The 144,179-nt window shown below is 40.9% G+C and overlaps 1 protein-coding gene across 3 annotated transcripts; it reads right to left on the bottom strand.

The window, feature by feature from the left end:
* Positions 1-37,648: 37,648 nt before the first annotated feature.
* CDCP1 (CUB domain containing protein 1) lies at positions 37,649-102,643 on the bottom strand. 3 transcript variants are annotated; one of them, XM_087916749.1, is made up of 9 exons: positions 102,346-102,643; positions 55,264-55,470; positions 54,239-54,592; positions 52,143-52,511; positions 51,415-51,618; positions 48,633-49,025; positions 47,288-47,650; positions 46,469-46,562; positions 37,649-40,446 (listed from the first exon to the last, which is right to left on the bottom strand). In XM_087916749.1, exons 1-9 carry the CDS (start codon positions 102,425-102,427, stop codon positions 40,011-40,013), a joined length of 2,502 nt encoding a protein of 833 aa, XP_087772875.1. In that variant the 5' UTR covers positions 102,428-102,643; the 3' UTR covers positions 37,649-40,010. The 3 variants fall into 3 exon arrangements, with proteins under 3 accessions (XP_087772875.1, XP_087772876.1, XP_087772877.1); XM_087916750.1 differs by lacking the exon at positions 51,415-51,618 and having other exon boundaries at positions 39,467-40,446; XM_087916751.1 differs by lacking the exon at positions 54,239-54,592 and having other exon boundaries at positions 39,467-40,446; positions 102,346-102,640.
* Positions 102,644-144,179: the final 41,536 nt, after the last annotated feature.

Genomic DNA, 144,179 nt, shown 5'->3' with positions numbered 1-144,179 from the left:
AGCCGGCTGGGGAAAGGGGGTGCGATATCCCCAGACCCCTGCCCGGATCTCCTCTGTCTTCCGCTGCCCCTTCAGGGCAGCAACAACCCCCAAATCCAGTTGGATCAGGGGTACCTCGGCGGCGAGCGCAGCAGGGACCCGCAGAGAAGTGGATTCCTGCCGCCGCCGAAGCCTTGCAACTGGAAGTTCCTCCTTTTTGTATAATCTTTGAAAGTAGTTTAATATGATGTCTTTTTTCTTCTCAATCTCATCCATTAGTTGGTGTATCAGTCTCTTTTCTTTTTCTTTTTTAAGTTTATGAGATAACCATCTTCCTGGTTTATTACCGTGCTCAAAATAGGTTTGTTTGGACCTTCTCAAACTAACTTCTATTTTATCTTGTTCAATTAAATTCAGGTTATGTTTGGCTAATATTAACTGGTTTTGTATTTCTTGATTCTTAGGGGGGTTTTGTAATTGTATTTCTAAGTCTTTGATTTGTTGTTGTAATTCGTTTTGTCGGGCATAAATTCTCTTATTTCTCATAGCATTATAGGAAATTGTTGTACCTCTTATAATTGCTTTCATTGTATCCCAAATATTCTGTTTTGAAGTTGTTTCATTATTATTTTCTTTTAGAAAATAGTTTAGCTCCTCTTTCAACTTATTAGTATACTCTTCTTCATTTACTAATTGGGTATTTAGTGTCCATCTTTTTTTTATTCCTCTCCTGTCTCTCCAAATTAGCTGTATTGGGTTGTGGTCGGCCCATTCATTTGGTAGAATTTTAATTTCTTTTATTTCATTAGCCAATTCCAAATCCATCCAAGCCATATCTATTCTAGTCCAAATTTTATGTGGATTAGAATAGTATGTAAATTGTTTCTCTTCCAGGTTCCGTTCCCTCCATAAATCTTCTAAATTTAACTCTTTCATCATTTCCTTACATGACATAGAAAATTCTCTTTTCCCCTTCTTATTTTTTCCCATATTACTATGGTCTTTTTGGTAGTCTGCAATGGAGTTAAAATCACCAATCAAGCAGATGTTCCTTTTTTCGAAGCCTATTATTTTTTGGTGGAGGTGTTTGAAAAATTTCCCTTGGTCTTCATTTGGGGCATAGATTGCTACAAGTAAAAATGTGATATGGTTTATCCAAATTTGTATAAGCAGAGTTCTTCCTTCGGGATCTGACCAAGTTAATTCTGCCTTTACATCTTGTTTTACATAAATTGCAATTCCTTTTTTCTTGTGTTTATCAGCTGGTGCCGTAAAGAATTTAGGATAATTAGATGTCTTTCATCCTTTTTCGAAATATGTGTTTCTTGAAGACATATTATGTCAGCGTTTTGTCGAATAAGTTTTGAGAATATCCTTTTTCTTTTTGATATTGAGTTTAAACCATTTATATTGATGGAGAGCAACTTCTTCCCCTCCACCATTTATCTACGTCTGTTTAGATTTTTGCCTAGTAATGATTCGATTCTCTTCTTGTTGTTGTGGGATTTGCTCTTCTCTCCCAGGTTGTGGTTTATCACTTCCTGAGTTTGGGGAAAGTCGTTCCTTTTGGGTTCTGTGACGGTAGCGGTCCTCCTGTGGTCTCCTTTTAAGTTCTTCTTTAGTGTATTGACCATCCGTATCCATGAGCTGTTGGTAAAAATCTTGGGCCTGTTCTATCGATTCTATTTTGATTTTCCTCTCTTTCCACATAATTAACATCCCTTCCGGGATTAGCCATTTAAATTGGATTCCTTTTTTATTTAAATCATTGGCTAGAAACTTATAGTCTTGTCTTATAGTCCTCACTTTCTTTGGAATTTGTTTTAAAATCTCTACCTTTGTACGATATTGTTTCCTCCCTAGACATTTTCAAAATTAAATCTCTCACACATCTCCTAGAGAAGCGTATGTGGATTTCTCTTGGACAGTTATTGCGTCTGGCATAGCTTGTGCTAACCCTGTACACCTCATCAAACTCTTTAATGAAGTCATCTTTTTCTTTCCCTAACCATTCAGCCAATATTTCTGCCATCAATGTTCTAATGTTTCATTTTTTGCTTCGGCCACATTTTGGAACCTTAAATATGCCAGAGCTTTGTCCATTTTGAGATGAACCATTTCCATTTCTCTAAGAACATTTTTAAATTCCTCATCCATCCTTTCAAAGTTAGTCTCCATGCGTGTTGTTCTACTCTATATATCTTTTATTTTCACTTCATTTTTCTCCATGGCCTGCTGTAGGGACCGTATCTTTCCCTCCACCTTCGATATATCCGCTTTCATTTCAGCCTTCAGTTTCCCCATCTCATCTTTCAGTTCGCTTATGTCTGCTCTAGTTTCATTATGATTTTTAATCATCATTTCTTGCATTTTAGATATAGCTTCCTGTAAGGATAATAACGAAGTTTGTATATTAATGTTGGGGACATTAGGCTGCTTTTCCCCTATTAGGGACTCCTCGATAGTTTTTTGAGTTGTTGGTGGGGTGGGTGTCAATGTAGTCGATAGGGTCGGAGTAGCCCTCCTTCCTGTTTTTAGGGCCATAGTTGTCATGGATGTCATCTCTCTAAGTATTTGTTTTTGTTGATGCACAATTTTAGATATATTATCCCAAATCACCATTCAGTGTTTGGGTCCTGTATTTAATAGTCTATTCTCGTATTTCAATTAAATATCTCGCTCAACAATCTTTTCCCCTATATTATGAATAGGTATCTACTACAATATTCTAGTGTATATAATAAGAAAATTGGTCAACAATAGTACATCAATTAACACTTTAAGGAATTAATCTTAAATATCTTAAGTAGTCTAAATAGATTATAAATAGTTTATATCAACAGAGTTTTTCCCTTTACTATTAATACTTAAATCAGTAATCACTTAACTCTATAAGGATAATATACCCCCCTCTTTCTTTCTTTTTTTTCCCCAAATAAGTAAGATTATGTAAGCTATTTAGAAAATACAATAAGGAGGCAAGGGACAAAATAATGAGAGGAAAGGTAAGAGAGAGATTACTTCAACTTCAAAAAATCAACAGACAAAAAGCAAGGAATTCATCTTAAAAAGCAAATAGTGCCAAAATAGTGATATTAATTAGTACCACGTAGTAAAAGAAGCAAGTTGGGTAAGTTAATAATCCATCTTCCAGCTAAAGGGTTCTTTTCAGCATTCCAATCAGCAAATGGTATAATGTGCTGACTAATCTTCAGCCCCAAAACTGTCTTTCCCAGTCTTCTGTTTGTCTCTGCCTACTTCCTCTTGCTTCTTCTTCTTTCTTTCCCTTCCCACTTTTAATTCAACGTACAAATCTTCCACAGTCCAATATAATACTCAGTCTGTCCTCTCCACAGTATTAAGTAGATGTAATAGTCGTATTGTACTCAAATGTGAGGATTCATAAGACTCGATTGATATCAAAATTCTTACGCCTCCGTCGCCTCCCTTTTCTCAAATAATGTCAAAAAGAAAGGACCCAAAAGTCAGATGAAGCCCCTCACAAAATCCGGACCTCCGATCTCCTGGTTTTAACAATCTTCCTCTTTCCCCGGAGCTTCTCTTTCACACGCTGAAATCTGCACTTTCACTCTTGTGCTTAAGCTTTTCCGCTCTCCCTTATAGCCCTTTCATTTTTTCCCAGCCGCTTTTCTGGCCGCTTTCTGTCCGACTTCTAAAAGTGCTGATCACAACCAGGAAAGAAGATTTTACGTCGCTGTCATTCTTCTATCATTCTACTCTCTTCAGTCTTCAAAGAATCCAAATTATATAACAATTTTTCAATTCCTATTACTCTCGATCTCGCAGGCTGTCACTGCTTTGCTTATTCACCTCAGTGGCAGACCGGACTTGAAGCCGCCATAGAATGACAGCTTACTCTTCTGCGCCGGGCTCAGGAGCTTTCCTCTTCACTGTCAGGGGGGTTGCCTTCCCCACTCTACCGCTCGAGGTTCTCCACGTTGACACGAACCTCTCTGGGGTTCGTGTATCCCTGGGGGATCGCTCCTGGCACCAGAAAAGGTGTTCGAAGACCGTGACAGTCTTCTTCACCTCCGTTCGTCCCTGTCCTGCCACCGGAAGCTCCAGAAGAAATTGTTTCTTACTGGTTACAAACTGTGGGAGTTCTTGTCAACATACTTGGAAGCTATCAGATTAGCAGAGGCTGCACTACTGCATCTAAATCTAGTTTACAAACATCTGACAATCAAAGTCGTAAATAGTTCTCATCCCAATAATCATGTCTTCAATTAAATGTAAAGCCATTGATCTTCAAAATTGTTCACCTTTTTATCATTGTAACAAATATCAAGTTAGAAGGAATGAGTTAGAAGTGAAAATAAATTTGTGACTCACTGAATGTATCTAAACAAAACTACATAAAGTATTGAGACCATGTAATTTGGCATTAGGACATGCCCCAGGGTATTATAGGTACTGACAAAAAATGGCATTCCTAATATCTTATTCTCTGCTGCCACAAAATATTATCTTTTAGAGGAGAGGATAATGATTTCAAGCAGGTAATACCAAATCACTTTCCTCACACAAGTTCTGTTGTATCCCAGAAAGCATGTTAAATATTTGTACAATTAATAGAATATGTAACTACCGTGTTTCTCCGACAATACGCCCCCCCCATATGAAGACCCAGCATGTTTTCTAGGCATAAGGTGAAATTAAGCCCCTCCCACAAAATTTAGGCCTATTTAAACCATGCATTCCCCATCAATTCTCACATTGCTTGAACTATACGACATGAAAAGAAATGCAGCGGGGGGGAAACTTGCCTTTAGGAGCCCCCTGCAGGTAGCCTTGGCTAGGGCACCCCAAGGGCAGACTCACCTCTATCGGCCAATAGAAGTGCCCTACGGGCAGAATCACTCACCACGAGGCCGCTTCTATTGGCCAATAGAAGCTCTCTGAGGCTAGAGTTACCAGCCGCTTCTATTGGCTGATAGAAGTAGCCTCATGGACCACATGCCTTGCCATGGCAGCCATGCCTCGCCATGAGGCCATTTCTATCAGCCAATAGAACTGCACCGAGGGCAGAATCACCAGCCGCTTCTATCTGCTGATAGAAGTGGCCTCATGGTGAGGCATGGCTACGCATCGGGTTCCCAACTGCAAACTCAGTCATGTATGTATACCGTTGTCAGAGTAAATATCAGACAATCTCAAGATTCCGGCTGCATTTCTGCTTCCCGAGCCAGCTGCTCTTCTTTGCCCCCTCAGATAGCCCTATTTCCCCCCCTCCCCCAATTTCCCACTGCAACTACTTGGATGGAATGGGTTGCAGGAGAGTCGCTAAAGAAGCTGATCCACCTATCACCTGCAATGGGCAGTTCTGGGCCCCTCCACTTAGGCTGCCAACTAAGGGAACTCACAGTTTACTCAATTGCTCAACTGGTTTCAAAGGCTGGTTGGGGGGGGATCTTTGTGCCCCTTGCCATCCACTAGCATCTTCAAGGAGGAAGGTATGCTTCAAGGTGGAACACGGAGATTGCTGTCTGTAAAACTGGGAGCTAAACAGCCCACCTTTCTCCTACCTTCTTCTCAAGGTTTTGCTTGCAGTCCAATCACTGACAGGTGGTTGAGTCCAGCTTCAGCTCTCCCTTGTGTGGTTGGTGGGTTTTTTTTGGCATCTCTTTTTTAACAGTACAAGGGTGAGGGTAATCCACAAATATAGTTTTGACTTATACACAGACATTGTTGTCTGTGGTGTGGTTTGCACAAATAAGGCACCTATCTTGCCCCGTTCCTGTAGTTTGCCCGTAGAATAAGTCAATACACATCTCTTAAATCCCCCATTCAAATAACTTAAATATTACAATATTCATAGACAAAGGAAGGGGACGGTAGCATGTGTGTTACTTTTCCTCAAAGTCCAAATAATCGCAAGTCCAATATTTATTTGCATTTTATTCTACCCTTCCTTCAAAGTAGGGTGGTATTGCATTCTTCTTTAATTAATAATTTTCAAACAAAAGTAAGTTAGAATAGTGCATGGATCAAAGTCATTCAAGAGACTTTGTGGCCAAGCACAAAGTTGAACTACTAAGCTGTTCCTGATCTAGTGACAGGATTGCTCACCCCATATTTAGGTGTGTATATATTTCATTTCTATTGCATGCCTAGTTGGATCCTTTAAAAAAGAGTGGCTAATGCTGCCAGTCAGAAGCACACTGCAGTTATTGGGAATATCTAGATATCATCATACTTTACTCGTCAGTCTATATTTTCTGCTTCTGTTTTTTTATACAATAAAAAAAATCCATTGAAAAATAATAGGTGAAATAACTGCAGTCCATTTCTGACTGGCAGCATTAGCCACTCTTTTTTAAAGTTATTTGAATGTCCTGGCATATCTAGGAATGGGGAATTTAAGAGATGTGTATCGTCTTATTCTACGGGCAAACTATAGGAATGGGCAAGGTAAGTATTGTAGTTGTGCAAACCATGCCACAGACTACAATGTCTGTGCAGAAGCCAAAACTATACTTGTGGATTTCCCTTGCCCTTGTACTGTCTGAAAAAGAGATGCCAAAATACCCCACCAATCACACAAGGGAGAGCTGAAGCTGGACTCAATCACCTGTCAGTGATTGGGCTGCAAGCAAACCTTGAGAAGTAAGTAGGAGAAAGGCGGGCTGTTTAGCTCACAGTTTTATGGACAGCAATCTCTGCGTTCCTCCTTGAAGCATACCTTCCTCCTTGAAGATGCTAGTGGATGGCAAGGGGCACAAAGATCCCCCCCGACCTCCCTTTGAAACCAGTTGAGCAATTGACTAAAGTGTGAGTTCCCTTACTTGGCAGCCTAAGCGGAGGGGCCTGGAACTGCCCATTGCAGGTGATAGGTGGAATCAGCTTCTTTAGTGACCCTCCTGTGACCCATTCCATCCAAGTGGTTGCAGTGGGAAATCGGGGGTGGGGGGAAATAGGGCTATCTGAGGGGACGAAGAAGAGTGGCTGGCTCGGGAAGCAGAAATGCAGCCGGAATCTTGAGATTGTCTGATATTTACTCTGACAACGGTATATGTACACAATTGAGTTTGCACTTGGGAACCTGATGCATAGCCATGCCTCACTATGAGACCACTTCTATTAGCAGAAATGGCCTCATGGCGAGGCGTGGCTGCCATGGCGAGGCATGTGCTCCACGAGGCTACTTCTATCAGCTGATAGGAGCAGCTGGTGACTCTGGCCTCAGGGCGATATGAGTGTGTGTGCGGTCCTCTAGGTGGGGGTGCGCATGGGGGGAGCAAATTAAATCACCCCTGAAAAGATGGCCCAGCTGTTTTTTCACGGCTCCAAAAAAAAAAGGGTCCAGCCTTATTTTGTGAAAAACATGGTAGATCCAAGAATCTTTATTGGACTTCATATACAAGATACTTATTCACATTCAGAAACCAGCCAACATCGCCAGGTATGATTCACATAGCTTTATCCTCTAATGGAGAGAAATATTCATCATTTTTGTGAAGGTAACTATGTTCAATAGTAGATTATGCATATATGGGCAAGAAACAAACATCTCTTCATAGGCATAAGAGTTACATGATTAATTCTATGACTCACACTCTCATAAGGAAAATAAGTTATTTAAAGCAACTACAATCAGTCTAGAATATTTAACTGAGCAGCAATCAAACAGCTTCAACAATTGAATCATGAGCTGAAAAATAACAAGAATGACAAAAAATAGAGGCAAAATAATGTATCAGAAAATAAAAGGTATTTCAATTACAATACTCTTCCTTTTCAGGTTGAAATCAAAGAGTATGCAGCCTTCCCTAACATGCATAATCAAACATCTGGCAAGAACAATTCTGACCAAACTCTGCTATTAAATGGAGTCTGATTCAACAGAACTATTTTAGATCATAAGTATTCAAACAGGTACAGACACAGCAGAATGAGGAAGTGGATGTTATAGTCAGAAATCACAGATATGAGTTTGCATTTTTAAAGGAAAAAACATGCTGGATATTTTTAAGTTTGTGAATTGCCACATCTGCCACATTAGTTTGCCAACTACAATTATTTCCTGGGAGGTACACTTTCTAAAGGAGAGAAAAGCATGGTTTAGTCTTCAGCGCTGATTAATATTGCACTTTGATCTTGCAGGACATATCTAGTTTCAATCAAAAGCATTTGGTGCAGCCATCATATACTTCTATTAAGAAACATCAAGTTTTTATCAAGTTGGCATGTTCTTGGGTAAATCTTAATGTATCAACAGATTAGTATTAATACATAATGGAAATAAATCAGGCACACAAACAGCAATAGAGATTCTCAGTTTAAAACAGCAGTTGTCTTCAAGATATACAAGTTCTCTTGATATCAATGAAGCTCCTATATAGGCAACTACATTGCACAGACAGAATGTCTAGACAGACAAAAACAATATTCAAGTAGAATTCTTTATTAGCCAAGTGTGATTAGACACACAAGGAATTTGTTTCCAGTGCATAAGCTCTCAATGTACATACAACAATTGTGATATCATTAAAATCTCCATTGTAAAATACATTCATCATAAAACATTAGATATAACATTTAGTGATAGTCATGGATACTAAATAAGCAATCAACATAAATCATACTAGGATACTAAGTGAACAATATAAATTGTAAGATACAAGCAACAAATTTATCGTCATAAGATAGGGAGTTAGGTAATAGGGAAGGTGAGAACAATGACGGTAATACTGACTTTTAAGATACTTTGAAAATGTTGTGGGAATTAGTTGTTTAGCAGAATGATGGCATTGGGGAAAAACTGTCCTTGTGTCTAGTTGTTCTGGTGTGCAATGCCCTATAATACGGATGTCAAACTCAATTTGGCCAGCTCCTACTGCTGCTGTGCTTGCTCTCCTTGGCCAGGTTGCTCATGGTGTGTGGAAGGGCAATGTGTGTGGGGCAGAGGGAGGCTCACTTCCTCTCCTTGCCAGGAGATATGACTGTTTAACCAAAGCATTCTCAACAATAGGATGGGAGACCACTTGCAGAGATCAGGAGGAGGGGAGAAAAGGTTGACAAAAGGCAGCAGGGCTGCTGATGGCCAAGTGCTAAGGCAGGATTTTCTTTAGACATTCCCTCCTTCTCATTATAATCTTCCTTCCTTCCCTTCCTTACTTTTTCCCTTTTCTTCTTTTACCTTCCCTCTCCCCTCTCCTTTCTTTCTTCTTCCTTCCCCCATTTCCTTCTTTTTCCTTCCTTGCTCTCTTCCCCTCATTTAAGAATAGAGGTAAGATAGTTGCTTTTATATAAATATATAATCTTTAAAGGGCTCTCCTGTAGGGACTCTGCCATGGTCTAATTCGGACTGGAAATATAGCAAAGGAAAATATTTTCCCCCACTCTGCTTTGTCCTGTTTTACCCACTGGAAATGGCTGTTTGCAATACACAAGGAGGGGATAGCTTGCCAAGAGCTCACAATTCAAGAGTTAAGTGCACAGGAGACATCTCAGGGTGGGGAAACCATGGGGGACCTAGTGCTAAAACAGGCCCTCAAGGCCTCCCCGACCTACTAAGATACCTCATGCTTCTCCTTCCCTTCCTGCCACACTGGACTTACTTTGCAAACATCTGTTTCCTCTCTGCCACTGTTTTTTGCCTTTCAGGGAGGGAGGGGAGAGTTGGCTTGGAAATGCTTTTCGTGCTGAGAATAGATGTTCCTGGGTGCCATAATATAGCACAGGTTCTGTTGTGGCTCCGGGCTTGGATTCAGCTCCTGTGATTGATATGAGTTCAAGTGAGGAGGTCATGGCAGAAAAATATGAGCCGGCCTGGCTTACTGATTGGACTGATAACCAGGATGAGGAGATGGACGTGACAAAGGACGACAGACCTGATGTATTAGAATTGTCAGGACCTTTGACCTCCTCTGGTTTCTTATCTGATCAACAGCCGGGAATGGCTGACAGGGAAGTTTTGAGAGAGTCTTCTAGTGGAGATGAGAACTTGGAAAATTTGTGGTTAAATGTAAAAAATAGAAGACGGTTGAGAAGGCAAAATCAGCTGGAGCGAATGAGAAGAGCGAGTCAGTAAATTAGCACGTTGCCTCAATGAGTATAAAAGGACACAGCTGGGCTGGTACATTTTGCCAGGAACAAAGTGACTATTTGAGTGAGGACGTTACAGCAAGGAGCTCTGAGACTGGAGATTTATTGCCAGGACTGGTTTGCCGGACAGAGTAAAGATTTATGCTGTGGTTTCTGCCAGCCATTATCTTGTAAGACTTCTTTCCATTTGATTTAATTGTGAAACAGCTGCTTTCTGTTTTGTTCATTTGAATTTTGAAGGGGAGTCATAACATTATTGTTCCTGGCCACAAACAAACCATCTTTAAAGCAAGATGGATTCAAATCAACTGCAGCGTTTGGTAGAGCAGCAACAACAACAAATTAATCAGCTACTGCAAAGCAATGTGATGCTTCAGAATCAGGTAACACAATTGCTGAATTATGTTTCCAGCTTATCAAGCCCTGCTGCTGTTCCCCCTGCCCCTCCTGTGAGGAAAAGCCCAGTATCCATGCCGGAGAAATTTTCTGGGAAAATGGACAGGTTCCCGGCATTTATGGGTCAATGCCAATTGTTTATCTCTCTGAAGCCTGAAGAATTCCCAACCGACCAGTCTAAAATAGGATTTATGATCAGTTTATTAACTGGGCAGGCTGCTAATTGGGCTACTCCCTTGTTAGTTCAAGATAGCCCATTGTTGAACAATTTCCAGGGTTTTCTCCAACAAATGAGAGTGATGTTTGAGAACCCAATTAAGATACAAACTGTGGACAGACGGTTACGGGACATTAATCAGGGGAAACGTTCCCTGCAGGAATACGTTGCAGAATTTCGTTTGCTGTGTATGGACTCTAACTGGAATGAACCGGCTCATATGGCTGCATTCCAGGAAGGCTTTTCTGATGCCATCAAAGATGAGCTGGTCCATGCAGAGCGGGCTTTAACTTTGGATGCATTGATAGTTCAGTGCTTATGAATTGAAGCTCGTTTACAGCAACGTGGACGCAAACAGCTCGTTATGGAACCATCTTCGTTTTCTCATGCACAACCCACGCCACCGAGAGTTTTCCAACCCACGGTTAATGCTGAGGAGCCGATGGAGTTAGGCGCACTCCGCCCTCGCTTAACAGTGCGAGAACGTTTGAGAAGGTTCCAGGAAGGCTTGTGCCTTTATTGCGGGGGTCCGGGACATTTTGCAAATTCCTGCACTCGAAGAAGGACTCGCAGACCTGTGCCTGAAACCACTCCTGGCCCGTCGGGAAACGGGGTAGGCCCGACCTCAGGGAAACCCTAGGTCGGGCACATCCTCCACCCCCATCCCAAATTGCCGAAGTAAATCCTGGTCCTCCTCAGCATTTACTTTTGGACACTTGTATCTTCTTACAGTCCCAGAAGGAAGGAATTCCTGCCGTTGCGCTGGTGGATTCAGGGGCTACAACCAGCTTTATGGACTGTGCTTTTGTTAAACATTTTGGAATTCCTTTGATTCCTGTGAATCCACCCATTAAGGTGGAAACCGTAGATGGGCGTGAACTCAAGTCGGGACCCATTCGCTGCGCTACTCAGCCAGTGCGTATGCTTATTGGAGATCATGAGGAGGCGATAAGTTTTTATGTCACCTCAAACCTCCATCTCCCTTTGGTGCTCGGAATGTCCTGGTTGCGTTTGCATGATCCGTTGGTGGCTTGGTCGCAGAACGCCATTTCTTTTCCAAGCCTACAATGTGTGGACCAGCTGAGGCATGTTTGTGCTGGCCAAGATATCGCCGCTCCTGCTGTCTCAATTCCTTCAGAGCTGTCGGATTTCTCCGATGTTTTCAGTGAACAGGAGGCAGACCGATTACCCCCACATCGTGCTTATGATTGTCCCGTGGACCTGATACCAGACGCTCCATTGCCAAAGGGGAGATTATACTCCATGTCAGAGCCCGAGTTGGTTGCACTCCAAGAGTTTTTGGATAAAAACTTAGCTCGGGATTTATTCGACCCGTCATCCCCTCTTCGGCTCCCGTTCTTTTTGTTAAGAAGAAGTCGGGAGAACTGTGTCTCTGTTGTGATTATAGACGACTAAATTCTATCACCGTGAGTAATAGCTATCCCTTACCACTCATTCCGAATTGATGGACCGGTTGGGGGAGGCTACTATCTTCACTAAACTCGATCTGCGTGGGGCTTACAACCTGGTTCGATGCGCAAGGGGGATGAGTGGAAGATGGCGTTGGCACTTGTTATGGTCATTTCGAGTACACCGTCATGCCATTTGGTCTAACCAACGCTCCCGCTGTATTCCAGCATTTGATGAACGACATTTTTTGGGACATGCTGGATCGGTTTGTCGTGGTGTATCTGGATGATATTTTAATCTACTCTCGGTCCAGGGATCACCACCTTCATCAGGTCCGTCCAAGTGCTGCAGCGTCTTCGGGAGCATAAGCTCTATGCAAAACTGGAGAAGTGTTTCTTTTTCAGTCGTCGATAGAGTTTTTAGGGCACATCATTTCTCCCGAGGGTATTGCTATGGACCCTAAAAAGGTTGAGGCATTGTGTAGTTGGGAAGCCCTCGTCAGTCAAGGACGTCCAACGTCTTTTGGGATTCACCAACTACTATCGGACTTTTATCCCAGACTTTGCTAAAGTAATGGACCCCATAACTCAGCTCCTCCGTAAGAAGGTCCCGTTTGTGTGGGGGCCCCCACAACAACAGGCTTTTGACATTTTAAAGAAAGCATTTGTAGCCGAGCCGATATTGAGGCATCCTGATCCGAATCGTCCATTTGTGGTCGAGACAGATGCCTCTAATGTCGCTATCGGAGTGGTACTGTTACAAGCTTCTAAGGATGGCGCGCCTCTTTTCCCATGCGCATACTATTCTAGGAAGCTCACAGCTTCAGAGCGCAACTACACCATCTGGGAAAAGGAGTTGTTGGCCATTAAGGCTGCTTTGAGACCTGGAGACATCATTTAGAGGGGGCTCAGCACAAGGTAGAGGTTCGGACAGATCACCGAAACTTGGAACATTTGACCACAGCTAAAAAATTGAACCAACGCCAGATTCGGTGGTCGTTGTTTTTTGCCAGGTTCAATTTCTCCGTTACTTATGTTCCGAGTGGACAGAATCGGAGGGCAGACGCATTGTCTCAGAAGCCCGAGTATATTGGGCCCGAGGATCCTCTTCCTCTACGAACGGTGTTACCACCAGAATCCTTGGCTGTACTGCAAGATCCAGTAGACTTGCGGGCTTGCATACGAGAGGCGCAACGATTGGATGCGTGGACGCAGCAGAGACGGGGGGACGTCGGACCTGATTCTCCATGGTCCATTGAAGAGGACTTGCTCCAACATCGGGGTTTATTATACGTACCTACCAGGTCGTTGAGAGCTCTCATCATGACACAATGTCCTGATAACCCCACTGCTGGCCATTTTGGATTTTATAAAACCTTGCATTTGGTCACCCGGACTTTTTGGTGGCCTCGGGTTCATCACAATGTGTTCTCTTACGTCGCTTCTTGGGTCCAGTGTAGGCAAGCAAAAGCGGCGTCGGGTGCGCCCCCTGGACTCCTCCAACCATTGCTGACTCCGGGCAGACCATGGGGAGCGATCTCCATGGACTTTCTCACGCATTTACCATCCTCATCGGGCTTCACGACAGTGCTCATGGTAGTTGATATGCTGACTAAAATGGCTCATTTCATTCCCTGTCGGAGATTACCTTCATCCCGCACTACGGCTCTGCTATTTTTACAGCATATCTTTCGTCTGCATGGACTGCCAGATAGAGTGGTTTCTGATCGTGGGGTTTAGTTTACTGCACAGTTTTGGAAACAGTTAATGGCAGCGCTATAAGTTCAGGTGTGCTTAGCGTCAGTGCACCATCCGGAAACTGATGGCGGGACTGAGAAGGTGATTGGCATTCTTACCCAATATTTGAGGTGTTTTGTTAATCAGCGACAAAGCGATTGGGCGAAATACCTCCCATTGGCAGAATTCGCTTTTAATAACTCGCAGCACACCTCCACTCGGGTAACGCCATTTTTTGCGAATGTAGGTTATCATCCGCGCTTCTTCCCATTAACTTGGATGGATTCACCGGTTCCTGAGACACAAGATTTTCTGGAGGAACTACAAGCGGTCCACCGTTTAGTAAGGCAACAACTTGAACAAGCGAAAGAGGACTATAAACGGTTTGCGGACCGGTCACGTCGAGCACCGCCTCCGTTAGCTGTGGGTGACAAGGTGTGGTTGTCCATGAAACACCTTCGGATCGATCGCCCAATTAGGAAATTGGACCATCGTTTCATCGGTCCATTCCCGATTGAGGCGGTTATCAACCCTGTGGCATACCGGCTCACCTTACCGCGCTCCATGCGTATTCATCCTGTATTCCATTGCTCTCTTTTGGTTCCTGACTTCCCGGACTGTCCTCTGCGTGCTCCAGCTGGTACGACTTCCCCATCAACGCCCCGTGAGGAGGCGGAGGTTGATGACACGGTGGTCAGCGTTACTGATTTGCGTTGGCTCAAGGGTCGTTTCCAGTATTTAGTCGGGAGGAGAGTGGATGACTCGGAAATTTGCTCATGGACGGATGCATCTGCAGTTCATGCTCCAGGAATCATTCGGGACTTTCATGAACATTTCCCTTTGAAACCACATCCAGATCGTCAGACCCGGGGGAAGGGCCCTGCGGTGAGGGATAGTGTTGTGGCTCCGGGCTTGGATTCAGCTCCTGTGATTGATATGAGTTCAAGTGAGGAGGTCATGGCAGAAAAATATGAGCCGGCCTGGCTTACTGATTGGACTGATAACCAGGATGAGGAGATGGACGTGACAAAGGACGACAGACCTGATGTATTAGAATTGTCAGGACCTTTGACCTCCTCTGGTTCCTTATCTGATCAACAGCCGGGAATGGCTGACAGGGAAGTTTTGAGAGAGTCTTCTAGTGGAGATGAGAACTTGGAAAATTTGTGGTTAAATGTAAAAAATAGAAGACGGTTGAGAAGGCAAAATCAGCTGGAGCGAATGAGAAGAGCGAGTCAGTAAATTAGCACGTTGCCTCAATGAGTATAAAAGGACACAGCTGGGCTGGTACATTTTGCCAGGAACAAAGTGACTATTTGAGTGAGGACATTACAGCAAGGAGCTCTGAGACTGGAGATTTATTGCCAGGACTGGTTTGCCGGACAGAGTAAAGATTTATGCTGTGGTTTCTGCCAGCCGTTATCTTGTAAGACTTCTTTCCGTTTGATTTAATTGTGAAACGGCTGCTTTCTGTTTTGTTCGTTTGAATTTTGAAGGGGAGTCATAACAGGTTCAGGCATCCATCCTCTTTTGCAGAAAGTCAGGGACCCAGAAACTTTCATTGTTGGCATGAAAAGTGCGGTGCCAGTCTCCTGCTCCTCCCCACAACTACTTTCCATCACAGCTGTGACAGGGATACTCCTACCTACTAAAATCCATGGCGGACGGAGCTCCTTGAACAATCCATCACATGGCTTGGGAAGGTTGCCATGGAATTGGCCAGGTGCAGGACCCAATGCTGTCCAGGGCCTGGGTGTGCTGCTCACTCGCGTGCACAGGCCTTACTGTTTGAGTGTGCTCCTCACACCTGGGTCACACCAGAGTTTGCTGCACCCAGGGAGGAATGAGATCCCATTGTCCTATGGAGCACATTTACATGCAAATGGGGCACCTGGAGCAATCTTTGAAGGCAAGCCTGCAGCTGCGCCTCTGCTTTCTTCAGGTTGGATGCAGTTGGGGCATCCAAGCTGCTGGCAGTGGCAGCCACCTGAGCAACCATGATTCCCCCTTCCCAGCCAGCCAGCACCACCTGACTAATTTCTTGCCTGGCCAGTGCAAAGCCTCCATCTGGTGCAAAGTCTCCATCTGCTTCTCCTTCTCCCTGCTCAAGCTGCAATGGGCTCCATGGGACAGGGTCCCATTCCTCCCCTGATGTATCGACCTCTAGCATTGGGCTCCATAGGACAACAAGGTCTCATTTCTCCCCTAACATGGCAAACTCCAGTGGGCTGGACTTGGGTGTGAGGGGCCCGGCCCCATGATGCTGACTCATTCAGTTGAAGGCTTCATTCCTGCACTCAAACAGTAAGGCTGGCTGTGGAATCGTAATCAGCTGGGTGCAGGAATCAATGCCATCCTTGGCCAATGTGCGCTGCTCACTTGTGTGCATTAGCCTTACTGTTTGAAGGCAGGAACAAAGCCTTTAAGACAGGGGGCAACACAGGACCAGGCCCCTAACACCTGTGTCCAGCCTGCTGGAACTCACCACACCAGGGGAGAAATGAGAGACCCCCATTGTCTTTCCGCTTAAGATGAGAGGATGAGGAGGAAGAGAAGAACAGTGAGGCTTTGCACTGGCCAGCTGGCCAGGCTGGCAGTAGGTCAGGCAGGCTGGCTGGTTGGGGAGGGGAGATCATGGCTGGTCAGATGGCTCCTGCCACCACTGCCACTGCCAGCAACTTGAGTGGCCCAGCTGTGTCCAAGCTAAGGGAAGTGGAGGTGCAGCAGCGGGCTTGCTCTCAAAGATCACTCGAAGCACCCATTTACATGCAGATGCTCTATTTGTGTGCAAGCATACTCCGTGAGACAACAAGGTCTAATTCCTCCTCTGATGCAGTGAACTCCGATGTCCTGAACTTGGATGTGTGGGGCCTGGCACCACGATGCTGCTTCATTCTGTTGAAGCCTTCATTCCTGCACTCAAACAGTAAGGCTGGCTGTGGAATTGTAATTGTCCAGGTGCAGGACCAATGCCATCCTTGGTCCACATGCACTGCTCACTTTTGTGTGCCAGCCTTACTGAAGGCACCACAGGGCCAGGCCCCTAGCACCCATATCCAGCTTGGTGGAGCTCGGCACACCAGGGAAGGAATTCCCAAACATTCCTTGCAGCAGCGGGTAGCCAGAACAAGCAAGACCAGCCACACAGTAGCAACACACCACTTCCACCAACTTGAAGTCCTTGCCCTGTACTGCCAAAACCCCTCATCTCTCTTTGGAGAGGAGCTGTAACACACAGCCTTTGCTGGCAGTTGCCACTTCAACCTCCCACCCACACTCTGCCATCAATTTACTACACACATACACACAAACACACACACACACCATGGAATTTCTCAACTTCCCACACTTCAGATCTAGAAAAACATGCTAATTGCCAACTTCCCACACTTTTCTCAGATCTAGAAAAACATGCTAATTGTCAGGACTCCAACAAATTCACCCCATTCAAATCATAAGTCTCTAGTCGCATCTCAGAGAAAAGAAAATTGATTTATTAGAAGTAGCCATGTTGGTATTGGCAACTGATACTAAAATACATGATTCATTTCCCCCTTGACCCTGGTCTTCCTGTCACCCCCTGGATGTGTATTCTCCAATGGACATATCCATACCCAAGAGTCATCAATCATGCTCTCCAGTAATGTCCTTGCGCTCCAACAACTTTGGGCTGCCAGGGTGATTATCTAGGCACTTAAGAAATGCACTGTTTTCCCCCACTCCCTTTTTCTGGCAGCTAAAAAGACCAAAGGAGTATCTTTTTAGTTGACATTAATTTTTAATGGTCTCATCAAGCTACAAATGCCTCTGAACAGGGCCCAGATCTCTAACAAATGTGGGAGGGGGGGAGGATAGAGGCTGTTCAGTCCTATGCCAAGCTCACAAAGCATTGCAAATTTCTCTCCCTTCAGGACTTAGATCTGCAGTGGTGCTTTGGCCCTGCCCCTTGGGCATGCTCATAAGAGGCAGCGAGTGCATGAGTGCTGGCATCCTGGGCAAAAGGGAAGAACCCAGAATGCAGTCCCCAGGGATGCCAGGCCCCAGTGCTCACCACCTCCTGTGCACCTGCTAAGAGGGTGAAGGTGAGGCAGTGCTGCATATCTAAGGCTGGCTGTGGTCTGGTCCATATGGCTGCCACCAGGTTGCAGATCAGTGCCCAGTCGGCCTGGGCTGGAACCAAGATGCCACAGGTCAGTCCTTCCGTGTTTCCAGAGTGTGCAGCAAGCTGGATCTTTCCACCTTGTGGGCCAATTCCAGCCCAAGGGCCTTGAGTTGGACACCCCTGCCCTATAGTGTCATTTTGAGGGTAGAAGTTGAAACAATTTATGTCCAGGATAGCAGGGATCTTAGATATTTTCGCTGCCTTCTTTCTGGCTCATGCAGTATATAAGTCTTCAATGGTAAGCAGAGTTGTAGCAATTGTTTTTTCTGCAGTTCTAATTATCTGCTGAAGTCTGTGTTTGTCTTATTGGTTGCAGAGCCAAACCTGATAGTTATAGAGGTGCAGATGACAGACTCAATAATTCCTCTGCAGCTGTATCAGCAGCTTCTTAGGCAGCCTGAGCTCTCTGAGTTGGTGCAGAAAGAATATTCTTTGCTTTGCTTTTTTGATGACATATTTGATGTTAGGGTCCATTGTAAGTCCTGAGATATTAAAAAATCTAGAAACTTGAAGGTCTCTATAGTTGCTACTGTGTTGCCTAGTATTGTGAGTGGTGGTAGTGTAGGAGGACTTCTCTTAAAATCTACTATCATTTCTACAGTTTTAAGTATGTTTAGTTCAAGACTGTTCTGGCTGCACCACAACTCTTGTTCAACCTCCTGTCAATATGCAGATTCGTCATTGTCTCAAATCAGACCAATCACTGTTGTATCATCTGCAAACTTCAGTACTTTAAGAGGGAGATGCAGTCTTTGAGATGCAGTCATTGGTATAGAGAGAGCAGACAGCCCTGAGGGGCTGGCTATGCTAATTGTACAGGTATCTGATGTGATTCTCCCTGGCATCACTTGCTGATTTCTATCTGTTAGAAAGCTTATGATCCACTTACAAGTGTAGTCAGGCATGGCCAACTGATCTAGTTTAGCTAGAGGAATATCTGGAATTACTGTATTGAATGCTGAGCTGAAGTCTACAAAAAGGACCCTTGCATAGGTCTTTAGAGATTCAAGATATTGTAGGTAGGATATAGTGCAGAGCCCTATTGACAGCATCATCTGCCGATCTATTTGTTCAGTATGTCAGTGCAGTCAAAGTTTTAACTTTGTCTCCTCAGTCCAAGACTTCACTGATTTAATTGTTGGTTTTAAGCCTTTGTCTATAAATAGGTAAAGGTGAATTGATCAGTGTCCCATAGCTGCTCATGGTAAAGACTGATAAGCAACTTTTAATGTTGTACAGCAGTGTTCAATCGTATTCTTGCCCCTAGTGAGACAGTTGACATGCTGAAAGTATTTTGGTAGCTCTTGGCTTAGGTTAGCACTGTTGAAGTCTCCTAACACAATGGGGAGTGAATCTGAATTTTACTTCAGCCCACATAATCTGATCAGTTTGTAATACATTGTTTATGCAAGTTTGTGGAGGAGCATACACTGCAAATAGTAATGAGGAAAACTCTCATAGAGAATAAAATGATTTGCTATTGATAATTAATGCACCTAAGTCCACACCACAGAATTTCTTTAGTGTAGTTATATTTTTGCACCATATAAAAGCAAAGACCTCCCTCCCTTCTTTTTACCAGATATGTTTCTGCAATTCTGCCTGCCTCCTGTATCTGAAACCATGGGATATACAGGCTGCTATCATCAATTGACTCACTTAGCCTGGTTTTAGTGAAGCAGAGAGCTGCTAAGTTGTAAAAATCAGAGTTGCATCTGTTTAAAAGAAGTATTTCATCCATCTTATTAGTGAGTGAACGTAAATTAGTCAGAAAGAGTGGAGGAATTGAAGTCTTTATTCCACTTTTTCTTAGTCTATTTAAAATCCCCTCTCTTACCTCTTTTCCACCTCTGTTGTCTCCTTTTGTTTTTGTTTGTTCTTTGTTTAGTTTATACTAAAAGTTCATGATATAATGGAAATAAGATAAGGGCAGATGTGACCTTCTCCAGAAGGAAAGACTGGAATATTTTCTCAATTGTTCAAGTAATCCTTAAGCTATTATTGCTAATTGAATAGAAAGCCATACAATTATACTCAAGAATTGGATGCATGCTACTGAGATCAGAGGAGAGGCTTTGTTTGAATTTTGTTCTACTAGAACATTATGCAAAAATTAAAGCTGCCATACACAGCCTGCAAAAATCCACCAACCAATCTTTAAAGTTATGCTGATATTTAAGAGTCATAAGCATGATTCCAACCAAGATATGGTAATTCTGACTAAACTAGGCAATATATTTGAGGAAGTGTTGGATACAGCTTCAGTCTCTGACAGTAGATTGAGACTCATAGGAATTATAGTACAAACATGGGGCAAGTGGGGGGAACCAGTTTGCCTACACTAATTTAATATGATACACTCCAAGCTTCCTAAAGATTAAACCCAATTTGAGAAAGAATCTTCTTAATCTCCTTGAAATTTAAATACAGAAATATGTGAATTTGCATTGGATAGACCAATAAGTAGATTGTTTGTGGCAAAATATAAGAACATATATTTTGTAAAAAAAAAAAGTTTCTTCTTAAAATGAAAACTCAACTTGAAAAACATATAGATTGTGCAAGTAATCTAACTGGAAAAATTCCAGTGTGATAAAGGAGATAAATCTAAGGCCCTTTTCTTTTTTCAGTCAGATTTATGCCAAACTGTTATAACTCACCCATATGACCCTAACACAACCTTCATTCAACTGATGCCTTTTCTGTTTATTAGAAATGCAAATCTCTGGATTTTGAAGTAGCACAATGTGTAGCTAGACAATTTAGAAGGATTTCTGTGCTGATTTATTGAGTTAAGGAACCATTTCTGGTCTGACAAATCACTAATGCAGCTATCTTTTATGCTGCTGCAGTATGCTCAAATTCTAATCTATCTAGATTGGAAGAGGATATTATTAAATAAATGTCAAAATTAAAGTCAAGATTCAGAGAAGAGTCCATGACTCTATTTTAATCAGTGATGTGATTCAATTTTTTTAACAACCGATTCTTTGCCCTAATGACTGGCCGGGTGGACATGGCCAGGTGGTCATGTGACTGGGTGGGAATGGCCAACATCAAGGGGTGCCTCACCAGGCCCCTCCCCTCCCAGCCATTCCTTGTCACACCCAGCCTCAACGTATCTATAGTTCTGTAAAATGTTGTTCACCTTTTTTATTGACTTTATTATCTGCATCTACATACTATAAATGTTCTTTCATGGAGAAAGGAGGAAATGGCTCACATGCAGGTTTACAAGGAGCTGCAATCCCCAAGCTCAATCCAAAGGCAAGGAAGTTCCTGACGGACCCTCAAGGCAACTTGAGCTTGGATGTACACAAAAATGAATGCAGTCAGCCCACACAGCAGCAAGAAGCACAACCATTGTTTGTGGCATGGGAAGACAACCTCCTCAGGAAGTACATCAAAGAAAACTATGAGCTGCCTCTGACACATGACCCTGACCGTGTCTACAAGAATACAAGGGGAGATCCCAATCATGCCCATAACAATGCCAAACACCTCAGTGTACCAACACACCCTGCCAACAATCCTTATGCAGCCTCAGTAGGTGATCCAACATTCAGGAGAGAGTGGGCACTAGGAAGGGGAAGGCTAGATTTGGCAGTTAATGGCATGTATAAGTTTTCTGACAAGCCAGGAAGAGAATATCTACTATGGAAGCGTGTCTTCACACATAACTTTCAGATCGCAAGGCTGCAGCCAGCCAAAGTCCTTGTACATTTGACAGCATGGCTGGGACCACAGTCTGCAGAAATAGTAAAAGACATCTACTCAGCCCAATTAGGGGACCCCGACTCCACCCTTGAGTTAGTGTGGGAGACACTCAGCAATGAGTATGGTGTGCCCACAGTGATGGAATCCTTGCTCTTGGATCGCATCAACAATTTCCTGGACATCAGTCTCAGCAAACCTCACCAGCTAAGGAAATTCTCTACTATCCTTAAACAGATGCAGGCAACACAAAAGGATCCCGACTTGCCAGGATTTACTTGTTTTAACCAGTTCAGAACACAAAGCATAATCATTCAAAAACTACCGCCACAGCTAATCGAATGATGGCTTGAATTATGCCAAGTCTTCAGGGCCAAAAGCCAAAGCAAAGAGCCCTCCTTTTCCTTTCTCGAACAATTTGTGGTCCACCAAGTGAAGTTGCAATGGGGTGCAATGACCCCTGAACCTGCAGACTCAGAGCTAAGTGTTTCCCAACTGACAAAAGAGCCAGACGGAACTCTGCACTGTCCACATTTTTGACACAAACTGCAAAGGGAAAAACCCTCATGTCTGTACATAAAATGGGGGTTGCTACCTTGCTCATAAAGAATATAAGTGAACAACCATCAGGGGCAACTCAATATAAACTTCTAAAAGAAAAGAAAGATCAGATTTGTCCATTCCGCAAGTCCTCGCACGCTGTGAACAGGTGCAGAGGATTTGGAAAGAAGTCCCTGGAGGAAAGTCTGCTACAAGTATTGCAAGTCTATGGATCACATGCACAACTAAAGTGCGATGCTACCTATGCAAAAGCAACAAGCACCCAGGCGCCCTGCATCCAGACTCTGAGCCGTCACAGCAGACAACCCCTAACCCTCCCTCAACCAAGGAGCCACTGCATGCTACCAAGGCGCACTTGGAGGTGGTTAAAAAAAAGGTCAATTGTATGGCAGTATGTGGAGACTCACCATCCCCTTGCTCATGTCATCAGATCTGTTTAGCCAATGTCTACCCCGATGGATGCCCAGAAGAAGCCATGAAGATGAATGTAATACTGGATCCTCAGAGCAATCACTCGTTGGCCAGGTCAGCATTTTTTAACCTCTTTAATGTTTGCTCCCTCTGGACTAATGAGTTAAAGATCTGCCTCTAGACATTCATTTTAATAAGATTTTTAGAAACCTGCAGTTGAAAGTTCTTCATGTCTCCTTACCCTGAAGACCCAATTTCATTTTGAATTTAATCCCAAGATGATTGCCCTTTTAGCATTTCTCTTGATACTTCTCCAAAATGCACCACCAAGAAGCCACATCTCTCTCTCTCTCTCTCTCTCTCTCTCTCTCTCTCTCTCTCTCTCTCTCTCTCTCTCTCTCTCTCTCTCTCTCTCTCTCTCTCACACACACACACACACACACACACACTCAATTTAAGTAAATTCCCTTGTCTTGGAGACTTTAGAATCATAGGCTAAAAGAAAACACCTTGGACATCTTATAGTTCAAACTTCTTCTCAAGACAGAAGACCTCATATATACACTCCAGCTTTGACTGCAAGAACTGCAGCAGCCTTCCCAGCCACACATTTCCTCCTCCCACTGCCCCATGCGAGGCAGGAGGCCTGAGAAAAAGCACCTGGTCTGGGCACACAGCCTTTCATGATGGAGCCCTTCCCAGGGAGAAAGCGTGGCTTAGACAAACTGATCTGTCCTGAAGTCAAGCTCCAGAGCAGCAGTGGTGGTGAAGGCAAAGGGCAAGTTCCAAAATGGTGGCAGAAGGTGGTGGTGGAAGGCAAGCACCAGAGTGGCAGCAGCCATGGTGTTCTGGGAGAGCAGGATGACATCCCAGGGCTGCACATGCACACTGCAATGGAGCAGCAGTCTCAGGCCCAGCACAGCATCTCTCCTGAGGGCTGGCTGCTCTCCCACTGGCCAGGCTGGCCCAGAACTGGAATGTCCCCTATTATGGGTTGGATGCGGACCCAAGGTAGAGGGGAAGGCAAGTAGGTGGCAGTTGCCCAGAGGCCCCATGAAAGCCAAGCATACCAGACCCAAAAGTTGTGTGAGCCTTGCCATGTCTCCTAGAAGTGGCTCTTCAACTGAGTGCAGCAGGTCTCCCTCCCCCACCACCAGTGTTAGCCTTACCTTCTAGAGCTTCTATAAATCTCTGCAGGCCTGAATACCATGCCCTTCACATCCCAATGGGGCCAGCACAGAGCTGATGGTGGGCATCCCTTGGGGGAGATGCCACACTGGGGCCGAGACTGCTGCTCTACTGTGATGCACGCATGTAGCCCTGGGACATCTGCCGACCCTCCTGGAGCACCACTGCCACCAGGCGCTGGCCCCATTGGGATCTGAAGGACAGGGCACTCAGGCTGATGGAGGAGTGTGGAAAGTCTGCAGCTTGAGGCCTTTAGGACAGATCAGGTCATCCAAGGCTTTGGTCCCCAGAAGGTATCCATCATGGAGGGCTGTTCTAGAGGCTTCTCGAGCCTCAAGAAGTGGTAGGATGCTGAGGGAGAGGAATGCATTGGAGCTGAGAGAAGTGGTAGGAGGCTGAGGGAGTGGAACAGATTGAGGAGGAGAAAAAGGGATTGAGGCTGAGAGAAACAGTAGGAGGCGGAGGGTGAGAGAAACATCAGGCTTTGGAAATGAGCACCTCAACTCTGCTTCGCCGAGGGGACACCAGCCATGCTTATCTCTGCCTCTGCTTCTGCTGCTGGAGAGGGTGGGAGCAACTTTTTCCTATTCAATTAAAAGAATCAACTTTTGAAAACCAAATGTATCAAAAGGAATCCTTTATTGAGATGAGACAATTCATGTAGGAGTTCAAAGCTGTGTCTGAGGTCCCTCAGGCATACAGGGATACATAAGGGAGTTTAGAACCCCTCCCCTTATCTCGATATGTATTTAGTGAAACAAAAGCCAGTATGTTAATTCCCACCCCACCCCTTCTGTAGAAATGGTCTTTTTCACAGTTTCCCAGGGCATACCTAATTTCCCCCCACCCTCTTTTTAGAATGAACTTTTCCAGAGATTCCCAGGACACATCTCACTGTGGAATTTTTATGATCTTCTCATCTCCTGGCTGTGCCTCTCAGAGGTGATAGGTTCTGGTCACCTGGGTTTTTTCCCTCCATTGTATCATGTGTGGGCTATACAAATTCGATATAAGATTAAATATATTCAGGTTACATCAAGAAAGGATTTCTTTATCAGTCTTCCCCCCTTTTCTTCTTCCACTGAAGAAATGACAGATACACGGATCTAACATCCTGCCCTCCTTATAAAACAGATAGGTCTACCTGGAAAAAACAAAAATCATGCATTACATTTGTAATTCAGGATGGTTTATCAGGGTATTTTAGGTGGAACTTTCGTAGTAATGTGGGTGCTCTTACGTGTCGTTTGACTACCCACTCATTTTCTGAGGAAGGAAGGTGTTTCCAAGCTACTAAATATTGTGTGGATCCATGGTGAGTGCGCGAATCAAGGATACCTTTAATTTCAAAATGTTGTTCCCCATGTACCATGATGGGGGTTGGAGGTGTGGAAAGTGGGGGGTCTGAGGTTTGAAGTGGTCTCTGATTTGAGTAAGCTACAGTGAAATACTGGATGAATCTGCCTAAGTATTCTTGGAAGTTGAAGCTCTACCGTCACGGGGTTAATAATTCTGGAGATGGGGAATGGGCCAATTAATTTTGGTGCTAATTTCTTAGAGGGTTGTAATGATTTTAAGAATTTTGTGTACAAATATACACGGTCCACAATCTTGAAAGGTTTAGGTTTGCAATGTTTTTTGTCTGCTTTGAGTGTTGAAAACTGCTCTAGCTTCCTGTAAAGATAATCTTACCACTGGCCACATGGCTTGTAAGTTATTCATCCACTCCTTTAAGGGAGGGAATTTCAGGATCTTTGGTGGGTAATTCTGGCATGGGGTTAAATTCTTGGCCCATGGCTACCTGGAATGGGGTGAACCCCATGCTATTATGGACTGAGTTATTGTATGCTACCTCTGCAAAAGGAAGAAGGGCAGTCCAATTGTCCTGTTGGTAATTAATAAAGCATCTTAAATATTGTTCTAATATGCTGTTAACTCTCTCTGTCGATCCACCCATCTGGGGGTGACTTGATGATGACAACCCCTGGGTGGAGCCTAATAGGTTTTAAAATGCCCACCAAAATTTGGATGTGAACTGAACACCCCTATCTGAGATAATCCGTTGGGGAGTTCCATGAAGGTGATAAATGTGTATTAGGAACATCTTTGCCAATGCCTTGGCAGTTGGGATCTTTTGGCATGGAATAAAGTGAACCTGTTTGGAAAAAAGATCAGTTACAACTCAAATGACAGCATTTCCAGCACTTTCGGGAAGCTCCACTATAAAGTCCATAGAGATCTCTTTCCAGGGTGCAGAAGGGTTTGTAAAAGTCCAGGATATTTTCCTTGTCTTCTCTTTGCAGCAGCACAGGTGGGGCAGCTCGCAACACAGTTTTCAATGTCCTTTTTGAGGGACAGCCACCAAAATTGTCTTTTGATGAGGTGCAGGGTTTTTACAAAACCAAAGTGTCCCGCTATTTTGGAGTCATGGAAGCGTTTCATGAGGTCCATTCTCTGGCTTGCAGGGACATAAAGTTTGTTTTCTACCCAGGCCAGTCCATCTTTGAGTAAGTGTTTTTGTTAGCCTGGAGCCAGTCATCCTTAAGTAGTGCCTTCTTAAATATTGATGGCGTTGTGACTTCAGTCAATGATGATTTTCTTTTCTCTTGTGCCTGAGTGATTACTTTGGCTGCTAGTTGGGTTGGTTGGATCATTGGTTTTATAACCTCAAACTTTTTGCTGTTGTATTGGGATTTTCTGGACAGTGCATCTGCTAATAAGTTCTTTCTCCCAGGAAAATATTTGAGAGTGAAATTAAACCATTCAAAATATTGAGCCCACCTTGCTTGTTTTTCGGAGTTTCTGTGGATTTCTCAGGGCTTCCAGATTTTTGTGATCAGTCCATACTTCAAAGAGGATTTGGTTTCCTTCCAGGAAATGTTTCCCTGTGAGCATTGCCCACCGCACAGCATATGCCTCTTTCTCCCATATGGCCCATCTCTGCTCGGTTTCTGTCAGTTTCTTGGATGTATAAGCACATGGTTGTAATTGTCCATTTCCATTCTTTTGGAGAAGGACTGCTCCAACTGCAACATCACTAGCGTCTGCTTGGATGACAAAAGGTTGTTCGGGATCTGGGTGCTTAAGGACCAGTTCTGCTGAGAATAGACATTTGAGTTTCTTGAATGCCTCTTGGCATTCCATTGTCCAGATAAGGGGTTGCCTTGGTTTGGGCTTCTCCCCCCCACTTCGTTTTTAGCCAGTTCGTGATAGGGAAGATAATGTTTGCAAAAGCTGGAATAAATTGGCGATAAAAGTTCACAAACCGCAGGAAGCTTTGAAGTTGTTTGCGGGTGTGCGGTGGGTCCCAGTCCAGTACAGCTTTTACTTTCTTTGGGTCCATCTCTATTCCCTCGTGGGATATTCTATACCCCAAGTAGCCAATTTTTTCTTGGTGGACTTTGCATTTAGACAGTTTTGCATATAGTTTAGCATCTAAGAGTTTTGTGAGGACCACACGGAGTAGCTTGATGTGTTCTTCCTTCATTTCTGTGTAGATTAAAATGTCATCAAGATACACTAGAACCCCTTCATATAAAAATCCATGAAGGGTTTCATTGATCAATTGCATAAACACGGCAGGTGTTCCTTGCAGTCCAAAGGGGAACACTTTAAATTGGTAGCATCCCAATGGTGTGTTAAAAGCTGTCTTCCACTCATCCCCTTCCTTTATTCTGATGTGCTAATATGCCTCTCATAGGTCTAACTTTGAATTTTTTTTTCCTTTCAAGAGGTGGGCTAACAAGTCCTTCATGAGGGGGAGTGGATACATATTCTCTATGCAAATTGTGTTTAATTTTTTGTAATTAACAGACAAGCGTATGGAGCCATCTTTCTTTTTGTGGAATAACACTGGAGCAGCTATTTTTGGTCAGGCAGGTTCGATGAAACCTCTTTTTAATTTTTTGTCGATAAATGCTCTGAGTTCTTTTAGTTCTCTGGGAGACATGCAGTACATTTGTGGTTTGGGGAGTTTAGCCCCTTGGTAGGATTTCGATAGTGCAGTCTGTGGCGCGATGGGGTGGGAGTTCATCACAAGCTTCCTCGCTAAATACTTGGGCCAGATCCTGGTACTCATTGGGGATGTTAATGGGTTCAGCTGACTGTCTGATCATGGCTGACTCTCTGTTCTCTGTTCCTTTCTTTGTCCTTTCCTCTGAGCTATTTGCAAATACTATGTCTCTCTGGAATTGTACGGTTCCTCACCTCCAATTTATTTTTGGATTCCGTTTCCGCAGCCATGTGAGATCTAGGACTAGTGGCTCTTCCATTCCTGGGGCTACAATGAATGTGAGCATCTCACTATGGTTCCCTAATCTTATTTTCAATGGTTCTGTGGTAAACCTAGCTGTCTCCTGCACACCTCATTATAGTTCCATCTAATTGGCAGAAAGTGATGGGATTTTCTATTTCTTTCAGTTGGATTCCCAATTTCTCTGCAAGGGAGGAATTTATTAAGCATTGGGTGCATCCCGAATCCAGCAATGCTGCAACTTCCTCTTCCCTTGGCTGGGGATAAACAGTCTTGGGGGTAGAATGATTGGTTCAATTGGGTTGCTTACCAGTGGGTTGTCTTCCGGATTGCTTTTGGACTGGCTCAGGTCCCCTCAGAGCATTGGGGGTTCTTCCTCTGGGTTGGGGGGCGATCGGAATCCCACAGCTACTTGGCCTCTCAGGCCAGTCTCCTTTCCTCAAGGGCTGGGTGTTCCAGGTTTCCCCCCTGATGGGTGGTCTGGCTTTCTGGCAGGGGTCTTCAAATGGCATTCTCCCTCCTTTCCACACTTAAAGCAACCAGATGTTCTTGGAGTCATGGTGGATTGGGGTTTGAAGACTTCCCATTTCCCCTGGGGTGGGGATCTTTTCAAAAACTTGCCACTGCGGTCCCGTCATGTCATGTCTATCTCCACCTCCTCTGCCATCATGCAGGAGGTTTGGGGCTCCACGGGCCAGGCAGGCAGCATATAGCTTGCCATTTAGTCCATCTTTGAATCAACAAACTAGGATATCCTCTGGCCAGTTGACTCGGCCAGCCAGGTCACAAAATTCCTCGGTGTATTCAGCTACTGGGCAACAGTCTTGCTTTATGAGTCTGGTGTGGTCTCGGACTTTTCTATCAATGAGAGAGTCTTTGAAGCGGTGGCATAGGGCCGTCATGAAGCAGTCAAGTTTCCTTAATTCTGGGGCATTGACATTGTGGAGCATCACCATCCATCTGGCTGCTGCCCCTCAAGGGCCAGGGGGAAATTCTGCCCATATTCTTGCATGTAGGTAAGGACTTGTGCCAGGAAAAATCCCAGTTTCTGGGGGTCCCTATCGAATTTTACTCCCAGGGGACCTTCCTCTGCACTTGTATGTCTCTGGGTTGGCCAGGGTTAATCCCCTGTCTTGGGACAGTTAGGGGTCGGGTACCTGGTATAGCTGCTGGTTCTTCAGCTTGTCCCACTGCCTGATCATTCTCAGCTTTATCTGGGGTGGCGGCTCGGTTTCTCTCATTTTTTGGTTCCCTCACTCTCCTGCATTGGCGTCCTGATGCATCCCTCACCTTGAGGTTCTCCGGGGCTTCCCTCATGAGGTGATTTATGTACTGTCTCAGTCGGTCATAGGCCGGTGGCTCCTCTCCCCATCCTTCCTGATCTGATAGGGCCTCCAGCTCCAATTTCCACCTGGGTTTACAATTACCCTGGGTGAGGGTTACTCCCTTGGTTCTTCTGTCCCAGCTGTCTCTCTTTCCTACACCTAGAAACCACCGGGGCTTTGCGGAGGCTTCGCAGGTAGCTTCGCTATCCTAGATGGGGTGCACCGAGTCAGTATCTGACTGGGTAACTGTTGACTTTTCTCCCCAGCATTCGGCTTCCCCTTGGTCCTTGCTGAACTCAGACATTTTCCTTTCTTGCAGGGTCCTCTCAATAGAGTGAAGGGTTTTTTTTAAAAAAAATTTCCTCTCCGGGCTGACCTCTATTGCAGACTCTGCTTTATGTCAGGCTACCGAACTTTTTCCCATTCAATTAACAAGAATAAACTTCTGTATCAAAAAGGAATCCTTTATTGAGATGAGACAATTCATGCAGGAGTTCAAAGCAGCGTCTGAGGTTCCTCAGGCATACAGGGATAGATAAAGGAGTTTAAAACCGCTCCCCTTATTTCGATGTGTATTTAGTGAAACAGAAGCCAGTATGTTTATTCCCCCCACCCCTTCTGTAGAAACGATCTTTTTCACAGTTTTCCAGGGCATACCTAATTTCCACCCACCCCCTTTTTAGAACAAACTTTTCCAGAGATTCCCAGGACACATCTCACTGTGGAATTTTTATGATCTTCTCATCTCCTGGCTGTGCCTCTCAGAGGTGATAGGTTCTGGCCATCTGGGTTTTCTCCCTCCATTGTATCATGTGTGGGTTATACAAATTTGATATAAGATTAAATATATTCAGGTTACATCAAGAAAGGATTTATCAGTCTTCCCCCCTTTTCTTCTTTTGCTGAAGAAATGACAGATACACGAATCTGACAGCTGGGTGAGTTAGTCTAGGCAAGCAAGGAGCAGAGATCAGCGAAGGAAGGCAGAGGCAGAGGCGGAGAGCTGGGTCACAGCCTCCACGTGGTAGGCTATGGCAGAAGACAGGCAAACTGGTTGGGCCATGTGGGAGGCAGATAGGCCAGGATTTAGGGCTTGCTTGCAGGCTCACCCAGGTCAGAGCTACTCAGCTGAGCTGTGGGGAGAGTGCTGCATGGGATGTAGCCAAAAGGGTGAAGAAAGGCAAGCTACTGTCACGTAGAGATCATGCGGTCGAGGGAAGCAAGGGAGCTAGACAGAGAGCAGCAGAAGCTATGTCAGGTGAGTGGGCAAGATGAGGAGTGACTGCGTGGGGTAGGGTGGGCGGGGCCAGCCAGTGGTGGGATTTGCCGGTTTGCTGAACCATGCAGAATCTTAACAATCAGTTTGCCTGAACTGGTCCGAACCAGTTGAATCCCACCACTGATTTTAATAAAGTTTTTATGTGTGTCCAACTGGGAAAATAAATAAATAAAATAGCAGTGGATATTCTGCTATGTTCTAACTGATAAATATTTCCATGAGAATTATTTCATTTGCATTTAAAAAGTCCATGTTTTGTACAAAGGCAGAAAATTAGAGTGAACCAGTTTGTCTGTTTGATAACATTTTATAAAAGTAGATTTGACAATAGCAGTGCCTACTAGTTGTCTGGTCACACTAATATTATATTTTACATATTTATGTCACTAACATGCTGAATGTTTAAAAGCATACTCATTAGATTAACAAACAGAGAGAAGGGGAATGAAAGAAGTATTTCTAAACTGCTATGGCCTACCCTTGCTATGCATTTTTACCTCCTTTTTTTTTTTTAGTATGTGACATTTAAAGGAAAAGAAATGGAATAGGAAAAAAATGAAATGGAAAAAATCCCCAATCTTTTAGTTCAATATTTAAATATAGTTTTAAATCATGACCACACAGAGTAATATTAATTCATTAATTTTTCATTTTCTCTCTTCAAAAATACAGAGCAAATGCTATCTTTAGTCCAAGATTGTAAATCTGGGATAGCAAAACTATTTCTATCATTTTTATTACTTAAATATTTGTAATTAGTTCATAGTTCTTCATACATTAGCAAATTCCAATTGTTGGTATAATTCATTTTATCTTCCTACATTTATTTTCAAATTTTCTAATATGTGAACAGATTTTATTCTGTGAGAATGGATCTAAGTAGTTTTTTATCCCTTTATATCTAAATCAGTGGTCGCCAACTGGTGGTCCATGAGAAAATTTTGGTGGTCCGTAGAGAAATGTCCTCCTCCAAAGTAATTAATTCAAGCTGCATGGGAACACAAGGCTGTGCGCCCACATGGCCTGCCCATCCACTGGCCTGCATCCTTCAGCTGAGCGCAAATCTGCAAAAGCAGTGCAGCCCTCGCCGGCCAGGATGAGGAAATGGTGCTGTTGTGGCAAGGGGGCGGCAGCACAGGTGGGCTGAAGCGGCGATAGAGATGGCCGGAAGGTGCAGGAGCGCTGTGCTATTTGCATTTGCACGGTACTCCCGCACCTTTCAGCTTGCCTGTCCTGTCCTGGGCTCTTCCTCAATGGCCACGGGCTGTAGGGATGGCCCAGGGCAGGAAAAGTACTGGCTGGTGGTGGTGGGAGGGGGCGGAGTGGGAAAGTCTGCACTCACCATCCAGTTCAGAGATCTAGAATGGGGCATCGCCATCATCAATTTTCTCGTCCCTCTCAGCACTCTGCTCTGCTCCCCCCCGCCATAGCCCCAGCCATCACTGCACAGGAAAAGTGAGCAGAAACATGGCTCTCGCTGGGGCAAAAGAGCTGAGATTGAGGAAGGCACAAGCAACAGAAGACGCAAGCTGCTGCCTTTGAAAAGCGTCGCTTTCTGTTGCCTGTGCCTTCCCCAATCTCCACCCTTTCACCCCAGCGAGAGCTATGTTTTTGCTTGTTTTCTTTTCCTGTGCCTTCCCCGGGCAGCAATGGCTGGGGCTGTGGGGGATGTGTGTGGCAGCAGAGATGTCAGGGCTGCTTCCCCCACTCAGGAAGCCAGGCCTCAGCAAGCCAAGGAACACAGAGAGTTGTGAGCGAGTGCCGGAGGGTCAGAAGACATACTCTGATATCTCTTGAGGAGTCCTCTTGTGTGGAGGCCGAAGGGGTGTGTGTGTGTGTGTGTGTGTGTGTGTAGCCCAGAAAACTTTGAGCTCTTGCCTGCACAACAGCAATGAGGCAAACTATAGGGCTTCCAAGGCGTTCAGCTCAACCCAACCTGGAGTTCCTGTCGGTCCCACAACAAACCAGCAGCAAAGGTTGGATACCCAGACCAAAAGAGCGCAGAGGAAGATGGGCTTCTAATAACCAGCCTATTTCTGCAGGCGAGAGCTCAAACTTTTCTGGGCTCAACACCTCCCTTTTGGCCTCCACACAGGGTGGGACCCTTCTCTGCTTGGAAGCGGCGGGAGAAACCTGGAGCTTAGCCTTGGAGAGTCCTCTTGTGTGGAGGCTGTGTGTGTGTGGGGGGGTGTTGCCTGGTTATTAGGAGCCTGTCTTCTTTGGTGCTCTTTTGGTCTGGGCATTTGGTCTTTCCCCCCTGCCCCATGCCAAAGGAAGGCCAGCTGGGCTTCTCCTTCCCTCCTACCCTTCCCCCTGCTCCCTTCTCCCCACTCAATCCTACTCAATCCTACTTTGGGACAGAAGAGAGCGTGCTAATAACGTGCGTTGGCATTTCCAACACCCATTTCTGCAGTTCTTCACAATCCTCCAGGCCTGGCTTGCTGAGAGGGGAGAGCAGCCCTGACTCCTCTGTTGCCCCCCCGCCACAACCCCAGCCATTGCTGCCCAGGGAAGGCACAGGAAAAGAAAGCAAGCAGAAACATAGCTCTTGCTGGGGCAAAAGAGTGGAGATCGGGGAAGGCACAGGCAAGAGAAAGTGGCATTTTTCAAAGGTGGCAGCTTGTGTCGTGTTGTCTGTGTCTTCCTCGATCTCAGCTCTTTCGCCCCAGTGAGAGCTATGTTTCTGCTTGCTTTTCCTATGCCTTCCCCGGGCAGCAATGCCTGGGGCTGTTGGGGGGGGGCAGCAGAGCAGAGCGCCGAGAGGGATGAGAAAACTGATGCTGCTGCCGCCGCCCCATTCTGGACATCTGAACTGGATGGTAAGCACAGACTTGCCCACTCCGCCCTCTTCCATTACCACCAGCCAGTACTTTTCCTGCCCCGGGCCATCCCTACAGCCTGCAGCCATCGAGGAAGAACCCAGGGCAGGAGAGGTGAGCTGGAAGGTGTGGGAGTGCTGTACAAATGCAAGTAGTGTGGCGCTTCTGCATTTTCTGGCCATCTCCATCACTGCTTCAGCCTGCCTATGCCGCTGCTCCACTCTGCCGCAATAGCACCATTACCTCATCCTGGCCGATGAGGGCTGCACTGTTTTTTGCATGTTTGCACATTACAGGTGCCAGCCCCTATGGTGGAGATTTCCAACCACACCACAGGCCAGTCCCATATTCCAGAGCTGCAGTAGTCACAAGTCTGGCCCTTTGATCATCCTGGAGCAGCTCATACATGGCAGGCCGGTGCACAGACCAGTCATGTGACTACTGCAGTTCTGGAATATGGGACTGACTTTCCCACCAACATCAGCAAGCCACTGTCAGTCAAAATTCATATTAGTGGTCCGCAGGATTTGATATTATGAGTTTGGTGGTCCCTGAGGTCCAAAAGGTTGGTGACCCCTGATCTAAATTGCAAATCCTTCATGTTAGCTTTTAATTTTTATGTCAGCTAGCTTGCCTAAACATACATGCATTCTTGAAGAACTAAAATTTAGTTTTAAATAGGCTATTTAATTCCAAAGATTATTAATTCAGTTTTCAGGATGAAAAATATTCTTCAAACCACAAACTAAAATGAAAATAATACATTTATCCTTTTTTTATTAAACAGAAAAATATGAATAGTTGACTACGAAAAACTAACCCTATGCATTATCTTTAATTTCTAAAAGTATAAATTTTATCATACAATAAAAAGCAATCAAGCTTTATCTATTTCCCTATTTGTAAGCTAAGAAGAAGAAGCTAAGAAGAACAAAATACACTCAACCAGAGTATCTTTTCAGTAACTCCATATACTTTGTTTGCTGGATTTCAAAGCAAGCTTCTCAATAAAGAAAGAGACATTTGAGGTTTGCTTAAATTGGCTTTGTAAACATGTTTTATTTCATTTTGAAAAATGAACAAAGTATATACAATATGCATATACACAAAACTTTCAATTATATGTATTAATGCAAATTAAATAAAACAGCTGTGTCACAGAAACATATAAGAACCACCATGTTACAAGACTATGAAAACACTAACATCAAAACTTCCATTCATGAGACTTCCGGTTTGCAAGGCTTCGGCGGCGGCAGGAATCTGCGATTGTGTACGGTTCCTGCTGCGCTCGCCGCCGAAGTGCCTCCAATCCAACTGGATCTGGAGGATATGGTTGCCCCATAGAGGCACCCGAAGATAGAGGAGATCCGGGTAGGGGCTCACAAATCCCCTCCTCAGCTGGCTAAACTCCTTTTTCCCAAGGCGGTGGAGCGGCAGTCAGCAATGGCCACCACAAAGAAGCCTGCAGCCGGATAAGATTGTGCAGGAGAAAGTCAGAGAAAGTGAAAGTTTTTGGCTGATCCGGGACAACAAGGAACTTTTAAACACCCTGGAAATTTAATCACCTGAATGATACATTGTTTCCCAAGAAGACTGCAAAGTGGCGGAAGAAAGTCTGAAAGGGAAAGTTATTTTCTCTCACTCTCCCTCCCCACGGAAATAGCAGATGGAAATCTGAAAAACCTGCTTGGGCATAGAAGGTAACTAAACTTGAAATTTAAAGCCAAGGGGATAAAAGATTTCTGAAAATTGGAATTAAAAACTAATATTTTTTTTTGCTATAAGTGGGAGGGAAGAGGTAAAGAACTTATTTTAAGATTGTATTGAAGGAGACTGCTTGGAGTTTATAAGACCAGAAATACATGGCAATAAGACTTCTAAAAAATTACTTTGGAACTGTGTAATTGAATTCTACCCCAGCAAGAGAAAATATAAAAAGAAGACAGTGCTAAATGAAACAGTTTGTCCTGATTTGGATTGCTTTGTGACTTTGGGATTTTTGAGAACTATTCCTTGAAAGATTTAAAACATTTGGGTTGTTCTTTAAAAAAATGGCATTATCTGTTGAAGAATTGCAAATGGAATTTAAAAAGCTAAAAGAAGAGGAACAAGAAGGCAAGGGCTCTTCTGGATCTATTTTTCACTTTTTAGAAATGGCGATTTCTACCTACCAAGAAATACAACAAGAAAGCTGGGATGAAGAAGAAGAAGCCATCTTTAATGGACAAATAATCTTAGTTGAGGAAGAAAAAGAAAGGGGGAAGAAAATGGAGAACTCAGAACTTAAAAAGCAACCAAGAAAGGGAAAAATAAGATGAAAAATCGATACAATGTCAGAAAGCAACAGAAAAGAAATACAACAGAGAGGGGAGATTAAGAGAGTGGAGTTTGGGGGGGCAAAAAGGTAAGAAAGGGAAAAAGGAAAGAGAAGTCATAAAGGTTTAAAACAAGATGTTAAAAGACAGGTTTTTTTCAGAGATAAAGGGTAAAATATAATTTAAAAAAAAGATTCTGCAAAAGTACATAAGACTGTATTGTAGATATTAGTATTTGAAATCGAGTTAGAAAACTGAAATATTATATGAGTTAATAATACATTAAAGGGAATGTATAAAAATGTTTAAGAATTAACAATAGAGTTTAATTTCCTATGGAACATTGTTTTTACTATATTATAAACTTAATCTTCTTTTTTTGTTTTATTATTCTAAAATGTAGTACTTAGAATGTACTAAGCAGATGAAATAGATAAAATAGAATTAAGAGAGTGAATAGAAAGTATATAGAAAATATAGAATGTTAAATAAGATATGAAATAGTATATTAAGTGAGCATGAATTTGATTTATGTCTGTACAAAAAGATGTAACCTGGGGTAAGCCGCTTTCCAAAAAGAAGTTTTATGTATTTATGTTTTGTGTTTTGTTTGTCTATGTTTGAATTAATAAAACGCTAGAAGAATGTTGGAAGAGAATAACAAAATTATAAATAAGACAGATGGATACAATGAATATATACAATCCAAGGCAAAAGAAATATAATTGAATAGAAGGAAAGAGAAGTTGGAAAAAGATATGAGGTTGAACAGATAAGATAAATATACATATTAAATCGTGCTTGTATGGAAATGTGATAATTTGGAATTATCCTGTCTTTAAATAAGACGTTTTATTTGTTTTTCAGAAAAGATGTCATGTTATTATATTCTACGTTTTGTTTGTGTATTGTTTTAAAAAATTAATAAAATTTGTTTAAAAAAAAAACTTCCATTCATATTCTAAATATGACAAATATTTACAAATATTCTGTCTAAATTAAGAAAGCAACTTAGTAAGGTTTTAAATGTAAGAAAGAAATATATCAAGAACAAGTTATAATTAACTAAAGTATAGAAATTTTGACAGTAAAGTAAAAGGTGAGATAGGAGAAAAAAAGTATTTTTATAATGTTTACTTGACCCAATAATTCATACAGTTATCTGGAATTTTGGATCTAAAGTAACAGCCCATCTACTATTAGTGACAAAAGTAATAAATCTGCCTTGCTGTTGACAAGAATGTTGATTTCAGAAATAATTATGCTAGCAGGAAATATTTTTGCAAATTTAGGACTATTGACAGTGCTTTAATATACTTTCTTTTTCATTAAATAATCCCAAGCATCCCTGGCAAAATTAACAACATGCACATATAAGAATGTAAACGAACTCAATCTTATTTGCCTGAGGATATAAAGACCAATATCATACATAATTCTTTATAACAACAAATAACTTGTTCAGTTTATATCTAATCACACAGTTAAAGTGAATTAAAAATAGTACGTAAACAGGAAGCAATTCCCACACTTAGTAATACAGATAGTGTTACCTGGTTGGATAATGAAACGTCTCAAGCAAACAACCAAGCACAAAGAGCATCAAGGATCCAGTAAAATAAAATGATTAAACAGAACATTAAAAGCTAGGCTAATCTCAAATTTGACTTTTCTGTGATGCTGTAGCATCATCAGGAAGGCTTCTTGAAGCCTTTGGAAAAATCAGGAGGCCTTATTGTTGCAATCTGCAACTTTTCAATCATTAACAATCCCTGAAATAGGAAAATAGAAATAATTACAGATGTACAATATATATTATAAATGGTTTAATTTTTCATAAAGACCAATCAGAAAAAGTGGCAATTTCGTGGCAATCTTAGCATGCCCAATTCTTTTTTTTTATTTAAGTTTTTATTGGTTTTTAAAAACAAACATAAACAAACAAAACATAAAAACATCAAGCCATCTTCCATATGTATACATACAGTGTGCTGGTTGGTTTACAGATTGTTTTGTGCTTCCATTTTGTAGTCTTCAATTACAATTACATTGCATATAATCTCATATTTTCAATCAAAAATTAAATACCTTAGTATCATTATTAATCAATCATTTGACTATACTTTTATTCATTCATGTTTTACAAGATAATCATAATTTACTTAGTTTGTTTGATAACATGCCCAATTCTTTTTGTCAGCTCATTACAATGCACATGCCATTCTAGAAAATCATCCAATCCCAGGAATAATCAGCAAAGCAGGAGGGTGCACATACTTCACTGCACATACAAGGGTGTTCATACCTCTTCCTGGATTCTAGGAATTCATTTTGACTATTACTTTCCCCCTCTAAAAACAACCATTTCATAGATACATTTCACCAGGAAAATACATTATGCAAGAGCCACTGTGGTTAGAACAATGCAAAAGTCTTTTGCAGCTGTTAGCTGCTTACACAGAATTTCAAAATGCTAAGTTCAAGCTGAAGTGAAAATGCTTTCCCACATCTTCTAATCCATTGAAATGTATTGAGTAGAATTCTGTGTATGGCAAGATTATCTTTCAAGATAAATTCCATAAGGATAGTAAACTTAAAATTATAAAACTATATTTTTCTTGTTCATTTTTGGCATTCTGATTTCTCGGATCTTGGGTTAGGATAGTTGGGGGCCAGGGGTGGGATTCAAATTTTTAAACAACCGGTTCTGTAGTCATGGCTTAGTAGGTGGTCATGGCTTGGTGGTCCTGTGACTGGCTGGGCGTGGCCAACTCAACATCACTCACATCAAGGCACCATCTCCTTGCCTGGCCTCTCATGACTGTGGGAATGCTGCAACAGTCGTAAGTGTGAGAAACGGTCATAAGTCACTTTTTTCAGTGCCATGGTAACTTCAAATGGTCACTCCACACAAGCAAAGTACCAGCAAAGGAGGAAAAAAAATCTCCAGAGAAGTTCCTGAGACAGGAAGTCTAGTCCCACCAAGAATGTAATAACAGTTAATGGAGAGGCAATTTCTGTAAGGAACACCAGAATGTTTCTTTCCTGCCTTCCTTACAGGATTAGGCCAGTAATTTCTTCTAACAACTGGTTCTCCGAACTGCTTAGGGTGAATAGGTGCAAACCGGTAGAATTCCACCCCTGTTGGGGGCCCTGCCCATTGTATATGACTGTGGTTTGCCAAATCTACCATTAGTTCTTGTTGTTTACTTTTTAACTATATTGTTTTTATTCTGTGGGTTTTACTGTATGTTACCCTGAGTCGGTTGGAGTTGGGCATTATCTAAATCAAGTATTCAACCCAAACTATTAAAGATTAATTCACAATAGGCCAATCTATAGTATGTTTATGCTATGGTCTAATGTGGTGTTCAAAACTGTATATTTCTACAAAGGAACTTCCGTACCTCCCTTTCTCAAAAGTAGACATATGGATGCGTAGACAGACAATTGGTAATGTATACATATATATATCATAATTTTATGTTGGTTTCCAAGAAATCTTAATTGGCTCTTACCACAAAATGGCCAAGAAGCCATAGAGCTCAAGTCAAAATATCTCAGAAGGCTTGTAATGCCTTTACAGTCAAATAGGAGAGCAACCCATTACTTTATAACAATGGAACAATGATTAATTGCAGAATGGTCCTTTTATTTTCATTACAAACTTAGTGTTGCCCACCCTTTGAAATATGTAACTGAGAATAATTTGTTAAAATTAACTAAATTATTTCCACAGAGCTAAAATTAAAAAGTAATTTTTTTAAAAAAAATACATATGTTATAAAAGGTGTGTAAGAAGAATAAGTAAAATTCTCATTTACAAAAAGCACAATTCTTGCATTTAATGCTAATTACCTAGCACAAAATTTGGATAAAGAGTTATTTTGCCAGCTTAATTTCTTAGTTTTGTTTAACATTCAGTGGTTGGTTTGCTGACTTTTTAAAAAAAGTTTACTTAGACTAAAAATCTGCAAACTTCAAAGTTGTTGCATTCTATACAACATAGTATGGCATTACATCCTCAGAAACCTCTTCCAAAATATGAACAGATCTGCAATCTATATTTTAATAAAAAAAAAACAATACATAAATAGGTTTCAAACATAACCCATAGATCAATTACAAGAGTTAATTTTTTCTTTGAATCAGAGAAGTCACAGATCATCAAGATATCAAGTCTCGTCCACAGAATTTCCCTGTTCATTGTTCCTGCTGCCCACATGTCCATTACCACTCACATTCAGGTCACCATTATGGATATCCTCTGACACATGACGTGCAAATGTATAGTTCTCACTATCAGTTACAAGCATGTTTGTTGATTCCTGCTGGTCCAGACTCTTAGATATTTTTCTGATTGGAGGGGGGGAAGGTGGTGTAGTACTTACTGGTCCAGAAAAGGGCCTGTATACCCCTACTTCAGCCATCTCTGATCTTGCAGAATTATCAAGCAGGTGCCCATAAACCATAACATCCTCAATGACTGCATAGACATGAGAATCATTCTTCTTCCTTTCCTTTTTAAAAATGCCCTGCCTTCCAGGTAACAAGGTGTTGACATTGGTATTATAAACTCCTACCACTGGCTTATGGCTTTCCTTTCTTTTGCTGAAAAAAAGAAGAGAAAGTAAGTTTTAAAACAATACACATTTGGATTTTATTCTCTCACAAATTTTCATGATGTTGATTTACAAAGCTTATACTCTCATTTTGCTTAATTAAAAGATGACTCATTTAGCTTTCTTCCATGATTCTTCCACCCCAGGGGGGGGAAATGGATCTCACAGATATCATCAACATCTTACAAGTTTTAGCTCTTTCTGAAAGCCAGCTTCTACTTTTTCCTGCAGATTTTCACAAGTAGTAAAAACAAATTCATATATCCCAGGCAATTAACTAAAAGCTGGCAGATTAGTCTATTTTGTGAGGTTTGCAACCTTAATTCATGTAAACCAAATGGCTGATGTAGTATTATTTCAATATTATTTAATTTTTAATGGCATATTGTGAAATGATATATTCTTATAACTTTATTAGTTTATTCATCTACTTTAATAGAAAAACCCTAAGGTTAAATTTAACTGCCAATGAATTATTACCCATGGCCAGCAGGTTATATGCTCTAGCAAGTGATAACATGCAGAAATCTTATTAATAAAGAAAACAGAAAACACAAGATACTCAGTTCAGCCCAAGAACTCAGAAAATAATTATGTTTTAACACTCTAGATAGAAAGAATCTAATCTGGTCATATAGGGGAAAATTTCACAATATGTTTTTTTTTCTTCTTGCTGTATAGCCCTTAGTCTAAACGTCTTTTTGGAGAATCAATGGATTTCCTATCTCATTTTCCCACAGAAAAATGATCCCAACTACTTTGAGTAATTTATTAATTTCCTGTTAATGAGATTCCTGTTACCATTTCCTCTTAATGAAAATTTCCATTTTATGTATGGCCTAAATCACATAATAGAAAACAGAACATTGTAGAATTTTGAGTACAATGTGCTTCAGATTTCTATCAGCTTCCCTGAGCATCAGTTAAATCTTGCTGGCCATTTTAGAAGCAGGATTGTCTACAGACACAGAGAGCACAGTCATGACTGTTTCATCATAGCATGATTTCCACTAGCAGGAAAAAATGAAGAAACTTGGGTTTATCCCTTTCTGAGTAAATGCTGATTGACTTAATGACACATAAAGCTGGCTGGGGTGCTTTGGGAACTATCTGACATATTAATAAAAAGGAAGGGAAGCTTGCAGGGAGGTCACTGAGTTTGTGGCAAAGCAGTGGTAGAAACCACCATATCTAAGAGATTACCTTTGTATCTTCATTATGGAGACTCTCAAAGAAAAGTATTTTTATTCCCCCAAATTACTAATCAGTAAGCATTATTGAGAGAAAATCCTAACAGGTTTGGAATTATAACCATTCTTTGAGAAAATTTCTGAAAATTAGTACAAAAAAACCCAAGAAATCCTAGAAGAAACCATGCACAAAGATCTCTCTGACAAATTGAAAGACAAAAAGGACAAGAACAAAAAATGGAAAAAAGGACATACAACTAAGGCAGAATATTGGCAGATAGCCAGAATCTGCAAACAATAGAATAGAATAGAATACTTTATTGGCCAAGTGTGATTGGACACACAAGGAATTTGTTTTGGTGTAAATACTCTCAGTATACATCAAGGAAAAGATATATTCATCAGGAGTCAAGAATCATAAGGTACGACACTTAATGATAGTCATAGGGTACAATAAGCAATCAATCATTCTAGGAAACAGTCAATATAAATTGTAAGTATACAAGCGACAAAGTTACAGTCATACAGTCAAAAGTGGGAGGGGATGGGTGATAAGGAGTGATGACAAGATTAACAGGAATGTGCAGACTTTGTAATAGTTGAACAGGGTTGAGGGAATTATTTGTTTAGCAGAGTGATGGCTTTCAGGAAAAACTGTTCTTGTGTCTAGTTGTTCTGGTGTGCAATGCTCTATAGCATTGTTTTGACAGAAGGAGTTGAAACAATTTATGTCTGGGATGTGAGGAGTCTGTAAATATTTCCACAGCCCTCTTTTTGACTGGCGCAGTATACAGGTCCTTGATTGAAGGCAGGTTGGTAGTAATTGTTTTTTCTGCAGTCCTAATTACTCTCTGAAGTCTGTGTCTGTCCTGTTGGGTTGCAGAACCAAACCAGACAGTTATAGCAGATGACAGATTCAATCATTCCTCTGTAGAACTGGATCAGCAGCTCCTTGGGCAGTTTGAGCTTCCTGAGTTGGCGCAGAAAGAACATTTTTTGTTGTGCTTTTTTGATGACATTTTTTGATGTTTAGGTGTCCATTTTAGGTCATGTGATAATAGTAGAACCTAGAAATTTGAAGGTCTCTACTGTTGATACAGTGTTGTCTAATAAGAGGTGGTAGTATGGACAAAGTCATGAAAGCAAAGGCTCAGAATAAACAAAGACTTGCAACAAAAGTCAAGGATAATTTTAAAAAATTCTTCCAACGTATAAATAACAAGAAAAAAAACAAGGAAACAGTTGATGCACTAAAGAGAGAAGAAAGCTTAAATCATAATCCTTCACTGCTTATTTTCAACATTTCAATACTCTCTCCTAATGCCAAACACCATATCGGTTAAACAATACCTAGTAATTTCATTAGTCAATTTCCTCCCCAATTTTGTTTTTTTTTTTAAATAAAAAATTCTCAGGTTTCACATCTCAGTACAAACATGACCATAGTTATCTATTCATTTTATTTATTCAATTTCATTTCACATTATCCTTATTAGTATTAAATATTAAACTTATCTTATCCAATTCCAATTCATATTATAACTTGTTTCATTTTTCTTAAAATATTCTCATATCTTATTTTACAATGTTATCTAAAATTCTCATCTCATTTCTATGTTCATTTCCCATACTATCTTTTTCTGTCACATTTGCAATTTTATCAATCCTTATTTTATTAATTCAAAATTGTCCTCTCTGGTAAATAATTCGAGCTAGCCACCTTCATTCTATCTTAATACCAATCTCCCTATTTATAACACAAACACACACCCCACACGCACATCAGATTCTGCATTACATTTTCTCCATCACCTTATAAGTCATCTATGCATTACAAAAGTATTAATCTAATCAATTAATTATAGCAACTGATATTAATCTTTCCATAATGGTTCTCATTTCATCATTTTTTTCTTTTCTTATACATCGCTAATCATCAATTAATATACAATATTCTTATTATAAATTCCCAATTCCATATTTATTTCATTGTTCCATGTCTAATATAGTGATAGTCCTTTAATAGAAAAAGAGAAAGAGAAAAAGGAACTAAAAAACCCCATATCAGTTACATACTTATCTATTTTCAATACTTATTCTTATATATCACAACATATTATCTTGTGGAATCCCTATCCTTTATTTTCTACCTATTATCTCTCACTCTTGTAACTGTAATTTCTTTTCATCCTTGTTTGCTTCCTGTTTCTCTTTATTTTCTGGTCCTTTCTCTTAATTCGCTTTCCCCCCATTCTTATTCCCCTCCATTTCTCATTCCAATTATTAAGTTTATCCCTCCCTCTTTCAATTTTTCTTTTGTACTTCCCTTTTCTGCTTCTTCCCTCTCCTTTTTTTCTTTTTCCGAAGCATTCCCCCCTCTGTTATTATATCAGACCACAAATTTTTGATTTTAATTCCTTTCCCCTCCGTTTAAATAATTGCTGCTCCCTTTGTTCTTCAAAGCTGGCTTCTTCTTTGTTAAACTCCCCCCACCCCCAGTTTACTTTGTTCTTCTACAAGCTGAGTCATCATTTCTAATATCTGTAATACGTAATTGCACATTTCAAGTTTAATTTTCATCATTTCCCTTATCTTGCAACTCCAATCTTATTTCAACAAATAATTCCTTCATTATATCTTCTCCTTTTTTCCTTTTCTTCCTCTTCCTTAATAGATGTATTTCTCTTCCTTAATAGATGTATTCAATCACAAAGTCCAGTGTATTATTTCAGCCAGTGTCTTTTAAGTTTATTTTCAACAATCAATGACCTTAAATCTTTGTTCCAGGTCTGCTAGTTGGTCCTTTCCCAACTGTTTCCCAGGGTCACCGGGTGGTTCTATGACAATATTTTCAAATATCTTTCCCTTTGTAATATTCTAATGTCACTTTCCAGGGTTTTTATTTTATTATAATGGAGTTTCTTTTACTTTCTTTTAAGTTCCAAAGTCCAATTTCTTAGAAAGACCAAGCACTTTTTAAAGACTCACTGAAATTTTTCCTGTACTCTTTTGGCACTCTTTTGAGTCTTTTTCCACAATCCACTCCCTCCTTAACTTTAGTTTTCTTTGTTAAATATAATATTTTTATTAAGTTTGCTAATTTCAATCATTAGCTATTATTTCTTTTCTTTTCAATACACTCAACTTCAGCATTTAGTTATGCCCTTTAAGTGCTAGTAATCCAATAGTTGTCCAGTTTAATTTCTAAACCTTTGTTGTGTTCAAATATTTTCCTTTAAATTTTCTTCTTCAAGTTAATCCAATACAATAATTCAAGCCAATTTTATAAAATCCAATTTTCTTCTCACTTTCTCTGGTTGCCGCTTCCACATACTTTCCTCCAAAATAGTAATTTATTTTTTAATACCGGGGTACCTCAAAATCCATGTATTTTGCCTGGTTCACATGCTACTTGCTACTTCTCTGCTCCAGCACAGTCTTAGTTTCCCGGACTGTTCTTTGTCTTCGTGGTGGCCATTTTAGGGCCACCGCTACAACTTGCCTTTGTGAGGGGTTTTTCCTGTCGGGGAGGGGAGTTGCAGCTCCCCTCAACCCTCCAGGCTATTCCCCCCTTCTTCACCACCCCTCCAGGGTGGTTCTGGTCCCAATTGGGACCCTCCAGCAAGTGAGCTCGGGGCAAAACTGTGCACAATTGCGGATTCCGCTCTGACGATGTACAAACTGGAAATCTCCTGATTTTAAATTACTGCTATAATTTATCATCAAGGAGACGTGACGCTATTTCAGAATATTCTGCATCAGATTTTAGCCTTGAATACTGTGCATTGGGAATGGAATTTGATAATCTATTTCAGACCTTGTAATATTCTAAAAGAGCCCTGATTCAGATACACAACTCTTGTCATGACATCCCTGCATACAGGACAACATATAGCAAGATCTTTTACTCTCCCTCTTCAGACATTCTTTTCAAGTTTACCTGCAACCCCTATGGACAATCTGAAATTCCTGGCCTGACTTCTCTTTTTCCCTCAGCCTTCCCATTGATACCAAATTGCCATGCAATTAATGGCAAGAAAAAAACGTAAAGAGTTTTGTGTTTCTTCCCCATGTAGCTCATCGACTTGGAATTGGAGGGAGAGTAACGGTGACAGTGGAAAAACTAGAGCTGGAAGAGTCTTTTCTACTTGCCTCTTCCAAGGCAATTTTCCACTTAGCTCCCAAAACAGCTATTTCTGAGAATATTGTGAAGTATTCTTCCTGGAATGGGAAGTATCTGTCTTTCATTCCAACAGATAAGAGCCTCTAAAGAGAGTGTCAACCCTGAAGCTGACCTGACTGAAGCCATTTTTGACTGCTTCAATGTTGCCATATTGGAGCTGAGGAAAAGGGAGGGGGAATTAGAGATAATGGGGATTTTGTAGCCAAAACAAAAAAACTTTCTCTTGGGAACCAAGGACATTCTCCTATCTGGTCAGAGGAAAGTGGAGTGATGTCACCAGGCGATCAGACAGCACTGTAATTGGACCGTGTAACTGACTGTTTTGTACTTTTAATTAGGTGAAAACTGTGGGAAACTCCAGAGTCGGTTTTCACCAGATCTGTGCCAATATGATTTAGCCAATAAAGTTATTCTTTGAGGAATCTACCTGCCTCAGAGATTTGCTTGCTATGGGTGTATTACTTGGAACCCTGACAGAGAGATGATATAACTGCCACAGATGCAACCCCTCTTTCAAAGGAATTTCAGAGGGAACATACCACTAATGCATTGTTTGCCTAATGCTTGTTAATCTGACAATAGAAAGAAACAAGTTTGTTTTAATTTCAATGAAAAATAATTGGTGAAAACAAAATTACCCTTTTCTCTTTTTCTTAATACAGCAGATAAGGAGCCCAATAATGACTAGCACTGCCATCCCGCCAGTCACTACACCAATTATGATGGTCACATCTGTAAAAAGATGAAGGGAAAGAGACATTCAGGATGGTTCAAAGTAAGAGGCAAAGGCTTTTGTTCCTTTCAAAACTACTCAAAGGCTTCTCATGCAGAAGATCAAAGGGACTTAGAAATAGAGGAGTTACATAGATTCTTTCCTCCAGTCTCATGTCTTGAAAAAAACACTGTTGAGATTAATTAAAAATATTGACAATTTACTAAAAGCCACATTTAACACATTGTTGATTACATGCCTGTTTATAGAGAGACATAAAGAGGGAAACAGAAATCAACTTGAAATACATGAACAATTCACAGACTGGGAAGATATGTAATGTTTTTCCAGTACTTAATAGCTGGGTTGTAAGATGAAAGGGAGGGATGGTGAGGAAGTTGAAGAGAGAGAGAAGGAAAAAACAAACAAGAGAGGAGTCATAAGAAATTATGTAGCAGGAAAAAAGTCATGTATATAATACTTCTTTCAAAGATACTCTTCACAGGAGGTTAGGAAAGGCCTTCCTCATTTGTGAACTTTCATGCTCAACAGGATTTTGATTGATGCAATCTACATTTACATTGTGTTGAAGAAATATCCATGTTAAGAAGAATGATGCACAAAATAAAGAGATGTCATATTGATTCATATCACATTTTAAATCTGTTTTTCTACCCAAAATTCCTTCTTTGTATGAAATTAATAGAAAACTTGGTTGGGTAACAATGTGACTGTGATAACTTACCTGAATTTTTTTGAAATGTCACTAAGAATTGCAAACTCAGTTGTTGCTTGGCAGATGGTTTACAATTAGTAATATTAATCCAAAAATGCTGTCTCAAATTCAAAGTCTTTGGGAGTACATTATCATCACGGCACACAGTTTCTACCGCTCTTGCACTCTGTTCTTTAATGTAGATAAAAGCCCTACTCTTTTCACATGTTATGCCCATTTTTTCATTTAAGAATGTCAGCTGTGCAACTTGCTTTGGTGGGACACTGATATTCCAATACACTGACATAAAAGGAAGAAGGCCTTCCAGCCAGTTAGGAGTCTGCACATAAATTTTGCTCTTTGGATCCGGACTAAGGGTGAAAATGCAATCTTCTGTAGAGACAGGGAAGGAAAAAATAATAATTTATTCTTTATTCCTATAACATAATCTGAGACAATACAGTTGCTTAAAAATGACAGTAGCTGTTTTACGGTAATCAATAATGACCTCAGATCTACAGGTGCCCTTGATAAGTTATTCAGAGAATGATTGATTAGAACTCCATAGTTGCTGTTTATATCATTCTGTTTTCCTGAAAGTAAGACCTATCCCAAAATTAAGCCCTAGTTTGAGGGATGCACCGGCCCCTCTGGCTCTGTACTTGCTGACAAAGGTGTTGTTGTTTTTTTTTTTGCAAAGGCTTGCCAAAGCCCAGAGGAAGATTGCATGCCTCTAGGCTCCAACTGTATTTGCAAAAAGTCCTTGTTGGCAAAAATGGAGCTCTAGAAGGGCAAGCACATCCCTCCTGGGCTCTGTTTTTGGCAGCAAGAGCTTTTTGCAAAGATGATTGGAACCTAAAGGGACATAATCTCTCTTTAGGCTTTTGCAAACCTTTGCAAAAAGCCCTTGTCAATAAGAAAGGAGCCTGGGAGAGACTGTCATGTCCACTCTGGGCTGTTTGTGGCAAGGGCTTTTTGCAAAGATGACCAAGCCTAGAGGGAGATTGCAAGCTGAACAAGGTGTACTCATCCTGCTCTCCTTTTGCTCTCACTGCTCCTCTTTTGGAGCACTGGAAGCAGGCAAAGAAACTGCAGCAAAAAGGCTGGAGAGGAGACAGCTTGCTAGAATTATAAGGTGAGACTCCATAGGCCCAGTGCTTGTAGAGACCTGGCCAAGGGGAGGGGGTAGAATTGGCAGGGTGAATATTGCAATGCCTCTGTCATTGTTTGTGAAGGGTGAATGACTGCCTTGGTGCTACATTTGTAACTTCAGGACTGTGTTGTAAGTAATGGCAGGGTGTATGTCATAACCTTGAACAGTTGCTAAGTGAACTGTCATAACTCAAGGATTACCTGTAAAAAAACACTAACTTACCTTGTAGAACTGGCTTAAAAAATAGCTTCAGATCCCCTTTCTGAGCATTAGACTCATTGAACCATCTCTTGCCAAATGTCTTAAGTGTTATGGTGATATTATCTTTAATCTGGATTTTTTTAATGTCTCCAACAGGACAAAAATAACCAAGACTCCATGACCTTCCTGGATTGGAGCCATTAATAATATAACTATAACTTCCATTGCACCTTTGATCCCGGTTTGGAATGTGTTGCTTGAGTTTCAAGGTGGAGGATCTGATTTCTATATTCACTGCTTCGAGAGCTTGAATTTTCCATGTAAATGTCTCAATTAAAATTGGCAGTTGGAGAAGAACAGAAGGTACAGCCAGCTGGAAGAATAGGTTTTCACATGTTCTGGCATTCCAGCAAACTGTATTCAGAAAAAACAGAACACAGCAGATTTGAATCTGAAACTAAAGAGAAAAGTAGGAAATTTTCTAACTTTTCCATTACTGCTTTTTCTACGTGGCAAGCATCTTTTTTCACAAGGCAAGTTTTCTGGTAAGTCAATAAAACTTAGTATTTGAGAGATCTGTATTTCAGTAATTACCTGTATATTAATCTTCCAAAGCTGGTGCCCTCCACATATTTTAAGGTTCAGCTTTTACTTCACTAGTTATATTTTTCACTGAACAAACTATCATTAAACTATTTTCAACAATCCAACTACATTGGTTCAACAATCACATTAGTTGCCAATTAACTCTCAATATTCCATCTCTTAATTTATATTGATATGTGAACCATGGCATACATGATTATATGATTATATAACACCCTAATCACCCATATAACACCTTAATGTGCAAGCTGCATTGGCTGCATCTGCTGATTTGTTTCTGGGTCCAATTCAAGGTGTTATGACCTTTAAAGCCCTACATGGCATGAGACCAGGTTACCTATGGAACCATCTTTGTCCTACTATAATAGCCTATCCCATCCATTTAGGCAGAAAAGGCATGCAGCAGACTATCAGTAAAAGAATTCCAACTAATGGGACCCAGAAAAAAAGGCTTCTCTGCCATTGACCCCAACTGTGGAACATTTTCCCCTAGAGCAGTGATGTTGAAACTTTTTGGCACCAAGTGCCCAAAGCGCACACATACCTCCAAAATGCAATGCACGTGTGCCCCCTGCCCCTGCACGACAGACACCAGAAGACCAGCTGGCCTGCAGGAGATGGTGTGCATGCACGATGGAGTTGAGCTGAGGACGATGGCGCACGTGCCCATAAGTGCGCCACCACTGCCGTAGAGTGAGGGCCTCCCACTCTCCTGCCTTTCGAAAAGGAGTGGAAACATGGCTCTGTGGCCTTTGGGGCTCTTAGAAACATGAAGCTGTGTGGCTGGCTAATGCCCTGAAAACTCTTCTCCGTCTTTTAATTATTTTTTAATATTAACATTTAATCAATCTTCGCATTTTTAATTTGTAAATTTTATATTCTGTTTTCATTGTTTGATATTTTATCTGCATACTGCCCAGAGGGAGAGAGAGGGAGGGAGGGGGAGAGGAAGAGAGAGGAGAGGGGGAGAGAGGGATATGAATCTAGTGATTTTAGAAGTATATAGCTCTTAGAAAACCTGTAAATTTGAGAGTTGTATGACTGCCCTTTTATCCTCAATGTTGCCATCTTTCAGCAATTTTTGGAATAATTTATGAGCTATTAATTTGTCTCCCACAGAGGCAATGGTGAACCTCCGGTCACTATCATTATGTTTAATATACTGCATATTAATAAATATCAAACGGATATATTAAAAGATATTACAAGACATTTAGAAAAAAAATGGCACTGATATTCCTTCCATGTTATTGACTTTTCAAAGGCACTTTTAATTTGCCTTTCGGTGTTAATAAAATAATTTTTCAACAATCTTTTTGACATAATTGTTACAAACATAAAAAAACATTTGTGCAGAAACAGTGAATGTGGGCTGGGGAAAAGAGATTTTTGTTTTTTCCATGATTGAAGAGAGTAGCAACTGTATGGATAGGACCAAAAAGACTATTATAAGAAATAAGGAATCACCACAGATTCCTTATTTCTTATAGCAGTCTTGCCTTCTCTAAAACTAGGGAAAAATGAAAAATGAATTGGGTAAAATGGAGTTTGCCAATATGCCCTTCACAAAACTGCTTCCATTTTAGGTCAAGAGAAACCAGAACTTTACTTGATTCAATCTAGTAAAAATTGGAAACTTCTGCAGTTCTACAAGTATTGAAGAAATGTTCTACTCTTTATAGTTAACTACTGCATTCTGAATTTTGGATCCTATCTAAAGCATATATTGTGGCAGAGTCAATTGTTGTCTTTATAGACTATTTAAGACTGATTTTACGATCAGTGTAACATAGAGATGAATGCTGGAAAATATAGCTAAACTTGTATCCAAAAATTATTATTCATTACTACAGACTATGTGTCTAGCATGTGCTAAATCTCAATAAACATTTTCTTCCCATCTGATTTATTACAAATATATCATACATATACAGCTTTTTTAATCTATACCCTTCATGTCATGTGTAAAAGATAACAAGGATGGTAATTCAACACAAGTGCAATTTTCAGATTGAATCAGATTATAAAAATGTAATGGTAAGGCATCTTGGGGTAATCTGGTTTCTCCTATAGGATAATATGGTGCTCAGTTCTACTAGACTACTTAAGTTCAAGTAAACAAAGAACAAAATACATTCTCAGTGGATAACTAAGATACATCTTCCATGTAACAAAAATCAAACTATTTTTCTCATACCTATACTTTGCTCAGCAATTATCCTTATATTCTCCAAATTTTGGCACAGGAAGGTAACAAAATATGTGCGACCATATTCTAAAGTCACATTTGGTCTGCAGTTTCTGCTAGAGTGAACACAGATCAAGCATTCATTCATTGATGATTTTGAGTAAACTGTAAGATTAGTCTTCTCGTGTGTTAGATCAATTTTGTAGGTTACATCTAAAACAAAAATATACAAGATAAATTTTTAAAATAATTGTCATATTCTTACAAGAAAATGATACAGTTGTTATCTTGGGTTTCAGATAGATCTATTGAGGGATAGACTGTAATTATGCAGGTTTGCTATGAAAGACTTTGAAGAAATGAAAGATTTGCAAATGAAAGAGCAGGTAAAATTTCCTGATTTTTAAGAAATCTGAAATCTGATTTAACAATAGATTCATGCAAGAGTAACTGATTTTAACATTGTATCCACATACCAAAAACCCAAGATTGAAAATCTTAATTTTAATATTTAGGTGATCTGTTTGTCTTGAAAAGGAAAAAGATGATTTCCAATAGCAATTAAAATATTATTGTATAAAATCTGTATGTGAATGCATGTATATCTGGAGTTGACAAGAATTGTAAGACAACACGAATAGAAGATACTATTTTGGAGAATGCTTCTTCAAATTTAGTTAATATGCAAACATCAACCAAACAAAATGGTCATAACAGAGAGAAGAAACGTTACTTACTCTCTTCATTTTTAGGGTAATCCACTACCACTTTAAATAAGAGTCTGAGGAGCCCTGGGTTCACATCATCTTGGTCACATCCATACAGGGAAAGGTTGAAACTGCCAGGAATATTGACAGGTTGCACATCATCCAGAGGTAACACTCTAGCATCAGGAAAATAATCCGGTAATGAGTATTCCACCCGCTCATATTTCCGTTCACAGTTTGGTTTTGTATAATTGATGAAGTTGATATCTGCTCTTAAACTGGATGGAAGAACAAATTGCCATGTCATAAGTTCATCTTCTGGTAACCCGAATGGATAATTTGCAGACATCAAAGTTGCTGATAATTTGCCTTTAAATGTAGATTCTATAATGCAGAGTCCTATATTAAAAAAGGAAGATTTACTTTGAAGGAGAAAAACTCCATGTACAGTATTCAGATTCTCAAAACTTAAGGCATCGAATTAGAGATTGGAATCATTGCAGCAATTCATCTCACTTTTAATCATTCAAAACTCAGTGAAGCCATTGACCAATTTCTCTAGTCAATTTAGATAGTGAAAATGCTTTGCTATAGCCTCTTTGAAATCTACAGCAGCATTCAGTTTGCCTTCAAATTAAAACCTTTTTTCATCTGATATAATATACTCAGACAAAGTCCTCAAACCTTGCCAAAGGGCAAGAAAATATATGTACATTGAAACCCTCTATTGGTAGTATTAAGCTCCATTTACTGTGATTTGTGGACATCCTTATATATGAGTATGTTGTTAAATAGCCCAGCTTCTCCTTCCTAATCAGTCTTCTTTACTCTCAGTTACAGCTTTGGTCTAGAAATGGAAAATATTTTCTACTGTCTGATGAAGAGGGTAACATTTTCTTCTTACAGACTAAGAAACAAGATACACATGAAGACTTCCTGGTTATCATGAAAAGTTTTAATGAAAATCTCTCAGTGAAAGTGGGTTTGACTTTGTTTATTATGTAGATATAGCAGCCAAGGTTGTTCAATTTATTTTGGAAATTTTAAAATGAAATTTCATTTTAAAAAGCTCGTTAAAAATCTGATGGTACAAAATAATGTGAATTTTTTTTTAAAAAAGCACTAAATCTAGTTAAATAACGAACTGAGTACTTAAAAAGAAGCAAGATTTTCTTTTCCCCATCAAATAAAAAATAGAACATTGTTTGCTAAATGCTAGATCAACTTCTCACAGCAGATTTTTGAGGATACACGTCCTAAAATATGTGCAAAAGGGTGGCATAGATCCATTGTTGGCAGCTTCTGAGTTTGAACAAATCCATATTTCATATATATTAGTCCATAATTTTCAATAAACATTTGCTCAATCTGAACTAGGCATTATTTACAATGTTGGTTTAATCCCTCCCACATTATCCACAAATAGACAAAATGAAGTTCAAAATTATAAACTTTCTGCTTCAAGTCTGCAACATTCAAAAACTGCGGTGGCACAGTGGTTAGAATTCAGTACTGCAGGTTACTTCTGCCAATTGCTGGCTACCAGCAGTTCAAATTTCACCAGTTCAAGGCTGATTTAGCCTTCCATCCTTCTGAGGTCGGTAAAATGAGGATCCAGATTGTTGGGGGCAATATGCTGACTTGTAAATGCTTAGAGAGGGCTGTAAAGCATTGTGAAGCGGTATATAAGTCTAAGTGCTACTGCTACATTCCCATATAATGCTTAAAAATAATAATAAACTGAAATAATCTATACAAAAAATTGTCATTCATTAAACAGCAGAAATAAAGGAACCTAGTAGGTCCACGGTTCTGCCTCTTTTCTCTTAGCCCCAGTCACAGAAAAAAGTTAAAAAGACTGTGTAAGGTAGGGGTCCCCAATCCTAGTCCATGGACTGGCACCAGGCTGTGGCATGCCAGAAACCGGGCAATGTAAACAAGTGAAGCAAGGATGCAAGCAGCATGCAATATCATACTCTCTCCAGTCTGTGGAAAAATGTTTATCCACAGAACCAGTCCTTGTTGCCCAAAAGGTTGGGGGCCACTAGTGTAAGGCATTTCATTTAAATATAGCAAATGGCAATGGGGCTGTCAATGGAAGCAAAGTATTAATTCCCTATGCTTACGTTGTATGGATGATCTGCTTTCAAGCTTAACTCCAGAGGCTGCGAGTTTTGAATCCCAAGGAAGCTGTAGACTCAAAATAGCATCACCCTGTGCCTTTACCCGTGACACTGAACCATTTCTGCAGAAGGTTCCAATGTGGACTCTATCTTTTCCCAGACGACTGCCAATGTTGTAAATAATTTGATCAGGGCAGGTGTCTCCAGGCAGAATTTGCCTTAACCATGGAGAGAATTTCAGTTCAAGTCCAACTCTTCGGTTAGCTTTAGCCTCCCAAATGAAAGTCCTATTAAGATGTGGCAATCCAGGAGGCTGAAACTGAACATCTCCAAAAGGACATGGACCTGACAAACAATCTAGAAACATAGAGAAACGTGTAAGACTTATACTCAAATCTGAAATGCTATCACTAATCATATTGATTTGATCTATAATTTTTCTATCAACAATCCATAACTAATCGGTTCCTACACACACATAATCTGCTTTTTAACTGCTTTATAGGATAGTAGTCTTATTCAGAACTTAATCAGCAATAAATTCCATAGGAATTCTGGGAGCTGTAATCCAACACAGGAAGCTACCAAATTTAGTAAATATGCTTAGAATTGTACTCTATACATTTTTGCCCTCAAACTGTCATTACACTTTGAGGGCAAAGATGTATACAAAACCATCCTTTTTTTAAAGTGGCAACCTTAGCCTCTGCCTTGTTCAAGCACTATTCAAGAAAGCTCACTAAGGAATTTTGAACATGACATATTTGTACTCATTTATTGGGGGGATGGGGAATGTCCCATTAAATAAAAAGCCTCATTAAATAAAAAGCTATATTATAAAAATGTGAAAAAAAATCTGAAGTGTAAACTTCAGATTCTTTTAAAACATTAAGCAAGAATTTGTTTTTAATCCATTTCACTGATGGGGTTGTACAAGTTCATTTAGACTTATGTCAGAGTTGGTAAATAATCCAGTGCTTTGAAAAGCTCCCACTAATCATAAATACAATTTATGTAACATTGCTTACCAATGTTTTTCTCCACAAGTATGGACCAATATTTCTCTGGTGTTGAACAATCAAAGGTAAATTGAAACTTCTGTCCAGGCTTTATGATTTTCTCAGAAAAATGAGTTTTTTTTCCTTCATGCAGTGCACAGGTATTTAGAGAAGAAAATCCAGGTTTTATTTTAACTGTTATGTTTTCACCCAGCTGAAGAGAAATTTCAAAAGCACCTAAGATTAAAAGAGAGAAAAGATATAGACTTCTGGCTTATTAAGACCTAGACATTTATTACTGTATCAGCTTTTATGCAATAATACAATCATCTTCATTTGATGAAGTGATACATGATCAATTAGACCAGTGATGGCTAACCTTTTCCATGTTGCATGCCAAAATTGCGCATGTGCGCGCGCCTCCTGCACCCATAATGCAATGCATGCATGACACCCTGCGCATGCACCATGTGCCTCTGTGCATGTGTGCACACCCCCATGCACTGCATGCCAATGTGCCTAACCCCCACACACCCCACCCCCTGCACATGCGTCTCTTGCACACGCCTCTCCCCCCCCATGCATGCGTGGCAGATACCCAACAATCAGCTGGCTGGCAGGGAGCGCGAGTGCATGCACAGTGGGGCTCTTCTGGGCAACCTTTGCATGCCGGCAGAAATGGCTCTGTGTGCCACGCGTGCCATAGGTTCACCATTACGGAGGTAGACTATTAAGATGCTTTAAAACTTTGTTACTGTGTATTGAGGGAGGGAAGGACGGAGAGGAGGAGGAGAGACAGAACCAACTATTTTGTATATATGTTATTCTACCCTTATCAGAGGTGGGATGCTACTGGTTTGGCCCAGTTTTATAGAACTGGTAGCTCCGAGGAGCAGCTGACATTGAACCAGTTTTCTGCAACGATCTTCTGGTCATCTGTTTGGCCCACCCACCTGCCTGGGCTCTAACCTGTCTTTTATTCTCCGTTTTGTCCTCCTCAGCTCCTTTGTGTGGCACAGCTGAGTGCCACGTCAGCTGGAGCAGGTGAATACTTGCTGGACCCAGTAATTTGTAAGTAATGCACACATGCGTTTATTGTGCACGTGCATGAAATGGGCATTTGGTGTACATGTGCACAAAGTGAACCAGTTGTTATGCTGGTAGGATCCCACCCTGACTCCATCCAATCTGAATGAATGAATTTCTTTTCTTTTTCTACACATTTGCCTGGATATGTTTGAGAGAAACTCAATACAATGCAAATATACTTATGTAGGTGCAACACTCCTCGTATTTTGCTTTCCATTACTGAAAAACCATCCTGAAGAATGCAAAGAGGGAGGAAGTAAGAAGAAAAAGAACAACTTCCTCATCTCATGCAGAAAGCCTCCCAAATTTGATAGAGATTGGCTCCAAGGTCAATGTTAAAGAGAAAGCTACCACAGTCTCAATTAAAAAATAATAATCAAAGCACAATCTTTTAAGTGACATTTTTTTCCAAAAAAGAAAAGTAATTTTTACATTAAACACCCACAACTTTCTTATAATCACTAGCTAAGTGCTAATTAAAACTAACAACCTGTTACAATTAGTAAGTAGAAAAGAACCATTGCCTACATGCAGATCAACTGTTTTGTGGGCCAATCCTGCCTGCTGATCACGCAAACTGCTACCACACAGTTGCGGCCTGCATGCTTGGGGCTAAAGCCCCAGCAGCCTGCTGAGTTTGGCTAGGGTGTTAAAAACTCTTTTTTTGCCACGTTGTCTGGGCCATTCCCTCGGGGAAACTAAGGCCTGTGGTACTAACCTATTTCTGCTGTGAAAAAGAATCAAATGAAATAGAAAAAAACTCCACTCCCAGTGAAATTGAAAGTGGAGCTGCTGAAAAACATGTCCGTCCTGGCTGAGAGACTGAGTCAAAAGCTGGGGAAGAGCCAGCAACAGAGGCGGAGCTTAGACAGCTTTGACAGACTCAGTCCAATCAGCGAGGACAGGAGTCACCCCAATCATGGGACTCTTGTAACCACAGAAAGAAGAATTTCACAGTTTCAGTCACAAACTGACTTCCATAGACCTTACATCATACGTAAGTGGTTAGTAGAGGGGGCGCGCATAAGTTAACGTGCCTATCGTTCCCTGTCATTGTATTTTTATTACTTTATTCTTGTTTTTGTTTGACAAATTCTAATAAATAAATAAATTCTCCCCACAACATCTCATCTCTTATTGTTTACAGTACTTTAAAGGAACAGCAACATAAAAGACACAACACAGCCACTTTTAATTATCACCTGCAAGAAAATGTAAAGATCACCTCCAATCTATAGCTAGTAGCAAAAAATATTGACTATTAGAATTATTATTTTATATTCTTTGTAGCCTAATAGCAAAGCTAGATATTTCTAGTGCCAAACTGGCTGGGTGATTTTGGGCCAGTCACTCTATTACAGCCCAACTCATCTCACAGGTTGTTGCAAAAATGGGAAAAAAAGAGTACTGTATGTTCACTGCATTGAATTATTTACAAAAATAATTATTTACAAAAATAATAAAGGTAGTTTTAAATAATAATAGTACTATACCATAGGGGTGCATAATAAATTATTTAAGTACAACGCATTCTGAATTTGCTTTAAGCAATATTAAGAAATAAAATATTTGTTTTGCTTTCTTAAACACAGCTCTTTCTTTATCTACCTGAATAATTTCCTACTCTAAAAATGTGGAGGGGGAAGCTAAAAGATTTTTGGATGAAACAGTCATGAAGGGAAAGTGTTAAATAGGCTTTCCCCCCCTCAGTTTTATCACTGAGCTATCCTCCAATTATATTTGTAACTTACTGTCACCTTTTTTTAAATTAAAGGAAGTATATGAACAATTCCAATTTTTAAATACCTCTCATTCAGTAAAAATCTAGTTTGGTCCAAATCCTCAATATTGTGATTACATGAAATCCGTTCCTTCTTCTTTTTCTCCCCTTTTTCCTATGGGGAAAAATAGATCAAAGACTTCCTAGGAAATGGGACAGATCTTAAGAGTAATCTGGATATGGCACTCCTTTCTTTGCTACTACTTGTGTCAGACATGTACATGACTTCATGATCCCATTAAGTCAATTGAGCAAAAGTACACTTAAATGGATTTGAATTTTAAAGTGAACAAAATACAGTTAACATTTAACAATAAGGAAACCAAGGTCATTCAGTAAAGAAACTAAAATTATTTCACTGCAGTGAAGCTAAAGCTTTTCAGAAATCTCCCACTCTTAACAAGATGCTCAGTTTGGGGTATTCAATTCCATGCCCAAGTCTGCTTTTGGGAGTAATCAAACAAATGCTGTCATTTTTCACTTTCCCTTCCTCTGCAATTTCTTGGCATGGGCCAGATAAAACCTTCAGCACACCCTCAGATGGGGATTAAGGAAACATAGCACTATTTTATTGCTTTAGTGAAGCCATAATACCAATTAGCATTATACTGTGGTTGGTTTTAACTTTCAGGTGACTCAGACTGTTCATCTGCCATATGAAATAGCAATTTCAGGCACTTTAGGTTCCATAGCTTGAAATCTACAAACAGTGGCTTTTTAATAGCTTCTATTAGGGCAGGGCTGTCAAACTCCCAGCCTACATGCATCCCGGCCGGATGCGTCACCTGCTGGTCACATCCATGCCCGGTTTAACGAAGGGGGAAAAGGTCCCGATACGAAATGTCACAAGTTTGACATCCCTCTGTTAAGGAATAGTGTAAAGCAGAATCAGAAACTAAGAATGTGCTTCCTCTCTGACTGCTGGTGTTACGAGTTTGGCCAGGCTTCCTCTAGGTGGAAATGGGTACTAGAAGTGTCTTGTGTGGAGGAGTGATAGGATTGTCTGTTCTGTGCCAGTAGCACTATGTTTCGCTTCATAAAGAGTATCTTTTGATCATAATTAGGCACCACAAAAATAATTCTAAATTAATAGGTTTTCCATTTTCTTCCCAAACGTACTATCTTTTAAGACCAGATATATGAAGTCATGAATGCACATAGACACAGAGAAAGAGGAGGAGAGAGAGGGTTTTCTGAAAGTTCAGATGACTCAAGATCAGGGTCCCCAACTCCTGATTCATGGTCTAGTGCTGGGCTGCAGCCAGTTTGGAACTGGGTGCAAAAGTGGTGGTGAGCGCGAGTGCTCACACAAAGCTGCATCTCCTATCCCCCAATACAAAATTAAGCAACTTAAAAGCTAAGAAAGCAAATTAAAGTGGCTTAACTCATATCATGAATACATTTAAAGTTTTCTAGATAAAAGCAAGAGGAGGGGGGAAAAGGTGAACCCAAGCAATACAATAGTTCTGTACCATATCATACCCTACCCTGCAATTAAATAGAATAAGGAAGATTGTTTTTTCATATAATATGAAAGAGCAATGAATTACCCCTTGGAATCCCCTACTACAGCTGGCCCTATTCAGAAGAAATCCTCCAAATACCTAGAAGCATAGGAAGGAGGTTGGAAGATGCAACAAGGAAAGATGGATGGATCACTTCCACCAAAGACATTTTATTAAGTAGACACATTTTTTAATTTGTCTTTCATTTATATGCTTAGACATATAATCTTGATGTTGGCAAATCTGACTTCAAACCATAGTGAAGAACATTGAAAGTAGGTGTAGATGAGAATTTTTTTGATAATGCAGTTTAAATAATTTGCCTATATTCTAAAGATATGCAGTAACACTTATTTAGTTATGAAAATTTACATTGCTGCCCAATTCACTCATAGTGACTTATAGAAATAAAATCCCCAGTACAAACCCAATCGCCTCCCCTTCACATCTCAATGTCAACAATCAAACCAACTATTTGATGGACTCCATATTACCCTTGAATATCCTGATTCATTGGGAAACCATGTCTTCAGGGCCTTTCAAAAGAGTGACAAGATTGGTGGGGGGGAATCTAAATTCTAAAGTGATGATGTTCCACAGGGACCATAAAGAAAGCCCTTCTTCTTGGTCCCACCATATGGACCTCCTTAACTGAGGGGACCTGTAACATACCCTGCCTCCCTGTTCTTGTGGGTCAGATAGATGTGGCTGGAGAAAAACAATCCTTCATATCATTACATTAACATCACATTATACTAAGTGAAAATGAAATAAAATTCATAAGACAAAAAGAAAAATAAGGCAAATATATGGCTGTTTATTAGAAAGTCTAATCTTGGCAAAAGCAAAGGAAACTATTGCAGCATTCGCTTTCACAATTTATTCCAGTGTTCCTGGGAATAATATTGTGCAAACTTTGTGTATGTGTGCTTATGCACACATAAAGATGCAAAGATGAACATGTTTTCAAGACATCAGCAAGCTCCTGAAAAAATCATTTAAAAATCATTCACCAGGAAAATATCATTTATGTGTTTATAGAAGTTTTCTTTCAAGAAATGCAAATGTTTTGTAATTAGTCTTATGTTAGAAACTTAATACAAACAAACCTGGAGAACAGAAGAAGAGACGAGACCCAGAGTTAATTTTACCTGATATAAACCACATGTAGCCTTCAACGATGGAATAACTGATAAGTGATAGAAATGATTAGCTGATTAGACCTGACTCCCACTAACCAAGTTCTCATGTTTAGAATCTGCCATCCCTCCATTTCTCCTTGATAATGTGAAAGAGCTTTTATGTGTTTTTGTTCGTTGTTAAAATCAATAAAACTTTTTTTTTCAAAAAAAAAAAAAACAATGCAGAAGAGCTGAAACCCGTTATTGAAGGATCCTGGTCTTCCATAACACCTCAGCAGTGCCACAGGCTAATAGCTTCCATGCCACACCACGTTGAGGCAGTAATTGCTGCAAAAGGGGCCCAAACCAAGTCCTGAGTAAATATACATGCTTATACTTTTCAGAGGTCCGATATTGTTCTATGTAAAATCCTTGTTTTATTGATTGCATTTAATATTCTAATTTTCTGAGATTGTGGATTTGGGGTTTTCATGAGCTGTAAGCCATAATCATTGCAATTATGACAAATCACGCCTTGAACTATCTTGCTTTGCATGTAATGAGTCTATCTCATATATTAGTTTCAACTTTTAAGTTGCATTACTGAAATAAATGAACTTTTGCACAATATTCTAATTTTTTGAGTTTCACCTGTATATCATAATTTTCCAACTTCAGTTTTTAGATCTTGATACTTTGTGATCTCCAATTCTTTGTCTTGTCTTTTACTATCTCCTTGTATGGCTACATCAATTGTCCACACATTCTTATTTTCAATCACACTTATACCTGAAGTATCAGGTTGGTTGTATTAGGAAATCCCACAACACTTTATCTCTCATCTTTTCAACTACTTTTTCAAGTATATTTCCTACCTATTTTTCACTACTGGCACACGGTAAATTTATAGATATTCCAGTGAATTATTTTGGTGACTATATAATGTTACTACAGGTAGTCCTCAAGTAATGAATGAAATGGAGCCTGCTCATGTCATGCATAACCCGAGAATTTGTGGGAGTAATTCTTGTACCTTGAATGTAATCAGTCCTTTTGCCCTTGCATTTGCTAATCGAGGTTTGTTAAGTGAACATGAGGTATTTCAGGGAAAGCCATTCAGGATGAGCCCGCCCCTCTGAACTTCCAGTTTGGCTGGCAAAGTGCCAGGGGAAGCCTGCACAGGCCAAAACAGAGCGTCAGAAGGACAGGCTCGCCCCTCCAAAGCTCCGTTTTGACCAGCAAAGTGCAGAGTAGAGGGGAATAGACAGGACAAATGTTACAGAGTCTCTGCAGTTATTTGTAACAACTTCTGTGGTGCTGCAACATTCATAGTTTTGGGACTTGTTCATCAACACTAGGGGGCACTTATCATGTAACTTCACTCGTAACCCAGGGATTACCTCTATTTATAATCAATTTGTGCAATTTTCCTGCATGAGCGGAGTATATGATCTTCTGTCTTTTTGTACAATTTGTACTTTGAACCATTTGGTGGTTTTTCAATTCTGGCCTTACAATTTTTATATTTTTATTCTGCCTTTTTATATTTAATTCAAAGCAACTAAGATTTCTCCCACCTTCTATTTTCCCCACAACAGCCCTATGATGTGGGTTGGGCTGAGAGAGTAACTGGCCAAAAATCAACCAGCTGGTTTTCAGGCCTAAGTGAGACCTAGAACTCATAATCTCCTGGTATCAGGATTCCGGCAGTTACCCCCATTTAAATCATGAATCTTGAGCCAAACTTCCTTAACATGCTGGCATTGCCTGGGTGTAGCCAACTCTCAGACACATAATTCATTGGTACCCTTGACTCTAGTTTCCCCCCTATCCCCTGATTCTATCATAATTCATATTCTCCAATGGGACACATCCATAGCCAAGAGTCATCAATCATGCTCTCCAGTTAGAATTTTGCATGGCAGAAAGTTCGGTCTCTTTGAAAACATTTATGGAATGCAGTTTCGGTTTTGCAAGCTGCTGCACTGCTCTCCCCTCCCTTTCTGTGGGAAACTCTAAAAAGACCAGATAAATATTTTATGAGTTGACACCTGGTTTCTATGCCAGCACCTTCTTTAACAGATGAACAAAGTTGGATTGAGAGTTGAAGGATCTGTACAGTGGTGTCAGCCTCCAAAAATCCTTCTTCTGCTTGTTCTCTTTCCAGCTGCCATAGAAACGGGGGGGGGGGGGATAATTGGGCTTCATGGGGGGAAGTGTTCTGGAAGATGAAGTTGGCATATTGCAAAAATTGGGATGCTATCTTGATTATGCTTACTTGCTTACTATGCAAATGTAGCCTCTTATCTCTCTAGGCAAAGGTCAACAGTCTTGACATACAGATGTGTGAAATGCCACCTGAAGATGCACCCACATGACATTATACACACTTCAGACTGGATGGCCAGTTTGAACTATTGGGGGTGGGAACATGGGATAATTTTCTACATGTGATTATTGCGCCTATTGCCTCAGATCTTGTATTTCTTTTGATGCTACCACTTCAAATCAGTAAAACTGCTTTTCTCTATAACAGTGGAGCCTAAGGTTTTCTTTCTTGGATTTTGAATGGAGCTACACCTTACATTATACAAGATCTCTGTTTTTACCAGCCCACCCGGAAATTTACTTTTTTATCTTCTGAGGGGGTCTAAAAACAATGTCTAACTCAGCCAGCAATTAAGAAGATCTGGAGGCTGCTGGAAATACAGCTCACTTTTCGATACTCAAGAGGAGGCTGAGTTGCTGGTGGGGTTGCACATTGAGGAGAAACCGGTGGTCTGATCCAAATGGTCTCTGGGAGTCGGATGGAAATTGCCAGAAGAAACCTCCTCTGGGGTGTTGACTGCCAGACGTTGGCGTGGAGAAGCTGAGTAGCAGGAGGAAAACCAAAAAGATCTGCTGACCCAAGCTTTGCATCTGTTTAGTGAGGCCATGGAGGGTTGCAGAGCTGAAGAAAGGTATGAATTGCTGACCTGTAAAGAGCCTGGGGGAGAGAGGAAGGAGGCAGAAGCAATTGGAGCTTTGCTGGCCATTCCCATAACTCAGCCCAGCCCAGCTCAAGCAGCTGCCATAGCCCAAGCGCCCCCTGGGGGTGGGGGACAGCCCCACTGAGGCGCCGAATTCCAAAAGTTCCTCTACTGGAAGTAAAATACAGAGGGGATCCCAAGGAACTGGGATTCTTCCTAGCCCGTTTGGAACCCTATAGAGGAATATGGTGATGATTTCACCTCAGAGGCAGTTAAGGTGAGATGTGTTACCATAGTATTAGAGGGGACCACAGCAAAATGGATGGTCACCCTGTATAATGATGCCTCTCAATTGAGGAACTATTACCTGTTTATGGTAGCCTTGCGCACACATTTTGAAGATTCTCTAGCTGAATGCAAGGCTACAATTAGGATGAAAACCATAAATCAGGATAAATCATAAATCTGTGGCTGAATACACCCAGGAATTCAGAGAGGTGGTATGCCATATACGAGGGTGGTCCCAAGAAGCCCTGATAGACGCTTACAAGGATGGGCTGAATGAAGATGTTTATCAAAGCTGTATCTCCAGAAAAGATCCTAAAGACTTACAGTTCTGGTACATGTTGGTTGCAGATGTGGAAATCGATTTAAATAGAAACAGATGCAGGGGTGGTCCCAGCTGGAGCAAGCCCTCTCCTACCAACCCCCAAGAGGCTCCTAAAGTTCAAAAGGGTGGATCAGCTATGAAACCCAAAACCATAGTTTGCTTCCGATGTGGGAAGGAAGGTCACTGAGCTGCAGATTGCCATGCTAAGCTGGATACAAAGGGGACACCGGCAGGAAGGAAAAAAGTTGAAAAAATCCCAGCCAAGCTGCACGAAATAGCCCTGAAAGCAGTGGAAGTCGTTGAGTACAGTCCTCCAAGAAGAGGGGACTTCCGATCCCTTCTGGTGAAACTGAATCTGACTCCTGATGACGATCCTCTGGTAAGTCCTCAAAAGGGTCCCATGACCATCCCAGTATTCCCATCTGGTGCCCATCTCTGGCACCAGGAGAGAATGTTGGCCCTGCTGGTCTCTGGGTGTACTAGATGTGTAATTACCTCAGAAGTTGTGGAGAAATTGGAACTGAGGTTAAGAACTTTAAAAACTCCCATAGCCTTTTGCCAACTAGATAGATCTGTAGCTGGGGGTGACATGAAATGTCGATGGGAAGACATTGAAGACTTTGTGTTTTATTGTGGCCCCTGGGATGGAGTGCCTCTTATTACTTGGATTGCCCTGGCTTAGGAAATGGAATCCCCAAGTGAACTGGAGGAAAGGGCTGCTGCACATATGCATTGATCAACCACCAGAAGGGGAGGAGCAGTCTCTAGCAAGGCCCAGTATTCCATGAAGTGGGTGTCGATGGCCAGCGAATGCATTGGGGGAATCCCTGAAGAATATTGGGACCTAAGGGAGGTTTTTTAGCAAGAAAGCATCAAATGCACTCTCCCCTCATCACTCCACAGATTGCAGCATTGAGATTCTGCCAGGGGTGAAGCTCCCTAAGCCTAAATTATATTCGATGACACCGCAAGAATTAGAGGAATTGTGTTTGTTCATTGATAAGAACCTTGAGCAAGGTTTCATCCGGCCTGCCAGGCCTCAAGTGGCAGCTCCATTGTTGTTCTGAGAAAAGAAAGATAGCTCTCTTCACTTATGTGTTGACTACCAGAATCTGAATGCAATATGCCTAGAAAATGTTTACCCACTCCCCTTAATGAAGGACATGTTAGTTCACCTTGCCAAGGAAATTTTTTTCACCAAGCTTGATTTAAGAGAAGCGTACTACTGAGTCCAAATTAAGGAGGGAGATGAATGGAAAACTGCATTCAATTACCCTTTGGGTTGTTTCCAATTCAATGTTCTCCTGTTTGGTCTGCAAGGAGCCCCTGCCGTATTCATGCAGCTGATAAATGAGGTGATGCATGAACATTTATACAAAGAGGTGTCAGTTTATCTTGACAACATCCTTATCTATTCAGAGACCTGGGAGGAGCATATGAAATTAGTGCGGTGAGTTCTGAAAAAACTTCAGGCGGCTGAACTGTATGCTAAATTGTCCAAGTGTGAATTTCACCAAGAGAAAATTGACTATTTGGGTTACCACATATTGCATGAAGGGATGGAGATGAACCTGGAAAAAGTCTGGGCCATTTTGGAATGGGCTCCTCCTCGCACCAGAAAATAATTGCAGAGTTTTGGAATGGGATGCTATTATTCATACATTACATTAAACCATGGTTGTCTCTACTGAATAAATTGCACTTGCCATAAACTATGGCACAAAGTGCTTATACCATAAATCTTGGTTTCAAAACCGTCAACAATTTTTTTTACAAAACAAGCCATTTTGAGGATTTACACAATGTTTATATTAAACCTGTCCCACAGACAAATGGTTGGAGCTCTGAAAATTACTTCTACAGGCAAAAGAAAGAAAACAAGCCACTGCAGATACTCATTACTCTGTTCTTTCCCTTCAGTGCAATTCTCACTATTGAGCCAGTACGATGCACTTCCCACAATTTAGACTTCAAATGAACCCAGCCAATTACCACTGGTAGAAATGTGCTAAACATAATCTAAATATCTGCAAAGTATCTGGTAGTTTTTGAACAATAGGGATTCATAGGTCAGAAAAAGAAAGGAGACCATGCTGATATATGATATATGATATATGAACAGAAGAGAAAAGGAAAATTATTCAATAATTTTTGTAGGAATCTAAATAGTCAGGAAAACATAAAAGTTTTAAAGAATATTTGTATAAGAAAGAGTTAAGCAAAATTGAAGAGATAAAAAATGATGTTAAATGAAAAAATAACAATGATGGAAATGGCGGAGGTGGTAAAAAAAACAAAAGAACAATAAAACCCCAGGCCCAGAGAGAATACCTGTAGAACTTTATAAAACCCTGCTGATATTTCATTCACAGCTGGTACAGTGAAATCCGCACAAAGTGCAATACAGGTAGTCCTCGACTTATGAGCACAATTGAGCACAAAATTTGTTGCCAAATGAGACATTTGTTAAATCAATTTTGCCCCATTTTACAACCTTTCTTGCCAGTTAAGTGAATCACTGAGGTTGAATCTGGCTTTCCCCATTGATTTTGCTCTTCAGTAGATTGCAAAAGGTGACCACATGACCCTAAGATACTGCAATCTTCCTAAATATGAATCAATGGCCAAACATCCAAATTTTGATCACATGACCATGGGGATGCAGCACAGTCATAAGTGTGAAAATGATCATAAATCATTTTTTTCATTTCCACTGTAACTTTGAATAGTCACTAAATGATCTGCTGTAAGTCAAGTATTATCTGTATTATATGAAAAAAAACCTCAATGAAAGCATAAGTCTGTATAAATCTATTAAAAAATACGGATACTCCTCAACTTACAATAGCTGTTTAGTGACCTATCAAAGTTACATTGGCATGGAAAAAAACGACTTTTTCACACTTACAACAGCATCCCCATGATCATGGGATCAAAATTCAGATGCCTAGCAACTGATTCATATTTATGAAGGTTGCAGTTTCCCAGAGTCATGCAACTGCCTTTTGCAAGCTTCTGACAAGCAAAGTCAATGGGAGAACCAGGTTCACTTAACAACTATGTTATTCTTAACAACTGCAATGATTTACTTAACAGGAGTGGTAAGAAAGATTGTAAAATGGGAAAAATTCACTTAACAAATGTCTTACTTAGCAACAGAAATTTTGGACACAGTTGAATAAGTCAAGAACTACCTGCAAAAGACATTCCCCCCATGTAAATGGCTGCTAGTCTATAGCTTTAATTTCTTTTTATTCCAAATTTTCAATATAATTTTATAGCTTCTTCTAGCCTCTAATGACCAGGTAGTCTTTGACGCAAAGGTACAAAGCAACTGCACTGAAGAATTGGGCGTTGGTTCTTACCTGACACGCCCCTTCTCGGCAAGCCGAGGAGCATCCAGAGTGGGAGGTGCTTCAGACTCCTCTCTCACAGGCTGAGCTTGAATTGAAGAACGCTCCTCCTCCTCCACGTGACTCCACGCAGCGTTCCCCAGTTTTGTAAGGATGAGAAGAAAAAGCCATGTACTCATCCTAACCAACTAGTGGATCCTTGGCCGAAACAAGATTCCCCACTGGACGGAGAAATTAGGGTGGGGCTGGATGCTCCTCACGGCTCGCCGAGAAGGGGAGTGTCAGGTAAGAACCAACGCCCATTCTCCCTCGAGCCGCTTGGAGCATCCAGAGTGGGACATACCAAAGCTTGGCAGTCCTACGGGAGGGACTCCGTCTGGGTCGGAAGCCCCTCCGGGTCATCGATGACCCTCTGTAGGACTCGTCTGCCAAACGAGGCCTCCGCTGAGGCATATACGTCTATCTTGTAATGCCTAATGAAGGGAGACGGGGAAGCCCAGGTGGCAGCCCGGCATATGTCAGTGATTGGAGCCTGGGTGGCCCAAGCAGCCGAGGTAGCCGCACTCCTGGTGGAGTGTGCTGTTATTCCACCGGGTACAGGCAGGGCTTGTGACAGGTAGGATCTGGAGATAGTAGCTCTGATCCAGCGACCGATAGTTGAAGGGGATACTTTGTGACCCAATGTCTTGGGCTGAAAGGAAAGGAATAGGGATTCCGACCTCCTAAAGGGTTGAGTGCGCTTAATGTAGATGCGCAGGGCCCATCTCACATCCAGGGTGCGCCAAAGAATTTCCCTGTCCCGCGAGGGTCTGGGGCAAAAGCTTGGGAGAACTAGTTCCTGCGCCCTGTGGAAAGTTGAGTTGATCTTGGGCAGGAAGGTAGGGTCGGGTCTAAGGACCACCCGGTCGGCGTGAAAAACGCAGAGGTCCTTTCTGACTGATAAGGCTGTGATTTCCGATACTCGCCGGGCCGATGTAATGGCCACCAGGAACACCACCTTAAATGTTAAAAACTGAAGGGAGGACTCCCTCAGAGGTTCAAAGGGGTGCTTCGTGAGGGAAGTCAGGACCTTATTGAGGTTCCAGGTAGGGTACCTGTGAACAGTCGGGGGGCACAAGTTGGTGGCTCCTCTGAGGAAAGCCCTAACGCGAGGGTGGTGGGAGAGGGAGCCAAAATTGTCGCAAAGGACAACAGTTATCAGGGCTGCGACTTGTCACCTCAGGGTGTTAGGGGAAAGCCCTTTATGCAGGCCCTCTTGAAGGAATTCCAAGACCTGAGCAATGGAGGGGGAGAGAGGGTTAACTTGGGATTTATGACACCACTTGCAGAAGCTATTCCAAGTGGCATCGTAGATCCGTGTAGTTGAGGGCCGCCTGGCGGCTAGAATGGTGTCAATCACTTGACTAGAGAATTTCTCTTTCCTTAGGCGGTTCCGCTCAACCTCCAGATGGAGCCATTGGGGATCCGGATGTAGAAGGGGCCCCTGGGAGAGGGAGATCCTGTCTGGGGGGATTCTCCAGGGGGGCGCTACAGATAGATTGCGGAGGTCCGCAAACCACGGGTGCCTGGGCCAGTAATGGGCCACCAGAAGCAGTTCTGCCTTCTCGTGGATTAGTTTCTGGATCACTCTGGGAATTAGGGCTAGTGGGGGGAATGCGTATAGGAGCCCTGGGGGCCAGGGGCATCGTACTGCGTTGTGGTTCTCCGACTCATGGGATGGGTATCTGGAGAAAAATCTTGGAAGTTGTGCGTTGATTGGGGATGCAAAAAGGTCCACTACTGGTAGGCCAAAGATTCTGGATGCCTCCAGGAAGAGGGATGGGTGGAGGTGCCATTCTGACTGGTCCACCGTGGCCCTGCTCAGCCAGTCCACCTGAATGTTGGAAACTCCTGAGATATGCTCTGCTTTTAGTGAGAGGAGGTTGGACTCTGCCCAATGACAGAGGCGTTCGGCCTCTCTCATCAACTGAATAGACTGGGTGCCCCCTTGCCTGTTGATGTGTGCTTTTGCAGTGACGTTGTCCGTGAGAATGAGGACATGGCATCCGCGTACCTGAGGGAGGAAGCTGCGCAGGGCCAGGTGGACAGCATGAAGTTCCAGCCAGTTTATGCTGCATCTTTGTTCTATCCTCGACCATCTGCCCTGTGCTGTGAGCGAGTTGACGTGAGTGCCCCATCCAGATAGACTGGCATCTGTGGTGAGGATGAGCCTCTGGGGCTCCTTGAAGTAATGACCTTTGTTGATGGCGGGGTTGGTCCACCAGAGGAGGGACATGAGGACCTTTGGAGGTACCTTGACCTTGGATTTCAAATTGCTTCTGCCGGATCTTTGAAATGGGAGCAGGAACCACTGTTGGGATCTGCTGTGTAAATGGGCCCAGGGAACAATGGAAATACATGAGACCATCTTAACTAGTAACTTGGATAGGTCTAATAGAGTTACCTTTTTTGATCGCCTAATCTGTCTAACAGATTTTTGGATACTGAGGAACCTCTCTGAGGAGAGAAAGACCTTTTCTGTGACCGAATCGATTACGGACCCCAAGTGAGTAATTCGAGTGGATCGGGCCAGCTGGCTCTTTTGCCAGTTTATAAGGAACCCGTGGGCTTGGAGAGCGGAGAGAGTAGCCTTGGTGTCCCTCTCTGCCTGGCGTCTGGAGGGGGATAGGATGAGGATATCGTCCAGGTAACAGTGGAGGCGTACGGGAAGGTTCCTGAGGTGAGCTGCTAGCGCTGCGAGAACCTTGGTAAAGGTCCCCGGGGCAGATGCCAAACCAAAGGGGAGGGCTACATATTGGAAGTGGTGGTTGTTGTAACAAAACCTGAGGAATTTGTGGTGGGAGGGCCAGATTGGGATATGTAGGTATGCTTCCGAAAGGTCAATAGAGGAGAGCCAGTCCCCCTGCCTGGTACCCAGGAGGATAGACTGCAAGGTGTGCATTTTAAATTTGTGATGGATCAAGTAACGATTAAGTCGTTTTAGGTCTAAGATTGCTCTCCACTCACCAGAATGCTTGGGAACCACGAAGAGGTGGGAGTAAAATCCCTGTCCTCATTGAGTGGGTAGGACGGGCTGGATGGCCTGAATGTTGAGGAGATGCTGAACAGCGGAATCCATCAATTTGCATTTGGTGGGGTCCCTTGAGGGGGGGATGTCATGAAAAAGTCAGAGGGGACAGACTGGAACTCAAGGGCGAGACCGAACCTGATGGTGTCTCTAACCCAGGCATCGGAGGTAGAGGAATCCCATTGGTCGGCAAAATGTCTGAGATGTCCGCCAATGGGGGCGAGGAACGGGGTCTATCTGGGGTGACGGAAGGGTCTTCCCCCTGATTCCCTAAAGGGTCTCTTGTAGCTGCCGCCCCGTCTACTCCTGTCGTCTGAGTCGGCTCGATCCTGGGGTTGGGATGGTCAGAAAGAGGGGGGTCTCGGGTACCTGGGCGGGAAGGGAGGCTGATAGAAGGGACGGAAGGATACTTTCCGAAAGGGCTGAGGGACTCTTGGTTCTGACCTCCGAAAAAGGGAAGGGAGAAATTTTTTCTTGCTTCAGCCCTCGACTAGCAGGGGTTCCAGAGCTGGGCCGAATAATTTATCTCCCTTAATGGGAGCGGTGGCCAATTTGACTTTATTTTTAACATCCCCCTGCCAGTGTTTGAGCCAGAGAAGGTGGCGGGCTGTGACATGTGAAGTTATGGCTCTAGTGGAAAATTTCACCGATTGGTAGGTGGTGTCGGCTGAGAATTCTGCTGCAGCCACCAGCTTAGCTATGTCCTGGCGTGCTCTTACGTTAGAGCTGGGAACGTGTTGTTTTAATTGACGAAGCCACCGGATTGAGGACCTGGTGAAAAAGGAAGCGGCCGTGGCCGATCTAATGGCCCAAGCGTCGGATTGGTGGGCCTGGAGCAATGCCAGTTCTGCCCGCTTGTCCTCGGGTTTCAGGGCCTCCAAAGCCTCACTGGGGGTGGAGGAGGATGCTAGGCCAACAATGGGCTCATCAACCTTGGGGATATTCAGAAGACTAGTAAATTCTGAGTCGAGGTTGAAGAATCTCTTGTCCTGGCTGGATGGGGCTGGGGGTGCCCCTGTGGAAGCCAGCTGCTTTGCTGCCAGGTCGGAAAAAATAGGCGGGGCCTGAATGACCTTGGCCTCTACCATGGGCTGCATAAAGATGGAATCCTCTGGGCCTTCCGATGAAGAGGGGGGGGGCAGAGGGAGACTGGGTGAATAGGCCAGAGATGTTTTTTGCCTTAAACAGAAGGGATTTGTACAGGTGTGGCTTAAACAGGCCCACAAATGTGGGTTGGTCGGGGGTGAGACCCTCATCCTCAGACATCTCCCCCTCCATTGGCTCCGCTTCTGATAGGGGCTCACTGTAATGGGATGTTCCCAATTCGAATTCCTCCTCCTCCTCCCTGAAATGACAAAAGCCTCCTTCCTCCTCCTCCTGCTCCCTTTCTGGAAGAGGGCTGTCCCTCTGTGAGAGTACCTGACCGATAGGAGGATCTGATCTTGGAAGGGATCTGACTGAGAGAGACTCGTGTTCGGGGGCCCTCAGGGAGAAGCCGGGTCTGGACATTTGTTGGAGACCCTCTGCAATTCCCTGGCGGATAGCCAGTTCCATCCATGCTCTCATTTGTGCTGGATCCTCTACTGTAGAAGGTTCCTCTTGGCACAGACCAGCGGCCGTAGGAGTAAAGGTGGCTTCAGGTGTCCATCTGGTTGTTGATCCTGGGGCCTGAAGACCCTGGGGTGAGCTGCGCCTGGATTGGGAAGAGTGGTCTGGAGGAGGGGGGTTGATTAGAGGTGGAGGGAGTGGAAAGTTGGAGGGCTGGAGGCACCGAATGTGACTCCCTGGATCGCCTATCGAATTCCTTCTCCAACGCCTTATGGCGCCTTAAGGCTTCCCTCTGGGAGGCCTTGGAAGGTTCCTTAGCCTGCCTGCACAAATGGTGAGACTTCAATTTCGCCTTCAGAGAAGGGCGCTTAGAAGAATTGTCATCTGCCATTTTAAGAAGTAATAAGCGTATATAATTCACTAGAGGCGGTTGGCTCGCCTAGGGTTCAACCTGCAACAAAGGCCGGGTGTCCTTTGAGCTGGTCCACACCCCCTTTTGGAATTTTAATATGTACTATGATAACAATTATATAGAGATATATATTGAATGAGTAAGAAAGTATATATATATATATATATATATATATATATATATATATATATATATATGTATGTATGTATGTATGTATGTATGTACGTATGTATGTATGTATGTATTGGTTTTTTCTTTTTTTGGATATATAAATTTTTATTTGATATTTTTTATACTTATACTTATACCTATTATTATTATTATTTTTATAACAGAACTATATAAGTTGAACTGGTATAACTGTAGCAAAAGAGAAAACGAAAGCTGATCAACGATTAATGAGTGTCCAAATTAGCCAAATGAACACCTGAGGCCAGAAGTAGAGAGGCCTCTATCAGTTGTCCTCCAGGCAAAAACTGGAGGGGGGGGTACTGCTGTACTTCGCCCCGAGTGAGGCTGCGGGAGGGCCAACAATGTACTTAACCCAGTCAGGTATTAGCAGTTGTCAAATTACGGACTGTGCTCATGACCCTGAGGGTCCAGGTGAGGATTAGGTCGACCGCAGCTTTTTCGCTGAAACAAAATGGTGCCCGACCACGAGGCGGCGCCCAAAATGGTGGCCGCAAGCTGAGCGAGCGTCGGGGCCTCTCGGGACGGAAATAAGCTCCTCCGACTAGCTCAGCGTGCCGAGAGGGGTTTCGCAGGAGAGATTTAGCTCTTCCTGAGCGATCGGCGTTCAAGGTGGGGGGAAAACCAGCGGCGCTTTTAGGCACAAGATAACGAGCCACTGAGGTGGCGTGGAAGAGGCAGAGACAGTGATTGGATCAAGGATGGTGGGGGGGGGATAGCGCGAAGGTGCTGCGAGCCCGCCTGCTTTTATGTCCTTAGGGCCAGAGGAATGCTCCCCTAGGTCACTACCAATTGCGCAGGGGCTAAGAGAAGAAGATCAAACCTGTTTTTGCAGACAAAAAGGAAGAATCCCGAATCAGCCAAGGAGCCTGCACTAAGAACAGCCTGTCTCTCTGAGGCTGAGCAAAAAACTGGGGAACGCTGCATGGAGTCACGTGGAGGAGGAGAAGCGTTCCTCAATTCAAGCTCAGCCTGTGAGAGAGGAGTCTGAAGCACCTCCCGCTCTGGATGCTCCGAGCGGCTTGAGGGAGAATGAAAAAGTTTCCTGGATGACAAGCAAAATGCTTTCAAGGGAAAAAACCAAGGAAGTCCTGTTGCCTTTTGGAAAAAGCAACTTTGGAACAACTATAGGGTTAGCTGATTGAGAATCTCCAAGACAGGGAGTTATTGATTCACAAAAGTTCATTTAGTGAGCACTTGAAATTACACTAGTACTGAAAAAAGTGACTTATGACCATTTTTCATACTTACAACCACTGCAAAGGTAGAGTCACCTCAAAAAAGTGAGGTTGTATGCCACTATGCCAACTGGCAGAACCAGTTTTTCACTGGTTCTTCTGAAAGCCCAAAATATACTAAACATCACTCATGAATGTGTGTACAGGTAATCCTCAAGTTACAAATGTAACTTGCCAATTGTATTTGTAATGAATCTGAAGATTCATTGGGGTAAATCACATCAAACGAACATGATCACTTCCTTTCACCCACACGTTTGGTAATCAAATGCACAGATCATTAAGTGCACATGAGGTATCTCAGGGTGGAGAAGGCTATGGGTGTGTGTGGCTAGCTTCAGAACACCCAAGGTCTCCCTTGACCCACAGAGATACCTCATGCTCCCTCCTCTGGGGTCCCTACAATCGCTCCTCCCATCCTATTACACCGGTTCCCTTACCTTGTGAAGATCTAGTGAGCTGTCTCTTCTCCAGCCCCTCTGCCGTGGTTTCCTTTCCTGTTTCCAGTTTCAGTAAGAAAAGCATTTGCAAGCTAATGGGAGGCTTAAGTAAAGTGATTTCACTGCTCCAAAGTCTTGTTGACTTGCAAATGCTCTTGTATGGATCTGAAACAAGTCTTGGTTCGCTGAGAACAGAGGCCTGAAGTAGTGCATGTTCACACAAGATCAGTAGATTTCATAGATCAATTCTCTGTGAATGCACAAGAGCAGGCAAAGGAATTGACAGCTCCTTAGACTGTCACAAGATAAATGAGTCTCCATAGGCCCACTAATCTTGTACTACCTTAGGCCTCTGTTCTTGGCGAATGAAGGCCTGCATGAGATCTAAGACAAAAGGCTTTGCAAATGGAGAGGCCTCCCGCTTCTTTGTTTAAAGACGGAGTCAATCAAAGTTTAGCCCTGCCCCCTTTCCACTGCACATGCCCAGTTTTTGATGAAGGCTGATGATTGACTTGGAGAGTTCTTGGTGCTGTTTCTTGACTGTTCCGTGCTCGGGACTCACTATCTAAGGGTGGAATTTGGATTCTCCTCCCGTACAACTAGAAGATACATCTCAGTAAGACCAACGCTCTTTCTCAATTGTACAGGTTGGAGAATCCGAAGTGTGAAATGTACCCAAACTAATTGTCCTGAGGGTGGGCCAACTTCTTGTCCCGAGGCCCCATCTCCATGTGAACTCTTTGTAGCACCTTCTTAGTAGCATCATAAATTCTGTTAGTTGATGGTCTCCTGAATGCCTGGAGTGCCTGTATTACCTTGTCTGAACACTCAACACTTTAGCATGGCCCTCTCAAGTGCCATATTGTTAGTTGAAGCCATTGTGGCTCTGGGTGTCGTATGGCTCCCTGACTCAGCTCTACCTTGTCTGGGGGAATTCTCCATGGTCTGGATACCAACAGATCTACCAGATCCACGTACCAAGACCTCCTGGGCCAGTGAGGTGCTACCATTAAAACCTCCGCCCCCTCTTCTATCACTTTCTTGATTACCCTTGGTACCAATGGGAGTGGGGGAAATGCGTAGAGAAAACTCTTTGGCCATGCTCCTAGGAGCGCATTGGTTCCTTCTGCTCCCTGCGTTGGGAATCTCGGGAGTTGTACATTTGCTGGCATCACAAACAGGTCCAGGATTGCTCTCCCAAATCTGTGCAACAGTTCCCTGAACAGGTCCAGGTGTAGGCGCCACTCTGAGTGGTCGATCGTTGTTTTGCTGAGCCAATCTGCCTGAAAATTTTCCATTCCTGATATGTATTCTGCCCTGATCTATAGAAGGTGTTTCTCCGCCCAGTGGCACAATCACTCTGACCTTGGTGGTCATGTTGTCTGTCAGGATCAACACATGCTGCCCCACTATCACTGACCTGAAGGCCCTTAGAGCCAGGTGAGATGCCCTGAGCTCCAACCAGTTGATGTTGTTCTTGAGGTCTGAGACCACTGACCCTGTGTAATCTGGTGCTGACAGTGGCCCCCCAGCCTACTAAACTTGCATCTGTTGTGATAGTCAGTCAGGTGGGTTCCTTGAACCCACATCCCCTCATCACTGCCTGTGATCTCCACCACTGGAGTGACTGCTTCACTCTGGGGGGGACTCGTACCTTGCCGTATTGCCCGTATTGCCCTTGCTTGCTCTCTGGTAAGGTAATAGAAACCACTGCAAGGTCCTTGCATACAGTCTGGCCCAAGTACTATCAAGATGCACGATATCATCTTCCCTAATATTTGTGACAGCAAGTCCAGGGTCACCCCCGGGGCTGTGCTCACTTGATTTATTGATGACCTTATGCTGTTCTGTCTTCCCCATGACAGGAAAATCTGACAGAAGTTGGTGTCTATTACAGCTCCTAAGTGTTGTAAACGCCTTGTCGGTTCTAAGTGGCTCTTCGAAATTCACCGAAAAGCCATGTTCTTGTAATGTTTGTATTGTGATTTCTAGATTGTTCTTTGCTCTTAGAGTTGATGTTAACTGTATTAATATGTCATCCAAGTAGCACTGGATCCCTATGGGCTTTGTCCTGAGGAAGCCTGCTACTGTTGCCAGTACCTTGGTGAAAATCCTCAGTGCTGAGGACAGACCGAATGGTAGAGCTCTGTACTGGTAGTGTCTCCCTGCATAATAAAACCGGTTTGAGCCTCTTTGGCGATGGACCAAAATCCGCGATCATGCATGATTTCGATCCCTGCTCGCCGCTGGAGCGCCCTGAGCCAGCTGGTTTCAGGGCTAAGCCACCCCATAGAGCTGGTGAAGAGGGGGGAGACTGCCAGCAGGATCGAGCAGAGCCACATCGCTTCTCCCCAGCTGGCCACAACTCCCTTTCCTGAAGGCCGTTATAGCGGTGGTCAGAAATGGCCACCTCAAAGAACTCGACCAGAAAAGGAAGTGCAGGAGGAAGATAAGAAGAGAAAGCTTGGCTGACTGGGTTAAACTGAAAAAGCAACAACATAAGGTACCCTGGAATTTAAACTATTAAAAATAACATTATTCCCGAGGAAGAAGGCGGAGCCTCCTCGCTGACGGATGGATGGTAGATCGCAACTCTCTGCGGCTATTGTTCGTGCTTTCATTGGACAGCCCCAATCATTCTGATTAGGGGCTGAAACTGCCTTGGAGGGGCAGCGGACTAAGAGGAAGCAGCAAGCCTGATTGTGGGGAGCCGCATCTCCCCCTCCTGGGCTTGGTTTTTTTCCTCCTGAAGACTGCAGCGGTGGTCCAAAATGGCCATCCTGAAGAGGATGACTCAGCTCGACTAAGATTTGTGCAGAAGATTTGTGCAGGAGGTGGATAACATCTGAACCAGGACAACTGGGCAATATAACTAAACAAAAGTACCCCGGGATTAAGGTAACATAGAATTTTTAAGAAAAGAAAAGTGAGTGGCGAAATTACAAAGGGACAGAGAAAAAAAGTAAAATATTTTTGACAGCTAAATGGGGCTTTGAACCGGGAAAGGAAGAAGCTGGAATTAAAGATTTAATGAAATTGGACTAAAATAATTTGGGAATAAACAAGTATAAAACTAAAGCTGGACTTAAGATTGTCAAAGAATAATAATAACAAAGTTTACAAATTGGAGACTGGATTGTGTTGGGATATTGAGGTTAGAAAAACCTTAAATAAAAAAATAGGGGGAAAAGGTGAGGATTTTGTATAATGGAGAGTGTCACCTTTTGATAAAAATTTGGTTCAAATAAAAGGGAAAGCATCCTGATTTTGAATGAAATGGTGTGGATATAACATTACAGAAATATTGAAACAAAGTAAGAATTTTAGAAGGTGAAAGCAGAACCAGAATAAAGGAAAAAGCAAGGAAAGATTGTGGGACTGATGGATGTTTTTGGTATAAACCCTGGACTGGAATAACTGAGAACTTTAAAAAAACTGAAAGAAGAAAGAAGGAAAGTAAAAGTGGTATCTTTTTGTGGACTTTAACGATCATAAAATATAAGAATGATAATATCTCTTTGGGAATTAAAAATGGAACTTAAAAATATGAGAGAATTACTACAGGAAAGAGGCGAATCACTTTGCTCTCTGCTAGAAAAAATGGAAATGGCGATCGAAGAACAAGAAGAAAGATTCTCAGAGGAGGAGGAATTGACTCAAGGAGAAGACATTTTAAATAGACAATTAACACAAAGAACGCTACAAAGAAGTGGGAAAAGAAGGAAGGTTAAAAGTTGAGTTTTAAGAAAGCAATTAAAAGAGGGAATACCTGTGAAGTCAGGAAAGACAGGAAGATTCAGCAGAAAAGGGGAAAGGAAGATATTAAGAAAGAGAGGAATATAATTTGGAATGAGAAAAGGTATGGGGAAAAGAGGGGGAGGAGAAGCAGCAAGAAACAGACATATGAAAGAAAGAAATACAGAAATAGTAAAATGTTGAAAGGAAATTGCTTTTTCAGAGATAATGGTTGATGAATTAAAAAGGGGATTCCACAGGGTGACAAGGGGTAATAAGAATATTTCTGCAATTAAAAATATTTAGAAAATAGGGTAATATAGAAACTGATAACTCTTATTAAAGGGTGGGGGGCGGGAATATGCTGTGGAATCCAATTGAAAAGATGTAGTGATTAATGGTTTATTGGGAATTAAGATGAGAGAATAAAAGTATATTTTAATCATTAAGGTGTCACACTCAAAATAGTAAAAGAGGGGAAACTTATATTTTTTCTTTTTTCTTTTGGTGTGGATGTGTTAAAATTTGTATTAATTTAGAATTCACAAAAAATGTGTAATGGAAAGGGAATATGACAGACTTAAAGAATCAGCTAAATTAATAAATTTAATATAGATTATTAAAAGCAAGGAGAGACATTGGTAACTTCATTATTACTACTATTAGGCAAATATATATTGTTTATTTTTATTTTTAAAATAAATATTAAGTATTTGAAATAATTGAAATGAAATAAAAAGATGTTTAGATTGAGATTAATGAAAGAACTTAGAATTAAACTTTATTATTATTATTATTAGGCAAACACATATTGTTTATCTTTATGTTTAAAAACAAATACCAAAGGATTATATTTGAAATAATTGAAATGAAACAAAATCGATTGAGATTAACGAAAGAGGCCAGAATTAATGTGTTCGTTTCTCTCCTTACTGAAAATTTGGAATGGAAAAGGCAATAATAAAATTAAGTATGCATATATCAATGTATAATTGCTGTCATATTTGTATGTAAAGATGATGACCCGGAAATATGTTGTCCACTAAAAAGAGATTTTTGTTTTTAATGTGAAAAACTGAATAAAGTTTCTTTTTTTTAAAAAAAAAACATTATTCCCAAAGAAGATTTTGAAGCAGCGAAGGAGAGAGGGAAGGGAAAGGATTTGGTTTTTTTTTTTCTTCCTCCCTTCCTTATACTGATAACTAAGAGACTTAATTAAGAAACTGACAAAAAACTACCTTGATATTATTAAGCATTTAAGCTGAAAATAAAAGGTCAAAGGGATAATAAAGCTTTTTGGATATTTAAAAATTTTTAAAAGCAGGGAGAGAAAAAGAATAAAAGGGCAGGATCTGGAAAATGGAGGAGACTGCCTGGAACTAAAAGGAATTTACACTGTAAATTCTTAACAAGATTCCTAAAAGATACACTTCAACTGAAATTTTGTAACAAAATAATAGAACCCCAGGAAGTGGAAAAAAGAAGCAAAAAGAAACAGCTTTGGATTATTTGGATTATTTGGTGATTATTGGATTTTTGGCTATTTAAATGACTAAAATCAATCAGGTGGTTGTTTAATAGTGTTTAAAATGGCACCACTTCTAGAAGAACTAAAAATGGAACTTAAAAAGTATAAAGAAGATGCACAAGAATGGAAAGGTTCTTTTGGCTTCATATGTCAACTCTTAGAAATGGAAATCTGGAACTTTGAGAAACCACAAGAAGCACTTATAGAACAAGAAGATCTGGACAAAGAAGAAGCCATCTTTAATGATCAAGTAATGTTATGTGGGGGGAGAAGGAAGGGGGGAAAGAGAGTGAAAAGTCTAAGATTTGAAAAAAAAAAAGAATACTTGGAAAAATAATTACAATATTAGAAAGCAACCGAACAGGGGATCACAGAAGAGAGAATTAGAAGTAGAAAGACAAGGGGAAAAGGGGGGAGGGAGAAGAAGAGGGGAAGAAGGAAAGGAAAAGAAGTTATAAAAGACAGAAACAAGATATAAAGAAACAGGGAAAATGTATAGGATTGAAAATATAAGCCTATTTTGAGATAATGGGTGAAAATTTAATTGAAAAAGGGATTCTGCAAAGGTACATAAGATAGTATTGTTATATTCGAAATAGAAATAATTTTTAGAAAATATGACTAAAATGATGGATAAAATATTTATTGTAATATAGTTAATAAATGAAAGAAAGTGAATGAGAGAATGAAATTAGGAAAGAATGGGAACATTTTAATTATTATTAATGATTTATAAAAATATAAGTGAAGAGAAATATGAAAAAAAAAGAATTATGGAAAGTTAATAAGTGTTCACAAGGAAGTATGATATTCAATTGAAAAAAAACCGATATTAAGATTTTAATGAATGTTAATGATAGAATTGAATTGGAATGGAATGAATGTTTTATTTACATACATATATAACTTTTTAAGAATATAGTGTGTACTTTAAGAATGTACCAAGCAGAATTCGATTGGAAGTTATATATTATATTGATTGCTTAATCTTAAAGGTATAAATTGAAGTTTAAATAAGAGTTGAATGGATAAAATTAAAAGATATAAAGAGGTCATACTCCAATTAGTGACTACAGGGGAAAATTTGTTTAATGAGAAAAGATAATATGAAATTGAAACAGGACAGACAAGAAGTACAAATATAATGATTCAAATTGAGACATGAGATAATTAAAAATAAAGTTGAGAAAATCAAGGGAGTGGAAAACCTATGTAAAAAATGTTAAATAGTAATAAGATATGGAATAGAATACAAGGATGTACATGAAATTGAGTTTGTGTCTGTATGAAGAAGTGATAACCTGTGATCAGGCTATTCTCAAAGAAAGATGTTTTATTTGTATTATGTTTTTTTTGTGAAAACCCAAATAAAATTTATTTTTTAAAAAAACCTGCAGGAACTTCTGATGCCTCCTGGTAGTTACTGACTAACTCTGTTTACTTTGATATTCTGTTGATATCGAAAGTTTTCTGTTGTATTATGGTTTGATATTTGTCTGTTGTAAAAGATTGTCCCCTTTAACTGGAGCTGATGCCAGTTTCCATTTATGTTTCAGATCTGTCTGCCAGTGGCAGAGCCAAACAAGTCACCTTGCAGCCACCGTAGCTGCAATGGCCTTAGTTGTGCAGAGTTATTTTGTTCAAATTCTGTTGTAATCAAAGATCGGCAGGTGGCATCCTTTCCTTCATCTGCTCAATCCATATCAGGACTGCTCTGCTGAAAAATGATGCTGTGGATGTTGCCTTTACCAACCATGCCACAGCCTGGTGTACCTTTTGTAGGGACTGTTCTGTTTTCTTATCCTCCCCTTTTAGATCATCCTCAGCTTCATTAGCCAGCACTGTAGCCGATGTGGAGGCTGCCACAGGGCCGTCTATTGTGGGAACTGGAATTAGGTCTGCTAGTTCTGCATTATAAAATCTCCTCTCATTCCCCACTGGCGTGGGGAAAATAACTGTTCTGTCCAACTGTCCTTCCATCAACCCCCCAATAATTCAGGTGAAGGTATGGATTCACTTTCAACCTTGGTTCTAGCAAAAAATCTATCTTTGAGATCAGATGGTTCTAACTCAGACCCTCCTGTCCCTGTGATTCTCCCCAGACCTGTTGCTATCTTGGCCTTCCCAAGCAATATCTTAAACAGCTGGTGACAAAATAGACTTGTGAATGTTGGGGGTCTCTGCTTCATTTGCCTCTTCATCTGAAAAGGCTGACTCCCTGTATTCTTCCTCTTCTGATACAGAGGCCTCACTGTGAGTGTCTGATCTACTGGAACTGTCTCCCTGGAAGCCCAGTTCCTCCCTTGCTCCTCCTGCCCAAGTAGGATGTTGAGCATCCTGCCTCCTTTCATTATGTATCAGGCTGGATCTGTTACCCTGACTGTCTCTGAATTCTGCCATCATTTCTCTCATCATGGCCTTCATTTCCTCTTTAAAGGACTGTTCCCTGACTCCCGTTGCTATGGGAGAACAGCTAGCCTCTGTTGAAAACCTCCTTCTCTTGGGGGAGGGCTCTTCATTGCATGCCCGAGAGCACTGTCTTTCTGATTCACTCATTCCTTTGTCCATACAAAGAGCAGGCTGAAAAGACTGATCTTCAGTGTCCTCTAGTGTTGTGCTCTTTTCCTGATACTTCGTTGTCGTTGGCTTGCCTGTTGGAGCGCAGGAATTTCCATTCTTCTACGCCTTCTTTTCAGCCCTTGAGAAGCACTTCTCAGTGGCCTTTTGTCTCCTTAATGCCTCTCTCTCGTCTGCCTTGGACACCTTACTGAGGCCTTTCTGAAGGTCTCCCAGCCTCTCTGGGTTCCTTTGTGTTTTGCTCTGATCAGGGTGGGGGCAAGGATTTCCTGTTCCTCTGGGCTTGCCTTTGTTTCAGAAAATTCAGCCATAATATTTCCTTTGGCTCTTCCCAACAGCTTCTTCCGTTTATGAGTATGCTCAGACCGGCCTGAGTATGGACTCTAGCTTCCCTTTCTTCTGGGTAGGCTTGTGTGGCTGTTTTGGGAGCTAGCTCAGCCTAAGTTTGCTCCTATTAAAGAGTTTGCTCCTATTAAAGAGAGCGCTGGATACTTCGTGCGGTTCCTGGCTTTTTAAAAAAGCTATGAGAAGACCTAGTGTTTGTTAATTAGCCCTCTTTCTCTGCTAGCCGATCAAGAGCCTGCCTGCTCTTACTGAGGCTGCTGCGACTTGACCTTTTAAACACCAAACAGCTATGTGGGGCTTTCCCATCTTGGAATGAGGTCCCGGATCTTTTGCTTACTCACAGTTTGCTGACTTTCACTCTTTCTCTTTTCTTTTTTTCTCAAAGAATCCAAAGTGTTAATCCTATATTTTCTATCTTTGTTTCTGAGCACTCTCTCTTCGTGTCCTCTTTGCATGTCAAAAACTGGGCATGCGCAGTGGAAAGAGGGCTGGACTAAACTTTGATTGACTCCGTCTTTAAGCAAGGAAGCAGGAGACAGCCCACGCTTTGGATTCTCCGATCTGTACAAACTGAGAATATACTATTTAATGACTAAATAAATACAAAGACATTATTTTGACAGAGAGAATTCAAATCGCCAAAACCAGGAAGAGGGCAAGTCAATTAACCAATATATCGCTGTACTGTGAAAGGCTGCATTGTATTGTGAGTTCAGAGAACTTGATGAAGTCCTGGATAGAATTGTCTGTGGGGTGAGGGACATAAATCTCCAAAGGCACTTGCTCGCCAAGCCTAACCTTATGCTGCAGACAGCATTAGATGAAGCCCAAGCCACAGAAACCTCAAACAAATCTATGGTGGCAATTCAAAAAGCTATCAGCCATGTTCACACAGAGCTGTCACCATGCATCAAGACAGCACCGTGTGTGAAGAATCAACTGACGAGGATGATGAGGTTTGCCACCTCTGATCAACAAAAAAGAGGACTGCCAAAACAGAGAGTCAGACTGTGTATGCTGGGTGCGGCGGTAACCACCCAAGATCAGTGTACAGATTTAAAGATGTCATTTGCCAGAGGTGTGACAGAAAGGGGCATTTGGCAAGGGCCTGTCACATCAGTCAACCTGCTACCTACTACGCAAACCAGCCTGCCAACCAGATGGGTCCCAAGAAGCCATAACCCCAGAAACCCCAGCGGGGTGAAGAACAGTACGCGGAGCCCAAGAACACATATCAAAGAACCATCAGGCAAACGAGTTCACCACAAGCAAATAAAATCCATGTCATGGTCCTCATTGAGGGTTCACCGTGCAGCATGGAAGTAGACACTGGGTCATCTATGTCAATTGTTTCCTGGGCAATGATTTAAAAAGTAGTGCCAGGAATCACTAAAACACAGTTGAAGTACCAGCATATTCAATTGGAGTACTATCAAAGGAACTGCATCCCTGTCATAGGGAGTGAAATCTTTCAAATAGTGTTCAAAAAGTTTGTGGGGCCTCTGAAGCTGACCATAGTGGACAGCAACCTGCAAAGCCTGCTCAGCCTGGATTGATTTGCATCCCTTGGCCTGGGGGCAACTGGTGTTCATGCCGTCCATGATGACAGCGTTGAAGAGCTGATCCAGGAGTTCATGGATGCTTTTGATGGGAGTTTGGGCAAGTATACAGGGACCCCTGTCTCCTTCAACGTCGACCCCCAAGGTCCCCCCCATAAGGATGAAGCCATGCAGGGTCCCTTTTGCCTTACGACCCAAAATAGACAGTCAACTAGATAAATTAATTGCCCAAGGGGGTTTGGAGCCAGTAGACCATGCCAAGCAGGAGACACCCATAGTAACATCGGTCAAACCAGATGGCTCAGTCTGCATCTGTGCAGACTACAAATGCACGATTAACAAGGCATTACAGCAGAATACCTATTGCATACCTGTCATGCAACATTCTCTCAGCAAGGGAAAGACTTTTGCAAAATTAGATCTTGCACAGGTATATAGACAGCTACTGGTGGATGATGCCACCATGGAAGCACAAACTAATGTAACCCACCAGGGGGCTTTTAAATGCCACAGATTCGCCGTGTGGCATCAGAACTATTCCAAAGCCTCATGGAACGCCTTTTACAAGGCATTCCAGGGGTTGTGCCATATTTTGATGACATCCTAGTCTCAGCTAACTACAACAAGGAACTCCTTGACTGACTAAGAATAGACCTTAGTAGGTTCCAAAAGGTTGGACTAAAGCAAGGGTCTTCAAACTTGGCAAGTTTAAGACTTGTGGACTTCAACTCCCAGAATTCCTGAGCTAACATGACTAGAGGAGGAATTCTGGGAGTTGAAGTCCACAAGTCTTAACGCTGTCAAATTTGAAGACTCCTGGACTAAAGGTTAAAAAGCAAAAGTGCCAGATAGCAGTATCCCAGGTTGAATTTTTGGTTACTTGATAGATGGCTCAGGACTGCATCCCACTAAAGACAAGGTCAGAGCCATTCAAGAAGCTCCCACTCCCAGAAACCAAACAGAACTCCAGGCATTCCTGAGACTGTTGAATTTTTACAGTGTGTTTCTGCCACAGAAGGTGACAGTGGCCAAACCACTGCACCAACTTCTGGGTAAAAAGGAAAGATGGACCTGGGGCTGAAAGGAGGTTGCCGCATTTGCTGCTGTTAAAAAACTTTTATCATCCAAAAGTATTTTAATGCAATATAATGAGACTCTTCCAGTCATGCTCAAAAGTGATGTCTCCCCGTTTGGCGTTGGGGCCATCCTCAGCCATTGAATCCCGAATGGAGTTGAGGCCCAATTGCTTTTTATTGTCAGCAGGACATTGTCGGCAGCTAAACAGAACTACACCCGGCTGGACAAAGGGGTGCTGGCTGCAGTTGGGGGGGGGGAAGTGTTTTCATGAGTAGTTCTATGGCAGGCAATTCGAACTGATAACTGACCATAAACTGCTCCTGGACCTGCTTGCTGGGGGACCACCCAACACCAAAACATTTTGTCACTGCGCATGACGTGATGGACAATCTTTCTGGCGGCCTACAACTACCAACTAGTTCACCGATCTGGCAAATCCCTGGGCCATGCCGATGTTCTCTGCCGATGCCCACTTCCAGCGATTTTGGAAGACCCAGCACCTGTCACACCCATACTCCTCATTGAGGAGTTTGCTTCCAGCCCCATTACGGTGGCTGAAATAGCAAGACACACTGCCAAGGACAAAACCTTGGCCCAAATACTCATGGGTATGGAAAGGGTGGCCAAAGCAGCCAGTCAGTGTGGACTTAGAGCCATTTCAAACTCGGCAACACGAGCTATCTGCCCAAAAGGGTTGTCTGGTATGCGGGGATCAGGTGATAGTACCACCAAAACTAAGGAGACCAATATTAGAGATCCTATACTTGAGTCATCCTGGCATAGTAAGGATGAAGGCACTAGCCAGAAGTTACATGTGGTGGCCAAACATGGACAGGAAAATAGCTGAGCGGATTGCCATATGTAAACCATGTCAGGAATCCAGACCAGCACCCCCCTCTACCCTGGCGCATGAATGGGAGACACCAAAAGCACCCTGGTTAAGTGTGCACATAGATTTTGCAGGGTCAGTCCAAGGCCAAACATTCATGGTAATAGTGGAATTAGTCAAATTGGCTAGAAATAGTACTCATGTCCTCAACAACAGCTGCGGCAGTCATTAGGATATTAAGAAAGCTGTTTTCAATATATGGCCAACAGATGTCCTAGTATCAGATAATGGGCCCCGGTTTACAGCCACTCAATTCAAACTCTTTAGGTGAACAGGGGATCCACCATGCCCTGGTGGCACCATTTCACCCCACCAGTAATGGGAAGGTAGAAAGAATGGTGCAATCAACCAAGGAGGCACTATCAAGAATGGGCCCAGGGGATTGGCAAGCATAGATTGATAAATTATTTTTAGTCCAACATCTAGAGTCACCACAAATTGAAGCCCATGTGAGCTTTTAATGGGTCACTGGCTAAGGACAGAGCTAGACCAGCTACACCCTTACTATGCAGTAGAAACACCCACCAATTCAACCAGCCAGTTCCAGTCATTTAATGTAGGGGATTTAGTCTATGCCCACAACTATGCTGGGAGTGCTCTCTGGGTCCCGCTCATATAGAGTTAGAGGATGGCTAACTATGGCAAAGGCACATCAACCAATTCTGAGGCCGATTGGGTATCTCAGTTCACCGGCACAAACACAAAATAACAAAAAATAAAAATAACACACTAGAAAATAATAAAAGTCCCCAAATCCCTCCAGCAGAACACATGACCCCAAACGACTGATGGGTGCATGCACCAGGAAAACCAGGATTCTAGCAAGGACTCATAGAAGAACCAGTTCCAAGAGAGTCGGCCATGCCCAGGGTCAAGTTCCAGGCAATTCCATTGGCTAACCCAGGAGCAGCAGCTGCCCTGACTGACCTGACCGCCGCTCCAACTGAACTGCACAGGTCGGAGCAAGCTCACTGCTGGTTCGCCTACCTGTGTGACTATGTCAGCTAACCATCTTCTGATTGGTCAATGTCCTGTCTAGTGGAGCCAAGGAATAAAGACTTCACTCAGGTCCATCACCAAGGCATGAAAATAGTTTGTTTTCATTGGCTAAGCCATCTGACAGGTCCTTATAAAAGGGCAAGCTGTCAGATAGGCTGTGGCTGGGTTTTGCTGATGTAATGAAGAGTTTGAAGTCGAAGATGTGCCTCTGCCTCTTCAATCAGCCCACTATCTAACAACAATGACAATAAAGGTCATAAAATGAGCAAAACATATTTAACAACTGTCTCATTTAGAAACAGAAATTTTGAATTCAATTATGGTCATAAGTAGAGGACTACCTATACAAATGAAGAAAGAAAAAGATTGTATCATTCACATTTTATGGAAAATCCAAAACATATACTGAACTAATTTACACATTCACAATAAAAAAGGGTAATAAATCCAGACCGATTATGTGGATGCCTTGACTTACAACTATTATAACTTACAACTGAAATTGTAGGTTACAGGTCAAAGACTACCTGTATAGATCAAAACTTAACTTTGAAAAAGAGTACCTTTATTTCTTGTCTAATCATTAATCTTGCCCAAAGAATCATTAGTTTTATTCACATGTATTTATTTATAATTTTAAGAGACTGGGGCATTATAAAATTTTAGAATGGGCGTTGTTTACCTGAACGCCACTTTTCCTTGTACGCAAGACAGGTCAGGATGGGTGGCACTCTTCCTTATTCTGTTTAGGACTGAATCTGTGCAAAAGGCTTATTAGCCTAGCTCCGCCCACTCTGGGTAACTCCTGCCCTGTTTATGTGAAGTCAGACAGACTGGATTGCCTCTAAAAAAGGAGAAAGAAAAAACAAGAACATTAGCAGGACACCTCCCCCCCCAGGTCCCATGAAAGGAAACTACCCCTAGGGTGGGGCTGACCTGGCTTGCCTACAAGGAAAAGTGGCATTCAGGTAAACAACGCCAATTTTCCCTTGTAAGGCTGTGACAGGTCAGGATGGGACATACCAAAGCAGGGTTGTCCTTGGGAGGGTTAAGACTGGTCCTGGCTGGCACATACCAAATGACTTGTTGGAGGACCCCTCTACTAAATGCCACATCCTCTGAAGTGAAGGAATCCAGGTGATAGTGACGGATAACAGGCGAAGTCCAGGCAGCAGACCTGCAGATTTCTTCCACCAACACCTGGGTAGCCCATGCCGTTGTCATAGCCGCACTACAAGTGGAATGGGCTGTAATGCCCCTGGGAATTGACAGGGACCTGCTGAAATGGACTCGAGCTATGCCTGCCTTGATCCCTCTACTCACAGTAGATAGAGAAAACTTACCCCCCCAACAAGGAAGGTTGGAATGAGCCAATCGAGACTCTGCCCTGTGGAAAACAGCAGTATGATTAATGTAAATTTTGTAAAGCTATGCACACCTCCTGAGTGTGCCAAAGTTTTTTCTCCCCAACTCATGGACTGGATGAGGACAGAAATCTGGAAGCACCAGCTCCTGAGTCCTGTGGAAAAGAGTGCTGACCTTCAGAATGAAGGCTGGGACCAATCTTAAAACCACCCAATGAGGATGGAAGATGCCAGGGTCAGGGCAAATCGAGAGAGCCACCAACTCCGAAACTCCGAAACAATATAACGATGATGGAATTAACTGAAGTACTTAAGAAGCAAAATAATGGAAAAGCACCAGGACCAGATGGACTTCCGGCAGAATTTTATAAAACATTACAAGAAGCGTTGAATCTTCCATTGCTAGAAGTTATGAATGAAGTTATGTTAAAGAAGAAGATACCCTAATCACGGTCAGAAGCTTATATCACACTCATTCCAAAAGAAGAGACTGATCCATTGCAGATTAAGAACTATAGACCTATTTCCCTGCTAAATGCAGATTATAAAATCTTTGCTTCAATATTGGCAGAAAGACTTAAAAAATATCTAAATAACTTTATTCATTCTGATCAAAATGGATTTCTGCCAGAGACAAATCAAAGATAACATGAGAGTAACTCTGGATACTTTGGAGTATTATGAGGCACACCCTGAAAAGCAAATGGCTTTGATATTTTTGGATGCACAAAAGGCATTTGATAATGTGACTTGGCGATTCATGTCGTTATTGTTAGAACAGATGGGGTTTGTCAGAAAATTTATTCAAGCAATAGAAGCCATATACTATAAGCAAACGGCAAGGGTGATGATAGGGGGAAAACTGACAGACTCTATTAAGATAAGAAAAGGAACAAGACAAGGGTGCCCACTATCACCTTTGCTATTTGTATTAACTTTGGAGGTGTTGAATAGAAATATTAGAGATGAAAAGAGTATAAAAGGAATGAAAATTAAAAAGGAAGAATTTAAACTGCAAGCCTTTGCGGATGACTTGGTTTTTATCTTAGAAGACCCATTAGAAACAGCACCAAAATTACTGGAAAAGATAGAGGCATATGGCAAGGTGGCTGGTTTGAAAATTAACAAAGATAAGACAAAGATTTTGACAAAGAATACGTTATTAAGACAAAAGGAAGAATTGGCAGATCTATTGAAAATTCAAGTCACAAATAAGATTAAGTATTTGGGGATACATCTCCCAGCAAGATGTAGTACATTAAAAGAGAACAATTATATTAAACTTAAACAGCAGATAGCCCTTGACTTGGCGAAATGGGAAAATCTACAACTGTCATTAATAGGGAGAATTTCAACAATCAAGATGAATATATTACCCAGAATCCTATATTTGTTTCAAACAATTCCAATTAAGCTTGGAAAAGACTGTTTTAAAGATTTAAATAAAATTGTGTTGAAATATATATGGCAAGATAAAAAAGCAACAATAAAATTAAAACTTGCAAGGTGCTAGAATTAGAGAAGGATTTGGTTTGCCTAATTGGGAGTTGTATTACCAAGCTACAAATTTGATGTGGGTTAAGTAATAGATAACATTAAGAAATACTAGATTGTTGATATTAGAAGGACATGACTTGTTGTTGGGGTGGCATGCTTTTTTATGGTACAAGGGACCTAAAACACAGGGCTATTTTAGAAGACATCATATAGGGGAGTCTTTGTGGTTAAATTGGGAGAAGACTAAAAGACAATGTTATTTGAAAATTCCAGTCTGGTTATCGACTATTGAAGCATTTTCTTATCCTATAATATATAAGAAGGAACAAACAGTTAGATATGGGGAAATACTGAATGAAAAGGGTGAACTTAAATCGATGCAAAATCTAGAGGAACAAGGTATAAAGATGAATTGGTTTTTATATGTGCAAATACATTCAAGGTATGATGAAGATCTCAAAACAGAAGGATTTTATGACAAATTGACTGACTTAGATAAGATTTTGACAGGTACTGATGAAAAGGTGATTAAAAAATTGTATGGATATTTATTAGAAACTAAACTAGAAGAAGAACAAGTTAAAGAAACTATGATTGCTTGGGGGAAGAATTTTGGATATGGAATTGATTTAGAGAAATGGCAAAAATTGTGATCTCAAAATTATAAAATGACAATGTCAACAGCATATAAAGAAAATTTGTGTAAGATGTTTTACAGGTGGCATTTCCCCCCAACAAGAATAGCAAGAATGTTCAAGAATAAATCTGAAAAATGTTGGAAATGTCATCAGATTCCTGGCTCATATTACCATATGTGGTGGACTTGTGCGGATGCTAGAAAATACTGGACTAGAATCCACATGTGGTTGGAAAAAATGACAAAAAAACATATAGATTTGAAACCAGAGATATTTTTATTCGGAATTTTACCTGATACATATAGTAAAGATTTGAAATACCTGATTGTAAATGTTTTAACAGGGGCTAGGATTGTATTTGCTAAAAACTGGAAAAATGAGAAAATACCATTGCAGGAGGAAACCATTAAGAAAATATTGGAATGTGCTGAAATGAGTAGATTGACATTTGAAATTAGAGACAAGGGGATAAACAATTCTATAAAATTTGGGACCTTTTTTATCAATGGTTAGATAATAAAATACAATAATGAAGTATGTAGAATCTTAGAAAATAATAAATATATAAAGATGTATTTTTTTTCTTTTTTACTATATCTATTAAAAAAAAATTTAGGATAGATTTGGGAAGATTATATGAATTGTTACAAAATGATACCAAGTAAATTATAGTTATCTCGCAAAATATGAATGAATAAAATTATTGTCAAATGATTGAATAATAATGATACTAGGGTATTTAATCTTTGATTGAGAATATGAGTTATTATACAATGTAACTGTAATTGATGACCATGAAATGGATGCACAAAAAATTTGTAAACCAACCGACACACTCTTGTAAATTCATGGAAGAAAGATTGATGTTTTTATGTTTTGTTTGTTTATGTTTGTGTTTAAAAAATCAATAAAAAAATTTTTTTAAAAAGATTCTTAGTCTATACACCCGGAACCATTTTCCCTAATCTAAACATTGTGGGTAAAGAACTAGTGGCAAAAAAATCATGTTTCAACTTACAACTTTTATTAAAAAGCATAAAGATTTGGACTTCCGGTTGGGCGCTGTACCGGTGCGGAGCTGAGAGTGGATCGCCGCTCTGAAAGATTCCGATTTTTGCTAGTTGGTGGCTTTTTGGAGCATGTCGGACCCCAAAGGGGTAGGCAAAAGAAAGGGGAAGATACAGAGGTCTTGGGGAGGTGCTGCAATCCCAAAGACTGGAAGAACCCCCTGAAAACCAACAGCAGAAGAGGGAGATCGTGACAATCGGAACCAGAGACGCAGCAGCCCAGCCCATTAAAAGAAGCAAAAAGAGGGAAACAGCAGGCTGAGCACTGGAAAGGCATATTTAAAGGTTTTCAGAATATTGGTGTATATTGTAAAAGAAGCTCCGATTTGAGTGGTGTGGTGAAGCAGCGGAACTATTGACAGGAGCGCTGACTGAAACAACGGCAGAGACTTATGCTGACTAATGGAATCGTGAAACCTGAGGAGATGAAGGGTGAGATAATATTTGTTTTGTGAGCAGAGGAGTGAACTATGGAACCTTATTGTCCGTTTATTTGAGAAGTGGGGAAAGAAAGAAAAAAGAAGTGAAAGTGGTTAAGTGGTATAGGAAAACGAAAGGACAGTTAAGAGTGTAAAACTTGGAAAAGAACTTTCAATGCATTGAAAGATTGGAAGAAAGGACTGGGGCAAAGAAACTTTAATTTGATAAATATTAATAGACAACTCCGACAACAAAACAAGGAAGATCTATTTAAGTTTTATAAGTGGAACTGTGACTGTGTGGGAGTAAAAGAACAAAAGAGTAAGAAGAAAATACACAAATAGAAAGAAGAAACGAAACGGAGAAAGTGACTGTGCAATTTGGAATGAGGACATTTTGAATTAAGAATTGTTGTAAGACAGTTAACAAGAAAACTTTGAATCTGATTTAATAGATATTGGTAAGATACAAACCTATTTAAGTGACATTGGTAGAAAACTAATTTGATAGAGGTAAATATATTAGAAATTTGTATACAGAATATTGCTTAATACTGATTGAATTTTGTGGATTAATTGAATAATTGTTGGAAAGTGATTCTCTAAGCATATGAAATAGATGGTCAAAGAATAATTATGTAATATTATTATTCTTATTTTATCATTCTACTGATAAATTATACTAATCAATTTTTGTTTAAAAATATTATATAAGAAAACTAGGGGAAAAAAGAAATTAGACTTATTTTGATTAAATATATACTCCTAAGGAAATAGATAAATTCATATATATAGGAATTCAAATATATTATTGAGCTGGGTGATTTAACTATTTAACTATTAACTACATTAATTACTTAATTATATAGGTCTGGTGTTTTCTGGTTAAGCATACTGGTATTTATTTAATTGTATTTATAGTGGATTAACTATATATATATTGGATTAATGTTTAACTTTTTAAACCTTAGAATATTTGAGCATTTAAGAAATAGAAATAAGATCTGTCTGGGACTATCTATAATAGAAAACTCTTATTTAACAATATATGTATTAATACGTATACTGTATTCAAAGGAGAAGACAATATAACTTCGCTAGGGATAGTTGATGGCGGATTGGAGAGAGCTTCTACAAATAGTTAAAATGGCAACAATAACTACAAATGTTAAATCAGGGAAGAAACCAGTGACATCTTCACCTTTGGGACAGAGATCAAGTGATGCAATGTTACTGGTGGAAAAGACAAGTTCTGCCCAAAGTTTGCAGGCAGTACAGTCAACACTTGCTATGATGCAGGAAATGATGGTTAAAAACCCATGAACTGATAGCGAGGAATCACGAAGACATGAAATTAGAAATGAGAACTGAAATAGGAGGAGTAAAGAACGAGACACAAAATTTGGATAGTAAAATCGGAAAGATGCAGGAGACAATGACAAAAAATGAACAAAAATTAAACACAGGAGAAGCAAGAACTGAGGTGGTGGAAAAGAGATTAGAGGAATCGGAACAAAATTGGAAAGTCTTATATTTTGAACTTCGGGATTCCATGGTGCATATAGAATTAGAAAAAGCATCATTTTATTTGAGATTCCAGAACGTTGTTGAAGATAAAAAGGAAGATCTATGTGGAATAATGGCGAATTTGATCGCAATAGCCCTACAGAAAGACAAACAGGAAATTGAGAATGACATCAATGAGGTCTATGGAGTATATACCCATTACACCCGAAGACACAGACTAACCCGAGAAATCCACATCAGATTCGCGAGAAAGACAATATGAGACATGTTATACGGCAAAAACAGAGACGAGCCACTGATATATAAAGATCATGAAGTGGTAACGTTGAAGCAAATACCTAGGAGAGTTAGGGAGCAAAGAAGGGGCTACCAGTTTTTGTCATCTCAGTTAATTAAGAATGGTTCAGATATCTCACCCCGGAAGGGCTCCTAGTAAGTAGCATGGCAGGATAAAAAATATAAAATCGATACAATAGAGAAAGCGCATCAATTTCGCAAACAATATCTGGGAACATGAAAGAAGAAGAAGAAGAAGAAGAAGAAGAACATGAAAGTGGAGAAGATTCAAATACAAGAAGTCAGGAAGAACAACTCTCTGAAGAGAAAGAACTTGCACCACAGTCAGAATCTTAGAAACTTAGAGAAGTAGAAGAGGACAACAAACCAAGTACAAGAGAGCCCAGAACAAGGAAAGAAACAAAAAATGCTCTACACAGACAGTAACACGAACAGAGAAATCGCCCTATTTTCAGTTAATATCAATGGTTTAAACTCAACATTAAAAAGAAAACAGTCATTTGAAAAACTTAAAAAACAAAAAGCAGACATAATTTGTATACAAGAAGTACACATCATAGATAAACAGGCAGACCTCCTAAAGGATACCAATTTGGGAAAAATGTATTGGGCTCTTTCAAATCAAAGAAAAAGGGGGTATTATAGTATATATAAAAGATTGGCTGCAACACGAACAAGTATACAAGGATGATGAAGGGAGAATGTTATTTATAGAAATAATATTAAACTAGAAAAAGATTTTGTTAGTTACAGAATATGCCCCAAATGTAAATCAAAAAGAATTCTATAATAAACTCCATCACAAAATAGTAGAAACTGAATGTACAAGTGCATGTATTGTAGGAGATTTAAATGCTGTTTCAGACAAGGACAAAGACTATAAAAGCTCCAAAAAATAAATAAATAAATAAAAGGAGACTATTCCCATCTTCTTTTAATAACATGGTGAGGGAATTAAATTTGAAGAAAGTGTGGAAAGAACCATATCCATCTAAAAAGCAATATACTTTCTTTTCCGATCCCCATCACTCTTGGTCTAGAATAGATCAGATATGGATAGACCCGGGCTTAATGGAAAACATCGAAAATATAGAGATCTTGCCAAATGTATGGGCTGATCATAACCCTATTCAAATTAAGTGGAAAGGAAAGAGAATGATTGGAAGATGGACATTTAATAATAGTATACTAAAAGATAATGAATATATTGAAATGGTGAAAAAAGAATTGAAAATATTTATTGAAATAAATAAGAGAGAACATATGTCCCTTCAAAACCTCTGGGATACCACAAAAGCTTACATCAGAGGTTTAACTATTGGCTATAGCATTAAAAAGAATAAAGAAAAAAGGCACCAACAAAATGTGTGGAGAGAGAAATTTAAAGATTTAGAAGTAAGTAGACAAATTGATCCGAATAATCAAAATATTAGTAAAGAAATAGATTTGGTAAAACATAAGATAAATTTAAGTATACAGGAAGACTTGTCCCAAAAAGTTAAATTAGTAAAACAAAATTATTTTGAAAATGCAAATAAGCCAGGGAGATGGTTAGCTCATAAAATAAAAAAAAGAACAAGGAAAAAGAACGATTGTAGCTCTCCAAGACCAAGAAGGGAAAGTATGTAGTCAGGCTAAGGAAAAGAAAGATATTGCCAAGGACTTTTTACAAATCTAGACAATCAAGAAGAAGTACCAGAAGAACTTATTAATCAATATCTGAAGGAAAAAAAATTACCGGAAATTATGGACGAAGAGAAATATATTTTAAATAATAAAATATCGATAGCAGAAATTAGAAAGGCAATTGGAGCCCAAAAACCAAATAAAACCCCGGGCCCTGATTGAATTCTGTCTGAATTATATAAGGAGTTTCAAGAATTATTGGAGGAGTTAATGACAGACTTATATAATGAAGCCTTGGATAGTGTTAATATACCAAAGTCATGGACCGAAGCATATATAACCCTTATTCACAAAGAGCAATCAGACCCACAAAAAATTCAAAATTATGGGCCAATATCACTTTTAAATGTAGATTACAAGATTTTGGCCACAATATTGGTGGAAAGATTAAAGAAAATATTAAGCAGGATTATTCCTACTGACCAGAATGGGTTTCTACCATATAGACAAATGAAGACAAATACAAGAATAATTATGGATGTTTTAGAATTCTATGAAGTACACACAACTAAAACAATGGCACTGATGTTTTTAGACGCTCAGAAGGGTTTTGACAATTTGAATTGGAATTTTCTTATTAAACAATTGACAGGCATGAAATTTGGCAAAAATTTTTTAGGATTCATTAAAACAATATATAATACCCCAAGTGCAAAAATATTAATGGGGAAAATACAGATTATATAAGGGTGTAAGACAAGGATGCCCCTTGGCTCCCCTACTTTATACTGTATATTAGTAGAAAAAACACTACTGGTACAAATCTGACAAAATCAAGAGATCAGGGGGTTAAAAGTTAAAAAAGAGTACAAACTTCAAGGATTTGCTGATGATATGGCATTTATATTGGCAGATCCCCTAGAAACGACACCCATTTTGATGAATAAAATAGAACAATATGGAAAGGTGGCAGGGTTAAAAATTAATAAAGAAAAAACAAAAGTGATAACAAAAAACTGTACAAATGAACAAAAGGAAAAACTAACAAAGAGATTAGGGATATAGGTAGTAAATAAAGTAAAATATTTGGGGATATGGCTGACAGCTAGGTGCTCGTCAATTAAAAAAGATAATTACAATAAATTAACAATTCAAATATTTAAAGACTTAGATAATTGGGCTAAATTACAAATATCTCCATTAGACGGTATTGCAATAGTACAAATGAATATTTTGCCAAAATTGTTCTTATTTCAGACAGTGCCAGTCAAGTTGGAAAAAAGCTTTTTCGAAGATCTAAATAAACATACATCCAAATTTATATAGCAGAGGAAAAAACCCAGAATAAGATATAAATTATTACAGGATGATAGAAAAAAAGGAGGCTTTAGTCTTCCAGATTTTGAAACATATTACTGTACTGCGATAGCAACCTGGCTCAAAGACTGGGTTAATTTGATAAATAAAAGGATCTTAACATTAGAGGTCTTTGATCTCCAACTTGGATGGCACGCATTTATGTGGGATGGAAAGAGTAAACACCACTTGTACTTTCAAAGGCACTATATAAGGAGTGTGTTAACTATTTGGGAAAAGATTAAAAAAGTACATTAATGTAAGGTCCCAATGTGGTTATCTACAATGGAGGCAGGTACACATCCAAATGTTTTAGATTTTGATAATATCGCAAGATATAAAGCTCTATTACATGAAACCAGAGAGTTAAAGGATAGGAATCAAATATAAATTCAAGGAAAAGAGATAGCAGCACAGATACAAATGCATTACAAAAAAGATAAAGGACAATTTGGTTTTAATATGACCTACCAAGCATTATATAAGATTTGGCATGGAGAGGAAAGGGAATTGATTAGTAAAATATATAAATATCTACTGCATTATAAATTAAAAGAAGAAACAGTCAAGGAGTATATGATAATTTGAGCAAAAAGATGCGGACCACAGTATTGAATTAGACAAGTAGGAACATATTTGAGAAATAAATTACAAACTATGTCAGCCTCGTACAAAGAGAATCTCTATAAAATGGTGTATCATTGGCACTTGCCACCCGCGAGACTGGCTAAGATGTTCCCAAACCTCCCCCTGAATTGTTGGAAGTGTAACTGCATCCAGGGAATATACTTTCAAATGCGGCGGACATGTCCATATGCTCAGTTTTGGAAAAATGTCAAAAATTGGATTCTAAATATAACTAAACAAGATGTAAAACTTGAACCTGAAACCTTTTTGCTGGGTATGATAGACTCAAAAATAGAAAAAAAAATCAATATTTAATCTTGCACATTATAACGGCAGCCAGAATAAGCTACGCTCAAAATTGGAAACTGTCTATTGTCCCTTCAGAGGAGACGGTCATAAAAAAATTCACGAGTGTGCAGAGATAGACAGCCTAACCAAATTACTAAAAAACAACAAAGTTTGGAACTGTTGGTATGAATGGTTAAAGAAAAAGCAACATTTGACAACTGAATAAGTTATGAAACCATGAAGGATGTGCGTTTAATCATAAAGTATTCTGTGAAATTAAAACATTAAAAGAACGAGGAAGGTATTGTAACAAGGTAGATCAGGTCAATGTTATGGGGTAAAAGAAAAAAAGAAAAGTGTAACCAATGCTCAATACCTGCTGCAAAATGTATATATGTATATATATTTGTTTTCTGAGGTTCTCGCGGGCATTTGTATGTGGATCTTTGGTTGTTCGGGTTTTCTCCCGCGTAAGATTCAAAGTATCTAGGCAACGTTTCGATGAAGTCTCATTCATCATCTTCAGGCTTCTGTCTCCAGCTCTGTGCTTCTCAGAGTAATGTGAGATTGCAGCTGCTTCCTCCTTTTAACTGCCAGTGGGGGTGGGACTTGATTGGGTGGGGGCTTGGCTGTGTTCTGATTGGGTGGGGGTGTGTTCTCATTGGTAGGGGGTTTGGCTGTGTTCTGATTGGTTGGGGGTTAGCCGTGTTCTGATTGGTTGGAGGCGTGTTCTGTTCAGGTGGGGGCTTGGTTGTGCTCAGGTTAGTCTTAGTTGCTGGGGATTTGAGCTGGTGAGTTGTGATCTTGCTGTTTGGCTTCTGAGTACGTGGTCCTGCTGCATCTTCATAGTGGGTGTCGGTTTGCTTCATGTATGGCTCAGAGGGGTTTGAAGTGGGTAGTGATGCAGCTGCAGTGCAGCTTCTGGTCCATGGTCGTGTCTCATTTTCTGAATGGGTGGGAGTCTGTTTTCTATATGGAAGTGTGGTGGTGGCATCTTGTGTGGCTCTCATGGGTGTGGGTCTGGTGTCCTTCTTCATGTTAGGTACTGTCTGTTCATGAGGGCGGGTTTCCAAATGGCTGGAAGGCGGGAGGTGTCATCTCGTTTGTTCATGCTGTGTGGGCGTTTTTCTATCTCTATGGCTTCTCTGATTATTCTGCTGTTGAAGTGTTCGGTTTTGGCGATAGTTCTGGTATTTTTAAAATCAATTTCATGTCCTGTGGCTTTGAGGTGTTGGACCAGGGAAGAGGTCGTTTCTTCTTTTTGATTGAGTTCTTATGTTCTTCAATGCGTGCACTTATTCTTCTGTTAGTTTGTCCAATGTATGTGGTAGGGCAGGCAGTGCAGGGATTTCGTATACTCCTTGGTTTTCTAATTCGATTTTGTCTTTGGGGTTTCTTAGGATGGTGGATATTTTTCTGTTTGTGCAGAATGCTGTTTTGATGTTGTGTTTTTGGAGGATCTTGCTAATTTTGTCTGTAGTGCCTTTTATATATGGGAGGAGGGCTTTGCCGTTTTCTTGTTCTCTGTCTTGGATTTTGGTTGGGGTTTCTTTTTGGATTAGGTGGGTAATCTTCTTTCTTTGGAATCCATTGGCTGTAAGTACGTTGGTGAGAGTGTGTAGTTCGGTTTTTTGGTGTTGTTCATCGGCTAAGCATTTTGTTCTGGAGATGAGTGTCTTGGCTACGGAATTGATCTGTGCTGGGTGGTGGTGTGAGAGTGCATGTAGATAGCGGTTAGTATGTGTTTTCTTCTGGTAGATGGTGTGTCCTAGGGAGCCATTGGATCTTTTGTATACCAAGACATCTAGGAAGGGAAGTTGATTGTTGGCTTCTGTTTCCATGGTGAATTGTATTTTGGGGTGTAAACTGCACTACTTAACCTGAAAGAAGACACCAGCATAATAATCCTACCAGCAGACAAGGGCAACGCGACAGTGGTTATGAACACATCTGACTACCAAACCAAGCTAACCAACCTACTCCAAGACCCCACATACAAACCCCTAAAGACAGACCCCACCACCTACCTAGAAAAAACTACCAGATCCAAAATAAAAGCCTCCCCCATCAGTGAAGAAATCCAGCAAGGAATCATACCCAGAGAAAAAGCCAACAATCAACTTCCCTTCCTAGATGTCTTGGTATACAAAAGATCCAATGGCTCCCTAGGACACACCATCTACCAGAAGAAAACACATACTAACCGCTATCTACATGCACTCTCACACCACCACCCAGCACAGATCAATTCCGTAGCCAAGACACTCATCTCCAGAACAAAATGCTTAGCCGATGAACAACACCAAAAAACCGAACTACACACTCTCACCAACGTGCCCAGCCAATGGATTCCAAAGAAAGAAGATTACCCACCTAATCCAAAAAGAAACCCCAACCAAAATCCAAGACAGAGAACAAGAAAACGGCAAAGCCCTCCTCCCATATATAAAAGGCACTACAGACAAAATTAGCAAGATCCTCCAAAAACACAACATCAAAACAGCATTCTGCACAAACAGAAAAATATCCACCATCCTAAGAAACCCCAAAGACAAAATCGAATTAGAAAACCAAGGAGTATACGAAATCCCTGCACTGCCTGTCCTACCACATACATTGGACAAACTAACAGAAGAATAAGTGCACGCATTGAAGAACATAAGAACTCAATCAAAAAGAAGAAACGACCTCTTCCTGGTCCAACACCTCAAAGCCACAGGACATGAAATTGATTTTAAAAATACCAGAACTATCGCCAAAACCGAACACTTCAACAGCAGAATAATCAGAGAAGCCATAGAGATAGAAAACGCCCACACAGCATGAACAAACGAGATGACACCTCCCGCCTTCCAGCCATTTGGAAACCCTCATGAACAGACGAGTACCTAACATGAAGAAGGACACCAGACCCACACCCATGAGAGCCACACAAGATGCCACCACCACACTTCCATATAGAAAACAGACTCCCACCCATTCAGAAAATGAGACACGACCATGGACCAGAAGCTGCACTGCAGCTGCATCACTACCCACTTCAAACCCCTCTGAGCCATACATGAAGCAAACCGACACCCACTATGAAGATGCAGCAGGACCACGTACTAGAAGCCAAACAGCAAGATCACAACTCACCAGCTCAAATCCCCCAGCAACTAAGACTAACCTGAGCACAACCAAGCCCCCACCTGAACAGAACACGCCCAACCAATCAGAACACGGCTAACACCCCAACCAATCAGAACACAGCCAAACCCCTACCAATGAGAACACACCCCCACCCAATCAGAACACAGCCAAGCCCCCACCCAATCAAGTCCCACCCCACTGGCAGTTAAAAGGAGGAAGCAGCTGCAATCTCACATTACTCTGAGAAGCACAGAGCCGGAGACAGAAGCCTGAAGATGATGAATGAGACTTCATCGAAACGTTGCCTAGATACTTTGAATCTTACGCGGGAGAAAACCCGAACAACCAAAGATCCGTATATATATTTGTTTATATGTTGTTTGTTTCTTTTTAAATGTTTTAAATATATGAAACTTAAATAAACTTTATTTAAAAATAAAAAATAAAAAGCATAAAGATTTAGTGAGTGCACTGCAGCCTAGTGTTATCAGACTTTTTCTACATCTTTTCCCCATAGTGGGATTATCATGTGTACAATAAACCTAGGTTGCATCAGATCATCAGAACAATGCATTCAGAAATTGCCTAAAAGATATAATTTGGAAAATGAACAGATCTGGGACTCCAACCTATACAAGAATATCTGAAAGAATTATACATGAAGCAAAATAGGAAAACCTTTTTTTTAAGGAAAGCCAAGAGCCACCATCACTTCAGATTCAAGAGATAAAATTTCAGGGAAGGAGGTATAAATAGATTTTATACCGGTATCTAGGTTCAGATGATACCTATTTCCTTCAATTGTGTCATTATCTTCGTAAGAATTTGGTTCTCTGAGTCCTAATAGCTATTGAAAGCAGCCAATGTGTCTTAGCGTGACATGAGAACGCAACCAGTGAATCATGTTCTCAAAGTAGCAAAAAAAGGCAACAATAGAAAAGGCATCAATAGAAAAACTTCCTATATATATTTCAAAAACGAAAAAGTTCTGACCAACAGCGCGAGCGTCAGCACACCTTTAAAATGTCGATAAAGAAAACCGTCGAAAGTTCCAAACCCTTCTTCAAACACAGAGAGTGCGCAGGTAATTTGTTCTCCACTTACTCGTCGAAGGCCGCCATCCAGACTACCAGAATGCACCCCAGTTCCCTTCAACTCAGGAAACAGCAGTACGATTCGCCTTCCACCCCTCCCAAAGATCGTGCGGAGGAAGAAAGAAAAAGAAGCACCCGATCCCCGCTTACCTGTCCCTAATAGGGCCAACACTGCAACAAACACAAGCCTGGCCAGCGACAGTGCTACACACCGCGACGCAGCCATCTTCATGCGTTTGTTCCGCGGTGGCAGCGAAGTTGCCCTAAATTCAGTAGCTGCGGCCCTCACAGACTAAATTGCTTACGTGTGGATCACGCAGCTGCAAGAACTCCTAGCAACTTCGACGAACTCCTCTTCCTCCCCCGTGTGAAGTCAGACAGGAGGCACCGCCACCTCCTCCCCCTCCCTCATCCCGATCCCCAGGTAAAGCTCCTCCTCTTCCTCAATGGGGAAGTCCAAGGCGTCAACTCGTCCTCGCTTCTCGTACTGCGTCAAGTGATGAGGAAATCGTGCCTCTTTCCTCGATCCCAATCCGCGCCTTATTAGGTATCCTTTCACGGGGTGGAATTCTGTCTAGCACAGAAAATGATTAGATTAGAGGAGTGCTTCGGCTGTTCTCACAGGTATCAACTTTTAAGATGAACAAGGTTGCCTTCTTTAAAAGTAGTGTAGAAGACTTAAGAAAACAGCCCACACTGATACACAGCTGCCTGGATATTAATGAATCTTTTGTTGATGAGTGGGGATATTTAAAAGGGTGGACTTCGTAAGTAAATCATATTTCCTGAGTTCATGGGATGGTTCCATGGCGGCAACTAACATTCCCGTTTGTTGATTTTAAAAACTGCTGTGGGCTGTGATTCATACCCTGCACGCTTACTTAGAAAGGAAGTTTTGCTGAAATAGGGATTGTTTTCAAATAAGTTTTTTGCAAAGATAATTTTTTGGAAAGAAAATTTATCTGTTACTACAGTGAGAACAAAGAGGCTTAGGCTTCCTAAAGACTGTATTTTATCATCACGGAATCTTTGGGGGAATTGCAATCTAGCAGCAGTGGAAGAGGAAACTTTGGGTGTAGTAGTTATTTGGATGAACTTTTTATTTGCTTCAAAAAAAATCTAATAATTTGTACAGTGTACAATGCAATAGAAAGTTCCAATATGCAAGCCTTCCTTAGCATTTTCTATTTTGGTATCTTACTGGTGCCCACAATTCATTTGATTATTCAGTGCAGAGCAGGCTAAACTAAAGATGAACCAAATGCATTTTTTCTGGCATGTTGTGTGAATACAGAAAATGGGTTTATTTAGTAGTGTTTAATTAAGTATTCGTGCTGCTAATTTCATTCCAACTCTGTAACTTACATAAGTAAGTATATTTTGTGAACCCAACCACTGAAATACAAACTCTTGGCCACATATGTTGTAAAACTAGGAGGTATATACCAGCAGTTGCCAAACAGTGAGCCATGGTCCACGAGAAAATTTTGGTGGTCAGCAGAGAAATGTCATGCCCAGAGCACCCCCCCCCCTGCAAAACAATCCAAACTGCGCAGGAACACAAGGCTGTTCTGCCCATCTGGCCCCATCCACTCACTCCTTACCTGGCAAACTTGCCTGCTAAGTTGCTATTTTTCCTTTTTCCGACCATCAGCTGTTCTGCTGTGCTGGGAGTTTTAGATTAGCTAGAAAGCAGGAAACTGTTGGTTTTGGGTAAAAGTTGATCTTTTTTAACAAAAAAATCAATATTTATATAAATATTTATAATATTTACATACGAGCCATGCCCAGCCCACCCAACCACCAAGCCATACTCACAAATTAGGTCATGCCCACACAACCGGTTGTTAAGAAATTTGAATCCCACCCCTGCCTCTGTGTGCTTTTGTGTGTGTGTGTGTGAGAGAGAGAGAGAGAGAGAGAGAGAGGAGAGGGAGGGAGGGAGAGAGAGAGAGGTTAGATTTATCTCTCTCTCTCTCTCCCACCAACGTCAGCAAGCCACCGTCAGTCAAAATTCATATTAGTGGTCCCTGGGATTTAAAATTATGAGTTTGGTGGTCCCTGAGATCCAAAAGGTTGGCGACCCCTGGTATATACTGTCCAAACACCAAAGACTGGAATGAGTTGGCTGGTGTTCAGCTAATATAGTTATGGCCTGAGAAAGATGTTTTTGCTTATTTTATAGCTGCCTTCTGAATATTTGCAGATGTATGTACAGGCAAGAAGCGATTGCTGAGGCCCTGTCTTAACTTATGCAAAGATTTTGTATTCTATTTTTATAGAAGGTGTGATGCTTTATCAGAAATGAAGAACTAACATTTTGTCCTTTAGTTTATAGAATACAATATAATTCTTTATTGGCCAAGTGTGATTAGACACACAAGGAATTTGTTTCCAGTGCGAAAGTCTCAATGTACATATAACAATAGTGATAAGCAACAAAGTTATAGTCATAAGTTAAGGAGATAGTTAATAGGGAAGATGAGAATAATGATGGTAATACTGCCTTTTTAGGTAGTTTGACAGTGTTGTGGGAATTGACAGTGTTGTTTAGCAGAGTGATGCTTGGGGGAGGAACTGTCCTTGTGTCTAGTTGTTCTGGTGTTCAATGCCCTATAGCAGTAGTGGTAAACATTTTCGGCACCCAAGTGCTAAAACGGGAGTGTGTGCATGCATGCACATCAGAAACCGGAAGAGCAGCTCTCCGATGCGCTGTACGAGAGCACCAAAAACCAGAAACTCAGTTTCCCAGCTCGCGCATGCATGCCGGCCACTTGGTCTTTTAGTTTCTAACATACATGCACATGTGAAGTCCAGCTGGCCGGTGCACACATGCACGTTGGGGAGCTGCTCTTCTGATGCTCCCGTGCATGCGAAGACCAGCTGGCTGGTGTGCATGACACACCAGAACCCAGAAGAATAACGGGCAATGGCTGGTGTGCCCAGAGAGATGACTCTGCATGCCACTTCCAGCATATGTGCCATAGGTTCGTCATCATACCCTTATAGTGTCGTTATGAGGGTAGAAGTTGAAGCAGTTTATGTCCAGGATGTGAAGCATCTGTAAATATTTTCAAAGCCCTCTTTCTGGCTTGTGCAGTATACAGATCTTCAATGGAAAGCAGATTGATAGCAATTGTTTTTTCTGCAGTTCTAATTATACATTGAAGCCTGTGTCTGTCTTGTTTGATTGCTGTGCCAAACCAGACAATTATATAGGTACAAATGACAGACTTAATAATTCCTTTATAGAACTGTATCAACAGCTCCTTGGGCAGTCTGAGCTTTCTGAGTTAGCGCAGGAAGAACATTCTTTGTTGTGTTTTTTCATGATGTATTTGATGCTAGGTATCCATTTTAAGTCTTGAGATATAATAGAATCTGTGTTGTCTAGTATTGTGTTCTTTACTGTGTTGTCTAGTATTGTGAGTGGCGGTAACGTAGGAGGGCTTCTCCTAAAATCTATTATTTATATATTTTAAGTCTTATTTATATGGCTTATTTCTATAATAAAACTTACAATAATGACTGTTGCAACTTTTCACATGTTTTATAAAACACATTTTATATTGAAAAATAAAGTGTAACTACTGATAACTCTTAGTTAGGTTCAGCCTAATATTTGTATTATTTAGCCTAACTTTTGCATTATTCAACCTAACCTAGATTTGTAGCTATAGGGAAATTGTGGTCAGAGGGTTAAAGAAAAATTAGTGATCATCTAGGTTTTATTTTAAAAAAGTTGCTATAGCAAGCATTGTGTCTAACCAAATCTTAATATATTCCCTGAAAAATATGGGTTGTGAATTGATTAAATCCTACTCTTTTATAACCAGTCTAAAATTCATTTTTGCCAAAATGATACTTTTTATAATATGGTAATTCCACTTGACTGAGCAACTGAAATATGTGCTAGGGAAATCAGAGAATGAATATAGCCCTCTGACTCTTCATACAATCTGTTTTAAAATAAAAGTCCTAATAATTCATCTATGGTTGTAGTGTTTTTGCATTGAGTCTGTTGCAGAGTGTACTTTTGGCTGGAAAAGGAGGAGGGCCTCATACTTTCTATCCTCAAACTTCCATATGAAAGTCTGAAATATTATTTTTTTCATTACTCCACTTCTAGAAGATAAAAAAAGATGCCTTCAGTATGGCTGTTCCTTCCCAGAAAATCTCAGAGATAGAGAAGTGAAAGAATACATGACGTCCAAGCCTTTATATTTGCTGCTCTTCCTGTTTTGCTCTTGTGGGTGAAGTCACTGAATCACCCATGTAAGCAAGATATTGGAGAGGTCTCAGGGCTGATGGTACATATATGGTCTCATGTCAAAGGATTGTAGATTAGCATTTGATCTGAAGAAATGGGAAAACCTACAATTGTCATTGATAGGCAGAATTTCAACAATCAAGATGAATATTCTACCCAGAATTTTATATCTGTTCCAAACAATACCAATTAGGCTTGGCAAAGATTATTTTGAAGATCTAAATAAAATTGTGTTGAAGTATATATGGCAAGGTAAGAAAGCGACAATAAAATTAAAACTTTTACAAGATGCTAGAACTAGAGGAGGATTTGGCCTTCCTAATTGGGAGTTGTATTATCAAGCTGCAAATTTGATGTGGGCCAAAGAATGGATAACATTAAGAAAGACTAGATTGTTGACACTAGAAGGACATGATCTATTACTGGGCTGGCATGCTTTTCTGTGGTATAAGGGAACTAAATCGCAGGGCTATTTTAGAAGGCATTATATACGGGAGTCTTTATGGTTAAACTGGGAGAAAATTAAGAGACAATGTTATCTGAAAATCCCAGTTTGGTTATCAACTATTGAAGCTTTTTCTTATCCTATAACATACAAGAAGGAACAAACAGTTAGATATGGGGAAATATGGAATTGATTTAGAGAAATGGCAAAAATTGTGGTCTCAAAATTATAAAATGACAATGTCAACAGCATATAAAGAAAATCTGTATAAGATGTTTTACAGGTGGCATTTCCCCCCGACAAGAATAGCAAGAATGTTCAAGAATAAATCTGAAAAGTGCTGGAAATGTCATCAGATACCTGGCTCATATTACCATATGTGGTGGACTTGTGAGGACGCTAGAAAATATTGGACTAATATTTGCATATGGTTGGAAAAAATGACAAAGAAGCATATAGATTTAAAACCAGAGATTTTTTATTGGGAATCTTACCTGATACATACAATAAAAATCTGAAATATTTGATTGTAAATGTATTAACAGCGGCTAGGATTGTATTTGCTAAAAATTGGAAGAGTGAGAAAATACCTTCACAGGAAGAAATTATTAAGAAAATATTGGAATGTGCTGAAATGAGTAGATTGACATTTGAAATTAGAGAACAAGAAGATAAACAATTTTATGAAGTTTGGGACCTTTTCTATCAATGGCTAGATAATAAAATATAATAATAGAATATTTAGAACCTTAGGAAACAATGAATACATATTTCTTTCTTTTTTTTGATACTATTTTTATAAAATTTTATTAAAATAGACTTGGTATGACTTTATGATTTGCTATAAAATAAATTAAGTAAACTATAGTTATCTCGTTAAAGTATGAATTAATAAAATTATAGTCAAATGATTGTTTAATAACGATATCAGGCTATATAATTGTTGATTGATAATATGAGCTATTATGTAATATAACTACAATGGAGACTATGAAATGGATGCACAAAAAAAAGTGGTAAACCAACCGACACACTGTCTGTAAACTCATGAAGGAAAGGATGATGTTTTTATGTTTTATGTGTTTTTGTTTGTTGTTAAAATCAATAAAACTGTTTTTTTTAAAAAAAGGATTGTAGATTAGGTATTGTGTGATTAGGTAAGAAGCTGCCACATTGGAAGCTAATTAGTGTTTCATCCATGCAACATCTCATTTGATTAGGTTTCCATTGTACTAAATCACAGTATTTATTTTATTTATTTGGTTTGTCAATTGCTTACAAGATAATAGGTATAAGTAAAAAACATAGTTATGAATACATGGATACATATAAGAAAAATAAAAGAAACAATAGGACAGGGACGGTAGGCACGTTGGTGCGCTTATGCATGCCCCCTAGAGACCTCTTAGGAAAGGGGTGAGATCAATAGTAGAAAGTCTAAGGGTAAAGTTTTGGGGGTTTGGGGAAGAAACCACAGAGTCAGGTAAAGTATTCCAGACATTGACCACTCTGTTGCTGAATTCGTATTTCCTGCAATCAAGTTTGGGCAATTAACCTTGAGTTTGTATCTATTGTTTGCTCTTGTATGGTTATGGTTGAAGCTGAAGTATTCATTGACAGATAGGACATTGCAATGTATGATTTTATATACTATACTTAGATCGGACCGAAGGTGGCGTAGTTCTAGGTTTTCTAGGTCTAGAATTTCCAGTCTGGTGGCATAAGGTATTTTGCAACGAGTAGAGCAGTGGAGAACTCTTCTTGTGAAATATTTCTGCACTTTCTCAACAGATATGTAATGTGGGTTTCAGACTGATGAGATGTATTCGAGTATTGGTCTAGCAAATGTTTTGAATGCTCTAGTTAGTAGTGTAATATTACCAAAGAAGAAGCTACATAGGATTAGATTAACAACTCTTAATGCCTTTTTGGCTATGTAGTTACAGTGGGCTCTAGCACTTAGATCATTAGAGATGAATAAACCAAGATCCTTGGCAGAGTTTGGATCATCAACAAGGTCTTGACTATTCAGCTATTTTATTTTCTGATTTTTTTGCCAATATGTAAGACAGAGCATTTATTTGTTGAGATTTGAAGTTGCCATTTGTTTGACCATTTTGATACATAGTCGAGGTCTTTTTGAAGGGTAGCAGTATTGTCTGTGGTGTTGAATAGCTTTACATCGTCAGCGAAGAGAACGCAGCTGCTCTTAATATGATCACAGAGGTCATTTATGTAGAGTATGAAGAGAGTTGGTCCTAGAACACTGCCTTGGGGGACACCACTGTTGACAGGTACAGAATTTGATAGGACACTTCCAAATTTGGCCATTTGTTGTCTGTTTGACAGGAATGCTTCTATCCAGTTATGCAGGTGTCCAGAGATATCATAAGATTTTAGTTTTAGGAGTAGTTTGTCGTGTACCACTGAATCAAAGGCTTTACAGAAGTCTATGTAGATTGCATCTATTGCTTTGCCCTGATCGAGTTGTGTAGTCCATTTTTTTTTTTTTTGCACTGTAAGAGTTGCAGATTGCAGGATAGTTTTTTTCTGAAACCAAATTGTTTATTAGAGAGTAGGTTGTTTGTCTCTAAGTGGAAGATAATGGATTGGTTAATAATTGATTCCATGACTTTACAGGTGACGCAGCATAAAGAGATTGGTCTGTAATTTTCAACTAGGCTGGGGTCTCCCTTTTTGAAGATGGGGATGACTGTGACTTGTGACCATAGTTTTGGCAAGGAGCTGGTCCTGAAAGATTTTTCGAAGATTATGCTTAGAGGTTCAGTTATGGCAGTGGATAGCTTTTCTCCCTCGAGCTGCTCAGATCATCCAGAGAGTGGGAGGTGCTCCAGTCTGCGTCTGTGTAGGCTGGACTTAATCATTAGGGAACGCTCCGCCCTCTGTCACATGGTCCCTTGTAGCCTCCCAGTTTATGTCCAGCCTTTGCAGAGTTAGGCTGTGTGTTTTGATTGTGCTTCCCACTCTTTGGCTGATTCAAGCAGGATAATATTTCAGTTCAGGTTTGATTTAAGCTTATTATTTCCTTAGCTTCTGCGGGCAGCTTAGCAACACTTAGTGCTAACACCCCCCCCACCCACCCCCTCTGCTGTTTATTTCTTTTTTTCCTGCCTTGCTGTCCTGGTGCCTTTCTAAGGTCTGGAGCTTTTTTTATACTGGTTTTCCCCCCACTAACGCCAATTTCAGCATCCTCGCCCTCGTGGCTTGCAGGATGCACCCACCCTGAGCCGCCCGCTTTGCCTTTCACTTTCGATTTCCAGGCGGCCGCCATTTTGGGTGCTGCCTCATGGCCGGGCGACATTTTGCAGGCCTCCTATTGCTGCGACGTTCTGCTGACCCTAGGCTTAGGCTCCCAGGCCTAGTAGGGCTGATTTCTCTATCTCCCTCTCCCAGAGGGGAAAAAGAAAGCTGTTCTTTACTCTTTACTCTGTTAATGGTTGGTGTAAGTGTTGGCTTCCGCAGCAGATCTCAGGGTGGGGAATTAGAAAAGCAGCCACTCCTCCCTGAGGGGGAAGCTGCCTGAGGCCTTGTATTGCTGGCGTTGATTTGGCTGATTGGCTTCTCTTCCTTTTACCAACTGCCAGGTTGTTATTCTACAGGGAGGAGGAGCACCTTGAATGGGGATCCACCTTCCATGGGGAACCCTTTTCAGATTTAGACCCGATGCAAGCAGAGTTGTCGGAGGACGAGGGCCTTACCCCCGTCCAGCCTTCCTTTGTGGGGTTATTCAAGCCCCACATGTTTAAGTCCATCTTGTTTAAGGCCAAGAACACCTCGGGCCTGGCCACTCAACTTCCCCTGTCCCCCACTCCTCTGGAGAGGAACCAGAGGACGCAATGTTCAAACAGCCCGTGGTGGCCGAGGATGTGATTCCCGCTCCTCCCATTTTCCACGATCTGGTTTCCAACCAACTGGGTTTACGGGGGCTCCTCCCGCCCCATCCACACAGGATAAGAGGTTCTTTAACCTCGAACCGGGTTTCTGCTCCCTCCTCAATACCCCGGAGGTGGGCGAGCCCATTGTTGGTCTCGCCTCTTTCTCCTCCCCAGTGACCCACTGGAGGCCCTCAAACCCGAGGATAGGAGGTCTGAATTGGCCTTGCGGCGGGCTCATCTAGCCGACGCCTGGGCAATTAGATCGGCCACCGCAGCCTCCTTCTTTACCAGGTCCTCTATCCGGTGGCTCCATCAACTGAAGACCCACATCCCTCCATCCAATACACGGGCGCTGCAGGACATTGCCAAAATCACAGCGGCGGCAGAGTTCTCAGCGGACGCCACGTACCATTCGGTTAAATTCGCCTCCCGGGCGTTAGCGTCCCAGGTCACTGCCCGCCGCCTGCTCTGGCTCAAACCATGGCAGGCGGACGTGAAGAATAGGGTCAAGCTGGCCTCCACCCCCATTAGAGGGGAGAAGCTCTTTGGGCCGACCCTGGACCCTCTCTTGGCCGAAACTAGGGAAAGAAGAAATTCCTTCCTCCTCTTTTTCGGAGGCCTGACTCCCGAGCCCCTCAGACCTTTGAAGAGGATCCTCCCGGTCCTTCTACCAGTCCCCCTTCCCCCCAGGTACCCGAGACCTCCCTCGTATAGAGCATCATATTCCCAGGATCGTTCCGACCCGAGCGATCGAAATAGGAGGGGCGGAGGATTTAAGCGTCCCTTCAGGGGTTCCGGGAGACCCTTCCGGCGCTCCAAATGAATCCTTTCTTTTTCCCCCCATTGGTGGTCGGCTGAGGCATTTCACGACCTGTGGATTCTACCACTTCCGACAGATGGGTCAGGGACTCCATCAGGTTTGGACTCACTCTGGAGTTCAACTCTCAACCTCCCGAGTTCTTCATGTCATCTCCCTCCTCTAGGGACCCCTCCAAACGCAAATTAATGGATGCGGCCATCCATCACTTACTCTCCATCCAGGCCATCCAGCCAGTTCCCCCCTCTCAGCGAGGCAGGTTTCTATTCCCACCTCTTCGTGGTTCCCAAGTCCTCGGGAGGATGGAGGGCTATCCTGGACCTCAAACGGCTCAACCGCTTCCTAAACCCCACAAATTCAAAATGCACACCCTCCAATCCATTTTGCAGGGTACCAGGCAAGGAGATTGGCTATCTTCTATAGACCTCTCTGAGGCATACCTCCACATCCCAATTCGGCCTTCACACTCTAAATTCCTTAGATTCTGTTACAATCACCACCATTTTCAGTATGTGGCCCTTCCCTTTGGGTTAGCCTCCACTCCCAGAGTTTTCACTAAGATCCTCGCGGTCCTGGCAGCTCAGCTTAAGGGACTGCCCGTCCGTCTCCACTGCTATCTGGATGATATCCTCATCCTGTCCCATTCACAATCCCAAGCAGAGCGGGACACCAAGACTACTCTCTCCGCCCTCCACGCCCATGGTTTCCTGGTCAACCAAAAAGAGCCAACTGGTCCCTTCTACCCGAATTGCCCACTTGGGGGCCATCATTGACACGGTGCAGGAAAAAGTGTTCCTTTCCTGGAAAGGCTTCAGAGTATTCGAAATTCAATTCAGGTTATTCGCCGATCAAAGAGGGCTTCTCTGTTAGATTTATCTAAATTACTGGGAAAAATGCTTTCATGCATCTCTATTATTCCTTGGGCCCGTCTTCATACCAGGTCCCTGCAGTGGCTCCTGCTTCCGTTTCAAAGGTCCGGCAGAAGCAACTCAAAATCCTCCATCAAGGTACCTCCAAAGGTCCTCTCGTCTCTCCTCTGGTGGACCAACCCTGCCATCAACAGGGGTCATCTCTTCAAAGATCCCCAGCATCTCGTCATCACCACAGACGCCAGCCTGAGTGGCTGAGGCGCTCACTTCCAGTCCCTTACAACACAGGGCAAATGGTCCCATGCAGAGCGGGCCTGCAGCATAAACTGGCTGGAGCTCCATGCCATCCACCTGGCCCTCCGCCACTTCCTGCCTCAGGTATGCAGGCGGCACGTCCTTATTCTCACGGACAACGTTACCGCCAAGGCCCATGTCAACAGGCAAGGTGGGACCCAGTCTATTCGGTTGATGAGAGGGGCCGAGAGACTCTGCCGTTGGGCAGAGCATCACCTCCTCTCGATCAAAGCAGAACACATTTCAAACACCCGAGCGGACTGGTTAAGCAGGGCCACCGTGGACCAGTCCGAGTGGCGCATTCATCCATCCCTTTTCAGGGAGGCGACCATGATCTTTGGTCTCCCGTTAGTGGACCTCTTTGCATCCCCTGCAACTCCCAGCTCCCTCGGTTCTTCTCCAGATTCCCTTCCCCCGGGGCCGAGAATCATGATGCACTTCGCTGTCCGTGGCCCCCGGACTCCTGTACGCCTTCCCCCGTTAGCTTTGCTTCCCAGGGTCATTCAGAAACTGATCCAGGAGAAGGCAGATCTGATTTTGGTGGCCCCCTATTGGCCCAGGCGACCATGGTTTGCAGACCTCTGCAACCTCTCGGTGTCTCCCCCGTGGAGAATCCCTCCGGACAGGATCTCCCTGTCTCAGGGGCCCATTCGACATCCGGAGCCCCAATGACTCCAACTAACCGTGTGGAGGTTGAGCGGGAAAAGTTGAGGAAGGAGAATTTATCTGACCAGGTCATTAACACGATCCTGGCTGCCAGACGGCCTTCAACCAATCGGATATACGATGCCACCTGGGTCAGCTTCTGCAGGTGGTGCCATTCATCCATGGTCAACCCGCTCTCACCTTCGGTGGCCCAGATTTTGAATTTTCTCCAGGATGGGCTCAAAAAAGGTCTCTCACCTAATACCCTGAGACGCCAGGTAGCGGCCCTCTCAACTGTCATCTCCGGCGACAATCTGGGTCCCCTCTCTCACCATCCCTGTATCAGGGCCTTCCCTAAGGGGGCTACTAACCTCCGTCCCCCTGTTGTGCACCGCACCCCACTTGGGACCTTAACAAGGTCCTGGTGGCCCCTCACCAAACCGCCTTTCCGAACCCATTAGAGAATCCTCTCTCCAAATTTTGACCTTTAAGGTAGTATTCCTGGTGGCAATTACCTCGGCTCGCCGAATTTCGGAGATGGCTGCCCTTTCGGTGAGAAAGGACCTCTGTATCTTCCATTCCGATTGGGTGGTTCTACGCCCCGACCCGACCTTCTTGCCCAAGGTCAATTCAGCCTTCCACAGGGCTCAGGAGCTTACACTCCCAAACTTTTGTCCCCATCCTTCGCGGGAAAGGGAGAAACAATGGCACACCCTAGATGTCAGGCGGGCCCTCCGCATATACATTAACCGCACGCAACCCTTTAGAAGGTCAGAGTCTTTATTTCTCTCCTTCCAGCCCAAGTCCTTAGGCCACAAGGTGTCCCCTTCCACCATCGGGCGATGGATCAGAGCCACCATCGCCAAGGCTTATTCGTCTCAGGCCTTGCCAGTTCCCAGTGGGATTACGGCGCATTCCACCAGGAGTGCAGCCACCTCTGCGGCCTGGGCCACCCAGGCTCCAATCTCAGACATCTGTCGGGCTGCCACTTGGGCTTCCCCCTCCCCTTTCATTAGGCACTATAAGATTGACATCTTTGCGTCGGCTGAGGCCTCGTTTGGTAGACGAGTCCTCCAGCAGGTCATCAAGGACCCAGGGGAGCTTCCACCCCAGACGGATTCCCTCCCGTAGGACAGCCAAGCTTTGGTATGTCCCACTCTCTGGATGATCCGAGCAGCTCGAGGGAGAATGGGCGTTGGTCTTACCTGACACGCCATTTCTAGTCGAGCTGCGAGGATCATCCAGCCGCACCCTTTTAATTTTTTTTCCGTCTGGGGAACCTTGTTTCAGCACAATGATACTTTAGGTCTAGTTAGATGAGAGTTAGATGACTTTCCTCCTCTCTCGACTTCGCATAAACTGGGAGGCTACAAGGGACCATGTGACAGAGGGCGGAGCGTTCCCTAATGATTAAGTCCAGCCTACACAGACGCAGACTGGAGCACCTCCCACTCTCTGGATGATCCTCGCAGCTCGACTAGAAATGGCGTGTCAGGTAAGACCAACGCCCATTTTAAGAAGTAGGCACATATTCCATCTTGTCCAATAGATAGAGATGGTTTTAGATTGCGTAGTACTTTTTCAACGTCTTCTGTAAAATTGATATGTATTAGATCGTTGTAGTTGTCTGTGGTTCGACTAGGAAATACTGGGCATGATCCATTGCTGTTTACAAATACTGACCCAAAGAATGTGTTAAAGTGGTTGGCTTTAATGGTGTCATCGTTGACGTCTTTACCATTAGGTCCTTTCAGGGGTGGGGTGGACCTTGAGTCTTTTAGTTTGTTGTTTACAAAATTGTAGAAAGCGCGGGTGGAATTGGTGCGTAGAAGGTTTTCCTCTTGTTTAATGTGATAATTGGTGCATTCAGTCTTTATCTGGTGGCATAAATTTTTGTATCAGCTTTTGAAGTTGGCAACGTGACCAGATTTGTTTTTCCGCCAAAGTGATCTCTTTTTGGATTGAAGCTTCCTTATTGTTATGGGTAATCTGTTTTTTCTGGTTTTTGGAGTTGTTATTGGTACATGTAGTTTGATGACTCTTTTAACTTCAAGTAAGAATATGTTGTAATGGTCTTCAACAATATTGCATCCAGTGAATAGAAATTGCCAATCAAGGGATGAAAGATCACAATTGCCTTTTTTGAAGTTATAATTGGAGGTCACATTGTTGTGTTGATTTTTGTGTGGACGTATGTTGAGACAAAAGTTAATCATGCTATGGCCACTGTTGGAAAAGGGTTGTTTAATTTGTATTTCATAATTTGAATTCAAACTATTGCAGAAGAAGAAATCAAGGCAGTTGTTAAGTCTAGTATTGTTGGTTACTAGTTGTTCCAGTCCCAGGTTTGAAAAAGCATTGTAGAAGGTTGCATGTATGGGTTCAGTTTTACATTCGTTTAGGGTCCAGTTAATATGAGGTAGATTGAAGTCACCAAGAAAGATAAAAGCGTGTGGGCAGGATGTTGCCCATGTTAGCTTGTTTACATGTTCGATGTCATAATCAGGGGCTATGTAACATAATAAGAATCGAAATGTGATATTTAAGGACAGTTCACAGATGATGGTCTCAGGAAGAGCAAGCTCCTGGGTAACTTGGATGTTTTTTAGATGTAAGGAGTTTTTATAAAAGATAGCAACACCACCTCCTCTATGGATTTTACGATCTGATTGGCAAACATGATAGTCTCTTACTGTGGTAATGGAGAGATGCATTGAGCCATGTTTCACAGACAAATATGATGTCAAATTTAGCCTTATTTAGTAAGAGGAGAAATTCAGGTATTTTATTCACAAGGCTTCTTGCATTGAGTAGCTTGCATTTAAGGCCAGTTGTAGTTGGAATTGAGGTAGTTAGGGGCATGCGTGCCTAGTTTTGAGTGATGGTGGGTTTGATGTGGAGTTGTGGGTTGTGTGACTTACTTTTGATACAATCAGCACAGTAGTCAATGTACAGGTCCTTCTCTCCATTGTCTAGACATCTTTTGAGTTCAGTGCGGAGTTCACAGAAGCGGATTCTTTGCAGTATGGATAAGTCTGGTCTTGAGGGAAGTTTTTTGTGGTTGGGATTGGTTTTTGCAATGGCGTTTATTGTATGAATGAATATATGTTTGCTGGACTCATTTTTGCAAACAACTCTACAAAATTTGGGGGCCATTGAGCCATATTTGGACTCAGGGCCATCTCTGGTTACTTCAATGATATCTTCAGGAGAGATATTTGTTGTATTTGAGTTGCTTATGATATTACGAACTTTGGTGATGTCACCTGATTCGTTGGTGTCTTCAAGACCAAATAAGATGGCATTTGGACATTTCTGATCACGTTCCATGGTGTCTCTAATGAGTAAGGAGATATCATTTGTGGAATTATTTGATGGGTAGTAATTATTTGTGGTTGTGGTTTGGTGGTTATTTTTGGTTGTAGTTGTGATTGTAGTTGAGGTAGTGGTTGTTGAGTTGGGTTTTGATTTTGAGCTGATAGGTAGTCGCTTTTTTTTTTTTTTAATAAACTTTATTAGTTTTACTTTTTAAAAAGTCAACGACAACACAGCTACAAAGTATATACAACAAAAAGATACAAGTCTTGGCATGGGCCAAGAGGGAAAGAGAGGAAAGCTTGAGAGAGGAAAGAGGGAAAGGGAAGGGAAGGGTGGGGGGGGAAAGTGGGGATAACAGAAGTAGAGAAAACATTTATAATAAAACCATATTTTTGTGACTGTCTGTAAGGTCTTTTCTTCTTCCAGACTATCATCGGCAGTGCTTTTCTTTATCTCTGCCTCGGAGGCCTCGGCCTTAATTTTCTTAGAGGTGATCTATCTTTGATTAAGCCAAATGTACAAAGGATTCCAATTGCTATAATAGGTTGAAGATTCTTTATTTTTTAATGCTTGTGTTAGTTTGTCCATTTCAAGCGCATTGTAAGATTTTCTGAATAACCATAAGATCAGTGGGGATAGAGGGTAGTTTCCAGCACTGGGCAAATGCCAGTCTGGCCATGCGGTTAAGATGTGGATTGTAATATACTTTGACTTTTTGGATATTTGTTTATCAAAAATTCCTAGAAGGAAGGACTCTGGTTTGTACTCAATTTGTTCCATGGTTATTTCCTCTAGCCAGTGCCCAATTTTTTGCCAATACTTCTGGGTTTCCTTGCATGACCACCACATGTGAAAGAAGGTACCTTCTATGTGTTGACATTTCCAACACTTGGGGCTCGTGTTGGGGTGCATCTTCGCCAATCTCGAATTTTGAGCTGATAGGTAGTCGCTTATCAGTGCTGTATTTTTTTTTTTCAAGAGAAATTAGGCTTTCTTGTATAATTGTTTCAAAACATGTTGCTAAGCATTTTTCTCTTGAGTGCATGAGTGATTCTATGCTATCAACTCTGTCAGGCAGGGTACTTGGTTTGTTTAGCTTAGGAAAACATGATGGACATAGGCAAGGGAAAGTATCTGGTGCTTTTAGGAGATCAGCTACGTCTTTGTTTAAGTTTAAGCAGGCAAGGTAGGCTTGATTGTCATATAGGTAGCATTTGATGTTATTTTTGCTTTCATTGATGGTTTTAAAACATCTGAAGCATGTACAGGAGTCTGGGAGGTCATTAGTAGAGATATTATTTTTTGGTTGTTGTTTGGTAGTGAAGGATTTGCAGTTTCTGGAGTTTTTGGCTGGCGTAGTCAATGACAATAGTACACTAAACAATTACAATAGCTAATTAATGTGATATGTAGACAGTTACTTAATGAATGTTGGTAATTAATAAATGTTAATTGATAAGTTAGAGAACAAATCAAAAGTAAAGTTACTTATTACTAAAAATCAATCAATCAACTTATTACTAAGAATCAATCAATCAATAGATCAGATAATCAATGATACAGTATTAAATCTCTATCAGTTCAATGAATCAGTAAATTAGTGGTCATTTAACAATTAATTATTATACTATTATATGATAAATCAATTATTATAGACAAAGCATCTATAAATATTTGGTCTTGAGGTACTGAAATAGTGGAGTATTAGTATATTAGTATATAGTATTGAAGGTTTGTGGTGTAAAGTTCATTTGTTTTTCCTTAAAGCCACGCTTTTTGGTTTTTGTTTTGTTTTGTTTTTGTTTTAAAGAGGAAGCGTTGCTGTTTGATAGATTTGAATGGAGAAGATTTGAATGAGCTCACCAATCATCTACTTTGGAGTTTGGAAAAGATGAGATTTGGGTGGGGATATGTATTCATACAACATGACAACCTAAAAATTAAACCACATGATAATTAAATCCAGCCCCTTAGTAGCCATCAACCATACATGAATTTGCTCTAATGAAAAATAAATTACTATAGATAGTTACGGTCATAGTGTTAATAAATATCCTTCATTGGTATCCATATCTAACTCTTTTATTTTTTTTATTGTAATTCAAAACACTTTCCCCACCAAAACAGTCACTGTACAGTAAAAGCTTTTCTTTCCTTTTACCAGCAATGTGCTGAATTTACTGTCAAAGCTGGCTCTCTGGCAGTGCTACTCCCTGAATTTAAATGGGAGTATTTAGGAATGACTCAATATGACTTTTGGACAACCATGGACCCAGTTGGGAAGAGGAATCTTGAAGACCCAGTTCCCTCTGGAAGCGATCAAAAAGTCACTGGGTGTATACATCTTCCTGTCAGCACTTTCGTTATCTTAAGCATGCCTGAATATTAACTTTCATTTAATGTATTGCTTTATTTTGCTTTTTTGCTTTAAAAGTTGATCAGCTGTTGAATGCTGATTTATTTCAACTCCTTTTCTGTTTGTTTCTTTTTCTTTTCCCTTTGATATGTGTTGTTTTGGAAAACTAAAAAATGTAAAGACAAGTTGTAGAGCCAAAATAAAGGTTGGAGCTATCTCTTCCCTGTCCCAGGAACTTGCAGGGAAACCACCAGCAGCAAATCAAGAAAAGAGCAAACCTAACAAATACAGCAAACCAAGCATATTCAACATGTGTTCAGTCCATTTAGGAGAACAGGTCAGTGAGGGAAGCTGGAACGCAGCAAAGTTTCAGCTTGAGTCCTTCCGCTTGCCACCGCTCAAAGGGTTCGCTGATGTGCTTGATCTTGAATCCATGACCCTATGCTTTAACACCTTCCACCTTCATAGGCTTTTGAGCATTTAGGAGCACCTGCAGGGGGGTGGACACTTGGGTTTGGTGCAAGCAGGAAACTATTCTTTTATTCTTACCCACTGGCTTCGCTTAGCCAGTGGTGATGCATTAGCAGCTGGAGGTAGAATGGACTGGACCTGTTTAGAGATAGAAGACAAAACCTGTGCCAGATTATGCAAATATTGTGAGATATTTCTTTCCCCTTCACAGGAGCCCTGCAGGGTAGTTGCAACAAAGGGCCTCCTGTACATCATTTCAAAGGACAACAATCCCAATGTTCCTGAGGGCAGGATCTTAATTCTGGCTAAGGCTATAGGTAACACTGTAGGCCATGGGAGTTGGGCTTTCTGACAGAGTTTGGATAGCTGTATTTTTAAAGTCAAGTTCATGAATCCCACTTTCGCAGAGGCCTGGGCCCTGTATCTGGCGTGAAGATGCCAAAGGATGTCTAGGAACTTACTAACATCCCAAGTAATTTGTGAGGTGAAATGCCTTCCATTGTCAGATTTGAGGTCTCTAGGGACTCCAAATCTTGGAATGATTTGATTAACTAAGGCTTTCACCACCCCTCTAGTTTTTGGGGTGGATGTTGGGATGGCTTCTGATCACCCAATGAATAAGTCTACAAGTAGGTTAGATTTGGTTCCCCTTTTGGGGAGTTCAGTGAAGTCCAATTGCTAGGCCTTCCCTGGATATTGTACAGTTCCAAAATGGCTGGAAGGAATTGGACTGCCTCCTCAGGGGTTGTTCCTCTGGCAGAGGTTACATTGTGAAACAACAGTCCTACAAAGGCTGCACAAGTTTGGGTTGAAATTTGGGGATGTTGGGCACTTTTGGAGTGGGTGAGAGTCATAATGAGACATTCAGTGAGCCCTTAGAACAAGTTTCCACACCATCTTCTGGGATAGCTGAACCCTGTTCTGGACAACCCACCATGCATCACACCATTTGCCTTTGGAATTTAACTTGTCCCTGTCATCGTATAAGACAGGCAGGTGTTGTGGGGGTGGTGTCACAAGGAAGAAGGGCTAGGAGATTTGTTTTCTCTGGATGGCGGGGCTTGATGGGCCCAATAGTCAGCAACACGGTTTCTGCAAGAAATCTCGCTGCAGTCCATCTGGTGGGCTTGGCAGTGAATGATGGCTAAATCAGAGGTTCCTTGATGGACCTCATTTTTAAACTTTTCCCATTAGCCCCAGTAAATCCATGAGCCTTCCACGGGGCTGTATGGGTGTCCTGGGTGTATGCAGTCCTTCCAACAGGTGGCATGCTTCATTCAGGGTCAGAAGCTCAACTGAATGGATCAATGGGATAGGAGTTGTCACATGGAGACCACAGCCAAGTCAGTGTATCTTTTCCCATCCTTGACGAAAGACGAACCATCGATCCAGAGGTGAGATTCAGGATTCTCAAGGGGCTCAGTTCTAAGGTAAGCACGAATACCCGCTACAGATTCTAAGACAGTTAAACAGTCATGTCTTTGGCTTTCAGAGGGGCAAGGCAAGAGGGGAGCAGGATTCAACCTTTCACATCTATGAAGTTGAACAGAGCCTGTTTCTAAGATCTGGCTTGCATACTTATTTCAATTTCAAACCTATATTGTCAGAATACAACATGTGTACAATGAGATTGGCTGAGCCTCCCTCCATGCACCCCCCCACAACACAATCCAACTCACATTGAAGACAGAAAATCCCATACCCAGTGAATCCTACTAACAAACACAAATCCCTATTGCACCATGTGACTTTATTGCATGTCACGCTGGCCCCACAAGTCAATTGTACTATGTTGTTGTAAAGTTATTTTCCATTCAGGAGTCGGATAGCCCACAGATTAAAAACTGTTCTTCAGCCTGTTTGTGCAGCTGCCTATGCTTCTATATCTCCTTCCCGATGGTAGGAGAATAAAGAAGTGCTGACCAGGGTGTGAGTCATCCCTGAAGATTTTCCTCATTCTTCTAAGGCAGCCAGCCCTAGCGATGTTGTCTAGTGGTATCAGGACAGCCCATGATGTTTAATGCTGTGCTTACCACCCTCTGTAATGTCTTTCTATCCAGGGCTGTCAAGCCGGCATACCATACTGTAATGCAGTGAGTGAGAATGCTTTCTATTGTGAACCAGTAAAAGGAGGTCATCAATTTTTGTTCCATTTTTTTTTGCAAGATCCTGAGGAAGTGAAGTCTCTGTTGGGCCTTTCTGGCCACCTGAGCCATGCTGATTTTCCATGTGAGATCTTCACTGAGGTAGACTTCCAGGAATTTAAAGGAGGAAACTCTCCACAGAGCCCCCCTCAATGTAATGTGGGGCAGGTTCCTCTCTCTTCTTCCAGAAATCTAACACCATCTCCTTTTTTGCAATATTTTTTTTATTTTTTGTTACAACAAAAACATTGTGTAAGCAGTGTGGTTCTGTACTGTCTTATATTTTGATACAAATATTATAATCCTTTTGTTTAATATGGGTGACAACATTTTAAAATTTGATATTAATACATATATTTTGTTAAATTATCAATCTTGATTATCCAATATTGCAATATGTTATTTTTGTGTCAATCTCTATGTCAGGGTTCCAGCAGTTACTTCACTTAAATCATGAGATTTGAGCCACACTCCCAAAACTAAAGAGGATTTATTTGAAGGTAACATTCTACATCTGGCACTAATCTAGGTGTAGCCAACTCTGAGATACGTAATTTGCTGTCACCCTTGATCCTTTTTTCCCTCCCACCCCTCTGGGTGTATCATCCAATGAAAACATATCCATGTATACAAAACATGTATACAAAATGTTTTATGAGTTGACATTCAGCTCCCCTTACTTCTTGAAGGTGACCTGTACAACACACACAAAATCAATTTGATTGCAGATATGGAAGCTTATGCTCATGAAACTTCCCCAAGCTTGGTTGGATTTTCTGCATGGAACCTTGCAACAAGGCAATTGGCTTGGATGTTCCTACTCTTTACCCATGATGCCTCCGTGACTGAGTTGAAGATCTTTACTATAGGGAATGCTCCCATGAACTTTGGCCCCAATTTCTTACTATGGAGTCTTAACCTCAGATATTTGGTGGAGAGATAGACCTCCCCCAACTGGAAAGGTCATTGCAGGGCTCAGTGTTTGTCTGCCTGTCTCTTATAGATCTGTGCCACTTTTGCCAGTGCTTTTTTGACATTCTCCCAAGTTGCTTTCAGCATTGACATCCAATCGGTCAGGCTGACTGAGGAGGGGGGGGTCCCTTGGCTACTCAAGCATTGAGACGAAGTCCATGCTGCTCACTACCTTGAAGGGAGTTAGTCCTGTGCTACTGTGAACAGCATTGTTGTATGCGATCTCCGCGAAAGGCAGGAGGTCCGCCTAATTGGACTGCTGATAATTCAGGTAGCACCTCAGATACTGCTCTACCATAGCATTCAATCTCTCTGCCCCCCATTGGTGCTTGGATGAAAGGCCGAGATAAGACCCTGGGACAACCCAATAGACCGCAGGAACTCCCTCCAAAATTTGCCTGTGAATTGGATCCCTCTGTCTGAGATAATTCTCAGTGGTACTCCATGCAAGCAGTAGATGTGCTTCAGGAACAGCTTGGCTAACTGGCAGGCTGAGGGTAGTCCGCTGCAAGGTATGAAATGCACCTGTTTGGAAAATAAATCTATTACAGTCCAGATCACCATGTTTCCCCCACTTTTTGGCAACTCCACTATGAAGTCCATTGCAATCCCCTCCCATGGCCTTGTTGGCTCCGATGGTGAGGAAGGGGTTGGGTCTGCAGCTACCCCCTTGCCACCAAATGGTGGGCCCCACTTGTCTAGGCAGGAAAGCCCCAGTATGACTGCATCTGTCATTTTGGGAGTCACTACGAATCGAATGGTTTCTCAGTGATCCTCTAGCTCTAGTCTCACTGGTTTAGTTAAGTGAGTGGCATAGGCTCCTTCCAACAGGGAGTTGTCCCTCCCTCCTCAGTCAGCCTGAGATTGGATGTCAACGCTGAAAGCAACTTGGGAGAATGTCTACTTGTTTGAACCAGATCGGGTGGATCAGCTTTTTCCCTCTGATCCCCAGTTTCAGGACTGTGGTTAGGTTGATCAGGCACCTAGTGCAGCCTGAATCTGTTAGGGCTTGGAAAGACCCCTGAATTCCTATTTTTGGGCTTGTGAGCCATATTGGGAAGACGAAAGGGGGAACTGGTCCACTCACCATCGGGTCATTTTCACCCCTTATCATCGCTGTCATAAGAATCCGGCCAGACTTGGCTTCAGATCTGGGGTTGTGCTGCTTGGAGGAGGTGACCCGGCGGCGCTCCGGGCTTCCCCTCCGTGGCTTGGGGCCAGGCACGAGTGCCCGAGAGGAAAAAGCAAGCTGCAAGTTGCTGGGAAGTTGCTTGGGTGCTGGGAGCTGCCGTCGTGGTGAGTGGCTCATCAGGCACGTAAGCAAGGAGGAGGGCTTTTAAAGTGCCACCCGAGCAGGACCACCGAGCTGGGAAATGGGGCACCAAGGCAGGGCAAGGCTCCACCAGCAGCGGTCTAGCTTTAGGTGGGCTTGGATGCCCCTGAGCGCGGTTTGCTGTTTGTTCTCTCCTGGGACTCACATTTGGAAAGCGTGGAAAGTAGTAGCAGGAGCAGCCACCGTGTTACTTTTTCTTATATATAATATATACATGTTTTATATATATATATATAATATATATTATATTATATTATATTATATTATATTATATTATATGTATATGTATATATTATAAAGGGCCCAATATTTATCAGCAGAAAGTATTCTATATTGTTCAATTTATTGCAACATCTGGGCATTATTCAGTTTCCTCCCTGACAATTAGTGACTGACAAGGTAATCACTCTAATTGCATTCCAGCCAGTTCACTGAAGCTGATTTCTACATTTAAAAATCCCATGTGGTTATACTTCTGCATTTTACTTCTGTTAGCTTGCTAAACAACCACAGACTTTATGCCAAGTTCCACTTGTATTATTGCTGAGAATTTCCTAACATCTCTTCTTGCCACATTATTTAAGTTTTTGGCTGCATACATCAGCCACAAACTAAGATACATTTGTTCTGAATGTGAGTTACCCAATTTCAGAATGGTGAAGTGAAGTGACAGATCTGCTGTGCCTATTTCTTGCAGGCCAAGCAAGTGACTTTACCCTTGAGGAGGAAAAAATTCCATATTATTCCTTAGGAATAATAATTGAACACCAATATATCAATCACTTTTCAAACACAGTTCTTTCTGTGAAATTAATGTCTGCTCATTTTCTACTCTGCATGCAAAGGTGTTACAAGTAGTTCTTGAGTTACAAATGTAATGGAGCGTGTCTATTCCATTCATAACTCGAGGATTTGTGGGAATGAATCTTGTACCTTGAACAAGATCACTCCCTCCTTTTGCCCACACATTCGCTAATTGAATGCGTTCTTCATTAAATGCAAACTAAATAACCCTAACCCATGGGGGGGGGGGGCTACTGATGGAACAGGCCATCTGCTTAAGATCAACCAAGGCTTCCCTGACCCACTGAAATACCTCATGCTCCCCACAATTGCTTTCTCCCCCATCCAAACTGCCACACCGGGTCACTTATTGTGCAAAGATCTAGAAAGCTGTCCCCTCTCCAGCCTCTCAGCTGTCCAGTCTCTGCAGCTCTCCAGCCTCTGCAGCTTTGGTGTACACAGGCCTCACCTGCTGGCCAAAATGCAGGTTTGGAGGGGAGGAGCGGTGTGGGGCCACCCCTCAGACACTCTGTTTAGGCCTCCACTGGCCTTGCCCAGCACTTCTCTGGCCAAAACTGAGCTCTGTTTAGGCCTGCGCAAACCCTGCCCAGCACTTTGCAGACCAAAATGAAATTTTGTTTAGGCCTGCACATACCTTGCCCGGCACTCCACAGGCCTAAACGGAGCTCAGTTTTTCAATTTCAAACCTCCATTTTGGCCTGCAAAATGCAGGATGAATGTTGTAGAGCCTCTCTTGGTATTGCAAGATTCATCCTTTCAGGACTTGTTCTTAAACACTAGGGGAACTGATTGTGTAACTTTGAACATTCACTAAGGGAATGCTCATAACCCAGGGATTACCTGTATAACATTTTTTCTGGACCAGAGACACATGTGGCCTTTCAGAGGTGTCCCAGGGGCTGTTCTTCAAAAATTAACATGTTGGGCCAAGTGAGAAACTAAAGTTCATTTCATTTACATTTAATTAATTTTAAATAAACTTAATACAATTACCCTCCTGTAATGCGTTTTATTAATTTCTCCTTTCAGCCCTATAAGTCAGAATTCCAACAATACACTAAGTCAAAACCAATCAAAGCATTTTTTGGCATAAGGTATAAATTTAGCCACTGCATCTGTGATGTCTTCCTGGGAGGACTCCTCAGATTTTTCCTCAGAGGTCAACTCAAGGGAGGATAAGCTCATTTCTGGCACATCAGGAACTCGGTTAATTAATGACTCTGAACAGCCAGCTGAAAGAGATTTATGGGAGGCTTCAGCTAGGGACAGCTTGCAGGGTCAGACTGTCAGTGAAGAGGAGGAGGAGCTGCCTTCTGTGGTGGATCCGAGATCACACAGGGCAGATAAAAGACAAGAGCAATGGAGATCTGCTAGATTATTCTGGAGAAGGCTCCACCCATCTTGATGGGCTGTACTGGAAATCTATTTATCATGGCAGGCAGAGGGAGGCATTGCTGGGAACCATGTGTTTGGTTTCTAGCTGTGTGTTCCTTGTGCTTCCTGCTTGACTTTGTGCCGTGGAGACTCTGAACTTCTCTTACCAACATTAATAAAGAGAGTTTAGAGAGTTTATTAACTCTCTAAACAAGCCTTAATGCATGTGTGTGAGTGAGTAGGACAGCGGAATGTCATTAATAAACCACATCAGTGAAGATTACATACACACTGGATTAGAGAATGGCTAATTTCTTCTAGGAATTGAACCTTCAAATATAGAAGTTGGTTTGATATGTACCAATAGTCTCTGACTAATATTCACATTTCCTAGAGATTAAAAGAGATACAGTTTCAAAGTTTTGGAGCAGTGATGGTGAACCTATGGCATGCGAGCCCCAGCCAAACTTGCCTGCACTGAGCATGTGTGTGCCTCTCAGCTGATTTTTGGCCTGTTTGAGGCTTTTTTTTTTTGGCCTCCCAGAGGCTTGAGAGAATCCTCTGCAGCCTTGGGAAGCCAAAAAACGGGCCTTCCAGAAATATTGGAGGTGCCTGTTTTCAGCCTACAGAGGGCCTCTGGAGCCTGGGGGAGACCGTTTTTGCCCTCCTGGCAGCTCAAGGGAAGCCTCTGCAGCCTTTGAAGGCTGAAAAATGGGCCCATTTTCTCACTTCCACTATTTCCAAAAATATTGGCAGTGATGAAATGGGCCTGCTTTTTGGCCTCCAAAGGCTGCAGATGCTTCCCTTGAGCCCCTGGGAGGGCAAAAGCGGCCTCCCCAAGCCCCAGAGGCCCTCCAGAGGCTGAAAATGGGCACTTCCGGTATTTCTGGAAGGTCCTTTTTGGCCTCCCGAAGGTGCAGAGGCTTCCCTTGAGCCTCCAGGAGGGCAAAAACGGTCTCCCCCAGGCTCCAGAGGCCCTCTGTAGGCTGAAAACAGGCACCTCCAATATTTCTGGAAGGCCCGTTTTTTGGCTTCCCAAGGCTGCAGAGGATTCTCTCAAGCCTCTGGGAGGCCAAAAAAAAAGCCTCAAACAGGCCAAAAATCAGCTGAGAGGCACACACATGCTCAGTGCAGGCCCCTTTCCTGACCTCTTATGGTCTTTATATATCTTCTTCCTGATATTTTGCAATGGGTGCTGTTTACATCTTTTTAGTCCTGGAATGAGGGTATTTTTAAAAAATTGAAAATGAAAGCATATTTTCCTCCTAGAAAAATAAATAGCAGATTTATATCTAAGTATTGTAAACAAGGCTACAATTATTTGCAATCTTTTTTTTCACCAAGCAGTGATTTTAGGAAGTTTCTGATTCTCTATTACATAGCCAGATAAAACAATTACAGAAATCAGTTATGTTTGCAACCTCTCCCTTCCTCATGTGGAAAAAAGAATCTGGTCTAGTTCCAACCCTGGAGAAAGACACTCGAAATAAAATGGAGGCTGGCTGTCTGATTGGAAAGAAAGTCTCTGTTTATTTGATTTCCAGAAACTTCAGTGACAGCAATGTGTTTCTGGGGTAGCCGAAAAAATGGCTGAATGGATAGATAATTTTTTATAGGATTTTGGTGATTGAGATGCTCCAAGGGGTTGTGTAATGTAGTGAGCCTTGTGTCTTTTACTATTTCAATGGTGGTTAATCCTATTATGTCTTAAAGGTCATGTCCTTTGCTTAGAATTTCAGTGGGGGAGTATAAATTCTTAATCCCATCAGCTCCATAATGGGGGAGCCAGGTGAAGGCATTTTGTTATGAATAGGCTGGCCCAGTGTCAGATTCGTGTATCTGCCATTCTTCAATGGAAAAAGAAGAGGGGAGGGAAATTGGTAAAAGAAATCCTTTTTTGATGTAACTTGAATATATTAAATATTATATTGACTTTGTATAATCAACACTTGATATTCAGCTGAGAGACTGAAACCAGATGCCCCAGAAACCTGTCACCTCTGGAAGAGACAGCAAAAGGAAAGGGACCATAAAAATTCCAGCTGGGAGATGTTTCCTGAGAAACCCTTCAGAAGATCATTCTCAGAAGAGGGGAGGGGGAATTAACATGTTGATTCTTTGTTTTACAAAATACACATCAAGATAAGGGGTCCTAAACTCCCTTATCTATCACTGCATGCCTGGGAGACATTAGACACTGCTTTTGAATCCCTACTTGAATTGTCTAATCTCAATAAAGGATTCCTTTTGAAACACCCAGATTTCAGAAGTTCATTCTTGTCAATTGAAATGGGAAAAGTCCACTAGCCTAACATAAAGCAGCACCTAGCATAGAAGTCAGCCCGAGAGAAGTTTTTTTTTTAAACCGAGGGGACCCTTCAAACAAGGAAAAAAGTCTGAATACAGCAAGGAGCAAGGGAAAGCCGAATGCTGGGGAGAAACATCGACAGTTACCCAGCTGGACACTGACTCAGTCTATTCTATCAAAGATAGCGAAGCTGCCTGCGAAACCTCCACAAAGCCCCGGTGGTCTACAGGTGTAGGAAAGAGAGACAGCTGGGACAGAAGAACCAAGGGAGTAACCCTCAGCCGGGGTAATCGTAAACCTGGGTGGAAATTGGAGCTGGAGGCCCTATCGGATCAGGAAGAATGGGTTGAGGAACCACTGGCCGATAACTGACTGAAACGGTACAAAAATTGCCTCGTGAAGGAAACCCTGGAGGGCCTCGATGTGAGGGATGTACCAGGATGCCAACATAGGAGAATGAGGGAGCCAGAAATTGAGAGAACCTGAGCTGCCATCCCGGATCCAGCTGAGAATGATTGGGCAGTGGGACAAGCTGAAGAACCAGCAGCCATACCAGGTACCCGACCCCTTACTGCCCCAAGACGGGATTAACCCGGCCAACCCAGAAACATACAACTGCAGAGGAAGGTCCCACCCCAGGGGTAAAATTCAATGGGGACTCCCAGAAACTGGGATTTTTTCCCTGGTGCAAGTGCTCACTTACATGCAAGAATACGGGCAGAATTTCCCAACCCAGGGGCCCTGAGTATGAGTCATCATCCTAGCTCTAGAAGGGGCAGTGGCCAGATGGATGCTGACCCACAACGTAAACACCCCAGAACTGAGGGACCTTGATCAGTTCATGACGGCCCTATGCCACCGCTTCAAAGACCCCCTCACCGATAGAAAAGCCCGCGACCACATCAGAGTTGTAAAGGAAGGCTGTCACCTGGTAGCTGAATATACCAAGGAATTTCATGACCTGGCCGGCCGAGTCGACTGGCCAGAAGATACCCTAGTTTGTTGGACTTAATGATGATCTGTACGCTGCCTGCCTGGCCCGTGGGGCCCCAAACCACCTGCATGAATTGTACCTGATGGCGGAGGAGGTGGAGGTAGACATGACTTGTAACCAATACCACAGTGGCAAACTTTGGAAAAGATCCCCACCCTAGGGAAAATGGGAACTTTTCAAACCACAAACCACCATGACTCCAAGAACATCTGGCTGGTTTTAGTGTGGAAAGGAAGGACACCGTGCAGCAGAATGCCATTTGAATACCCCCTCCAGAAAGCCAGACCACCCATCGGGGGGGAAACCTAGAACATTCAGCCCTCAAGGAAAGGAGACTGGCCTGAGAAGCCAAGAAGCTGTGGGATTCCAATCTCCCCCAACCCAGAGAATGAATCCCCAAGGAGACCTGAGCCAGTCCAAAAGTGATTCAGAAGACGACCCGCTGGTAAGCGACCCAATTAAACCAATCACTATCTCTAAGACTGTTCATCCCTAACCGAGAGAAGGGGAGGGGAAGTTGCAGCGCTACTGGATTTGGGGTGCACCCGATGCCTGATCAACCCCTCCCTAGCAGAGAAATTGGTAATCCAACTAAAAATATTGGAAGATCCCATTGCTTTTTTCCAATTAGATGGAACAATAGTGTGGGGGAGGAGCCAGCCAGGTTTGCCACAGAACCATTGAAAATAAGACTAGGGAACCATAGTGAAATGCTCTCACTCATTGTATCCCCAGGGTTGGAAGGGCCACTTGTCCAAGTCTCATGTGGCTGTGGAAATGGAACCCACAAATAAATTGGAGGAGAGGAACCATACATTTACAGAGAGACTTAGCATTTGCAAATAGCTCTGAGGAAAGGATAAAGAAAGGAACAGAGAACAGAGAATCAGCCATGACCAGACAGTCGGTTAAACCCATTAATATCCCCAACGAGTATCAGGATTTAGCCCAAGCATTTAGCAAGGAGGCTTTGGATGATCTCCCACCCCATCGCGCCACAGACTGCGCTATCGAGATCCTACCAGGGGCTAAACTTCCAAAACCACAAATGTACTGCATGTCTCCCTGAGAACAAAAAGAACTCAGAGCATTTATTGATAAAAATCTAAAAAGGGGCTTCATCGAACCCACCCGACCAAAAATAGCTGCTGCAGTATTATTCCATGAAAAGAAAGATGGCTCCTTGCGTCTGTGTGTGAATTACAAAAAATTAAACACAATTAGCATGGAGAATATATATCCACTCCCCCTCATGGACATGTTAGCCCACTTCTCTAAAGGGATTTTTTTTTCAAAGTTAGAGCTATGAGAGGCATACTACCACATTAGAATAAGGGAAGGGGATGAGTGGAAGATGGCTTTTAACACCCCACTGGGATGCTACCAATGTAAAGTGCTCCCTTTTGGATTACAAGGTGCACCGGCCTTGTTCATGCAATTTATTAATGAGACCCTCCATGAATTTTTATATAAAGGGGTGCTTGTTTATCTTGATATTTTAATCTACACAGAAACAGAAGAAAAACACATTAAGTTACTCCGGGCAGTTCTCACAAAACTCTTGAATGCCAAACTATACGCAAAACTCTCTAAATGCAAATTCCACCAAGAAAAAAATTGAGTACTTGGGATATAGCATATCCCACAAGGGAATAGAGATGGATCCACAGAAAGTAAAAGCTGTTATCAATTGGGAACCACCTCATACCCTCAATCAACTGCGAAGCTTCCTGGGGTTTGTGAACTTTTATTGCCAGTTCACTCCAGCTTTTACAAATATCACCCTCCCCATCACAAACATTTTAAAGATGAGGGGTGGGGAGAAACCCAAACCAAGGCAATCTCTTATCTGGACAATGGAATGCCAAGCGGCATTCGAAAAACTCAAATGTCTGTTCTCAGCAGAACCAATCCTGAAACACCCAGATCCCAAACAACCTTTTGTAATCCAAGCAGATGCGTGTGATGTAGCAGTTGAAGCAGTCCTACTCCAAAAGACTGTTCTATGCCAAAAGATCCCAATGGCCAAGGCCTTGGCAAAGATGTTTTTAATACACATTTATCACCTTCATGGAGCTCCCCAACACATTATCTCAGATAGGGGTGTACAATTCACATCCACATTTTAGCGGGCGTTTTTAAACCTATTAGGCACTACCCAGGGGTTGTCGTCATCAAATCACCCCCAGATGAATGCTGGTTCTGTACGCGCGAACAGCGTATTAGAAGAATATTTAAGATGTTTTATTAATTATCAACATGACAATTGGACTGACCTCTTCCCTTTTGCAGAGGTAGCATATAACAACTCGGTCCACCACAGCACTGGGTTCACTCCATTTCAAGTAGCCACAGGCCAGGAATTCAACCCCATGCTGGAAATATGGAACCTGAAATTCCCTCTCTTAAGGAGTGGATTAATAAATTGCAAGCCACTTGGCCAGTGGTCAGACTAGCTTTACAAGAAACTAGAGCAGCATTTAAAGCTTAAGCGAACAAAAAACGCTGCGACCCTAAACCTTTCAAGGTTGGAGACCATGTATATTTATCCACAAAATTCTTATAATCATTGCAACCCTCTAAGAAATTGGGACCAAAATTCATTGGGCCATTTTCCATCTCCAGAATTACTAACCCTGTTATGGTAGAGCTTCTACTTCCCAAAACACTTAGGCAGATTCATCCAGTATTTCATTTAGCCTGCTCAAACCAGAGATCACTTCAAACCTCCGACACCCACCTCCAACTCCCATCATGATACATGGGGAACAACATTTTGAAATTAAAGATATCCTTGAGTCGCACACTCATCATGGATCCACACAATATTTAGTAGCTTGGAAACACCTTCCTTCTTCAGAAAATAAGTGGGTGGCCAAACGACACGTAAAAGTGCCCACATTACTATGAAAGTTCCACCTGAAATACTCTCACAAACCATCCTAAATTGTAAATGTAATGCATGTTTTCTGTTTTCCAGGTAGATATATTTGCTTTTTAAGGAGGGCAGTATGTCAGATTCATGTATCTGCCATTCTTCAATGGAAGAAGAAGGGGGGAGGGAAGTTGGTAAAAGAAATCCTTTTTTGATGTAACTTGAATATATTAAATCTTATATTGAATTTGTATAACCTACACTTGATATACAACGGAGAGACTGAAACCAGATGCCCGGAAACTTGTCACCTCTGGAAGAGACAGCAAAAGAAAAGGGACCATAAAAATTCCAGCTGGGAGATGTTTCCTGAGAAACTCTTCAGAAGATCATTTTCAGAAGAGGGGAGGGGGAATTAACATGTTGATTCCTTGTTTTACAAAATACACATCAAGATAAGGGGAGGGGTCCTAAACTCCCTTATCTATCACTGTATGTCTGGGGGATGTTAGACACTGCTTTTGAATCCCTACTTGAATTGTCTAACCTCAATAAAGGATTCCTTTTGAAACACCCAGATTTCAGAAGTTCATTCTTCTTGATTGAAGTGGGAAAAGTTCGACTTCCAGTGGCAGCGTGTGGTCGAGCGGCATGAAGGAATAGCGCTCTGTTCTTCATTGCCAATCCTCAGCATTTTGGGAGCCAACAGAGGCAAAATCGTTCCTGGGGGGATTGGTGACGGAGAGGGAACCTTCGGAGCTGAAGAGGGAAGGTGCAATCCCCAGCAGTGCAATCGGAGGAGCCCTCAAAACTGGCTCTTAAGAGTCAGACTTTGGTGGCTGACCCAGATATCAGATGACACACGAGATAGGAAAAGGAAGCAAAGAGAGAGTACGGTGTGAAGAAGCAGTGTGAATGGTGAAACCGAAAGAGAGTGGAACTGTCAAAACGAACCCAGAAAGAGATGGCGAGAGGAAAGGCTCAAAGTGGCACCTGAACAGTCAATACAGTGAGGAGAGTGAATAAGGGAGAGGACGAAAGGATGCTGGCAATAGTGAAAGATTGAATATAGAAGAAGATTAAGTGATAGACTATATACGAACTAAGTGAAGAGGGGAAGTGAAAGTGGATTGTTGGAAACAGGATAATTGAAACTTTTGTGTTCCTAAAAAAACAACATTATTGTAACAGAAGAAGAAACATAGTTAAAAGATCTGGGGGGGAAAGTGTCTCTGACAGTGCAGAAAATGGAAAGTCGGACATTTTGAAGAAGAAAGTGAAAGTTAACTCTTTAAATACACTACATCTAACGTTACAGTAAGACTTAAACGAACTGGTTGGAACACATAGAAAAAGCTTTGCGGAGAACGAAAGGAAAGTTGTGATTATAAGAAATATTGTCTGTATATTTAAAAATACTGTGACTAAACTACATTTTTATTTGCTTCTCCTCTTTTCTCTCCATCTTTTTTCTCTTTTTCCTTAGTGATTATATTAGAAGCTAAAATATTTAAATACTTGAATATATACTGAATGATTTATATGACAAATAGAGTGTAAAGAAAAAAATAGAGAGAGACAAAAGTGACTGTTTAAGTGCTATATACTATAAGTTAAAGAACTTTAGAGATTTTCTAAGAAACTTCTTGACTGAACTATCCTAAGAATTGTATTGTTTGCCAATATTAGTAAATTCTTATTACTATCAAATGTACTGTAAAATAAGTATAGTAAATTTATATATTTAAATGGATTATTAGTGATAAGAATCTATTTAGATGTTTAATTGTTAATTAATTGTTTAAGCAGTTTAATATTAAATGCATTAAAGATATACAGTTTTAAGGTAAAAATAAATAGAAATGTACAGTATAAGAATATTAAGAAATATAGTGGCAAGGAATTAATATAAATAACTTTGGATTTTTGGATTGATTTGTATAACTGTATAGATTAATTAATTTGTGAAAGTTCTTGATTCATTTAAGAATTAATATAAGTCATTGAGAGGTAGATTACAGGAAGAATAAGGACTGTAATAGAACCTAGAGAAATAGTGAGCATTGAATGGTATTGTGGGAAAAGATAGAAAGAATATTAGGACAACAAACCAAATTAATTCAATAAATGACAAGTATTACAACAACAGTAGTGAAGACTGGGAAGAAACCTACCTTGACAACAGCTACAGTGATTTTATCTCCATCTACACAAAGAACCATTGAAGGAATGCTCACAACAGAGAAAGCAACAGCTACAATGAATACACAGACCATGCTAGCAACACTGTTAACAATTCAGGAGACGATGATGAAATTACAGGAAAACATGACTAAGAACCATGGAGAAATGAAAACAGAGATGGAGGAGGTGAAGAGAGAAGTGAGAAAGGATATTCAGAAGTTGGATGAGAAAGTTGGCCAGATTCAAGAAATTCTACAAAAGAATGAACAAAGACTCCAAACAATTGAAAAAAGAATGGAAAAAACAGAATGAAAATTAGAGTCGGTAGATCAAAGAATGCAAGAAAGAGACAAAGAAGTAGATCCAGTTGGAGATGGAGCGGGCCTCATTCTACTTACATTTCCAGAATGTGGTAGAGACGAAGGAGGAAGATCTGACAGAAATAATGGCAGAGACACTCCAAAGAGAGAAGAGTGAGATAATCAATGAATTAGACAAAGTATACCGAATCTATACAAATGACGCCAGAAAATTTAGACTACCAAAAGAGGTTCATGCCCGTTTTGCTTGGAAAAAGGTGAGGGACATAATTTATAAGATTACTAGAGAGGAACCTATGACATATAATGGTAAAGAGGTCATAATGTTAAAACAGATCACGAAAAGAGTTCGAGAACAAAGGAAAAAATATTGTTTTCTGTCCGCCTGACTCAACAAAAATAATACATTGTTTAGGTGGATTACACCAGAGGCAAGGGAAGAAAGTCAAGATTGACACTTTGGAGAAAGAGAAAGAATTCCACATACAACTAATAGGCACAGAGGAATTCGGTAGTAGCAGAGAGGAACTGGAATTGGCTAGTCAAGATGATCAACAACTGGAAAAGAATGGAAAAGAGCAGGAAGAGGAGGAAAGGAAGAAGGAAGAAAGACCACAAGAAGAAAACAGAATAAGAACAAGAGCACAAACAGAAGCAAGGAATAACAGGAATTAATTGGTAAAGGCAAAGAGAGAAAATGGATAATAACTTGAAGATATTATCAATAAATATAAATGGACTTAACTCCCCATCAAAACGGAATCAAACTCTGAAAAAATAGCAAAACAAAAAATGGATATAGTATATAGGAAGTACATGTTAGAGTCCAAGATAAGAGATTTTTGCAATCTAAAAAATTAGGAAAATTATATGCAGCATTAGTGGAGGGAAAAAAAAAAGAGTAGCAGTATGGCATGCTTTTCTGTGGTATAAGGGAACTAAATCGCAGGGCTATTTTAGAAGGCATTATATAAGGGAGTCTTTATGGTTGAATTGGGAGAAAATTAAGAGAAAACGTTATTTGAAAATCCCAGTCTGGTTATCAACTATTGAAGCCTTTTCTTATCCTATAATATATGAGAAGGAACAAACAGTTAGATATGGGGAAATATTGGATGAAAAGAGTGAACTTAAAACAATGCAAAATCTAGAAGAACAAGGCATAAAGATGAATTGGTTTTCATATGCGCAAATACATTCAAGGTATTTTATAGATTCTAAAGCGGAGAGATTTTATGATAAATTGACTGATTTAGACAGGATTTTGACAGGTACTGATGAAAAAGTGATTAAAAATTATACAGTTATTTGTTGGAAATTTTATTAGAGGAGGAACAAGTTAAAGAAACGATGATTGTTTGGGGAAGAATTTTGGATATGGGATTGATTTGGAGAAATGGGAAAATTGTGGTCTCAAAATTATAAAATGACAATGTCAACAGCTTATAAAGAAAACTTGTATAAGATGTTTTACAGGTGGCATTTCCCCCCGACAAGAATTGCAAGAATGTTTAAGAACAAATCTGAAAAGTGCTGGAAATGTCATCAGATACCTGGCTCATGCTACCATATGTGGTGGACTTGTGAGGACGCTAGAAAATATTGGACTAAGATTCGCATATGGTTGGAAAAAATGACAAAGACACATATAGACTTGAAACCAGAGATTTTTTTATTGGGAATCTTACCTGATATATATAATAAAAATTTGAAGTATTTGATTGTAAATATATTAACAGCAGCTAGGGTTGTATTTGCTAAAAACTGGAAGAGTGAGAAAACTCCATTAGAGGAAGAAATTATTAAGAAAATATTGGATTGTGCTGAAATGAGTAAATTAACATTTGAAATTAGAGAACAAGAAGATAAACAATTTTATGAAGTTTGGGATCTTTTTTATCAATGGTTAGATAATAAAACATAATAATAGAATATTCAGATTTAGCATAAAAAAATTTTTTTCCTTTTTTTTTTCTTGATATTATCTTTATAAAACGTTATCAAGATAGATTTGGTATGATCTTATGATTTATTGCAAAATAAACTAAGTAAACTATAGTTATCTCGTTAAAATATGAATTAACAAAATTATAGATAAATGATTCTTTTAGTGATGATATTAGGTTATACAATTATTGATTGATAATATGAGCTATTATGTAATATAATTATATTAGTGACTAGGAAATGGATGCACAAAAAAAAAGTGGTAAACCAACCGATGCACTGTTTGTAAATTTATGAAGAAGAATGATATTTTTATGTTTTATGTGGTATGTCTATGTTGTTTTGTTGTTAAAATTAAAAATTTTAAAAAAAAGAGTAGCAGTATATGTTAGAGAAGGAGTAGAAGTAGAAGATTCAACAGGGAGAACATTAATATTAGAAATAGTATGGGAACAGAAGAAAATTCTATTAGTTGTAATATATGCTCCCAACAAACGACAAGAAACGTACTGCAAAAAATACATGAAAAAATTCTTAAATTAGGCAAAGAAGAAATTTGCATAATAAGGGGTTTCAGCACAGTCTCAGATATAAAAAAAGATTGAGTCAAAAAAGTCAAAAAAAGAAAAAGAAAAGCACTCCCAAAAACATTTTTTTAACATGATAGAACAGAACCTAATTGATATATGGAGAATATACAATCCAAAGGAAAAGCAGTTCACCTTTTATTCTATTCCACACAAATCATGGTCAAGAATTGACATGACATGGATAAGTAAAACCCTAATGAAAGACATAGTACGAATAGAAATAGCACCAAATATGTGGGCAGATCATAACTCCATAATAGTAATATGGAAAGGTCAAACAAAACAAAGAGAAAGGTGGACATTGAACCCAGAGAGACAAAGAATATATAGCAAAGTTTAAAAAAAGAATTAGAAATGTTTTTTGATGTAAATAAAAAAGAACACACCTCTTTACAGAATCTCTGGGATACAACGAAAGCCTATCTAAGAGGAATAACAATTGCATATAATGCTAGAAAGAAAAAAGAAAGAGAAAAAGAAAGTAATGAGTTACAGAATGATATTAGAAAATTGGAAAGATGGGGAGGTAGAGCTGGTGTCGCGGTGGTACGATGCGCAATCTTGATGCTCCAAGATCACCGTTGATATCTCCACTGTTGGACGGTCTCACCGAACCTAAACCGGCCCGTAGAGATGGTGATCGATAAGGGCACATCCTGTTGATTCCAGGGATACCTCAAAATCCCTGGTAGATCCAGGAGAAGCCATTTTTGCCGGTGGTGGAAAGGCAGCCATTCAAGCTGCTGAAGCTCGGACAGCTCCGGAATGGAAGAGATCAGAAGAAAGTTTTTCAGTTTGGTGAGATGGATTTTTACTTGCTATTTTTTGGAGAGAACACCCTAAAAGACTTAAAGTGAAATCAAAAGTGAAGAGAAAAGATATATTGCTTTCTTTTCTCTCTTACTTGTTTGTGTATTGGTGTTACATCCAAGGACTCTGAGCTTTTTACTGAAAAAGATAGTGGGATGACCATGGTAGATCGTTTATACAGGTGCTCATCTGTGAAACTAGATAGCCGGAGTCTGGAGTTGAAGTTGAAAAAGAAGATTGAAGTGACCTTGAAAATACTGGAACTGGAAAGTCTGATTTGATTTACTAAAGAGCGTTGGATATTTAGTGGCAGTGGCTTGTTTTTTGTTAGAATTGCTTGCTAGTCTTTCTTTTTTTTAACTTCCCCTCTAGTTGGATTTTTATGTTTGAATTTTAGCCTTTTAACCCAGGAACTAGACTATATTTTTTCTTTTGCTTCCTTTTTTTATTAAGGGAAATACATAGACTATTATTTTTTTAATCTTGTTTTCTTCTTTCCCTTTATCCTTTTTTTAAAAATCTCCTCTACTTTTTTACCTGTTCCCCTTTTTTACATCCCCCCCCTTTTTTGCATACTATTGGAACCAACTGGATTAAGGTATACAAGTTCCTGAAGATTTTTCTCCTCCCTTTTTATTTTTTGGAGTGGCAGCTGCTTGCTTTTCTTTTCTTTTCTTTTTTCTTTCTTTTTTTTTATTGCGAAGTATTACAAGATGAGTAGAAAGACTTCTTCAATACCAATAGCTTCTTCAATACCAATAGCTTCTTCTTCACCATCCAGAGGACAACGATCAATACAGATGATGTTACAACAGGAGAAAGAGAAGGAAGTGACATTGCAGATGATTATGCAAGGAATCCAAAAGATTGAAAAGAGAATGGAGAATATTGAGCAAAGAACTGAAAAGACAGATGAGAAAGTAGAGAATATCCAACAGATGATGATGAAATATGAGGACAGATTTAAGAAAATTGAAGAACAAGATATACAAAGAGATAAGAAAATTGATACTCGATTGAGTGAAGTTGAAAAGGGCAGGAGTGGACCATTAGGATGGGAAATTGATAGATCAGAATTCTATATGAGCTTCCAAAATGTAGAAGAAGAAAAGGGTGGAAACCTTGCTGAAATAATGATAGAAATACTGGCAGAAGTGTTAGAGATAATCGAAGAGAAGATGATGAATGTGATGGATGAAGTGTTCCTTGTCTATACAAGATGTGCAATGAGAAATAAGTTACCAAGAGAAGTTCATATCAGATTTACTAAGAAAACTATTAAAACACAGATACTGCAGGTGGCAAGAGAGAAAACATTAAAGTACAAAGATAAAGAAATAGTGGTGCTGGAACAGGTACCAAGAAGAGTAAGAGATGAGAAGAGAATATTTATTTTTGACTAAAGAGTTACTTAAAAGAGGAGTAAATTACAGATGGTTGATACCAGAAGGTCTCTTGTTCACCTGGCAGGAACAAAGACATAGAATTGATACAGTCGAAAGAGCAGAGCTATTCTATTTAGAATATCTTAGAAGAAAGAAGGAAGACACAAAAAAAGAAGAATCGCTAATTGAATTTCAAGAGGAGTGTATAGCAGTAATTAAAAAAGAAAAAGAAGGTGTAATAGGTGGTGTACTCAGAGAGCAATGAGAACTAAGATCTACTAGAGCAACAAAACCCTCCTACAAAGCCTAATATGGGTAACAGAAAATTGTTTATGATTAACATAAATGGACTTAATTTAGTTACTAAAAGAAAAAAAGTATTTCATAAATTAGAGAAATTAAAGTTTGATATAATCTGTCTACAAGAAGTACATATTAAAAAACAACATGAATATATATTGAAACAAAAAATTAGGGAAATTATTCACATCGTTGACACAATGTAAAAAAAGAGATGTGGTCTTATATATTAGAGATACAATTCCGGCAGAACCAATCTACACAGATGATGATGGAAGGATTTTGACAGTGGAAATAATGGATAATAATGTAAAAACACTTTTAATAGCAATTTATGCTCCAAATAATAACCAAGAAGAATTCTATAGGAAATTATATATGAAAATAATTGAACTGGATAATGTTAATAGTTGTATGATGGGAGATTTCAATGGAATAATTAATGATCAATTGGATTATAAAACATAGAAACCAACAAAGAAAATTAGAAAGACACTACCAAAATCCTTCTTTTGAATGACAGAGGAAACAAACTTAAAAGATGCATGGAGAGAGAGAAATGTTGAAAATAAGCAATATACTTTTTATTCAAACAGACATACATCATGGTCTAGAATAGATATGATATGGATGTCAGCAGAACTTCTTTCTAATATACGAGAAATTGAAATAGAAACAAGTACTTGGGCAGACCATAATCCATAATTTGGAAAGGACAAAAGAGGAGATCTAGATGGACTTAAATAATACTATATTGAAGGACAAATACTTTAAACAGAAAATGGAAAGAGAATTGATTTTCTTTTTTAAAGAAAATAAAAAAGAGGATACATCTTTACAGAACGTCTGGGACACTATGAAGGCTTACACAAGAGGCTTGATAATAGATTATACAAGGAAAAGAAATACAAAACAGAAAAAGACTTTCAAAATACTGGAAGATGACTATAAGAGACTGGAAAAAGAACTACAGAAGTTTCCACAAAAAATACATTAAAATTAAAATGGACATAACTAAACATAAAATGGGACTAATAAAATGGGATTAATGGAAAAAGAGGAATTAGCACAAAAAATAAAAATGCTAAACAGAATTACTTTGAAGATGCAAATAAACCAGGCAGATGGTTAGCCTATAAATTGAGAAAGGAAAGAGAATCAAGAAGGATTAGTCAATTAATAGGTGAAGGACATGTTTGCTATGGAAATGAGAAGAAGAAAAAAATTATACAAGATTATTATGGAAAACCGTATTATCAAGAGAATATTCAAGAAGGAAAAATGGACTTCTGGTCTGCAGCGCTTCCGGTGCAGGCAGGAATCCGCGACTGTGCGCGGTTTCTGCCTGTGTTCACTGCCCGAGTGCCCCGAGCCATCCGGCTTCGGGGCTAAGCCACCTTTGCAGAAGGTGGTGAAGACGGGGGCTCTGGCAGGGACGAGAGACATCACATCTCTCTTCCCTAGCTGGCTAAATCCCCTTTTCCGAAGTCAGCTGAAGTCAGCAATGGCCGCCACATAGAAAAGCTCAGCCAGAAAAAGAAAGTGCAGGAGGAGCTGTGAAGAAGTGAAAGTGATCTTTGTTGACCGGGACGAAGCAACAGTGAAAGTATCCTGATATTTAATATTTACTAAAGATACATTGTTCCCAGATTGTACAAGCAGCGAATGGATATTAAAGGGAAAACTTTTTTTCTTTTCACTCTCCTTCCAAACAGAACAGCGATAGAACTTTATGAGAAATCAGAAAATCCGCATTGGAAGTATGCTAAATGCTAAAGACTATGCTAATGCTAAGGGGATATGGATTTCTGAATATTTAAAGAAAAATCTTTTTTTGCTGTAAGTGGGAAGGGAGAGGAAAAAAATTGGAGTAGAATTTGAAAACAAGGAGGAGACTGCCTAGAATTTCAAAGAGCTATTTGAACATTAATAAGACTTCAAAAAGACATATTCTAATTGGAACTTTGTGATTTAACAGTAACCCCAGAAAAAGAAATGGAAGAAAGGAAAAAGTGCTAAAAGAAATAGTTTATCTGGATTGTTTGGTGACTTTGGATCTTCTGGGAATTATTTTTGCTTAAAAGCACTTCGGTGGTTGTTTGGGGAAAAAAAATTTTTCTCCTTATAATGGCATGGATGAATCAAAAACTGAATATCAAAAATATAAAAAGGAAGAACAAGAATGGAAAGATACTTTGGGCACTCTTTTTCAATTTCTAGAAATGGCGGTACGTACTTATGGAGAATCGATTGCACAGCAGGATGACTGGGATAAAGAAGAAGCCATCTTTGATGAACATGTGATTTTATTTGGGGAGGAGAAGAAAGAGAAAAAGAAAAAGGGGATCTTAAGACTTAAAAAGACAACCAAAAAAGATAAAGATGAGTTGAAAGGTGGATACAAGGTTAGAAAACAACAGAAAGGGGGAAAGCAGAAGAAAAAAAGGGAGGTGGAGAGAGAAAGGGGTAAAAAGGGTAAGGAGAAGAATAAGCAAGGGAGAAAGGAAGGGATGAGAAGTCTTAATGACGGGAAGCAAGATTTAAAGAAACAAAATTCATTTAGAGTAAATTTAATTGAAAAAGGGATTCTGTAAGGTACATAAGATTGTGTTTTTATATGTGTTTTTAGAATAAAATGCTTAAGATATAAATGAGTATTAATATGTATGATTAACTTCTTAATGGTATTGACAGTGGTATTAGCCACATTATATATCTATAAATCTGTTCTTTCGTTGTTGTTGTTCTTTCTTTTTTTCTTTTCTTTTTCTATATAATACATTGTCTAATTTTAGAGTGTACTAAACAGAATCCCAATACAAGTTATGTGTGATATTAAGTATTATTAGGTTAGGGGAAAGAGTTAAAGGCGTCATACTCCAATCAGTGTACAGGAGAAGTTTTGTTTAAAGAGAAAAGATGAATGGATAGCTGAGAACAGACAAAGAATGACAAGTATTATGGTTTGAACTGAGATGAGATAAGTAGAATAAAACTAAGAGAGTTAAAAGAAGGAAGAAGCTATATAGAAAATGGAAAATGGTAATAAGATATGGAATGGTATATAAAAGGAACATGATTTTTGAAGTTGTGTCTGTACGATGAGTTTTAACCCGGGATCAAGCAACTTTCAGAAAAGATGTTTTATGTTTTATGTTTTATGTTTTGTCTGTTTGTGTATTGGAAGAGAGCAATGAAATTGTAAATAAGACAGATGGATATAAAAATGTATACAATCTAAAGTAAAAGAGATATAATTTGAATAAATAGAAGGAAAGGGAGTAATACAGAGAAGTTGGGATAAGATATGAAGTTGAACAGATAAGGTAAATATATATATTAAATTGTGTTTATATGGAAATGTGATAATTTGGAATTACTCTGTCTTTAAATAAGATGTTGTATTGGTTCTTTCAGGAAAAGATTTCTTATGTATTATATTCTATGTTTTGTTTGTCTGTATATATTATTTTGTAAAATTAATAAAATTTGCTTAAAAAAAAAAAGAAGGAAAAATTAAGCAATATGTACAGAAAGTGAAGTTACCCCGATACCTAAAGACATTGAAACAATATTAGAAGGGAACATAACGATGATGGAATTGACAGAAGCCTTTAAAAAACAGAATGCTGGAAAAGCACCAGGTCCAGATGGATTGCCAGCGGAATTTTACAAGACTTTCCAGGAAATACTGAATTTTCAACTATTAGAAGTCATGAATGAAGTTATGTCAAAGAAGAGAATACCCCAAACATGGCCAGAAGCATATATTACATTATACCGAAGGAAGATACAGACCCATAGCAAGTTAAAAACTATAGACCTATTTCCCTATTAAATACAGACTATAAAATTTTTGCTTCAATCTTGGCAGAAAGACTGAAAAGATACTTAAATAATTTTATCCATGCTGATCAAAATGGATTTCTGCCAAAGAGACAAATTAAAGACAATATGAGAATAATTCTGGATACGTTAGAATACTATGAGGCACATCCTGAAAAGCAAATGGCCTTGATGTTTTTAGATGCACAAAAAGCCTTTGATAATGTGAGTTGGTGATTTATGTTATTGCAACTGGTACAAATGGGCTTTGGTAAAAAAAATTCAAGCCATTGAAACGATATATCATAAACAAACTGCAAAGATTATGATAAATGGAGACTTAACAGAGTCTATATATAAGAAAAGGGACTAAACAAGGTTGCCCACTTGTAGAGTTGTAATTGCAGGAATGTCTTTATCTTGGATGGCAAACCTCAG

Source organism: Pseudonaja textilis, chromosome Z (assembly GCF_049901715.1).
Source record: "Pseudonaja textilis isolate UNSWEBS1 chromosome Z, rPseTex1.2, whole genome shotgun sequence".
NCBI classification, from domain to species: domain Eukaryota; kingdom Metazoa; phylum Chordata; class Lepidosauria; order Squamata; family Elapidae; genus Pseudonaja; species Pseudonaja textilis.
This window is presented reverse-complemented; position numbering and strand designations above follow the sequence as displayed.

Coding starts and splice junctions, on each gene's coding strand:
- CDCP1 (XM_087916749.1), bottom strand. CDS start 102,427: ATGAAGATGGCTGCGTCGCGGTGTGTAGCACTGTCGCTGGCCAGGCTT. Junction 47,651..48,632: donor TTTTAAGCCAGTTCTACAAG/GTAAGTTAGTGT, acceptor CTGTCTCTACAG/AAGATTGCATTTTCACCCTT. Junction 40,447..46,468: donor ATTAAGAAAAAGAGAAAAGG/GTAATTTTGTTT, acceptor TCTTTTTTTCAG/CAAAAGAAAGGAAAGCCATA.